At 37.8% G+C, this 144,179-nt stretch overlaps 1 protein-coding gene across 1 annotated transcript; it reads left to right on the top strand.

Moving 5' to 3' along the window:
• The first annotated feature begins 6,525 nt into the window (after positions 1-6,525).
• LOC143389378 (VPS10 domain-containing receptor SorCS1-like) lies at positions 6,526-99,758 on the top strand. The gene is given in 17 exon segments (XM_076842488.1): positions 6,526-6,557; positions 6,559-7,082; positions 9,415-9,438; positions 23,830-23,969; positions 26,250-26,319; positions 64,191-64,309; positions 65,890-65,979; positions 71,268-71,447; positions 81,024-81,170; positions 89,750-89,852; positions 90,118-90,194; positions 92,170-92,261; positions 93,835-93,942; positions 95,452-95,569; positions 97,043-97,172; positions 98,906-99,025; positions 99,754-99,758. Coding segments are annotated over 17 exon segments (2,079 nt in total).
• The last annotated feature ends 44,421 nt before the right edge of the window (positions 99,759-144,179 follow it).

Below are 144,179 nucleotides of genomic sequence, written 5' to 3' on the forward strand. Positions count from 1 at the left end.
TTATGACAACAGTTTTCTGTGACAAACAATCATGGATCTATACCCATGAGTTTGGCTGAACTCATTCATGACTTCAGACTCTATAATATCCCCACATGATAAATTGCACGTTTACCACATGACATATTAAAAGGTTTTCTTTGACTTTTTCTGTAGCTCATTTTTCAAGCTACAGATAATAGTTCAGCTACATACTCAAAGGCTTATTTTATTGCCCAATCTACTGTTGACCTCCTAGAAGTTTGTAAGATGCAGACTTGCTGTACTTCAGCTCACACAGAAGACTAGATGACAAGAAAAAGAATGCAGTAGTTTAATCCATCTTTTCAATTGATTTCCAAAAGCAAAACTGTTGAGTTTCAACACCTGTTCTCTACTCTTGATATCTCCAGGAGTAGGGGGTCTTTACATATGGTTTTCTTTTAGAAGAAAATAAATTGATTCTAGAAAACTTAAATGGATTTTATCTCCTGGTCTTCTATCTAGAGAAACATGTTGAGTATTGAATTGGAGTTGGTGTTTGAAGTGTGAAGTGACTTTAACAATGACTAACAGCATTGACTGTTGACTCTGTGACATATGAAGTACCCTGAAACAAGGAATTGGTTCAACTTCCATTTTACATATTAGACATCAGGCATTCTGAAAGTCAAATGATAATATACAACTAGTTAGTGACATCAATTGGGATTTAAAGGTATAATTTTCATTTCAAAGTTTAGAATTTTAAGCCCACACTGTAGTGATTCCAAGCACCAGAGGCAGACAGACACAGTTAAACTTCATGCCTTCAATCACCTTTCCCTTCTTTGGTGTATCTCTGTGATATCACCAGAGAGAGCATGCTGTTGGGGATATCTAGACCGGAGGACTGGAGAACATCTGCTTTTTAGCACGATCAAACACAGAAATGGTAAGCACCACAACATATCTCATGTCTGCCTGACTGTGCTTCTGATTCTTTGACTTTTTTCTTTTTCTTTTTTTCCTTTGCAAGATATTCTTGTGCAAAGTCCCCCAAATCTTCTTCTTCAATAGCTTCTGGGCATTTTATAGAGCGCTATCCTGCTGGATTATTATGACTCAGAAATCTTCTGTGTTTTGCAGCAGTAATAACTCATCTTTGTATTAGAACTTTGCAAAGGAGGCAAAGATAACCTATGACTTCTTGTGAGATGGAAGCTTTGGGTTATCCTATTATTGGCCCCTAAAGAACTTTGGGAGTTGCTTCTTGTTTCTTCTATCTCTGCTCTTCCAGTCAGTTTTCCCAAAGAAACCAAAGGAAATGTAGCCCCAACTTTGGGTATGTGAGTTCACTTGTTCCTATTTGTACTTTTAAGGAAGTTGGGTTAGAAAAAGTGTGAGAGTTGGTTTTGTGATTTACTACATTGAAGTCTTTTCCTGTTAGACTTACAGGCTGAGGAAGTCAGGAGAAAGTGATTATAAAAGTAATTTTCTACAGTTTTTAGATCATTTTAAGACAATAAAGAAGTTGCATTAATGAATTCTTAGATTTGAGAGTAAAGGGTTATTTTTAAAAGCCTAATAATGTCATCTATAAATAAACTGACTTAGTTATAGTGCACATTTTATTTGTTTTACATTAAGTAGGAATATTTAAGTGGTAAAATATATCTGCATATATGAGTTCACAAAATGACACTGATAATAGTTCATGCTTTTCTTTTCCTATTTAATTATAAAAATATCCTTTGAAACCTGAAATGTCTGTGTGAATAAAATGTAATAGCCAAGTGTAAATAGTGTGAGATTTTAATACATACATACATATGTATGTATGTATATATATATATATATATATATATATATATACATATGCATATTGGAAACAGAATAGGACTAAATGAAGGAAAAGGGATAACAGAATTCTATTCTAAGTTTTGTCTCTAACTCTATGACCTTGGATAAATGTCTTTTTATTCTGTAAGATGCAGGCAAAAACTGCCCCCTACCTACCTTTTGGAGCTGCTGCAAGATTTATTAAACTAGGAGAAAAACAAAAGCAGTTTAGAGGTCTAATGAGATAGAATTCTCATAAATACAAGGCAGTATTGTTATTTGCAAGGTGTACAAAGTTGAGTTGGTTTTCATTACATCCATGAGAGTCAGGTAGATAATTTTAGCCTCATTTTCACAGATGAGAAGGCTTAAGTCTTTCTGCTAAAGCCACTTAATTTAGGTATATGATAAAGGTACGATGACTGGATTCAGACCTACATCAGTATTTATTGATATTTGAAAGTATTTTAAGGGGCAGTTTTTAAAATCCCAAATTTCCTTGGCAGCTGACAAGAATAACTTGCCTATTATTCTCTCTGGTTATCTTTCTGCGATTCTTCATAAAAATGATCTAAAAAGCAAGACACCTTGTCTCAATGGTATCCAAGGAGAGCCAAGTATTTTGAAAGCTATTAAAAGACATTGTTCTAATGATGAGGCATATAATGTGATTTAGTGCAAGTCAGCCAAGGTATCCATAAGAAATGGAGAAATGTAGGAAAAGGGGAAGAAGGAAATCCAGTAAAAGAATTAACTTGTAGGTCCTGCAGTGAGATTATGAGTGTAGTGACTATTCCGCTCTCTTTAAAATGACTCCACCACATACACCAAATAAAAACAAATGGAAATAGAGTATACATGTTCTCCCTTCCCAAACAAACTTGCTCATTTGTTTCCAAAATTGCTTGCTTATCCTTACTAAAAATGATTAAAAGTACTAGAGTGTCTGGTACACAGTAAGTCTCCAATAAGTATTATCTGTCATTAGTTGGAGTTGAAGTAAAAAGAACACTACATAAAGTTATGTGCCTCTCAGGAATAAAGATGCCTATGCAGAAGCCTTTGTACTAACTTCTAGTGTGATTCTCGATAACTGCACAACAACATCTGTAAAGTGGGGAAATGATAATACTAAGATAAATAAAAATCCCACTTGAGTTGGTACTTTAAAATCCTTAGCACAGTTTCTCACAGAGTACATATCTGATTTACAAAGTGTTAGCTATTAAGAGTTATTGCAGGTAGTCTTATTACACAAGTGCCAGCCAGCCATTATTTACTTATGAATGGACCAGATCATGAGGGAGACATTAGGAAATGATCTATAAGCTGATCTATAAGGAAGATGTGGTCATTATTCATATTAGTGTTTCTAGTGATTATTAGAAAAAAGTCAAAATAAAATGGTAGAAGACTGTAACATATGCTAAGAATGATCCAGTAAGAGACTGATTAAGAAAATGAGAAAGTCTTCTTTGGGTAGGGGGGTCAGATAAAGTCCCCATGGATGCATATTTGAAGTAAAATTCTTAAAGAGAAATCAATCATGGGAAGTTAAGGTGGTGGTGGGAATTCCCGGCAGTTGGAACAACATGTGCAAAGTTGCAAGTTAAAAAATTCTAGGCACATTGGAGGAAAGGTCAGATATGGATGAGTGGAGTATATGGATGAAGGAGAGAGAACTGCCAAATGGTATTTAGAAAATGGTAGCTGATGGCCATGCTAAGGAGTGTGGATAGTATTCTGTTTTCAATATTAAATTGATTAAGGGTGTCAAGCAGTGATGAGAAATTATATTTTTATAATTTTGAAAGACCACCTTTTCTTCACTATAGGGTAAAGTGTCTAAACTATTTTGATTATCCAGTAATTGATGATTGGGGAGTCTAAGTTTTAATTTTTTCATTAAAATTAAATATATCACCAAGCTGTATTATTTTCTTCCTGCAAATAAATAGGTCAACTTGTGGTGCTTTGGAGATAACTACTGGCAAAATATGATGGTACAGACCAATTGTGAAGTTGGGCAGTTAGTAAAGGGGTTGTTGGTCTAGCTAGTCAGGATGTGAAATGGTGAAAATCTAGACAAAGCAATGGTAGATTTTTCATATGCATAATGTGGAGACTTGTGGGAATTATCAGTGTATGAACTCTACTGGCCTTTTATATCAACTATTTTCCTAATAAACGATCCATTCTGATTGCATTATACTGATAAACCCTATTTAGTAGGTTGTTGGATTAAAAACACATTGAAATAGACTTTTCACCAGTAATAGTTTAGGATATTACTGGCACTTGTCCTTTCTACTTATTAATACAAGTCAAAGGGGAAAAAATGACACATAAGCATCCACAATATTTCTTGAAGCCAATTTTATCTATATTTTTGTAACTTTTTTTCTCAGATAATTAAAATCAGACATTAAAAATGTCTACAAAGTCCCAGCAAATGGACTGCAAATTCTTTGAATTACAGAACTTATTCTAATAGCCGTATTTGGAAAGATGATAGTTCTATGCTCTGGGAAGGAAAAATCCACCCCACTTGTACCAATTTTCTTCAGAAGAATTTTCGTTTTAATACTTAAAATAATACAGACTTTGGTATGGGAAGAGAAAACTAAGGCCAGAAAATATGAATCCACTAATTTATTCTTTTCCATTTTTTGCTTTTTCCAGTCCTGAATTTGGATGGGAATTTATTGGGTTCTGATTCTTTAATCTGCTTTTCCTTTCTTGGAGGGATTCCCACACACTTATCCAGACTAGAAAGGAGGTTACCGGGGCATAGAAAGAAGACATTAAGCAAATGATCCTGTAAAGCTCTGAAAGCCTTCTTGAGGGGAGGAAAATGAGCACCCTGGGTTTTGACAAAGAGCACTTGCACTTTGGAGAGGAAAAAGGACTTCTGGCCCTGTTCTCCTCCAGCTGTAGGAGAACATTCTGCCAAACAATGTTTCTGGAGGATCCATACTTGTGCAGTGAAAGGTGTTTTGGGAAGAATAGCCCATGGAGGTCCTTTAATGACAAAATAATATTATTCTGTCCTGCTCTGTACTCTAACATAATGGCAAAGAAGACTTCCTCTCTGTATTTGCACTTTCCTTGCATTGATTATAAGAACAGTGACTTAAATAATCTTCTAAAAACACCTCTCTGGATTAGCTTAATATCTTAGAAGTTTCTCTTGGGCAGCATTAGAAAGGGTTTAATGAATCCAAGAGTCGGTACCACTCTGCATTACTTCCAAGTTGGTCTCACTGCAAACCCAGAATTCAAATCTTCAGTGAGTTTACCATCTAAACTTTAAACAGTAGCAGGGGAGCTGAGTTGGGTTGATATTATAATAATACAATTGCAGAATTTTAGGAGTGGAAGGTATTTTAAAGGTCATCTAATGCAACCAGTTTATTTTAAAGGGGGCAAACTCAGAGATTGTGACTTCTCTGAGATCTCAACAGCAACCTACTAAGAGTGTCCAGAATAGACTTGCTAATGGAGATCTCAAGTCTTGTGTTGGTGACACTGAGCTAGGCACCAAAGGACAGAGGGTAAATATAGCACCATGCCCCCCCTTTCCTATATTTATTTCATATACAAATACATTATAGACTCACAATGCATATTTATTGAATTGATGGTTTCCTATCATGTAGGGCACTATGCCAAGCATTGAGGATAAAATGTCAAACAAACTGAATAGGTCTTTTTGTCCGAGTTGTTCACAATTGGTATTCCTGTCTTTAGTGAGTTTGCAGTCCCTTAGTAAAGCCAAAATGTTATTATGCCTACAAAACTCCAAGTGGAACCTTGGTTTAGGAAAGTGTTCTCAAATATGTTTGCAGGCAGAAAGACTGGGTTCAAATACAGTGAGTGATTTAGGAGATCAGGAAAGGAATCTTAAGCGTAATAATCGATGGAAAATCCCCTAAACACACACACACACACCTACTTCCGCGAGATCATTTAATTACATCACTCTCTGCTGCTGCCTTTTCGGGATCTCCCCCAGGCTGCTGGGACCCAGGCTCTGCTCAGAGTAAGGTTGAGATGCGAACCCTCCGAGAACAAGAAAGGCAAAGAGGAAGAGCCCACCCATCTACCTCCTAAACTGGAGAACACCAGAAAAAGGGGAAAAGGGAAACAGCAGCAGAGACTGGTAGAAACGGTAAACCAGGAAAAATAAATAAATAAATAAACCCTCCACACAGCGACAGCCTGGGAACCTTGGGCTGGCCGCCCCCACGGGAAGGGTGCGCAAGCTCTTCACAGGGAACCCGAGACCGCAGACCGCGGGGGCGCAAAGCCGGAGGTGGCGGCGCCTGTGAGGCCGCGGGGAGGGTCGCGGCGGTGCATCCAGTGCCCGCAGCCCGGGTGCGCAGCGCAGCTAGGCGGCGGGACGCAGAGCCCAGAGCCCCGGCAGCGCCAGCCCTCCCTCCCGCGTCGCCCGCCAGCCAGCGCGCCAGCGCCCGCTCAGCCTGTGACTTCAGTGCAGCTCCACACCCGCGTGGCGGCGGCTCGCTCGGTCCGAACCCGCGCTCGGCACAAGCCCAGCCCCGGAGAGCGGCTGCCACTTGCCCGGCGCCTGCTCTGCCCGCCCCACAGCGGCCCAACTTGGATGGAGTTGGGGTCTTGAGCACCTGCCCCCGCCGCCGCCAGCGGAGAGCCTCACCCCGCCTCCTTTGGTCTGGGACCCCTTCTCTGCTCCTCTTGGCTCCCGCGATGGGAAAAGTTGGCGCCAGCGGCAGCTCCGCAGCTGAGTGCGCTTCTTGGCTGAGCGGGGCTTTTAGTCCTCTGCGCCCCGGGCGCCTGCAGCAGTGGTTCTTGCTGCCCCCCACCGCACCCAAACTCCGCCGGACGCTGGACCACGAACCCAGGGGGCTTTTTCCACCAAGGACCGTCAGGCAGGGCTCCTGCCACGCCCCTGCCACTTCTTGTGCGCCCCCTGTTTGCAGTGGCCCCCGGGGACCGAGCGCTATCCCTGGAGCCGGCCCGGAGCACTGGGGCGTCGGTCTCGGTTGCCGCACGCTGCAGCCAAAGGAGACGAAGTGGAGCGGTTCAGGAGAAAGCAGAAAGGGTAGAGGGCTCCAGTAGGAGCCCCCGGGGAGTACTGAGGGATGGAGGGCAGCCAGAGCTTGGGACTCGGGAGCGGGACCTGGACAAAGCCACCCGCTTCCGAATGGAGGAGCTGAAACTGACCAGCACCACGTTTGCGCTGACAGGAGACTCCGCACACAACCAAGCCATGGTCCATTGGTCCGGCCACAACAGCAGCGTGAGTAGATTGGGATTGGGGGCAAAGGAGTGAAAGATGGAAAGGGTTAAAGTCCACTGTTTGATCTGATGAAGAATTGGGGGAGATGGGGCTTCGGGTCTTGTGAGATCCTGCAAACTGAAGTCTTCTCTGCCCTCCTCCCTCAGGAGTTAATATAACCTACTATGAGGCTAACCTCCACCTCCCTCTCCTACCCAAATCATCAGAGCCCTCTCCACATCCCAAAGGAAGATTCCAACTGAGCATCAAATCCCTATTTACTTACACCATGGGGACAGTCATGGTCTGGAAGTCAGAGTCATAGAAATGGGCCATCTTCAGTTCATTTGTGGTTACAAGGTTAGGGAGGTAGGATAAGGGAGAATAAGGACTGTCTTGTCAAACTGACCTTTGAAACCCCCTCAACTCTTTGAGCATGATTTTCACCAACAGTAAAATTAGAAATCATGTCTGTAAGTATATTATGCAAGGAATTACAGGGGGAAAAAACTTGCTTTTTTTTTTCTAAACTGCTTCCTCCCATTGCTTCTTTTTTCCACACTATAATATGAGAGATGAGCTTTGCACTTTGATGGCTATCCACCTTTAGAAGAGAGTTGCTCACAAGCTTCTCAGAAGGACTGCCTATTCAGGACTTGCATATTCCCGAATCCTACACTAGAATTTGAACCCCTTAGGTGCTAGTAAGCCATCATGTTGTATAAATCAAATTAATGTATTTGCCTGTGCATATGAAGCATTGTCTTGTGTTTTTTACATGGGGCGATATCTACTTTTTGAATAGAGTGAGTTCAACTTCCTCAAAATTGGACTGATTCTTGAATCTTTTCTCCTAAATGCCATTACGAAGCCTGATAATTTTTTCCCTGAATCTTAGGGAAAGATTGATTCTTATTCAGAATTTGTATAAGCATGTAGGTGTGGGGCTAAGGTTGTGGCTCAGTGGTAGAGTGCTTGCCTAGCATGCATGAGACACTGGGTTAGATCCTGGCACCACATAAAAATAAACAAAATAAAGGTATTGTGTTCATCTACAACTAAAAAAAAATTTTAAAAATGTAGGTGTGGCAAAGGAAAAGATCTACCTTAGAATTTCCAACATGTTTTATAGCAAACAATAGTAGAAATGTCTTCAAAGGCATGGGAATAGTGGTTCTCATTAGGCTCATCTTTATCAGAAACACTAGGTCAATACCTAAGCACTTAAGGCCTTATGGGAGGCTCTGTGCAGAGTAGCTGCCTAGGCAGTTTCTGTCCTCAGGAAGCTTGCTCCAGGAAGCCCGGTAATGACAAGAAACTACCCACATCTACCCATCCCAGAATGGAAAGACTGATTAAATTGGTGTTCATGGTGGTGGTATTTGCAAGAAACATATGAAGTTACACTGTAGTGGGAGAGAAGTCTAGAACAGATCTAAGCACAGAAATGATATTCAATAAACAGCTGAAGATTGAGTGAATTAAGTAATGAGTCTTGGAGATTCTTTTCCCAAGGCAATCTCTGAGCAGGACTTTGGGAGATCATAACTCATTTTGAGAAAATTAGGCTTATGCACTCTGATGCCAAAACACTTGGGCATCCTGTCTGTCATCCCTCTGCTACCCCTCCGTGTAGCTTTGACACATACTCCACATTACTGACCATTTTTCTTCTGGGAAACAGCCAGAAAGGGCATTCTCTTGAGCATCCTGACTGGCATTAATCTCTAGCTATGGGCTTTCATTTCACTTCCTGTACAAATCCATCTCTAGATTCTGTGCTTGACCTAAGGTTAGATGCCAGGGGAACAAAATACTGATTCTCATTTCATATCACAATTGTTGCCATAAATAGCAAGTTTTATGTCCTGGTATATCTCAGGGATGCACAGTGATGGATGAGCTTCTGCTGATTAAAAAAAAAAAGAGTCCATAACTCTCAAACTATAGTTCAAGTTGAAGTAAATGATAATAATAAAGCACAACTAATACACTGCTGAATTATTCGTGTTTATTATAAAAACCGCACCCTCAATGTCAGAGAAGCCACATCCCTTTCAGCGTTATCTTTCACCGGAATGTCTCAGGAATTGCCTGGTTTTAAATGCAAAGGAAGACTGAGGTATTGGATCAGAATCATTCTACAAAAGAGCTTAAAGAGAAGAAATCATTATAAGTTATGGCTAAAAATTGATGTAAATAATGAATAGAAATAGTTAGGATTTATAAATAGAAGTAATTAATTGCAAATGACTATATTTAATGCAAATGATAATTTGATGATAGGCTTTAAATCCTAACCCCCCCCCCCAAAAATGGCAGGAATGATTGCTGGCACTTTTGCCTATTTATCTAAGTCATCATTATCATTGACTTAACTGATCATCCTACTTTCTAAAAATTCTGCCACCTCTAGTTTACTCTACACAGCAACCAAAATGATTCTTTTAAAGATATTCTCAGTTCCTTCTTTATTGTCATTCCCTCCTGTGCCTTCCCTTTCTACACAGTTACACCCGAACTACTTATCCCGGGAGGCAGCCCCTGCCTGCCTCTTGCAATTCATTACCCACTGAGCAACAAGCTTTTTTTTTTGTGGTTTCTCCTGCACAGCTAGAATCCCCTGCACTGTGGTTGCCTCTGCTTCCAATGCAAAGCCATGCCCCTCTCTAGTAATGTCATCTTCCAAAGCCATCTGATATAAAGTAGTTACCCCACTGTCATTGCAACACTCTTTATTCATCTGAATACTTATGTAAACAAAAAATATCAATTATTTTCCTTAGGCTAGAAATGCAAATTCCTTGATTAGAATCCTTGCTTATTTTATGTCATACACAGTGCTCAGATTAGCTCTGTCTTATGCTGTATACTGTTCATCTGATTCATTGAGTGATAAATTCAGTAGTGTGTAGGCACTATTTCCTAAGAGTGTCATAACACTGCTTTTTCCACTTGCACTTGCAATGGACTAGAATATGTTTTCTTTGTCTAGTAGGTGGCTCTAAAGATTCATTGGTCCAATTCATTTCCTTCACTTAGAATATGAAAATTCAACCATCCCAGAATGCTGGTGATATTTAAGGGAAAATAACCACTCAGACACAGTATTAACAGTTTTATAGGGTTCAAGGTTTCCTGTAATTATGCAAATCTCTTTGGACCTTGGATGCAATGAGCTCATTGTATATCAGTAAATATTTAGAAAGTGCTATGTATGGACTAAGTGTTTGACGATCATGTTGATGAGTGATTCCTCTCAGCAACCTTGTGAGGTCAATCAGCATTATTAAACATATCTCAGAGAGTTTGGGAAATTTGCCCAAGGTCACTCAGCAGGTCATTGGCAAAGACTGCATTGGCAACTTCAGAACCCATTACTGTGACAAGCCCTGGCACTGACTCTTCTTGGAAGGGTGACCCTTAATCACTTTTCTTATATGGTAGGCATATAAACACTAAATGTTCTGCAGTGAGAAAAATACAAAGGCCTTGAGTTGAAGAAGTTATTGGTGCAATTAAAACTTGCAGCCAGCTTTGAAAATTGAAAATGCTACTCAAAGGAGAGAAGAATTGGAGGACATATTATTTTTTGAAAGAATGAGAGAAATATAACTTTAAAAATAGGAATATAAAAATTAGAATGTATATAGAAATTTAATGTAGGTGACTTCTGGGGTGGGACTAAAAATAATAAACTATAGAGCCAAAATATTTTAGGAAGAATTTAGGTAGATCATGGTATCAGAAACTCCAAGCTCTCCAAAATGACATGTCTCCAATCCAACTCCATTCAGCAGGGGTGTTGATACTTTATATGAAGATAGAATCTTTTTTTTAAGTATGTAATATTTTCAACTTTGAAGCCTAATATTAAAATGATATAGGTCCCACTGTTATTAACATATCCTGCTCAATATCTCTTAGAAATATGTATCTAGACAACTGATTTCAATTTTGAGAAGTCACAATGCTTCTTCACTTTCCATTTATTTTTTTTTCTATTTATTGTTTCTCCTTTGGGAATTTAAGATGGCAAAGCAGATCCAGGTCAATGATTTATGTATGTTCTATGTGATTTTGTTCTTTGGACCTTCAAATGATATCTCCCAACTCTGTTCCCTGGAGGCAGATTGTTATGAAGGAAAGAGTTGGACCACCATGGTGACGACTTGCTCTGGTTCTTGTCAGCCACATGCTTAGCATGCTGCAGGGAGTTACATTGTTTAGTCCTTCCAGCAATCCTGTGCTCAGAGACCACTGTGATCCCCATTCTGCAGACAAGGAACTGTCTCCTAGAACCTTCACTGTATTACAACCTTAGTGAAAATCATCTTCCCCTTATTTGGAAGCCCCAGTGACTTCACATGGCCCCAGAGGTTCCCTGTGGTCTCAGCACTTTTATCTTGACGTGTAACAATCTTTATGCTAGTTCTACCTTTCTTGACGCCTTTGTTCCAGCATGGTCACCTCCTTGCCACATGTCACATGCCCTCTGCTTGGGTCTGTCTTGTGCCCTTGCTTTTCCCTCTCTTTGGACTAGGTACATCACTCATATTTATTCTCAAATACATCATCAGGGAGAGCTTCTTTGTGCTGCATAAAGCACTACACCTTGTCTTTCAGTCTTTTCTACTCTGCTAACTCCTCCTTTGTCCTTACCATTTTTGAAAAATTATTTGTTTGATTATATGCTGATAGTCTGTCTCCTCCCTCTAGAACTTAGGCTCATAAGAATGTCAATTGTGTGTTTTCTTTTCTCACCTTATTTTTTTTTATTAGTTGCTCAAGACAATACAATGATCTTGACATAGCATACATTTGATTCAAATAGGGTATGAATTCTCATTTTTCCACGTGTCCAGATTGCAGGATCACATTGGTTATACATCTATGTATATACATACAGCAATCCTAGTGTCATTTGTATTCTGCTGCCCTCCCAATCCCCCCCTCCCCTCCTATCACTATTCTCTACCCATTCTACTGTGACACTTCTCTCTCTCTCTCTTTTTTTTTTCTTCCCTTCCCCCTCACACCATCGTACTTGTATTTTGTGAACCCATGAGGGTCTCCTTCTGTCTTCCGTGCAATTACCCTTTTCCCTCCCTTTCCCTCCCACTTCTTTTCTTTGTTTTATGGTAATCTTCTTCTCATGCTCTTCCTTTCTATTCTGTTTTGAGTCATCTCCCTTATATCAGAGAAGACATTCGGCATTTGATTTTTAGGGATTGGCTAACTTCGCTTAGCATAATCTGCTCTAGTGCCATCCATTTCCCTGCAAATGCCATGATTTTGTTATTTTTTAGTGCGGAGTAATATTCCATTGTGTATAAATGCCACATTTTTTTTATCCATTCATCTGTTGAAGGGCATCTGGGTTGGTTCCACAGTCTAGCTATTGTGAATTGTGCTGCTATGAACATTGATGTAGCTATGTCCCTGTAGTATGCTCTTTTTAGGTCTTTTGGGTATAGAAAAATAAAAATATCCAAAGCTCAAGTAAGCACCCTTCCCAGGAAAGCAAGTATCCCATCATCTATGGGGAAAAAATGAAACCTAACAAATTGACCTCAGAGCATAGTGTGTGACACTCAGGGATCAACTTACACAATTGAGGATATTTGAGTCATTTTAATATTAGGGCAGTGGGTAAATTTCATTGTCCCTGCTAAGTGTTTAGCTGCTATCCTTTCCGAATACATTTTTCATTACTTTTATATGTAAGCTTTGATGGAAGGGCTAGGAAGGCCAAGTAACACCTGGCTTCATGTGATCAATATTTAATGTTGCATATTCCAAGAACAGAGCTACCACACGGTTCCTTAAGCCAACTGAGTGTCATTGGAGAGTGAAGCCCTTTGGTAGAAATAGAACATGACAATAGCACTTTCAGCTCAACTTCATTTTCTAATGCGGGTCTTAAGACAAGGAATATGTAGACATGTACCATCTCCTGTCTGCAGCAGTACATTCTTTAAGGCTGGAGGGAAAATCTGTAATAGTTCCCCTTGCCATCAATATACTTGGAGTCTTTGCTAAATGTTTGGCAAGGAGTCCTCACTGAACATAAAATTGACTGCAGGATGATAACCAGCAGATATTACAAACAACAGTTGTTCACTGTTAGAAGTGTAAATCCAAATTTGGGGAGCACCATTTGGAAATTCTATCTTTCTCAGACACTCTATTTTGCCTTTATAAATTTTGTGGCACATGAATGGATCAAACATGTTAATATTAAACAAGCTTGCTTCATTTGAATCCAGGCCAGATTCATTATTGCTGTGTGGCATTGGGCAAATCACTGATCTTGAAGTCTTAGTCTCCTCAAATGTAAAATCTGGATCCTACTTAACTCAAAGGATGTTGTAAGAATGAAATGAGATCTTCCTGGTAAAGTGCTAAGCCTAGAATGTGGTATGTATTAAGCATTCGGTGGACGTGCACTACTATGATTCACAAACTATTTAGCATAGTAAGTTATGGGTATAGGGTGCTGTAGCCTATGAAAATTGACCTCATTATGGTGATGAATGGTGTACCAGTTGAATCAGAAATGCCTGCGGATTAGGCATGTGTCAAAAGACAAAAACTTTTATGAAGCTGAACAGATATACGCCCTTCTCTCCCTAATTTATCTTGCTCTGTGTTGCTTATAAATGTATATTAAATGTTTTCCATAGCTATATTTCTGCACAATATTTAATAAATTAATTTAATTTATAATACAATTCACATATACATTTGTATATGTTCTTTCTTAATGAGTTCCCTATTTCTTTAATATTTATGTCTCATAATTATCTTTGCCCGATACAATCTCGGCACAGAGTCCTGACGTTTTCATGCTCCACCACACTCCAAAACGAAATACAACAATCTAATATAAACTTTTGCAAATAAGATTTCTAATAGTAGAAGAGAACTTTTCAAGGTAGTGTGTTCAATTTCGTTCGGCAACATTGATCACTGTGTGGTTTCTAAGATGCAGCTGCAATCATGGAGAGAGATGCAGAAAACTAAGCACAAATGCACATTGCTTCCCAGTAGATGGCCACCAGGAGAGAGATCAGACCCATACATTTGTGAGACGTGGATGAATATGAAAATCAACAGGAAGAGGTTCGAATGAGTTACTTGGGGGGTACAAAGCAGAGTGTAATTCTGTTGAGCTGAGGGATGTCAGAAGGTTCATTGTCGGAAGGGATATTTAAGTCTAGCTTTGAAGTATCTAAATGAATTGCTATAGGAAGAAGGGTGAAAGGGTAAATATGAACTAGCCCTGCTCTTAGAGAATGGTGTCGAATAGCACACAATCCCAAACTGTAAACATCGACAGTGACAGTACAATTGCAGAAGGATCTGTGGTGTCATAGAAGAACAAAGACTTTGAGTTGATTGGCATGGTGAGAAAAGGCATCTCAAGGAAGGTGACTTTGAGGTAGACTTTTTAAAGTTGAGAAGCCATACATATCCCCTGCCCTCTCCCAGCTACACAGCTTGTTTCCTTAGCAGTGGATGCTGTGGTCACAAAGACATGGAGAGGTGAGAAAGCCTGCATCTATGAGAAGGAACTGGTAGTAAATTTACCTGTAAGGCTGAAAAAAATTTAACCAATTAGAAATAGTAATTGTGTGTTCTAGGACATGGAAATAGAACTGGAGTGGAGGGTGCATATAGGAGACAGTGGGGATAGGCAAACGTGTATCTGTGTGTGTGTGCGCGCGCCCGTGCGTGTGTGCACATACAAGAATGAAGTCAAGAATTTCCACCTAATTTAGCAAACTGTGTCTACCTTTTACCTGCTCCAAAAAAGCTGAACAGGAGACCTCTGCATAAATTACTTGTCTTTCCTATTTTTAAGCAAAATAGTCAAAGATCTATGTATCTGAATTAATGTTGGTTATTTTTTTATACTCAAAAATAGACATGTCTCTCAGATATGTCAGAGATAAGAATACCTGTTATCTTTAATGTTCTCTCTATCATGGGACAAATTACCCATAGCAGAAAAATTGCTGCTGCACTGCATTGGATACTCTAGTGCCACCATTTCCTTGGAACAATGTATAGACAACTCCAATCAAATACATTATAAAATTTTCTTATATCAACTACCCTTTAGGAGTAGAAACATTAAGAATACAGCATAAAGAGAAATCTGGGGGGAGGAAAATGGCACAGAAAGTTCAGAACTTTTAAAACTTATTAGCACATACATACCTGTTCCTTTCTTTTATTAAAAAAAATAAAAACCTTGTGTGGCATTACAACTTTTATAAAATATGGCAGAATAGTAACATGTTTAGATCAAATTTATGTAACTCCCCTTAAATCCAAGATTGAAACCCCTGAGCTGATTCTGCAAGTTAACCTGGAAAGCTCCGGGATTCCAGGAAACAGAGAGATGCTCCTTCAACTCAGGCTGCACCATAACGTCGGAGCAGAACATTTAAATTATATGTTTAGGGTGACAGCAAACGTATTTCAGGGCACAATCCTTAGGAAGCAGGAGACAATTTCCTTCAGCCCCACGTCATCATCTGATGTAGATTGCCTATTATATTCTCAAGGTATTATGAAAAATGGATTTGGAGATATTTTCTTGACAGTGGGAAGACTAATGGAATCTTGTGACTGTATTTAGAATGTGCAGAGGTTTGTTATAACATGATAATAGAAATATCAATTGCACTGACAGGTTAAAAAAATCTGTCAATGAATGGTAATGAAGTTACTTAAATGTCGACTCACTCACAAACATTTTCCAAACCCTAAATTATTCTCACGGCTGTAACCTCATGCGTCCTAAGTTATTAAGGAGCAGAGTCTGTGAGGCAGCCCGTGTGCCTTTAGCTTGGGAAGCTATTTTTATGCCACCAAATGCACGGGGAGCCATGAAAGTGCCTGTCCTTAATGATTTTAGGAAAGAAACAAAACGCAGATTCTGGGGTTGCATGATTTAGATGCGAGCACTATTCTTCTTTCAAGGCTTCTCATTCGCAATGGTCTAAGTAAATGCCCTGATGCTTCCTGACCCCATGCCTCCCTCTGTAGCCCAAGTCTTTGCTTTGTGACCTTGGCAGTATGGCTCTGTGTGTCTGAAATGAGCATCTTCCTTCCCTGGGGTTCTGGGATGAAGAAGTTCAGGATATGTGGATACTTTCTAAAGCCTTATTGAAGGAGCAGCTCAGTGCTTCCTGGTTTGGTGTGTCCATTAGATTGCTGGCATTGTTTCGCCTTTCACATGGAGAAGGTACCTGCTATCTGTCAGCACTGTCCTCACAGCATGCAGAATGATCAGGATATGGGTACCAGGCAGATGTTTCTAGCTGAGAAGCACAGGGGTGAACTCTGGTTTCTAGTTGCGCATATGGGTAGCTTAGAGTTGCCACACTTTCCTAATAACAAGTAAAATGTAGGCAAGATAGAAAATCTATTGAAATCCTCCTCTGATACCTGTCAGAGAATAAGGTCTCAGGGCAAATGCTGCTCTCAAAATTGGAGTCACCATCAGTCAGATGCCCCAAATCAGAGCTTCTCAGGGTAGAAGCTCACAAGCAGAAATTTCCACAGGAACTAGTGCTGTGTTATGAGAACCTCAGCTGAAGCCAACAAATTGCTGGATGTGGTGTGGACAAATATAAAAGTTAAGAACTCTAGTGGCAGGGCTGGGGTTGTGGCTCGGTATTACAGTGCTTGCCTAGCATGTATGAAGCACTGGGTTTGATTCTCAGCACCACATATAAATAAATGAATAAAATAAAGGTCCATCAACAACTTAAAAAAAAAGCCTCTACAGAGGCTCAGTCATAGGGGACCTCATGCCTTTGTGAATTTTACCTCTAGGGACTCTACCTACCCCTCAGAATTATGCTGGAGGAAAAATGTTCTGGACTTCCAGAAGGGAAGAGGAGGATTTAACCATTTTGAAAAGTTCCAGTGCATTATGTTCTCAATAAGACTCATCCTCTGGAGAAACTAGTGAAACTAAACCTACTCTACTGAGAATTTATGAGAGCCTAAAGCAAGCTGGGAATGGGAAAATAGGTTAAGTCCAGACCCCTTTAAACTTATGTCTCATCGAGACAGGTGAAAAACTGAGGAACACAGAAAAACTGGGGAACATCACAGTATAGGGAACAGGCTTAGCGAAAGCCCAAGACCTAATCATAGCTCTATCAGATACCCTCCCCTTTCCACATGACCAGAGGCTCAGCGGTCGAGTGCTTGCCTAGCATGTGTGAAGCACTGGGTTCGATTCTTATGATTCATTAGAAGACTGAACATGGTAAGGAAAGGATCTCTGTACTTGAACATATCTCAATAGAAACTTGAAAAACTTGGAACCAAACAACAAAAAAATACTGGGGGGAAAAAACAGAGAACAAAATATTCCAAAACTGTTGGACAACTAGGAATATGTAACATATATGCCATGGGATGACCAGAAGGAGAAGAAAGAAAGGTGTGAATCAAAGAAAGAAGTGAAGATAGTTGATATTTTTGCAATCTAATGTCAGATATCAGACCACAGGTCCAGAAACCTCAGTGAAACTGTACCTAGATACATCTTATTCAAACTTTAGGATATCAAAAATGAATAAAAAACATCTTGAAAAATGTCAGTGTGGGGGACACCTTTCCTCTAGAGGAGAAAAGATGATATTTACATCAGATTTCTCAGATTCATGCAAGCAAGAAGAGAATGGAGTGAAACATTTCAATTTGTTGAGAGAATGTCAAAAACTTAGATTTCTATACCCTGAAAAATTATCCTTTAAAATTGAAAGTTAAATAAGGACTTCGTCAGCAAAAAATGAGAGATTTCTTGTCAATAGATTTGCTTTGAAAGACATGCTAAAAGAAATTGTTCAGAGAAGAAAATGGTGTAGGTCAGAAACTCAGATCTACAAAAAGAAAGGAAAAGGATCAGAGAATAAATAAGTAAAAATAAACAAACTTTCATTTTTCTTATTCTTAATTGATCTAAATAATATCAGTTATTCAAAATAATAATAATATATTTGATTGTAGATGTCCATATATGTGTGTGTATGTATATACACACACATTTATTTATGGGTATCTGCTTTTATGTAAGTGAAATGAATCATGTTAATATAAGGGATGACAGGGAGGATGTAGGAATATTTTTCTATCATATAATAATTGCACTTCTCATGAAGAAGTGCAGTGTTATGTGAAAATGGACTTAGATTAGTTGTAAATTTATAGTACAAATTCAAAATAAAGGAAAAGAAGAAATATAATTGATAGACTAATAAAGGAAGGAAGTAAAATCATATAAAACACTCAAAGCCACCGAAGGTAGAAAACATGTTGAAAAGAAAAGGAACAAAGAACAAGAACAAGGAATTGAAAATGGTAATAAACAACAGTGTTAATCAAACTGTATTGATAATCACTTTTTAAATGTCAACATTTTAAATTCACCAGTTAAAAAAGATTGTAACAATGGATCCAAAAAACAAGACCTAACTACATGCTGTGTAGAGGAAACTCATTTCAAATATAAAGATATATACAGGTTTAAAGTAAATTTTCATTGCTCTCAGATCCTTATGAGAATTTCTGTTTATACTTCAAATTAAAAAAAATTGATTCTCCATGGAAGACCTTCTGCCTGTTCAGTGTGTATGAGAAAAACTCAGTTTTTGGTTTTCACCATGAAGTGCTTCAGTTTCAGATCTTGTTCCTTTTACTAAGAAAGTCTAAACTAGATTATCTAAATACACCTGATTTTCCATCTACAAGTCACTTCTTGTGGCTTTTGGAAAGAGGTAGGATGGAATTAAAGGTATAACCTCTGTGGGTTTGGCCTTAAATACATTGGTTTTCCTTTATTTTATTTTACTTTATTATTATTATCTTTTTGGTACTGAGGATTGAACTCAGGGTGCTTAACCATTGAGCCACCTCCCCAGCCCTTTTGTGTTTTATTTGGGACAGGGTCTCCTTAAGTTGCTTAGGGCCTCACTAAGTTGCTGAGGCTGGCTTTGAACTTGTGATCTTCCTGTCTCAGCCTCCTAAGCCATTACAGTCATGTGCTATTGTGCCTGGCTGATTTTGCATTTTAAAAGGTCTTCCTTATTTATAATATTCATCTCATAAAATTCTGCATGTGAGAGTTTGGATTTCATTATAAACATCTAGTGAAGGATCCTTTCTATTATTTTATCTGTTAGATTTTTAAGCATAATACCCTATGCAGCAATGGAATTCTGATAAAATTATTTTAAAAGCAAAGCATAAAATCTTCAACTCTCACATTCCAGTTCTTACCATTAAGTCTCTGATCCAAGTCCTACATAGAACTACTAGCCTGTTTCCTTCAAAATCTGATGGACTAAATTCAGCTGCATTTAAAGATGTTGTAAAAGCCCCCATAAATGTTTTCTTTGCTTAGCAAACTAAATCAAAATAAGATTCAATGAAATTTTTCTTGTAGGCTCACATTATGGGTTTTAGTAAATGTTGGGCAAAAAAAAATTTAAAAACATACAAACAAGAAAAAAAGATATAAAACAAATAACAAAAACTATCATTAATAGGTTGCTTATTGTATGCTAGTCAAGGTGCTCAGGATTTTTATGGATTCATTGAATTTACAAAAGATGCTGTTGATTTAGTGTCTCATTTGATTGCATACAGACTATAAGAGACCCAATCATACATTTCATCTGCAGCTTCTTGTGGAAACTAGGCATATCCTGTATTGATCCCTTTTTCAAGTGTAATGAGGAATTTTGTTGTCTCCTAGGGATCATAGGTTCTTGGAAGGCAGGTGGGTTGCCTCTGATGTGGTTTCTTCACCCTTCAGAGCAACTTATCTCAGTTCTGTATATTTAGTAAATACTTAAAGACATGCTTTCAAATATTCTGAAAGTCACTATTTAAGAAGTTTATAAGGGCTGAATAAAGATTAAAGATCAAAAGCAAAAGGAGGCAGGCTTTGACTTAATCACTAGAATATTTATCTTCCTGAAATGCTGCTGGTTTTCTTTTTTTCTTTATTTTTCTTTTTTAAAGCTTTCAACTTCTAGCATAATCTAGGTGTTGACAGAAGTTTTGTTTTTAATCTATAGATAAGCCAACCTACAGACAAAGCCTGAAGATAAAAATGCTTGCTTTGGAATGTTTTTTAACAATGATATAACTTGAGAACTCAAGACTTCATAATTGCATCTTGAATGTGTCTGTCCATGATGCATATTTTAAGAACACTTCCTTTTTTTTTGTTTCTGATTTTTTCCTTTGCAAAAGTTGTCACTTTATGGTAAGCACAGGCTGGTATTTTCATTTGCAAATTTTATTTATTTTAAATATTTTTATTTTTCTCCTTTCCTCATGAAGCCAAGATTCATTTATTTCTTTTGCAGTTTTGTTTTTGATATTTTTTCCCCAAATAGTGTTGCTCAGAACACTAATCTCATTTGATGTCACTCAATAATAGATCCTATAAACAAATATGTTTGGAAAATGTTACATGAATTATGTATGTAAGAGGCTTGGTGCATATTAGAATAATACAATTTGTGAAGTACAGGAACATTAAATTTTGCCTAATCAAGCATTTCCAAATAATTTAATTCTGGAAAATATCCGTTCCCCTATGCCTAGGGTTGATATTTAACGTGTTTAACAAACCAGTACATTGGCTTACAGGTCAGTCTGCTCCTCAACATGTCTTCTCACCTGCTGGTTCAGAGCCTATGTTCTTTGTAGACTATGGATCCCACAGTTGACCACAGGATGATAACTGTGGATTGGGGATGCAGTTGAGCACTAATAATTTCTTTCCAGTATGCAGGACCACACCAAGGTCACTGTCTCCCCTACTTGGACATAGGCTGATTGTCATGGACATTGACCAAACAGCACTGGTGCTGGTCTTGATGCTAGAGAAAGTTTCTTGAGACCTCTGCTGTGCCAATCCTCAATCTTTTGCTTGCTGGACTGTTAAGAGACCTAGAGGGTACCTGATAGGCCATGGAGGTAAGGCTGCAAGAGCAGCTGCTCAGAAATCTTTGTACTATAACTATCTACCAGCTGGTTTGCAAGTATTTAATATTTTCACTCCTGTACCATCATATCAATCAGTCTGTGCCAGCTTATTGTTAGTTCTACCCATAACACCCGCCAACACTCTCATTCTAGCTGTGAAACACCCTTGGACGACTGCCAATCTATACCATTTGGGTGTGTGAAAATGAATTATTTTTTCTCTGTCAATGCTTATTACAAAAGCCATTATGGTTAGACCTCCAGGTCTGCTGATATGGAGAATTAACAATTTTGTTTCCATCTTTGAGCTTCATAAAATCAAGATGCAAGAGATAGTACAAAAGATAGTGATGGATATCTAGAAGAAACTGGATTGGTGTACAGTGATATTATAATTACAATATGCAATAACAGAGTTAAATACACACCTGTAAATGGGTGCGCACACATGTACACACACACATACACACACACATACACACACGGAAGAATTTCCCAGATTGCTTAAAAAGTAATACTCATTTGCCTTTGTAGTGTATGGTATTATTAATGTAAATATATTCACTAGTAGATATTAATAGAAATTCTAAGAAACTCACTCTCTGTAGACTATCCCTACTTCTCTAGCCTTCTTTCCTATTATTCCCCTAGAAAATTTGAATCATCCCCTCATATCCAATGAAGTTGTATTATTTCCACCTCACTAGGCAAAATATATTAATGTAGAAGTATGAACACATTTCATATGCCTCCCACCAACTCTCAAGTAGATATTGCATCTGCTTGTTTGTTCTTGAACTTGTAAATATTATTCAGATATTGAATAGGAAAAACTACACAATAAAAAATGTAGAAAAAGCCAACAACATTTAGGATACAAGCAAATCTTAGTAGACAGAAAATGTTGGCCAGAAAGGTGAGCCTGAGAGTGGAGGAAAAAAAAAACAAAAAAGAGTGGACTGAATAAGAAAAGAAATCTTAGATATTTTTTAGAAATTTGCAGGAAATCTCCTCACATTTGCTGTGAATTTGAGAAGGGAAAGATGGGTGGTAGAAGAATTTTCAGAATCTCCATGTGGTTCACAAATATGATCTGTGAAAGATCTCTGGGATGCTGTTCAAACGTTCTTGGCCATCAAGCCATGTTCATGACTATCTTAATGTGGGGACTAGTCCTAAAGAAGCCAGTTACGTATCCTCCTTGTACCAGGTGACTTCTAGTTGAAGATGCTCACCCTACTTCCTGTTTTTAAACTCCTGTCCATTGTCAAGGTTCATAGTTCTTGGAAGAAGTTTTACATATCACTCCATTCCTCAATGATATGGAAATTTACCCAGATCCTTGAAAGTGGAGACTTTTTGGTATTTGCCATCTGAGTATAAATTTTAGGATGAAATGTCTTGAATTTCAATGCAGAATTGAATCTTAATTCCAATAATACTTTCATCCAACTTTTTTGCTCCATTGTTTTGTTCTGAGTAGACTCTTTGTGGATGGAAGTGAGATTGTTTAAAAAAAAAAGACTTTCTCTATTTATCATTATGGCCTGTAGGAATTTGTAGTTTTTATCAGGATCCAAAGCAAATTTAAATGACCCCATTTTTGTTCTTTTTTGATTAAACCAACTTTGTCTTCTAATTATTATTAATATCTCTGTCATTGTGTCTAGCACATTATAACTATTTCTTTTTATTTCTGCCTGTTGAAATTACCTGTTAGGTACTTGAGAGGACTGATTTTTATATCCTGGCAGTTAGCACTGTCTTGATATGTTTAAGGAGGTCCACAGATGTGAATGATTGAATAAATTTCATAGGAAATTGGCTTTGTGAAACCAAGAGATGAAGAGGAAATTTTATTACATTTTTTTAAAGAAAGAAAGAAAAAAATGCTGAGGTAAAATGAAAATAACCTAGGGCTTAGGGCCAGGATTCCTGGATGCAAATCCCAGATGTCCTAATCCTCAACCTCAATTATTACTGTTAAATAGTCACCTTCATTCTACAACTACTGTCTTCAAATAGAGATTATCATTCCCCACTGCACATGGTTTCAGGATGACCTACTGGAATTAAATTTTCAAAATACAATGTAGACTTTCATAAAGATAATGATTAAAACCCATGTATTTAATCTGAAGTCATAAGTTATTGACCAGTGGCTAAATAAAGATTAGAGAATCTACAAGAAAGATGGTTTCAGTGCCAAGTGGTAACATCCTGCTCACTCTGGGTTGCTTAACACTGGAAAAGGCCATCGGGAAGGTTGTGAAATTTTACTTATTAAGACATTTCCTTGCTCTTAAATAATAGAAAAAAACTGAATTACCTTTGAAGGGACTAACCCACCGTATATCCTATGACTCATGAAAGAAAACACAGTTTGTAGATAAATCAGGAGAACCTGCTTTTCCACTGTACCAAAGATAAAGCAAAAGTTTAGAAATGTCATAGCTAGCCTAAAAGCTGTTTATTTCTTTGGTCAATTCGAGGAACACCCTCATCTCTTAATCTTCTTAAATTAATCACATCCTTTATGCAAAGTGCGTGCTTTAAGGAGCAGCAGAGAGATGGAGTTTTAATTTTTACCAATTCAATTTAAATGCAAATGCTAACCACTCACATGATGCTACTGTGTACATAATTAAGCATCATTATATACTACATGAATCATTTAGAAACCTCCGGAGAGCCATTCTACTATGTAAAACATGCATTATACTGACAAGTAGCCGAATGACATGTACTTCTGTCCTCATTAAAGCCTCCTTTGAATTACAGGTCAACTGATTATGGGACAACCTATGAGAAGCTGAATGATAAAGTGGGTTTGAAGACAATCTTGAGCTACCTTTATGTGTGTCCTACCAACAAGCGTAAGGTAAGAAATGTATATTTAGTATGCTACTGATTCATGGTGTGATTTCTATATTGATTGGCTGACCTATCTAGCTACCTATAAATCCTTTGCAGTTAAACTGCAATTAGAGATATAAAGATGAGTTGATGGGTGGTAAAGTGTAGAAGTGCCTGACACATCGTAATTTTATAATCAGCAACTGTGAATGTAGGAGGGTAAGGGGTAGGTGCATCATTTCCATTTTGGAAAGGCAGCTACATGGAATAAGTCTTACTGAGTGTATGCTGCTGAGTGTCTTGTAGAAGCACTGACCATTCAGGCACAAGAATTAGAATAAGCTAAGGCAGGACAGAGGAAAGATGGATTTTCATCTGATTTTCCAGGTTCCCTTGACATGGAGTAAATATATTAACTAGAATTTCGGTGAATGCATTGTCCTACAGCAGACAGGGGTTCATTTCTAAAATTTGTCCAGGCTGCACAGAAACATTAGGAAGCTGGCCCTGCCTTTGGCAGAAGAGCATAGCATGGAAAGAGTGGTGAGATTAGTCCTTCATGATCTGGATCTTAGCTGCAAGGAACCTTGGAGATCGTAATATTCCATGCCCTTATTTTACAGATGAGAAAACTCAGGTTTAGAGAAAGTGGTTTGCACATATTTCAAAGCTGCATGCACAATCAGGACTAGAATTCAGATTTCTTCCTTAGGAATCATATTTTTTCCACTTTATTATACCTTTCCTATTAACAGGGTCCATCTGTTCTTCAGAGTTTTTATTTTCCCAGAAAGCAAATGTCTAATTTTAAGTGAAAATGGCATTTATCTCAAAGGAAGAGTGACATCTTTATAAATTGGTGTCATCAAATTCTGAATATTAGGGGTAGGAGAGGTTGCTGTGTTTCTCAGGCTGGTCTTGAACCTGTGGGCTCCAGTAGTCCTCTTGCTCCAGCCTTCTAATTAGCTAGAACTATAGGCTTATGCCATCATGCCCAGCTCTCAAATTCTGAATTCTGACATTATGTCTCAGTATCACATAGATTACATGAATCAGTAGTATCCATCAGGAAATAGAATAGTGTTCCTCATTAATATGTCCTAAACCATATTCTGTGATAATGATAGCTCTGATATCTAGGGTTTCATTTCCAATTTGTCATTAGTTACTGATAATGACCTTAGGGAGTTTCTACCTTATGTCCTCTGGACTGTAGAAGGCAAATGACACTGGCTCTTAAGCAACATCCTCAACTCTGACTCCAGTAAGTGGTTCCAAATCTGCCAGCCCTGGTCCCATCCTGTTGCTCTGGATTGAGGCTCAGGTGACTGTATCACGTGTTTCTGGTGTACATCTGGTGTACACTAGAAATGTCTAGTGCTTCAGTAAATGCAATATAACAGTTGAGCATAGACTCTGAATTTAGATGGCTTGAGTAAAACCCCAGCTAAGCCAATTACTAAATGTATAAGTATAGTGATTTACTTATTCTCTCCAAGCACAGCGTCCTCAAATTTAAAATGGGGATAATTATAGTACCTACCCCCACTAGGGAGGTTATAAGAATTATCTGAAATTAGACACTTCAAGTGCTTAGCACGGGACAGTAAAGGCTTAATCAGTGTCTTCTTTTCACTTTATTCTCCTTTCTTATCATCTTGTTCCTCCTGCTTCATATAATTATTGGAGGCAATAATAGTGATTATCCCCTATAAATAGCAGAATCCAGTAGAACTTTCTGCAGTTATAGAAATGCTCCTCTAAACTGTCCAATACTCTTGACATTATCAACTTGTGGCTGTTGAATATTCGAAATATGACTAGCATAACTAAGTGAAAGAATTTTGAATTTCATTTAATTTTAATTAAACATATATTTAAGTTATGTGTATGGGTGATGACCACAGTACCAGACCACACAGCTCAATAATGTGAAGCCCCAAATTACAGCTATATCATAAACACTCCTCTCTTGTCCTTACTGCCTCCTTATTGGCCCGTCATCAATAATTAAACCTAAATAATTTTGATCTGCTGTATACAGATTCAAACTGAGGAACTAAAATTTTATCCTTTATTTCTTTAATGAGATTTAGTTGTTTGTTGGCTTTGAATTAATCCTCGTAATCTCTATTGATTTTTCCTCTAGTTCACATTTTTAGTAGATTTAATTTAGCAATCAACAAACTGTATGCTACGCAGTATGGTTCACACCACAGGATAAATAGAGAGAAAAATCAACATCCCACCTCCCAAATCCTCTATCCTAGTTGTGAATACAGTGTGATGCTTTCTGGTTTGAAAGGTCCTTGAACTGAGATTCAGAACTGGACCTCCCTGCCTTGAATCTGTTGCCAACCAGCAGGTGACTCTGGGTGAGTCATTTACACTTGCACTAAGGTTGTGCATGGGAGTCGGATTTGAAGAGTGACACTCTCAGGCTCAGATGTAGCTCCTGAGACTAGAAGGTACTCTTGAGAGGGAGTAGAGCAAAGAGCCCTGCCATAGAACCCACTCAGTTAGAAACATTGACACTAATAAGACTGCATACATGATGGGTAGCCATTTGGAGGACTTGGAAAAGGATATTTGGCCAGCGGTATTTTAACTGCTCTGAATGAAGACTTGGCAGACCCTAGTTCCAGAGAGGGAGAAGTCACTGTCTATGAGAAAATAGCTGTGAGAGAATAGCTTTCTTTAGGCCTGTTGCTCTGCAGAAGCAGAGGTGGCCCCTGATGTTTAAATCACAGTGTTTATGAGGGAACCTAAACCAAGGGATCTTTTCCTGTACAGATAAACAAGGCCTTCAGGGTCACTTTTTGAGATGCTGATAGATTTAAGATATATTGGAGGATGATGAAGGTCTTTACAATGGTGCAAAAATCAATAAAGTTGACATAGCAGTATATTTGTGTACAGTTTTTCTACTTATGAGGTGAATCTATCACCAAGAAATATGTACCCCCATCCCCACAAAGGGACATATTTGAACCAAAGGAATAGCACCTGCACAGCATTTTAAAGTATGAATATATTTGCCTCAATCAATATGAGTTTATGGTTAAAGAAAAGGAGGAGGAGGCAGAAGAAAGAATTATCAGGCTCTCTTTTAATTATAGAGGACAAAGGCATTGAAGTTCACTTCGATTCTCCTGGGACTCCTGCTATCCTCTGGTGAAAAGGGCAGGCTCCTTAAAGGGCTACGTTAATTCTTTCAAATCTCTAGCATGCTATCTAACAAGTTAACATCTTTTGTACCAGAGAGTTTCTTCTGTGTTTCACGTTGGTGGGAGCAAATGGAATAAAACTGACAACATCCATGTAACTGCCTGCATTCCCAGAAGCCTGTTTGTCTTCCCGTCCTTATAGCTATTTTTAGGTGTTTGTGAAGGTGAGAGCAGTTCTTTTTCAATCATCGTGTCTCAAACAGCAGGCATCGTGTCCTGGCTTTGCAGGCAGCTTGTTAAGGGCATTACTGGGATCAGAGTCCAGAATAAAACAGGCCCTAATTTACTGCTTAAATTGATGATCATCCATTGACTGCTTTTCTGCTGTAAATTAAAGCAGGTTTCCCGGGTTAGGTCTATTACATTATCATCTCATCCAGTGTCAATCTAGGAAATCTTGAATAGAAGACAGAGAGCCTGCTCCTAGGGTTTATCCTGTCTCACTCATACTTTCTTGCAGAAAACACCCATTCCCTGGCCCCTGATATATGAGGTAGGCCCCAAAGAATAAGACCAAGTGGGTCCTAGTGCCAGAAGACAGGCAGGGTAACTATCTGTCACCATGGCTTGGAAGGAGAATAATTCCTCCACCTCTACTTCATGATAAATTCCAAGGCTTGTTTGTGTCACCAGAGGTTTATTGGCTACATACATATAGTCTGCTAGGAGAAAAGATGATTTAACCTGAACATGAGAAGAACAGCTATGATGCAGAGGAAAATGGGAGAACTAATACAAATGTAGCAAAGAAAAAAAAAATCAATGTTGAAATCTCAGTCTCGCTCTTAAATTCTCTTCAAGTTTATTTGTATTCTGCCTAAAAAGAAAATTTCTTCCTTTCTCTCTTTCTTTTTTTTTCACCCTTCTTGGCTATCAGTGATACCTGTCCAATATTCCACAACTGACCTTATCTTGCTGTTTCTTCACAAGGTGTTGTATAGCATCTTCAAGGATTAAAGAATACAAAACTCTACCTGGAATTCTTGGAGAGAGAAAAAAAAAACAAAACAAAACTGAGAACAGCCAATTCATTCAGTTGTCATATCCTCATGGTCTCCTCTATGTTACCTGCAAAGATTAAAACCTAGATAGTATTTGTTCTTTACATTTCCTGTGCCCCTTTTGCTTCCCTGTTCCTTCTCATTTCTGTGTTATCACCTCTTTTTTCTTTTTCTTTTTTTTAGGGATTTATTTTTTAATTAGTTTTAATTAGTTATACAGGACAGTAGAATGCATTTATGCACTTTGATATATCATACATAGATGGCGTATAATTTCTCATTGTTCTGAGTATACAAGTTGCAGCATCATATTGGTCATGCAGTGACATATATACATACAGTAATAATGTCTGTTTCCTTCTACTATCTTTCCTATTCTGTTATCACTTCTTAATTAATATCATTCCTGCTGAGAGTCTTCCAAGGCTTTCATCCTATAATTAAGACCCTCGCTCCACAGAACACATTGATCATTTTTGCAGGTCTCTTGGTACCTGCCGGCATTAAACACTGTTTGCATTTTCTCCAGATGTTTAGGTTTTAATTACCATACTGTATGCGACACTTTCTAAATAAGTGTTTGATTATCGACTCCCTGTCTGTTTTTACCCTGGGCACACTTAATTCCCCTTGTCATTTGTTTTCCTGGGACAGGAAAGAGTTGTGTGTGCTAGGGTCAGACAACTTTTCTCAGCAAGGATTGTGGGATCAGACCCTACAAAAGGTGGGGATTTTCAGATTCTACTCTTTCATTTAACAGAGATGGAAACCAAATCCCAGAGAGTTTCGTGACTTGCCTGAGGTTACATGCAACGGGTAAAAGAAAAGCCAAGATTGTGAAATCTCAGAAGTAAATCTTAAATGCCACTACTTCTACCACATCATAATACGCTACGTTTGTTTTTGATTATTTCTAACCTCCCCTTTAGAACATAAGATCCTACATGGAATTAGGTGCCTTGATCAATTTTGTAGTCTTTGTCATGCTGAACATAGGACCTTGGTAGATAGTTGGTGTTCAGCACATGGGGAGTATTTGAATTGAATATAGCATGGGTTTTGGACACTTGAGATGGAACTTTGGAAGGACGAGTCCTGTAAAACCAGCTTTGACTCAGTAATTTCTCAGAGTCCAATAATTATAATTCATTGTAAGTTAATTATTATTTATAAATAATTAATTCTTTTGAATAAATAAACAAGGGCAGTAATGAATCCCATAGGTTTTAGTCATTTCTAGGCCATAATGTGTAATTGCATCTTTTCTAAGAAGAGCATGATTAATATTTAAAATGCCAGGACTTTGCATACCACTCAATCAACATTGTCTGGTGAGGCCAAGGGGAACTAGAGTATTGTATAATACATCAAAGGGGGCGATGACATTTTCCTTGGCGGGCACTTGACACTTGCTCATTCTCCCCTAGCTCTTTTATCTGTCCCTTTGTACACAAGATCATCGATTCGCCTCTAATCTCTTAAAGAGGATGTATGTTTCATTCATAAAGAAGTGTCTTGTGAACTCAGAGACGCAGTGGTGGTGGCATTTTCCAAACTTCAACAGACGTGCCCTTTTTTAGTGAATAAATGCTTACTACTCTCCACTTAGCCTGGGCAACCATAGCTAAAGGGAAAGATCAACTCTTTTGAATTTTTTGATGGGTATTTCTGAGTGTTTATACTGTTAAGGTCCATTGAACATTGTTCAGTTCTTTTTCTGAGCAGTATAAATAAAAAATCCAAAAAAAGCATGTCACATTTCTATTTTTTTTCCTCTGGGTGATTTTCTTAGTTATTTCAGCCTCTATGTTTCAAGTAAACTACAGAATAATAAGGACAGAGGACCCTCTGAAGCAAGACTATAGCACCAGGAATAGCCCCCTAGTCACCTCCCTTGTTGCCACAGTGGCCCTGGGGAACCTTGTGGAACTCCTGGGCTTGGCAAAACACAGTGGAAATAAAACAAAAAGGCACTGATCTAGGACACTGTATTCCACACTCACCTCTGACAGCCAACTACCCCAAACTATTTTATATGAATCAAACACCTATAAAATTCATAAAGAAATGCTAATAAAACCATAGTCATATCAATTTTAGCACAGCATGTTAATTACATAAAAAATATTTCTTTCATTGGATATTAACTGTGTGTCTCTAAAACTTATGTTGTCAAATACTTTTTAAAAATATTAAAATGTTATCCAGTTTAGGCAATAACTTGTGGTCAGTACATGGCTTCTAAAAGCTTATTTCTTCCCCCTCCATCTCTATTAATCCCTCAAATCACCTAATTTTCCTGAGTTCTCAGAATTGATAACATTAACTAGTATTTTATTGTTTTACATCATGCAACATTAAACAGTACTTAGTAATTTTTGGTCGAAGCACTTTCCTTGCCTCATCAACATAACGCATGTTATCCCCATGGATATTATGTCTATCACATGCAATCTAATATTTTAAATATTAATCATAAATGAGTGATTTTAAAATCCTAAGTTATAACTTCATGAGGATGAAGTTTACAGATTATTGAGGTTATAATACAGAATTTTTGTAGCCAAATTTATGTTTTAAAGAAAAAGATGCTTGTAGCTAGCTAGGAAAATAGAAAGGTGATTGACAAGTCCACAGAGAAATCTTTACTAAGTTCAAGTAGTCTTTATTTAAAAAAAAATATACAGCCTGTAATCCCAGTGGCTGGGAGACTGAGGCAAGAGGATTATGAGTTCAAAACAAGCTTCAGCAATGGCGTGGTACTAAGCAACTCGGTGAGACTCTGTCTCTAATTAAAATACAGAATTGGCCTGGGGATGTGGCTCAGTGGTTGAGTGCCCCTGAATTCAGTCCCCAATACCAAAACACACATACACATACACACACATACACACACACACACACACACACACACACACACACAAAATTCTGTTTTCTATTTACTCTAAACAAGTTAATTAAGATAGTGATTGCCTAAATTAGTCTGTAAATACTGTGAATATTGATGAAAGTTATGTATTTATTATGTGGTTGACTGGTTCACAAAAGGTAGGTAGCCCCTGTGGTCAAGTGATCAGAAATTCTCAAATATGAAGAGGATACTTCTCAGAAACCAACCATTCTTCAAATATATGTAATAGACTAACGGCTTAACTTTTGAGAAGCAGACTTTTTTTTAATTTACTTGTCTGCTTACTTATATATTTATTTTTGCCTCATCAGCTGTCCTTTCTAAAGCCCACGACCTCTCAAATCTGGCTGGCTCAGTGTTATATGCCCACACTTTACCCTTTATGAAGCTCAAATGCTTTGTTTCAGGTTGGTCCGGAGTTACGCTCTGCTGTGGAAAATGGTCAGGGGTCTTTTCAACATTCTGGTCCATTTGCTTCCAGCATACTCCCCGTGGTATCTCACAAGTTCCCATCATCCAGTGTTTGATGTACTGTATCAAGAACATTTGTTTCTAGTGGATAGCCCATGTTGCTCTGGTGATGGATGGAGATGAATGCTGGTGGCTACAGGAAGTTTGCCATATTTACTAGGGTGAGATGTTTCACTACAATATATCAGATCTGCCCCAAGCTGCCTCTTGGTGCTGTCAGGAAAACAAAGTCACTGTGGATGAACCTCTAATAAAAACCACTTTTTCTTCCCTGGGGAAATTAAGAGAACATGACCAGCCTCAGGGCTGAAATCCTTTCCATTCAAACATCTCTTCTGTTGACCCTGCCTTTCCCTTAAAAAATCTTCTTTTGATGTTTCGTCCCTTTGTTCCTGTAGAACTTCACTTCCCTCATTTACTGGGTCCCTGACCTCTAATATGCATCTCATTTCACAACCATTCAAGTCAGTCACTTTAAATAAGTTTTATAGACCAAAAAAACAGTCACTCACAGTAGCCTTGTGAGTTTAGACAGAGGTAGAGAGGCCCACTGTGTGGTATATTCACTACAAGGGTTGGGAGAGAGTTCTTTTTGGACTGTGTGGGGCTGTGTTTGGGGACCAGACTGCTAAGTGTTGCCATGATTGACAGCATCTGCCATCAGGAAATGAGCATGCCTGGATTAAGGAAAGACAATGTGGGCTAATCAAAAAAATAAAGAATATGGGAAAGAGAACATCCTTCATGATAAGAGAAGAAGAGACATAGGAGGGAAGCCACAGATGTGAGGCTAAAGAGAGAAGATGGCAGAGATTACTGCAGAAGGTTTAAAATAACACAGTAGTGATGAGAGAAAGCTCATACAAAGCACACAAAAAGAAAGTGGGTAGAAGAAAATGAAATAATAAAATCATAAATATGTCTGGCAGTAGAAGTTTAAGAATCTCTTGAGATCTCTCAGAGAGAGGAGGGCTAATTTGCAAGGAACTTATTAAGACTTTCAGAGAGCGTACAATTTTGATTTATCTCTCTGTTCTTCCTGAGTGGTTTCAAATGGGCAAAAGATGTTGATGGCTGTGGCCGAAATTCGTTCTGCCAGGAAGAAAAACACAATTATGACTGAAGTGTGGAGGCGTGGTAGGCACAGATCTAGACACACCAGCTCCCCAGTCGCATATTCAAATACCATCATTGCTGCCTGCTTTCAATGAACAAGTTCCCTTTGCATGCCACTTCTTAGATGTACAGCCACCCATGGGTGGAATGGCCTCTTAGCTTTGTGCACACCTGTTTTCTGCACCTGTCTGGTATACCATCAAACACCTATTTCCTATCACTGTGGAGTCACCCTTTGTTATTTGAAGGGTGTCATTGTAAATTTTGCTCAGGGGAGACTTTTATTGTGGCATAATGAACCCTGCAGAGGAGATGAATGTATAAACAGTCAATTACAGTACAGAACTATGTATCATAATAGCTATGTACATAGAACTTTATCTTTGGGGACTCTAGGAAGCTTTCACAGAAAGGCAGATATTTGTCAAAGGAGAAGGGAAAAAGGAGATAAAAACCATCTTTCTGTATATGTGCTGTAAAGAACTATGTTCACAGAGCACAGTGCATAGCTTGGAGTGATTTGCAGTTACAAATTAATGTGTATCTTTTGACTCTTAAAACACATTATTTTCCATTACTATCTGATTATAATGACTACTTAGACTCCCAAATGTCTCCAAGACCCATTTGAATTATCATTCCAATGTAATATGAAATTTATTTTCAATTGTTTAAGTGTTCTTTCCCTGTCTCATGGATAAAATTATTAAATGGGCAGTGGTGACATTATTAATATTGAATTAATAGAACTAAAATGCACCTTATCATAGATGTGGCATAGTCAGCATTTATCTTCAATAATTGGTTAGTCATAATTATTGGAGAAATTTGGTGGTGTCATATTAAGGAGAAATCAATTGACATGTGTGTAATTGAATGCCTGACTAGCATGTTTCTTTGCAAGCATGATAGAAATGGATATAAATCTAAAAGATGCATGAACTTTGCACTATGGTATTTGCCATCCCATTGCAGGGATGCAATTAAATAACATAGGGTGATGAATTGCATGATGCAGATGACTATTAGAGAATTTTAAAGGCTCCAGGAACTTGGAGAGAATGGTATCTGGAATGGTCAGGAGAGCAACATGAAAAGGCTTTGGTTGACCAGTGAAGTAGACTGGTGTGACATGGGGTAATGGTATTCACAATAGGAAAATGTAATTCAATGGACCAAGGCTTATTAACTGCTAGGCAGTAAAGAAACTCATATACATAACAAAGGGCCCTGTCAGCATACAGTTCACAGACTGAAGGGTTATAGGCAGAAATGAGCAGGGGGTTTACATTGGCATAGAGACTATGCTTTACATTTTCTAAAATCTTAATAATTTGTACTACCTATTTATATATTGTGCATCTTGATCTTTTGCATTCCAAAGCTTATAAAACACTCCTCTGATAGATCATGTTGTTTTTTTCCTTGCAGTTCTGAGAACTGAACCCAGAGCCTTGTGCATGCACTCTACCACTGAACTATAGCCCTAATCCCTATCCTAATTATTAGTTTAGAAAATATAGTCCCTGTAAGCATATGAAAGGCTGAGGAGGCCTCTGGCATCTGGATCCAGGTAGTAGGTAAAAATTGGAGAAAGTGAAGAAAAGACAATGGAGGGATTTATAACACTAAGGGAAGCAGCCTAGCATGTGTGTGGGGACTAGGAGGGTTGGCAGGTGTGACATATTTTGACTTGTCCTTGATCTTTTTCTCCACTATTTTCTAAAAAGAGTCCAGATTCTGTTGAAGGAGATAATTGCTGCAATTTCACAAATGCAGATGATTTCACCATGAGCAAACCCAAATTTCACTGGGATGGATGTAGCTTTTCTTAGAAACCAAACCCCTCCATCTTGACTCAAATAATTATAGTGTTTTAATTGGAGAGACTCTCAAAGAAAATAGCCAAACTTGTGCTGGGGAAAGTGATTTACAATCTTAGGAGGATGTTTACCTGATATGGGAAGCTATCTATTTTCTTTTGAATGTATGCCCTGTGTTTTGTTTTTGTGTGTTCCCCTTATAGCTTAGTAGTGCATTATTTAACAGATTTCTGTATTTTCTCCATTGCTTAATGCTGACTTTGTTCCTTGGGCCCTAAGCCATTGTGCTTTCATTTGAAAGTATATTACTGACATTTACAAACTCCCACAGAGGACTCAGTCAATTATGACCATAGATGCCCATTGTTCCAAGAGAATTGACCTTTACCCCCAGGCACCAATTAAAATCTATTGCCTCTCACCCCTGCAGTGTTAGCTGTAATTCTGGCTCAGTGCCTAGTGTAACTGGTGGGACACATTCTTCTTAGTCGTCTTCTTATTTTCTTCTCCAAGGAGAAGAGAGTGACCTACAAATGAAAAAGTGTGCTTTTTTTTTCTGGAAGAACAAGGGGCAGACCACCATAGTGAACAATGATTTTCAGTTAGATGACCTTTTGTGTCAACATAAATGAAGACCCTAAATAAATAAGATAATTAGTAAAAAATTAGGACATTGCCCGTAGGTTTATCCCAGATACACAAATATTATCACAAATCTCTAATTACTTTGTGAGCATGTGTTTCTAACTGCAGTGCCATTCTCCCCTAGGTTATAACTAGGCCTGCTCTATGACAAGCTCACAATGACCAAAGTCCCATAGTGTGGGGAGCCAGGCACAGAGTGCTCTACTTACCAAATTGTATGCACCACAGACACATAGCAAAATGGTAGCCTTTTGGATACTGTAAGTTTATGTAATCAAATTTGGTCTCATGCCATTTAGACCTTGAAATACTTTATCTGAGATCGCAAATGTTCATCATTTCTGACTAACTGGTAGACTTGAAATATGCTAATTTAGGGACACAAGCAGGGAAATGTATTTTAAAAAAAAAACATACCATCCTCTGTGTAATCTTGAGCTTGATTTCCCCACCTTCTCTTCCTAGTTGTATGACGCTACTGACATTTTAGTGGGGTTTGAAGCCAAATTCTGTCAACCAAGTTATTTTGGTAGAAGCATCCATAGGATAAACATAGTGCCCCAAGAACAAGTCTGACTACACTCAGATTGAGACAAGAAGTCCTGATTTGCTGAAAGTAAATGGAGCTTGAAATTTGCTTTTCTCTGTTAGGTTAACAATTCCAGATCTAAGCAAGTTAAAGCTTGACAGTTCCTCTCCTTGTGGAAAGAGCCTCTTTCTCTACCTTCTCTCAGCACTCAAAGTGCTACATTCAAACTGAGAAGAGGAAGTCAATCTTTGATCTGCACAGGAAGTGATTCCTACCTTTATATTATCCCCCTTCTTTACTATTTGAAATTTTATAGACTTCTGAAGATTATATTTGTATGAGGGCTTAAAATTTCCCAAGAGCCTCAATATTTCACTTTCTCCACCCCGCAGGTCTCAGTGGTAGGAGTATAACTATTTCTTGGGAGTGGGAAGCTTGGCCCCCCTGGGGACCCAGCCAGGATTCCATTACCTAGTGGCCAATGGAAATTGGCGACACGCCTATGATAAAGCCCAGAAGATTATCAAGCCCAGTCTATTCTGCTTCATTTATTACAAATACATAGTTTTGCCCATGGTTCATTATATTCCTCCCATACAAACCCAACTCAGAAGGATTACTGAGAATTCTGAAATGAGTATGTGGGAGAGAGCTCTGTTAAAATTGAATGTTACCTATCTACAAATGCTTAGTTGGTTACTTTTCAGTTTTTCCTCCCTGTCTACTACTCTCCTTTCCTTCCTTCCTTCCTTCCTTCCATCCTTCCTTCCTTCCTTCCTTCCTTCCTTCCTTCCTTCCTTCCTTCCTTCCTTCCTTCCTTCCTGCCTTTATGAGTCATTTATGTGAAAGAGGGTATAATAAGACCATCTTATATATTTACAACATACCAGGTTTTCAAAATGATATGCAAGAGTGCCTAAGTATAATCATTTTATCCTTGCAAAAATTCTCTGGATAGAAGAGATTATGTTCTTGCTGTTTTATCCCTAAATCCTAGTTGGTGATTGGTGTTCTTTAACTAGAACCTAAGTCTTTGCGTTTCTGTCTATCCTGGTTTACTTTTGTTCAAAATACGTCTCCAGTTCTCTTTTCAGGAAGGGTTACTTTTTGCTAGTGTTCTTGAGGCTAAGTACTAGTACTGATCCCTCTATAGACCTATAATCTATTTCATGTTTAAAATATGAATTATACAATCTCAGATAAAATGCAATGTACAGAGAAAATGTAAAGGCAGACCATATGTCACATTTTAAGTCTGCTTATATAAAATCATTCAGTTTCCTGATTATCACTTCATGATAACAGCCTTGACAGCTTTAAGGGATCAGCCAGATGCTTTTAGAATCTGTAAAGGACTCCATATAGAAGATCCCAAGAAGCCTCATCTTAACCCCATGTCCCAGAATGGGTTCCCAGGAAAAATTCTAAAAATACTTGCTAATAAATGAATAGATCAATAAAATCAAGTTTGTGAATACTTTCTCCTCAGCATCTCTGAGATTAAAATTGCCAGTAATAATAAGATTTGCAATGGCAGGAAGAAGGACAAAGGGACTCCCATAATTCTTTTTCATCTCTGACATGCTGTTAGTTTAAGTGGACACTATTTCCCTGTTTTAGCTTTGAGCTTTCCTGCTGACCTAGAAGCCTGCCTCTATTAACTCACAATACACAGTGTGTTTTTTGTGTGTTTTTTCCCACTAAGGAACGTGTATCAGAAATGTACCTGTCCTACAATCACACCTGTGTTCAGAGACATGGGAAGCATTACAGGTGGCCCAGAGGTCAAGGATCTGCTTAAAAGTAGATTCCATTGTCTTGAATGATGCTCCTTAGAGGAATCAAACTAAGAACTGGCTCTTTCAACATTGTACATACATGTCTGTCAGAACTTTCTCTTTCCCTTATATAACTTTGTTCCTGTCTCTGATAGATCTTGAGCATCCACCATTGCTTTTGATCTGTGAGCTATATCGTCATTAAATTTGTAGCCACCTACTTTTTTTTGTAGGTGCTCATGATTCCCTAGAAAAGAGATTTTCTTCTTCCAAGTAATTTTCTTGGAGAGGAAAGCATATGAACACATGGGACCCTAGTGAAAAAAAAATCTACCTTTTTTCTCTTCTTTTTTTCTGTGTAAAATGTATAAAGGAAATTATTACAATTTGGGAAGAAAGAGATGTAAAAGATGTTTTAGAAAAGAAGTTGTTAACAATTAGACCTTGAGCTGGGGATATAGCTCAGCTGGTAGAGTGCTTGCCTTGTATGCATAAGGCCCTGGGTTCAATCCCTACCACCAAAATAAATAGATAGACAGATAGATAAAAAGTAAAAAAAAAAAAAAACCTTAATTGGAACTAGAAATATGTTTGTTTTTAAATTAAGTGATATATGAAGTAACCCAAACTCATACTTCTTTAAAGAGGGAATAAAATAGTGAGGGCTCCTGCTTCTCAAATCAGCAATTATAATAAACAGCAAACTTGAAGACACACATGATATGTACTGAGAACTTCCTAGTCATGAGGATAATTCATGCAGAAACAAAACACAACAAAATTCTGAAACCTACGAGGTCAGTACTATAAACTCTGAAGTCAGCAGGAAGTACTATAAACTTCTCTTTAAAGTTGGGAAAAGCTAAAGTTTGGAGAGGGATTGTCCAGGTCGTGTAACTGGTAACTGCACCAGGACTTGGAATGGAGAGATTTCCCTAAGCTTATTTGTCAACATTCATATTCCCCAGGCATTTGCTACAGAGTGCATTCTCCCTAAGGCCACCTTTATTCCCCTGCAAAGATGTGTGGGAGATAACAGCATCAGTTCAGTGAAACAAGCAGTAATTACAGCTGTTTTTTAAGCCATATAGTTATAGCTGGAGTGTTTTGATATCTCTGGCTTTTCCCAATATACATGAAAATCCAATATACATGGATGTCCAGGTGCCTTTTAAGAATTAGGGAATGGAGAAGCCAACTTGCTATTGAGGCTCTTAAACCTCAGCATACAGAAGAAACAACTAGGAAGCATGTTACCATGTGGGCTCTGAGGGCCTCTTTTTTATAACTGATCTAGAAGCTCCGTGAACCTGCATTTTATATTTTGCTGAGCATGGAAGTGTGCTTGCAGGGAGGGGTCATTTTTTTCAGTGAAACCCTTAGTTACATTTTTTTAAAAAACAAAAATTAAACAAATTGGTAAGGCTTTCTGCTTTGGTGATGCAAGTATAAAATATTGAAGTTCTGTGTTTGGAACCAACTGCCCTCTACTGGACAGTGCAAGATTTGATTTGAAGTTAGAGCCTTTCTCTTCATTCGTTCCGTTTACATAAAATTCAGGGTTTGTTATTTCTCTCCCAGAAACACAACTGCCTTTTACATTTAACTTCTTGGGTGGGTGGGGTGTGGTCAGAGGCCACTTTGGAGGTGCTCATATTATCTTTGAGATTTAAGGAATTGCAAGGTTGAAGACTTCAGGAGTGGCTTGGGAAAACACAGGTGCCTCTTTGATCTTTCCCCTAGGAATGAAGGAAGTTGGGGCTAAAATTAATAATTCTTAGTCACTACATGGCACAGAATGCTTGATGGCAATTGAACTGCACATAGCCCTAGGAGCCTACTATTAGAGTTGTTTTCAAAGACATTTGTTAAGCTCAAGGAGGAGGGCTTCTTGGAATTTTTGTTTTTTGAGAGCTCCACTCCATTGTTCTAGGGTTCTAACTTCATTCCTTTGCACAGCAAGTAGCTCTGTCTTGATATGAAACACAGGCGTCCCACACAGGCCTATTAGATACAAACCGCTTCAAAGAATCCTTGAGAGAGAAAAAGGAACAAAACAAAACAAAATGCAGGCATTTAAAAAAAAGATTTGGGAAGGAGTTCTATCGTGTCATTATCTGCAAGATGAGTAAAGGGGGGGTTTTACTGCTTTGAGTTGGGACCACTGAAAGAGCAGTTTTCTCAGTTTTTATTTGTTTGTTTGTTTGTTTGTTTTCTTACAGTACTGGGGGATAGAACCCAGAACCTCATGCATGTGAGGCAAATGCTCTACCACTGAGCTACATCCCTAGCCCCCAAAAGTGTCATTTTAAGGCAGCTTGGATGTGTGAGCTATTACTTATCCTGACCTTGAACCCTCCCCACCACTCAATAAAAAGAGAAACATGGTATTAAACATAGACACTTTTTATTCCATATCCAGTGTCTCCCCTCTACTGCACACAAACAGTGAAATAACAAAACACAAAGGAAGAAAAAGATTCCTTTTCAAGAAGAGACAGACATGAATGTACAGAAGATGGTTCTCCACTTTTAAAAGGGAGCAAGGAGCATTTGCCAGACTAACAGGTAGACTGCAAATGTTCTTAGTAGAGACTGTGAAACTGTAGAGCCAATGGAACAATACAGCTTTGAGTGTCTTTCTTCCTATCTGTCCTGACTCAGTGCTGATGCAGGTACCAGCCGATGCCCCCTTTTGCAGCTTCTTCCACTGCACTGTGCAGCTCAGCCATCTCTGCTCCAACACTGCCAAAATGCACTATCACTCATCTCTATTTTGCAATTTGGCTGTCATGTTTTTCAAGTTCCTGCAGTGACAAGTGGAATTCAACAGGGCTAGCAGGGAATCCTGGCATGATGAGAGAGCCTTCCTGGGAGACCAGGGAAGATCAGATCATGCTGTTTTCTCAAAAGGGCAGCCTGGCTGTAGAGCATCTCAGCCAAAAAGAAGAGTGAGTGAGTTCCTTCAACCCCAGCACCTTCTGGCCCTGTGCCAAGCCCAAGGTCAAACTTCACTTCCGGTGTTTAAGGATATGGAAGAGACTTTTAGTTGGGGATTGTTTTTATTTTTGAATTATATATCTCTCTAATTCCCACAAGTACCACCCAATAGATAAAAGAAGGAGAAGATGCCTTTACTATGACAGAAAAGATCATGCAAAGACTGAATCTAAGTCTGATGACTTGACTTGAATCCCACATCTTGTTTCTTTTACAACCAGCAGTAAAATGGACAACTGCTATAAGACGCCCTCAGCTTTTCTCTGAACAAGTTCAATATCCTTTTTATTTCCTTTTCCTCTTCTGACTTAGCTTTAACATTTTGTGGGAAAACAAGAAGTATCAGCTTGCGCATAGTTATGAGGCAAAGGGGAATGGATTGAATGAGCTGGGGGAGATGGAAGCTCCCTCCTATCTGTCCTGACTCAATGCTGAAGATTGGTTGAATGTAGCCCTGGAGGCACCAACCTCCACTCAAATCCTAGCCTCAATGACTCTGATACATGAGTGGTACTAGGATCTGTGTCCCTATGCAGTGGGAACCATAGCATGGGTGAGGGTTGTGGTCAATGTTAAATGAAACAACACACCCAAAGTATGTGGCTAACATTCTTGAGAACTAACCTTGCAGAACTGGACTCTAGGATTTTTATCTAGCATAAGGATTTGCCTTTTCTAAACTTGGAATCCATAAAATATTTTATCCTGATATGTCTTTGGAAGAAAAACTCAAAATACAATTGAAAGCACAGAAAATATCTTTTCCAGTCTTTTTCCATGGAAGATAGTGGACACTTGCTATTGTGACATCTTTTCCTGCATGGAGTAGGTGATCTCAAATTAGGGAAGTATATATAGTCTAGTGGGTCTATACTACTGAGTCCAATTTTAGAGAAAATGAACTCCAAAGATATTTGAACCTTTGTGGGTTTTTTTCCCAGTTTACTGGTTCATTTCAGAACCAGTAGTGAAATCTTGAATTTGTTATTCCATCTGGAAAATGAGAAAGTACAAATTCTGCCTCTTATGATGTTATTAAAAGAGTAAAATGCAATCATATATGAAAAGACATTATGCTATTTGTAAAATAAGGTTCATGTGCACAGGATCAATTTAATTATAGTTATTTCCAAGACAACTGTTTAGGAAAATGTTACCATGGGAAAGAAGGATGGGTTTTGTATGGAAGAGACTTTACTTAAATGACAAAGAAACAGAAAGATGGAGACAAAAAAATGTAGGAATCAGATTCTTTGAGACTTACACCATGCAGTCACTGTTTTGACCTGGTTTCCCCAAATGTGTGCAAGGAAATTGCTATCTCTAGAGCAGAGGGAATTTAAAAGGAGAGCAAAGACCTCTCAGTGGGATTAAGGCAGCAAACTCCTGATTTTAATTACTACCCCAGCTAACAAAAGACATCTGATCGCTTTGTCTTGACGATATTCTTTTCTCACATACACTCAAAATCATACAGTTTCGAGTGTCTTTCTTCCTTTAGCCATGAATTCAAATAATAACACATACCCTGTTAACTCATTACATAGGAGTGAGGACCAAGAAGTCATGAACACAAGTGGATGTGCACTTACTGAGCTGAATTTAATATTTAAGAATTATACTATGTTTAGAGGAAACATAGGGAGGATGTGATTGATTCCAACAGGTCAGGATTTTGGAGAACTCTATGTAAGAACAGAGGTTGGAGCTAGACCTTGGAAAATAAGAAGACTTAGAGAATGCTTTGACATTGCAAACCAAAGGAAGAGTTTGCAGATGACAAAGGAGCCTGTGGTGATTGTGACCCACTGTATATATTCTCCAATTGACTTTACTACAGAAACTCTGTTTTGACCCAAAAGTAGTTGGACCTCAGCTGCCAGTGGATTACTGGCAGAGAAGCTGGAGAAGACTGAATGGGAAGAGGCTTTGTTGCAAACTGCCTGATAGAATGCAATTACTTGGGATGGAATCTGGCCAGGGCAATTGCTCTTAATATCACTATCCTTGCAGAAAGTTTCCAGGGAGCCTTAATGACTCTGAGTGGTCAGGACCTCAGTTTTATGTCTCAGTGAAAAGCTCACAAAACCCCCGCCAGAAATCATCAGCCCAGAGAAGCCACTTTTCTTGAATGTATCTGCAAACTCAACATCTGAGCTCAAAGTAAGGGCAAGCAATAGGACCTTGGGGCTCTTGGGAGAGAGATGTAATCCAGAGTACCAATGCTTAGTCAATGAAACTGTTTATTGTATCTAAGTGCCATTAAAAAGAAGTTTACGTGTTTAAAAGGGGCAGCCTGGAATAGAAGACTGCTATTTGGTACGTTTCCAGACACAAACATCAGGAAGAGAAAGTTCTTTATCTGCTGTCTCCACAGTCCCCTAACTGATGGAATTCCTCCCCTGCTTCTTTCCTTCCTGCCTCCTTTCTTCAAAGCAGACCCTTCCGTTAGCAGAAAAACCTTTTGATAGTGCCTTTGACCTACATTGCAGTACAATTTAAGTAGCTGTAGGAGTTACCTAAAGAGAACAATGAAAATGAAAGATAAAACTAGTTTGGTTCCCCCGCATTAATCTCATTATACTAAATTGCGAAGAGAAGTCAGATGGTGAACATATGTGCTTTTCTCCCATGCCTTTATTGATATTCTGTTCAGGACTATGGGGATTAAAATACAATCTCAGCTTCACTTACAGAACAGTAGTGAGTGGGGCAAAATATTGGAAAGAGCCAAACAATTGTCATGGGTAATAGAGAATGTAGCATTTCCCGCCTTTATTTGAAGGACTTTCTCTCTAATCAAATGGGCTTCAGTACCACAGGACTTAGGTTGCTTTCTGTTTTGTAGTTTTATACTATTCTGAATAGCATTATTCTGAATGGGGGTAAAAGTTGCTCTGTGAAGTATCCTTTTTTTTCTGTTTCTTTTAGATCATTGTGATTGGTGTGTGTGTGTGTGTGTGTGTGTGTGTGTGTGTGTGGTGTGTGGTGTGTGTGTGTGTGTGTGTGTGTGTCTGTGTGTGTGTGTGTCCAGAAAAAATAATAAGTGTCATTCCAGATGCCATGTGGGTGTATAAATCTGTTCCCTGTTGGCATGAGTTCAGGATTGGAAACTATGAATGGCAAGCCAGTCAACAGGCTGAGTGCCCTTGGGCAACATTTCTAATCTTCCTGGCATGTGGGAATAAAATACTTAGCATCATAGGATCTTTATTTAAATTAATTAAATGGATAGTAACCTTAAGATCTCATATTAATGCTACCGGGTCCTTTCTACTTAACACATTCCAGTTCCTTTGATGCCTACTGCAATCTGCTCTCTTTACCTGACCTTTACTATATAAAACTAAGTAGTAATTTGCAGCTGCTGGGTTGCTACATGGGAGCCTTGAAGGTAATAGATTCCAAGCTTTACAAGATCCAAGGTACCTTTTCAAGGAGTAAGTTAATCCCTTCAAATCTCCCTAGCTAGTTCTTTATCATCCTCATCAGGCTTTCTGATACTTGTTTGAAAATATCCTTTAATCTAACCAATTGATTTGTTATCTCTAAACACCATTTTAGTTTAATTTGCAGCTGTGATGTCTATTAGGAAGTGATTACAGTGAATGAACCTAAATGTTGCATATTGAGATAAAGTATCTTTTGAAGACCCTTGGACAGCTTGGGGAGTGATAAATCTGTAGTATTCAGAAGGCTTAAAAGGTTAAGACAATTGGATACTGATGTTGATACAAATAGTTTTAAAATTCAATTTCTTTTATCCATAGTTTGCATATAATCTTAAGGCATCCTTGAAAGGCTAGTCTGGATATAACTGAGTATCCAGGAGCTAGATTGCAGAAGGAAATATAAATGAATACCCTTTTCTTAGTGCAGTTACATCCTACATAATGGCTTATCTATCTTTGGAAACAATGTCATTCTTTCCCACAGCACCTTCTTTAATTCTGAAAACACTTCATTGCTGGAGGTTGTTAGAATCCTCATTCATGAAGAGATCCATATATTTCAGCATAACTTGTGGGTTTAACATGCTAATAGATTTCTGTGCTCTAAGTACATTTTTTAAATAACTGAAGCTTATCTTTATTTTAAAATATTTCAAATAATATTCTTTACTTACTAAAGTATTCTATATCTGGCATTTCATTCATTGTGTGAATTCTAAATGATATTCTTTGGAAAGGTTGGTATATTTACTTCATTGATTGAACTTTAATTTTGTTCTTATGGTGGTGGTGAACCTATTTTTCTTTCTTTGCTTTTGATCATCATGTTAAAGAATTTGTACTTGGCCAGCTACCTTCCTAGGGTCAGATTATGAAAGATTTTATTTTGCTACTTTTAATAAAGAATTTTCACATCTGAAATAAGAAACCAATGAACATTATAGAAAGACTTAATGTGAAATGATTTTGAGTTGGTCTCAGATTAAAATGAAAAACTTCTGTGGACATCTAAACTAGTGTGTCCTGCATACTAATGGGCAGCATCACTGTAAGGAGGCCCATTCTTATTAAATGCCATACGTTTCCCCTGCCTGACTCTTGATTCCCATCCTGTAATACTTTTGGATATTAAACTTCTTTTATCGCCTCTTGTCTGGTCCGTGTAATTCCAGCTTGATTCAGCCAAATTCCTAGAATGCAGCTTTGTTAGCGTGTTATCCCTGTTCAAAATTCCATATTGGATCTTCAGAGTAGATTCATCCAGTGTACCTGAAGCAGAGAAAAAAATGCATGCCTTCTCATTTCTGAAAAAAAATGAGATAAGAAACATCTTTCATTGCCTACTTTCATGTCTCTGTTTACCTCCAATTGGATAACAGAGCCCCATAGAAATGGACCTTGCTTTTTCTATCAGTGTGGCAAGAGGGTCCAGTTGAAGAAGGACCAGGACCCCAGTCCAATCCTTCTTCTCCCTCTCCCCGTTTTATAATCAACAGGTGGCTTTGTTTGGTTTCCACTCTGAGGTAGTGGTGAAAAAACCTCAGGGCAATATCTAAAGAGGGGCTCCAAATTCTACCAAAGATCTTCAAATTGCATTCAGGCCATTCAACAATATTTGCCAAGGTTTTATGGTCAAATGGCCCCCAGTTTTGTCTCCAAGAAAGCCTCTGATTTTAGTTGATTCAACCAGTACTTATTGACCCTCAACTGTAGGAGGCAATATTCTAAATATGGGATGAGATGATCAGGTTACATCTTCTTTATAGTTTTCAAACTAGTGGAAAATATATATGATAGAAGTAGCATTTCTTAAAAGCCTATAAGAAGAGTACTGGCCCAGTTTTTAAAGTAAGCAGAAAAACTTGGGAAAGGCATTGCAGAGGAAGTGGTCTCTAGGTGGGAGCAGAAGAATAAGAGGGGGATGAGAGGAAACAATAATGGGGAAGAGGATCCCCAGTGTCAGAGATATCTGATCTCACCTGGTTTTGTATAATATGCTGAGAAGTTTGAATATTATTCAGAAAGGAACAGGGATGCATTGGAAATTTTAAGCTGAAAATTGACAGGACCAGAAGTTTGTTTTGGAAAACTTAGAGGGTCGGGCAGGGAGGCCATGCAAATAGGAGTGCCTTCCATTTTTTCTTCCAGAAGGTGCCCAAGAAACGTGGGACTGGATCCAGGATATCAGTCTACCTGCAGATTTCTCTGCCTGCAGATTTCTCCTTCTCACCCAGCCTGTACAGATGTCTGAATTTCAGAACACAATCCCCCATTGTCTGTTCTGAAAAACAACATTTCACTGTAAATTTTCCCCAAGAGCAAGAGATTATTTCCATACACGGTTGTTAATTATATTTCCAAACTGCCAAATTTTTCCCCAAGCACACTGTCCTCTATTTTGATGAAGAAGAAGAGATTTTCTTCAATGCAAGAGTTATGACACGTAGTTTTTCACTCTTGTCCCTTTATCTGCTTGTTTAAATCATCTCTGCCTTGCTCAACTGACTTCTTTCTAATAAAATGCTCAGGTTTCGTAATGCCTTTTTTTTAATGCTCTCCCACAAATTGGCCCCATATCCTCCTCCAATTTAACTTGTAAGACACACTGATTTTTAAATGGTTTCCTGTCAGTTTCACCAAGAGGAGTCATCTGTATGGTAGATGTTTGGAGATTTTGATGTGAAAAATATCCTTATGGAAGTCAACTGTAATAGGAAACTTCTCCAGCAGTTCTCTGCTGCAAGCCCAGACTGGGAGCTGGGAGCACAGTAATCTGTCTCCTTCCATTTCTTGCTTATTCCGATCCTGGCTGCCACTATATTCAAAACCTCTTTTATCAGTTGTTCATAACTTTTAGAGAATGTTCTATTCTCCCTACATTATTCACATCAATCAATAAACAATATACAAGCTGGAGAGAGGCCAAGATGTGTTATTGAGATAACAAGGCCTAAAGAGCTGATAGATGGGTGAGAGGAGATACTGAGCGTTACCAGTAACCAGAACAACTTGGCTTTTCACAACCTTCAGCCATGTTATCAGGAGGACAGAATCTAATCATTCAAATGCACAGAGGATTATGAGCATGAAAACTAGTTCCAGGCCTAAAGAAGATTTTGTATGTTTCTATGTGTGCATATATAGGTGAACAAATTTTTAATGTAAAATATACTTCTTTGGAAAGGCACAAATATTTAGAGGAGGGATTGTGTTATCATAAGTCTTTTTCACCGAGAACACTACCTTCATGCTAGGTGAGGTAGCATACATATTTACTCACACTACTCAGGAGGCTGAGGAAGGAGGATCCCAAGTTCCAAGCCAGCATTTGTGACTTAGCAAGACCCTGTCTCAAAGAAAATAAATAAATAAAAATAAAATAGAAAAATGGAAGACAAGGGCTGGGATTGGGGCTCAGTGGTAGACCACTTACTTGTGTGAGGCTCTGGGTTCAATCCCCAGTACTACAAAGAAAAAAAGGAAAGAAAAGCTCATTATTAAACCATGATAGTCATCTTGCAATCGGACTGATTCCACTTTGGTAGGCATGGAGGCATGGACCAAATGGTCTTTACTCTAGGTTGGCTTCAATGTATGCTGTAGACAGTGAAGGTATGAGGGTATTACCTGTGATCAGGTGGAGAGGGAAGTAGCCAACCCCCCCAGTCAGAAGGGATAAGATCATTCCTGTGTGAAACATGTGTCTTTTCTTCCTGTTATCACTTTCATCAAGCCAACATTTAGTATAGTTTTTCAAATAATTATTTATTAAATCAAATTTGCAAAGCATTTATTTCATCATACATACTTTACTCTATATTCAAATCTTCCTGAAGCCAAGCTCACCTTGTCTCCCCCATAGTAGCTTCTATGGCTGTGCTATCTTCAAACATTTCTTCTGACTCTGCACTTTTACAGTGTGCATGGCCTGTTTGGACTCTATACCTCAAGGTGCTTGCTTTCTGTTCTAGAAGAGATAGCATGTACTCAGTGAAGGAATCAACAAAATAGGGCAAAGGCAAAGACAAGTATATGCCTCAAGTGCTTGACTAAGTGACTTGGAGCTTGTAAATGCACATGCTAAATAAATGCTTACAAATTTAAGTTGAGGAGATACCATAAATTTGGTAAGAACATTGACACTGGAGCTAAACTGCCTACATAAAGTATTTATTTTGCCAACATTTATCTGTGATATCTTGGACTGTGATATCTTGGATATGCCAAATTTCTGTGCCTCGGTGTATTAATCTGTAAAATGGTAATATTCATAGTATCTCCCTGATAAACCATTGGTGTATATAAGTTAAAGTATGCCAAGTATTACAATAGAACCTAGCATATGGTAAGGGCTAAGTCTTTGCTATTACTATGAATTAATAATAAACAAAAAGTATTGACTAATTTTGTTTAGTAAACTAAACACATATAGAGATTTTATTTAGTTCTTCAAACAAGGCTGTTTAGAGATTTGCTCCCTCTTTCTCATTCCTTTCTTCCTTAAAATCTTCTTTTTTTCTATCCTTCTCTCCTTATCCCTTCTTCTCTTCTTGAAATTATGAACAATAGCGCTTTTATGTAATGTGATTAATATGTAGTATTCTTATAGATGTTTAATGAGTTAATTTATGAATAAATTGTCATAAAATTTAAAAAATATTTTGTTATTATCCATTCAATCAACAAGCATTGATTAACAAATTAACTATTGTAGAAGGCCCTAGAGATAGTAAATGGTATTAATATATTGGTATTAATATTCCAATCTGGTACAGGAGACATACAAGTAAAGAAGCAACAATGATCTAAAGTAATTGGTTTGTGGTTAGCATTACATCAGGGTGCTTTTGGAGGACAGAGGTGTATCCCCTCAACCCAAGCCGGTGAAGGCATGAGAGACTTTCCTGTTTCTCCTCAAGATTAATCTAGATTATACATACTTTTGGCCCCTCAGTCTCTGATGTTAATGTCTTTTGGTGAACTACAAAACATAGAGCAACACTGGTGTGTGGTTTTGTGTGCATTCCTAGAACCATTCTACAAAACAAAGATATTGGCTTTTGAAGAAGTGTGTGTTTTTATATTGGTTTTATGTAAGTACTACTTAGAGAATACTTTTTATTTTTCAACATGCTTCTTGCAAGTGATCAATTACTTTAAACGTAGTGTGAGTGCTTCAGTTACATTTAATTATTTATTAATAGAACATTATTTGTAGCTTTTGAGATTGGAACCATAGCTTAGAGCTAAAGTATTAGAAGACACCATTGACTACAGGTCAATCACAGTGAGACAATAGTTATATTGGTGTATTAAAATTACAAGCCCAGTCTCTCCACATTGAAGCAACATAAGGCAGGTGAGCAATTCTGATTCCTGCAATAGGCCCTGCTTGATCCTTTTATCCAAATGTTACTATTTATGGAAAAGCATGTAACAGTTTTGCTTTTCATCACATAGATACGCTCTTAGAACTAAGCATCCCAAGATCTCTTGTAGGAAGTGAAAGAATAAGGTGACAGAAAGCAGTTTCCCTTGTAGGACCAGTAAGATATAGTACCTCATATTTTTAAGAGAAGTCAAGTGAAGTTAGCTTTATGTCTTAGCCCAGGTGTGCCTACTGTTCTTCCTTAAAATTTTATTTTGGAGGATTGTGTGAGTTAGCTTTGTCTTCTGCATTCTGGGCCGCTCTGAGGATGTGCACAAGCACAACGCCAGCCTGTGAAAGCCATCATCTGAGAGCAGCTGGCTGCATGGACGGAAGGTGGTAGAAGCAAATTGGCCATCTGTCTGGAGCTAGTGTAGAAAACATAACAGAGATGATGCTGGATAATATTCAGATTGATGTTTTACCCCAAGGGTGGTTGGAGGGGTTTTGTTTTGAATGTTTTTTAGCAGACCTGGTTTAAAAATTCGTGGATGCACCTGGCTCTTTGTTCCTACCCTCTGTTTTTCACATATTCTAGTACAGCCAAAAACCTCTTCAGCAAGAGACTAAATTGGAAAATCGTTGTGTTTGAAGTTTAGAATAAAATCTGTGTTGTTTTCATGAAATCACATCTGTACAGATGCTGACCTAAAAAGAGGGATTGTGAGTGAGGTCAAGATTCCTAAGAGCATCATGCTGATCACTATTCATATTCAATCTCAGAGAAAAATTCATCCTTTAGTCAAATGACATATTTGAATAGTGAACATTTGGGTTTGAGCCCATTGCCTGTGAATTCCAAGATGCTTGGAAGTGTTTGAAGCTCTATATGCAGATAAGAAGAGCCAGAGCAAAATGGCACTGTTTTTCCCGGTAGAAAATCTTACTGAAACTCTTTTTAAGATGATGTACCAGTGAGAAAACTGTTATCCTAGATAAGAAAGGCATTGCCTCTTCTAGATATGATTTATTCTTGGTTGGAAGTGGAATCTCTAGTTAACTATGGAAGAGCCAAGTTAAATTTGGCTATGATCCAGGGAACTCAATTTTAGATCAACCTCAGATCAATTAATCTGGAAAAGTTTCTGTTTCTCTAGGTTTTCTTTTTCCTCTCCTTCCTCATATCTTTATCTTCCATCCCTGTCTGCCAACCCACCAGAGGAATGTGCAAAAAAAAGATATTTAACCTCAAGGCTTAGCTTTAATATACAAAGTGACCTTTACATTTTAGATCAGAGAAGTAAATATAATCTTTTAGGTGTCATTGGCAATGGAGTTTTGGCAGGACGGAACTTACGAGTATAATGCAGCACTAAAAAGAGTTTACCTTCAGGGAGAAAGCAAATTTGATAAAGAGACTGGTGAGAAACACTGTCTGTCAAGAAGATCTACACCTTCTTGAGAATTTGCAAACTTGTATTTAGAAACATGCTGAAGTTTCTGCAATCGGAAGTTTCCATTTAGCACACACTTGCTGTCTGCTAAATCCTTCTTATCATTGGTTTACCTTGATATCACGAAATCTAAGCAGTCAATATGTAAATATAGAAATTCTTTGCTTTCCACACAGAAACAACACATCCCTCTTTTAAATAGCAAGCAGCTCTTGTGTATTTTGCCAGGTATATAGACTAGGATTCATTTTATCATAATCTGTCTAAAATATTATTTTTCATCCCAGAAAAATCATATAATATGGGGATCACTAGAAACCGTCTTTCTGTTGGGACCCAGTATTTTAAGATGATGACATTTGGGCTCATAGAGGTAAAGTGACTTTTCCAGTATCCCAGAACTAGACAGTGAAAGAAATAGACCCCATCTCCCATTATTATCCACTGTCTCCCCATTGCCTCTTGGAAGGTTGATACATCTTTACAGAATATCCCCATTGGGAACATGAGACCTCTTTCCAAATTGTGCATTTGTAGTAAAATTTCTTAATTTAGTCTTATATAACATTAGTTTATACATAACAAACACTTTGGTCCCAATAAATATCAAAGATAACGGAAAAGTCCTAGATTCTAAGGGCTCAGAATGATATGGATTTGGTAATCTCTCCATAGAAGGAAGATCATTAGTGCAAAGTATCATCACACTCTTGGGGCCAGCACGTTGCCATCACCCGATCTGTTCCTCACTGTTCCCATTCTTCTTATTTTGTATCTTGTTCTCACAGATGAATTTCAAAGTATTGATTTTGACCTAATAGCACAGAAATTCTAGATCTAGCACTGAGAGTAAATGAACGCTCTTAAATATTTGCTGAGTCAGAAATGTATATAGTTGAATATTAGAATATTAAAATATCCCCGAAGAGTGTGCCCCAGTACCTTAGTTCTCTGGAAGCTTCATGGACAAAGATGAGTCCTGCCTCCGAACACCTTTGACAAATATATTTTTCTCTTTTTCTTTAGGTTGTACTCTTTGGAGACTTGCGGGGAGGGGAATAAACAAGAACCTTTAAAAAATATTCTGGTATTCCTCAAGATTACATGACTATTGAAACTTGAAGATGTTATCACTACTCATTTCATTTGGAAAATGCTGTGCTTCTTGGTTTGGCACGATTTAATCATAGGAATAGGAATCCCTGACTCTGTGATGGAGCTTCATTAGCCTCATTCCATTGTTATAGAAATAAAGGATCATCATGTAAGAAGTGATTTCCCAAGGTCACATGCCTGGGCATAACTAGGACTCAGTGTCTGTTATCCCAGTTCCTAGAGACTCTCTGAAATGAACCTCAAACTAAGCACCCTGCCCGCTGAAATAAAACAAAATGAAACTTCCAGCTTTTTTTATGCCACTAATTCTGTCTTGAGTGGGAACTTGAAATCTCTTTCCTACTCGCGGTCCTCCTGCCTTCCCATCTGCTTTCTACACTGAACCGTGTGTGTGTCAATATGTAGAGGAGCCCAGCACGGCTGAAATAAGTGGGAGAGGTGACAGGGAATGCAGTTCTTAAAAGTCTTTGCTGGCTGAACTGTGGAGTGCTTGGGAGCTTTCACTATGAGCATCAATTGCTTTCACACCAGAATAGCAACTTACAATAACAAAAAGGGTAGTTAGGGTGCAAACAGATCAAATGAAACGTGAGCTCTACTTCCTGGTCTTCATTCCCTTTCCCAGGAAGTAGTATTGTGTATTTTTTGTATATAATCCTTGCTGCTTCCTCTGCCTGGGACATTCTCCTCCTGTCTTTACCAATTGAGTGTGATTAGTCACCCCGGCTGGTTTAGATGCCAGGCTAAGAACCCAATTCTAGGGGAAGACTTTCTTAAATCCCCCATCTAAATCAACTTCTATTTTGTTTGCTTTTATCCATGTTTTTTTTTCCTCTTGCTTTCATCTCAGTTTGAAATTTTATCTCCCACTTGTGTGTTCTTTGATCATAACGTTTCCTCTCCACCAGTTCTATGAGAGCAGGATCCAAAGTCTAAGGATGAATACGTATGTGTACATACATTCACACACACACACACACACACACACACACACATACACACAACTCATACAGTATTCATGTGTTGTGCCAAAGTTAGTGTTGGTGATCACAACAGTAAGCTAAAAATCTTTCCACAATATCAGCACATTGAAATGTAGCAGCTTCATGGCGGACCACTATGTAGAAACCCACTATACAGTGAACTGTAATTTAATAATCACTATGTTGTTAAAAGATACCTAGATTTTTATCTAGTGCTGACACACACACATTAATTCTTGGGTTAGCAAGCATTCACACCTGTGTAAATAGTACACATTACTGGAAGAGAAATTGCTGAAGGGAAATCCCTGGGTCAGAACTTATGCATTTTAAATCTTCCTGGACATTGCCACAATGCCTTCTGAAATAGTTACAGCAATGCATAGTCCCACAGCATGAGAAAGCCTGTTTTGTGAGCCAGCCCTCATCAAGGAAGGACGTTGTGACTGAGTCTTAACTAACCCATCCAACCCATCCGACGAGCAGAAAAACATGGCATATCTGTGCCATTAATTAGGAGCAAGCTTGAAGTTTTAAAATTAATACTTGGCTATTTTGATGTCTTCTTCAGTGAACCTCAAAGAATCAAATCTTTCTAATATTTTAGAGAAGATATAACACTTTGGTATTTTTAGACAAAATCCTGCCACCCCGCTCCAGCCAGTTTCTGCAGTGGCAACGCAGTCCCCATTATTCAATCTCCACATCTCCACAGTCTCCACTTCCCTTCTCTCACAGTCAACTGAGGAATAGTTTCTAGGGCAGAGCCGAGGAAGAGGTGAATGGTTTCCACCTGTGTTCCATTCTACTTGTGGCAGATGCCAGCAACTTCCCAGCATGCTGTACAAATGCATTGTCCCCTCTCTTCCAATCTCGAACCAAGCATCAAGGTTTGCATGGTGCCTAGGCACAGAACACTCTGCTCTTCCTGTTGCTATCATTCTGACCCCGTTTTTCACATTGCAGAAGTCCCTTGATTTCAACTACTGGTGGTTTCAGTCTCTCTGATTCAGTAGGTTAAAGACGGCCCTGGAAACCAATCAGAAAAACAAGAAATAAGATAACAGCTCTCCCCACAGAGCAGTGAAGAGCCTGATGGTTGAGTCCTAACAGGTTCAGCCAGCAGGGCAGCTCTCATGTCCACATCTGTGTAGCCCTATGCACTACTCTTTCTGCCTCCTGTGTGCTTCCCTCTCTGTAAGAGACCTGTACCTCACCTGCTATCCTGAGGATGAGAGAACAGAGATGCCAGAGTGAAATATGTCATCCCAGGTCTTAACTCCAGGACTGAAGTCTGGATTTGTAGTGGGTACTAAGCATCCCTCAGGATGCAGCCACAGCAGTCTGCATAGCACATATGTGTGACCATTTCTAAGAATCTGGAAAATTAGTAATGTTTCTGGATCTTGCTTTTAAAAAATATGGGACCAAGGAGACACTTATGCTTAATCATACATCTCCTCCTCCTTCCCAGTACATCCTTGGGTGACAGTGGCGCTAGTATTGTGCATTGTATTTCCACTCTTGGCTTGGTGCCACTGCCCTGGGTTCTTTTTTTGCTGCAGTACTTAAGATCGCCATTAGAGGTCGGTACTGTGGTTAATTTCTTCATTTTACTGATGAGGAAAACAAGGCTTAGGATGAGTAAGTGTTTTCCCCATTGTCTCAGAGCTAGAATTTAAAACCAGGTCTGGCATACTCCAGGTGCATTATTCGTTCATTGGATAAATATTGTTGGACTCCTGTGCTGTGGCAAGTGCTGTCCTGGGTATGAATGAGGGATGGAAGGAAGAGCACAAAGGTCCTGCTCTTATAAAGGTCACCTTCTAGTTGGGGGAGGAAAACAGATGAGAAGCAAATGTATAATGCATTTATATAAGGTGTGTGTGTGTGCAAATGTATAAGCACAGCAAAGCGCAGCAGGCTAAATCGAGAAGGATTGTGGAAGAGGGTGGATGAGGAAGAAATCTCTGATAAGGTGACATTTGATAGTTGAGCCAAGTCCTTATGGAATCGAGAGAGAGAGAATTGTGTCTGTCTGGTGGACAAGCATTCCAAACAGATGGAACAGCATGTGCTGTGGATATGGAGTACAAGCAAGCTTGGCAGGCTGAGACATGACATGACGGGCAGGTGGCTGGAATATCAAGGGGCGGGCAATTGTGTCCCTTGTCCTTGTGTGTTCCTTGATGGAAGACAAGAATTATTCCACCTCGTTTCTTGTTGAACATCCACAGTGTTCAAAGTATAGTACTCGGCATGGAGTGTGATCGAAACAGTAAGTTAATAAGTGAAGGAATAGTTGTTGGAATGCACTCATATGACTCAGAGGTAATCCCTTGAGCTGACCCTCTGTCCTGAAATTAATCTTATAATGTGTAGATACGTGTTGAGTAAATACTGCACACCTCTCCCCACCTCAAAAAAGCTTGGAGAAAAAAATGTTTCCTGTCCCAAGCACTGAACTGTTGACATTTCCTCTTCCCTTCCTTCACTTTCTCTCTTTTCTCTCTTGCTCTTCCCTACCCTTTGTCCTTCCTGCTCTGTCTCTGGGCTCTCTGGCACCCCTCCCCACTTTCCCTGTAAGCTTAATTTGGATAGTTAAATGAGCCATGTGCTTCTCAGTTTTTCATGGCTGGGGTGACCTTGTGAGTAACTTTGTGTCTTTGCTCAACTCAAGGAGTTTGTACTGTGGATTTCTGCTGTGGCTTGCTTGCAAAACACAAATAGGCATTTCCCAAACATGTGCCATGCCCTGGTGCTCTTCTTTCTGGGATGATGACTGATCATTGTCCCCATGCCAAGAAATCTTCCATGATGCTCTCTCTGTGGAACAGAGTGAAAAGTAAAATTGTCTCTATCCTCAAGAGCACTCTAGGGCCTGGGGGACACAAGTCCACAATGCTCTGTGATACAAAGTGAATAAATGTGGCATCTCAGTACAACTTTCTGATATAGAGCAGATCGTCTGTGCAGATGTGTGAAGGTGGGATGCCTCTCACCTGTGGACCCTTGGCACCTGACCATCTCATCGGACACACTCACAACACACTCACCACCCTCATCGAAACTGGCCAGTGACTTCCCTGTATTTCCATCAGTTATGACTGAGGTTCCTCTCATATTCACATTTCCTAATTTTATAATTCCAGAATGATCCTATAGCAGCCACGAACTCCCAAATGCCCAAAGGCCAATCATAAAAGACAATGTTTAATCTATTTAATCACAACATTTTATAAAGAAAGCAATGTCAAGTCTACGCTCACCATATCAAAGGAGAATGTTTGGAAGTTTATGATTTTCCCAGGAATGTCTTGTCTTCTATGTGGACATTCCAGGGCAGAGGGATGAGTCTCAATTTTGAAGATTTCAATTTCTACATGGTACATGCCATAGAGGACTCTAGAATAGGAAGGGAGTGCATATGAACAGCTGCCTGATGAGCACATACCAAGTATGGGGTGTGTGTGTGTGTGTGTGTGTGTGTGTGTGTGTGTGTGTGTGTGCAAGAGCAGGCACATGGGGACCTTTAATGGTAAAGCTCTGAAAATAATAGAGCAATAGAAAGAACAAATGAAAACTTACATGCAGATGTATGGGTCTTAGAAATTGTTGTGTTTCAAAGTTGAAATTAATGGGGCTGGGAAAACATTTTAAAGTGCCTTTGAAAAAAAATCTGCATAGTTCAGTTTTTGTTTCTAGTTAAACAGCTACAGTAATAAGGCATATTAAAGTATTTGCTGCAAAATACTTCTTGAATAATAGAATGAATAGACAGTTTCAGAGGTCTGTGATAGATATTTTTTTTTGCTATGCCATTTACTAGAATATGAACTTGCACAAATTTCTTACCTAAGTCTGGGTTTCTTCAATTGTACAAAGTACCTCTCTCTGATTTTTTTTAAACAAAGTTTTAAAAAGAAGAAGAGAAAAAACCAAACCAAAACAAAACAACAAAAAAAAAAAAAACATGTGATCCACTTAGCACAGTTCCTGGCCCAGAAGAGAAGTTGCTCTGGTTAACTTGGAGGTTAATACTGCTGCTGCCATCAATGGAGACATTCTGGGAAGGGAGAAGTCTGCCTGTGCCTCAGGAAAAATTCTATCAAAGGCCAGGGAAGAGTTTAGATGGTGTAACAGGAGAAGAAAAGCAGTTCAAGCCAGCAGAGCTCTCTGAATGAACAACGGGGTGTCAGCCAGGAATAAGAACACCATTTAGAAATAGCAGAAGCCCTCCAGACGTGGACTTGCCAGCAAAGTTGCAGAGTTTTGTTTTATTTTGGCAGGAGTGGGTAAAGTATGGAAAAGACGTGCCAGATCTTAAAGTAACAGCCTGCTTTTGAACAACCTCTTTGGTTCTAAAATTCTAACCACCCTCATTAGAGAGTCTGGAGCCTAGCTTAGTAAAAAGCCTTCTCAGGGTCTCAGAGCATGTTGCAGAAGGAGCTGGGCCCTAAGAGGTGGTTCCATCAGAGGGAAGGCTCACCTCCAGGCTCCAGGAGTGCTGACCCTTGTGCTGGGTGCAAAGGTGGTTTCACATTCTTCTCCTAGCCTGGCTTGTTTTCTGGTCCTGCCAGTTAACCACTATTTCATACAGATTATTTGTTATTTAGGAATTATGTAAGGAGCATATTTTTGATAACTATTTTTAAATTTTTATTTTTAATTGGCAAAGTAATTGGTTCTATTCATGGGGTTTCTAGGATATAGCATGCTCTGATTTATATTTGCAATGTGGAAATGATTAAATCAGGTTAATTAATCCAACACCACACACACTCTTTATTTGTGGTGAGAAGATTTAGACCTACTCTTCACATTTTGAAATATGCAATGCATTATTATTTATTGTTGTCATCATTCTGTGCAATAGGTTGCTAAATCTTATTCCTCCTCTCTGACATCTTGCACCCTGTGATCAGTACCTTGCCTTCCTCATCCATTCTCCTCCCAGAACCTCTGATAACTACTATTCCACTCTTTACTCCTGTGATTTCAACTTTTTTTGAGTTCAGATATAAGATCCTACAGGACTTGTTTCTCTGTCACTGCTTTATGTCACTTATCATCCTGTCCTCCAAGCTCATCCCTGTTGAGACAATTAACAGAATTTCCCACTTTTTGAAGGCTGAATAGTATTCCATTGTGTACATATACTGAATTTTATTCATTCAATTCATTTTGTTGATGGACAGGTCAATTGCCTATGTAAGCTATTATGGAAAATACCATACTACACATGAGAATGCAGGTTATCTTTTCAACAAAATGATTTTAATAATTCCTTTGGATGTATACCCAGAAAGTGTTTTGCTGAATCCTATAGATGATTCTGTTTTACCTTTCTGAGGAACCTCCATACTGTTTTCCATAATAATTGTACTAATTTACACTTCTACCTACAGTGCACAAAGGTTCCCTTTTCTCCACCCCCTTGTGGCTGACAGTAACCTTTTGTCTTTCTGATAAATTTACTGGGCCTTAGGTAATTGCTCATTGTGGTTCTAATTTGCATTTCCTTGGTGACTAGCAAAGATGAGCATTTTACCATAATCCTTTTGGCCAGGAGTATTCTCCTTTGCCGAATTATCCACTTAGGTCCTTGATCATTGTTTAATTGGGTTGTTTCCTTGCTACTGACTTGAGTTCTTTATATATTTTGGTGTTAGGCCTTGATCAGTTGTATGGTTTGCAAATATTTCCTCTCAGTCCCTGGTTGGTCTCTTCACTCTACTCTTTCTGTGCTGTGCCTAAGCGTTTTATTTTTACACAGTCTCATTTGTCTATTTGTGATTTAGTTGCCTCTTCTTTGGGGTCATATTCAAGAAATCTTTGTCCAATCCAATATTATGGAGCATTTTCCCTCTATTTCTGTCTAGTAACCTTACAGTTTCAGGACTTATATGTAAATCTTTAATTGTTTTGGGTTGATTTTCACTTGTGATGTAAGATCAAAGTCTAATGGGTGCTTCTGCTTTTGAATATCCAGTTCCCTCTTTATTTATAGAAGATACAGTCCCTTCCTCATTGTGGGTTCTTGTTATTGTTGTTTTGTTCCATATACTGGGGATGGAACCCAAGTCCTTATACTTCTGGCCAAGCACTCAACCACTGAGCTCTGTCCACAGCCTCATTATGTATTGTGGTGCCTCTGTAGAACATTGGTTGATCTTAGTGTCTAGGTTGATTTCTGAGATCTCTATACAGCTTCGTTGGCCAGTGCGTCTTCTCTTCTATCTGATTACCATGCTGCTTTGATTATTATAGCTTTGTAGTAGATTTGGAAGTCATGTAGTATGAAGCCTCCAGCTTTGTTCTTTTATTTTAAAAGATAGCTTTGAGTGTAAGAGATCTTTTGTGATTCCATAGGAAGGGCGAAAAGATTGACCCAAACCAATCCTTGAATACAAATAAAGATGCTGTCTCAGAAATGTCTGGAATACTTTACAGATGTTCACTTTGATACACAGTGAGCAATAAAGAGAGAGGACTTTAATAAAAATTACTGTGACCTCTATTTAAGCACAGTCTAGTCAGGCACTAGGCTAAACATGTTTCCAGATTAAGGTCTTCTATTGTCACAGCCACTGGTGAGGTGGATATCACTTTTTCCCATTTTATGGATCAGAGTTTAGAGAGGATGAGTGATTTGCTTAGGTTCACAAGGTAGCCCTCAGGCCTGCACCTAAACCCCTATTTCTCTACTCAAAGCCTGGCCTTGCAAAGGAAGCTCCAGTTCTCTGGATCAGCACAGGTTTGGGGTGGATGGGGACTGCATTTTTTCAATCAGCAGCTGTTGCAAATAGTGAGAATGCTCAGAAAGAGTGGCACTGCGTCCTAATTACCTTTGGCAAGGAAAACATCTGTGTAAGAAAAGTAATGAAATTAATTCTAACATGGAGCAGTTGCATACATTAATTGACATTAATTAATGCCAAATTACAAGACACTTCCTATAGAATCGCATCATATGCTCATCAGAATTGAATATGGAAAGAGTTCATCATACTTAATGCTATTACAGCAAGCCCTGGGGGAGTGAGAGTGATTGGTCTCTCATTATGAACTGCAGCCAATTTCTTTATATTTCCATTAGAAGGAGAAAGGGAACAAACCAGGGAACACTTTACCAGGCAGGCAGCTCAGAATGGATCATTTACCCTTCAGCTTGTAAATTTCACTTGGAGCCATTCTGAGAAAGAATTGGTTTAAAGACTCCTTCCAGAGGCTTTTCCTATGTCACCAAAATGCATACTTTTGTCATTCTAAAGCCCAAAGACAGACTCATGTACAACTCAACTGCAGAATGCAGCATGGGTTGGAGGAACCCAGAATGCACTGGTCTCATAAGCCCAAAAGACTTTCTCTCCCCTATCTACCAAGCTGAGAGGTGTGGGACCAGCGATGGGTACACAGGTTGTCCAACCTCCTCACATTGCTGTTTTTCCTCTAATGTTGAAATAAATGTTTTATTCATTTTTTTCTCAGTAGGCATGCATCTATTGATATCTATATATAAACAACTTGCCAAAAAAAATTGGACCCATAATGCACATATTGTGGTAACCTACTTTTTAAAAACTTTTATTTTTGAATAATTTCAGATAGAAAAGTTACTGAGATAGTTTAGAGTACATGTACTCTCCACTCAGTTTCCTTCAGTGTTCATGTTTTTAAAACCCAAGATATACCATTCAAAACTAAGAAATTCACTTTGGTGCCATACTATTAATGGGTAACTTTCTTTTATAATATAAAATTCAATACATATCCCTTCATAGTAGCAGAATTTTAATAGTCAACTGTGCATGCCCCATGTTTATTTAACTGTCCCTCTATTGGTCATTTTGTTTTCTCTAATTTAATATAATGGAGAGAGAGAGAGAGAGAGAGAGAGAGAGAGAGAGAGAGAGAGAGAGAGAGAAAGACTTCCCTGTGATAAAAAACCAAGTTGCCACCTCCTTGCATACAGCATTATTTCCTTAGAATTCGCAGAGATGAACCTAAGACCAAAGGATAAGATTTTTAAGTATCTTGATGCTTATTGCCAGTTAACTCATAAAATATGAATTTATGGGTGTTTTCACTTGGGATTTAGGGATATCCCTTGATACTCTGATAGAAGCCAAAATATATTTGACAAAAAAATTGGCCCGAAACTCGCTGAGATTTTTCATGCCACATAGTGTGGTAGAAATAAAACAAAGTTGGAGTCAGGCCAACCAAGTCAAAACCCCATACTGCCATTTCTATAAATAATGAGTTTTTAAGTTTTGCTCTCCAAATCTGAAAAATCAGTTGATATGTCATAGTCTGTAGTGTTGTGATGATTAAATGAACCAAGTAAATATGAACATCCTTTAGAGTGTCTGGCACAGAGTTGCTCAACAAATGTTACTCAGTCCCTCAGATTTATAATTTCATATAGATGAGCTATGAATGTGATAACTATATTTTTGTGTTTTTCATCTTATGTTGGTTTGGGGCTCTATGAAGACAATAGTGAGTTTTTAAGAAAGAAACTACTGGATACTATCACAAAAAAGTGATATATATATATATATATATATATATATATATATATATATATATATATATATATATATATATATATCAGGAAGCCCTAGTGATACATCAGCTCTAAAATTACAGTGGAACTTGTAACTGGAGGCCCCAAAATTCCTGATCAAGAACCTTTGATTCAGTTAGCTTTGACCATAGTTTTTATTCAGTATCTCATGGAAGGAGAATCATAGCAGTAGGGCAGCGCTTGACTCTGTAGACTCAGTAGCTGATGTCATCAGGGTACTTTCTGTCTGTCTTTCACACTCATCATTTAAGCTTCATGCAAAGCTTGGCTTCTTCAGATAATCAAGACAATAGAGCAGTTTGAAACACCACATTGAGATACAGTGTAGCCCAGAGGCAGAGGAGGCCTTCTGCTGTGTCACCTGGTACCCGCTAGATTTAAATGCCCTCTTCTAAATCGAGGAATGCCAAGAGGACTAGGAAAACTCAGAGTGGACCTAAACCCAGTGGGATTCTTCCCTACTTATGCGATATTCTGAGTCACAGGGAAGAAGAATGAGTCTGTCCAATAAGTTTTTTTTCCCCCAGCAAATGGAGAAGAATGGAGCTTGAGTAGGCCACTAACCATACCTGATACAGAAATATAGTTACAGTATTCAAATTCAGGTTAACCAGTTTTGTTTAGGATCTGTTATGTGCCCAGGTTGATCTCATCATTGTGACAGATAGCAAAAGAGAAAGCAAGAATATTGTCATTATTGATATAATTGGCATTTGAACAAGTTTGATTTTCAAAACCTTTAACATGCACATTATTCTGTAATTAATCCTATCTATAAGTCAATCTACTAGATAATTTATATTGTCATCCCTATTTAATAGATGAAGGAAGCAAGATTCAGGAAGGTGAAGAGATTTCTTTTGAACTAAGCAGCTAGTAAATAGCCACAGCAGAACTAAGCTAAGATCTCAAAGTCACAGATTTTCATCATCTCTGACCTCAAGGTACCTTTTGAGAAAATGAAGTAACTTAAAGGCATCAAAAAGGTCTAGTGAAGTGTGAAATTTTACAGATGTTGTGTGTTATAGGGGGGTCCATTTGGAGAAGAGATGAGCCCCAGTTATTGTTTTTAAGGAAAAATATCCTGAGTTATGCCTAAAATGGAACCACAGGAAGGTCTGGGAAAATGCAGGAAAGAATCAGCAGAGGTCCTCTCTTTAGTTCATCCTAGGAGATGGTTTCACCAGGAGCAGATGGGGTACTTGGGAGCTACCCCGTACCCACAGAAGACAGAAGGGTGAGGAAGATGATGAGGAAAGCCATATTTCTTCAGGCGTCTGTGAGCTTATCAGCAATTATATCTTCTTTGGTCAGATGGGGGCCAATGTGAATGCTGCCCCCTAGTGGCACTTCTTGTTGAGCATGGAATACCTGATGTGAAGGTGGTCCTGAAAAACTCAACCCTGCTGATTTCCTTAAAATTATTTAGTTAATACTCATGTCCTCTTCAATGTGCTTCTGTCCATCCCTTTTGCATATAAGTTGTGGCCTTCATATATTTTCATTTAGAACAGATTTCCGCATGTGTCTATAATTCTTAAAATCAAATTTACCCATTCATTTTTAATTAAAAAATATATATTCCAATAAAGAGGTGTTGTTCAACATAGAATCATTTATTTTCTATTATATTCCAGGAACTTAGGACTTGGGTAAAGAAAAAAGAAAAATAAAGTTACCTGTCTCCATGAAGATTACATTCTAATTGGGAAAGGATACAGAAAAAAAATATTAACATTTGTTATTGTGAGATATTTCATGGAGGGAATTAATAGGATGGCATATAATACAGAGCAGTCAGGGAAGATCCTTGGAAGTAATTGTGACCTGAAATCTAGAACCTTCTTTGGTAGCAGCCTGGGGAGAAGCACTGTAGGCAGAGACAAATAAAATGCCTCTGATGTGGTGGAAAATTTGACCAAGTTCCTGAACATAAAGTAGGCTGAATTATAAGACTCACAGCAAGAAACAAAGAGATCAGTGGGGGAGGAAGAAGGAAGTTGGAGTGGTGGGCAGTGCAGATTTTGAATTTATTCTAGGTGCAATGAGGCAACAGCCATTTTAAGTAAGAGCCGAAACTATCCGATTACATAGGGGTCAGAATAGTGAGCACTGAGAAACAAAAATAGCTTCCTCGATACCACCTCCTTCCAGCAATGGAGATGGAATTGATGTAAGAGTGATTTATCAATATGGAGACTGTGCTTAACAGCAGGTGTAATTTCTAGTGAGATCCAGGGCTCAGTTTACTCATCTATAAAAGTAAGAACAAAGTTTTTGACTCGTGGGAATCCCTCTATTCTGTTTGATTTCTAATTCTTAGAAGAAACATGTTTATATTATTAAAGAATCATTATTTGTAACAACAGCACTTCCACTGGAGATGGTTAATGACTTAATATGTTTCCCTAATTCTGTCAAAGATGAGAGTATGGAGGGGAAGCCTGCTAAAGAGAAGAATGTAACTACGAAATCACAAGCACTATTAAATGTCAGTTTGGGAAAATATTTTCACTGGGTTTGGGGGAAAAAATTAAAGAACAGATATTTGGTATTCTGATATGGCAAGAGTTGGTGAGACGACAGGGAGAGGGTGCTGTGGGTAATTGCAAGGGAGTCGAAGAATAATGATAATAATTGTAACAAAAATGACAGCAATTACCAATGTGAAGATTGGAGGTTTGTTTAAAGACATGGAGATGGCAAGGGAAATACACACCATCTACCCTGATTCTAAAATGCTACATGTATACCTCCACACACCCCCTTTTTTTTTCAGATTCACAATACCTTACTTGCCGAATGCAGAACTGCACAAAAACCAACAGAAATAAACCTTTCCCAGGCTACATTGACCCAGACTCTTTGATTGTCCAGGATGATTATGTGTTTGTTCAGGTAAGAAAGATCCACTTGTACTGATTGTCCCAAAGGCATTTCTCACTCTTATTTCTCTCTATGTCACAGCGTTTCCACCTGCTCACATGGCTTATGAGTAAAAATGGAAGGAAGGGAGGGAGGAAAAAAAGAAGGAAGGAACATATGGAGTGGGAAGCTTCTGTACATGCTGATCCTCAGGCAATGTCTAGAGAACCACATCAGCGGGTCACACAGGCACTACCTTGAAGCAGGAAGGTGGCCTCCAGAATGACACACAGTTCCATTTGTCCCTTCATCTGATTTGTAGAGCAGCTCCCAGTCATTGCATATGACTGTGCAAATATTCCAGGCTCTTCTATCAGAGAAATACCAAGCTAGTCATCTCCTTCCTGGAACCAACTTAAGAGTAGGGAGAAAGGTGGGAAGGGAAAATGTGCTGCCTGAAGGTGGTGGGCAGCAGAGGCCAGAGTAAGAGTAATCAACTGTTATTGTCAGGACTGAATGCAGTTAGGATAAAGAGACCTTGCATGAGATGTGCTCAGCCAGGCTTTCCACTTCCTAAGAAAGTGAAAAGAGGGAAACAGTTTCCTTAGTGGATAGAAGACACTGGGAGTTAGTGTGTTTTGCTTCTCTTGAGCAATTAAGGAAAATGTTAGTTCTGTATGAACAATGCATTTAAATATTCAGTTATTGCTTTCTGTTAATAATGACAAAGGTATGATTTCTAAATAGCTGATGTATACTGTGTATCTGCACATATACATATGGACAAGAAATTTTGATTAAGAAGAGGACTAAAAGGCAATCTGTGCATAATGTCCAAGCAGATGATAACTTTCCTGTCACACTCCTGAGTGTCTGATGAACGTTACCCCAAGTATTTGTTGACATTCTAAATATACAAACTATCACTGACATTTCATGTCCAGGTATTTACATAGATTAAGAACAGCAACCAAGAAGAGAGATGCTGGCAGAGACCGTGTCCAGCCCGGTGCCTGTGCCTACAGGAAGAATATTACCCTTCTTTCTCGCTCTCCCACCCATCAGGATTCAAATTTTCCCAATTTCTTTCTAAAAGAGATCTAAAATGGATTTGGACCATGATCTTGGCTTGCCTTTCTGCCTAGCATGCTGGTGTTTGTCTGTGGGATGTGCCCACAGTCATCAGTGTGATTTCATCAAAAGGGACCCTGGTGCCCAGAGACGTGAGGCTCCCCTTCCACTATTCAACCAGAGCCATTTCCTTCTGGTATGGCACAGGCACCTGTTATAGGGCTGGAGAGCTGGGCTGGAGCTGATACACTCTAAGGCTTATATCATTTGAAAACAAAATAACCTGAAAATGTTTTCTGGCTTCTGAGCTACAGTGCAAATTAAAAGAATCATATTTTTGTACAGTGGGTTCACTTTGGGCCGCTGACTAATACACATACTGTGTGTTGGCTGATTTTTGAACTAAATGCCAGTTCTTTACACTTGCCTGCACGGGCATCCCTTCTGCTGCGTGGGCAACAAACTCCTTCCATTCAGAGAGCACTTCTGTGACCTGCGACCTTTATGGTAGCTCCTCTTACCACCTTGTTTTTATAATACAGCTGACGTCAGGAGGAAGACCACATTACTTCGTGTCCTACTGGAGGAATGCGTATGCCCAAATGAAGCTTCCAAAATACGCTTTGCCCAAGGTATATATACCCTTATTGGCTTTTTCCATTTCACTACTTTCTCTGATTCATACTGTCCTGCCTCCACTCTGTTCTCAGAGACCTTTTCAGCCTCTCACAGTCAAATCTTTCTTATCACACCACCTCTGTTTCTCAAGCTGGACTTGCCTTACTTTCTTGTTTGCCAGTATTGCTCCTTCCTTTCTCTCTTGGTGCCTCCTCCCACCACCACCAACCCCTTCCTTTCTTTCATTATCTCTCTGGAATTCTTGCTTTAGGAGCATCCAAATAAATTAATGGTTTGCTTTTGCTTTTCATTAGTAATGATTTTAACAGTATGCCTTGGTTTTCTATAAAGACAGAAACAATTTATTTGGATTCATTGTATATCAGCTCAACATGTGGGACTCATTTCTATCCCATTTTATTGTTACTATTTGTTTATTGAATGGTGTTGCAATCACATGACAGCATTATTTCTCAATGGGACTTACTAAACAGATAGTCTTTAGAGTTCTGAAGCACAGCCAATTTTTTAGACTTCCCCAAACATTCTCCTTTGAACATAGTGGTATTGGGAAGTTAAAGACCCTCAACCACTGGCAAGCCCAGGCAATCTTTCCGGAAACACTAAAAAATACGTTGATACAGAGCGCCACCTAGTGGAGGTCAAACTGATGTGGGCATTCAGAGCTGCCTGTTTGAGAGAACACCAATGTATTTTAAGTGCCCAATTTGTTAATGTACCGGCGCTTAATCTTAGAACAAGGGAGATACATGTGTAAATGTTTAAGAAGGGGATTTTGAAGGTTTAAATAGAATTATAGGTGGACTTTGAGCTTTGAGGTTGAAAAGAAAACCTAATGAACTTTTTTTTTTGATTGAGTGTTCAACACAGTCTCTTTCTCTTATATTTTCTTCCTCTGACTTTGTAGTATGCCACCTTCAGCCAATACAGATATCTGGACAAGAAATTATGTGACAGACCTAGTACAAGGGCATAGCAGGACTTCTCTCCCTGGAGAGCAATGATAACAAGTTGCTGACTTCTCTAGGCAAAATCTCTTAGAGGGCACCCACTCTACCCCTTATCCTAACATTGAACAAGGGAATGAAAGACCCAGCCATTAGAGGTGATAAGACACATTGAGTTGCACTATTAACTCCAAGGATCTATCTTCATGAGAGTAGCTATTATTATTTTCAGCTTCTAAGAGATCAATGACTGTTGTAATTGCCCAGACCCATGTGTCTGTGTTGGAATACACATTTAAGCACTTCTTCTCTTGATTTGACTTAACTTTTTTTTTCTTTAATAAGGTAAGAACTTACAACATTGAAGTTTGGCCTTGAAAGAAAATTGGATGAAATTTGTTTGTAACAGGAAGACAGAGTGTTGTTAAATTACACTCGATAATCTATTAGGAAGGTTCTTGAAAGAGATGAACATAATACCTCAGTAGATAAAACAACAGTTTCCCTCCTAGTGCTGAAATAAATTGTGATTTCTCTAACCACCCCCCCCAAAAAAATGAAAAAGTTGACTTGCAAGATTTATACCTTTGAAAATAAGAATTACACTCAATGCAGAGAGCTGCTCTGATCCAAGCAGCTTGTGGAATTGAGACCAGATCAAGAAACTGCTGCTTTGAGGTACTCACTTGGGCTAATCCTGGGGTGAATGTACTCTTTGAGCAAACTAAGTCTGAGCCAAAACCAAATGCTATTTGCCACAGACTTGAGGTTAGAACTAAAGTCTTTGGACACCCAAACTAGTGTCTTTTATACATATTTTATTTCTTTAAATGTAAATTAATAACTTCTGTTGTTAAAACACAGCATCACTGTCCTTCCCTCAAATCTGATATATCTCCAGGAGCATGGAGAATAAAAGCCTATTTGACTTCAGGAATCCCCAACATGGTAGTTTAAAATCAAAGAAGCTTTTGTGGACCCATAGCTGGGAGATTTGGAAGAAAGACATTTTGCATTGCTTGGTCACAGCCATCATGCAGATCACTGCTGACAGTGGCCTCCAGTAGCATGCAGCCAATCTGGAAGGAAAAGCTCTACTCTGAATCCAAATTGGCCATCTATCCGCTCCCTTTGCTCTTCTGAATGAGTGTGTTCATGGCTCAGGCTCCTTTGAGCACTAAGGATAAAATGCAGTGTCTTAATTTATCCTGTCCCCACAGAAAATGGGAGCTGATGTACAAATGAATGGATTACTGGGTCCAGGTGTGTTTTATTGTATAAAGTAATGAGATGCTCCATAACAATCCCATTAGACCTTCAAAAAGAAGTGATCTGTGCCAAAGGCCCATTTATTTCCTGGCCTTCATCCAATCCAAGGCTGATGGGACTTTAAAGGAAGGAAGCTCGTTGCTGACCAAAGGAATTGAGACAAACCAGCACTTTCATGCTCAAATCTTCTTTAATCACCTGTTGCCATTTGTCAACTCTTTAAAACCAGAGTTACCCAGAACCGTGTTTATAAAAATATATATAGATATATATAGAATAACCAGGGAGCGAGCTGCATAAATTTTAATGTTGCCATTACCATTAAGAGCACGTGGTCCTCTAGATCAGAGAGACATAGTGACAATCTTCCTTCGCTTGACTTACTGGGGGCTCATTCTGAGCTACTCAAGTGAGATAAATGAGGCAATACATATGAAAGTGCTTGGAGCATTTTGGAGGACAGATACTCTATAAAAGCAAGGTAATATTATTATTAGTATGGATCTGGTTGTCTCCATGGTGGAAGATCGATGTGTACCAGGGAGTAGGGGGGCACGGAGGCTGTTTGATTTGCAACAGAAGACCCAGATGGGAACCTGGATCTGTCACTAACTTGCTTTGAAACCTTGGGTGGCTGATTTGTCAATTTTTCTTTTCTTCTTCTTTTTTCTTTGTTAAATAAGGCGCTTAGATTTAAAAAATTATTTTCTCAAATGTGTTACTCAGAATAAAATATTCTCAGTGATGTTCTGCAAAAATTTGGTCCTATGATAATATAAATTTAAAGGAATAGACTCCATTATATGTTCCTTCCCTAGAGACTAACAGGAGCTCACTGGTAGGCTGAAGAACCTTAAGTGTACTCTCAGCAAGAAAGATCTTTAATTCAGCATTAATTCAAAATTTTACCAAAGAGCCCCTACTTTTCTTTTTACATCTTATTAAAAAACCAACAATGCTGTTTTCCTACAGATCAGTTATTTAAAATGCTTTAATAGAAAAGGTATAAGATCCTGTGTTAGTCTAAAATCATGTGACTCGGTGAAAAAGAAAGAACACATTTTCCTGAAGACAAGGAAGATTTAGGCAAGATGGAAAAAGAAAGGTGACATTTAAATATGTTTGGCTTTTTAATGGAAACATTTAAGACCAACATAGTTTTTAAAAAGGCTGTTCAATGTAATTAGAGTGTATGAGGAGAAAGAGATATGTTCTCAAACCATGTCTAGAGATGAAAATTTTAATCTACTATCATTATGTGACAGATTCTCTTAAGTGACCTGGAACTTGATGCATCTGTGCTTCAGTTTCAAATCTACAAAATAAGCATCTCTGCAAGGTGGGATTCTATAGATTATCTGCTTTTGTTCCCCAATCAAAGATTATTTAATGTCTATAGAAAGGCTCACAAAAATTCTCCTGTGCAAATATTCACTCCAAAGGCACAGACATATAGATATACTAGGACCAGTTTACTCTTGAAATAGAGTAATTTGAATTCGGGGATTATATTATACTGTTGAAGGAAGGAAACATGAACTGGGAGTAGTTTTTTTTGACAATTTTAAATGCCAGGGTAAGGACTCTGGTCTTAGCCTTATAGTGAATGGGGAGCTATAGAGGGTTTCTCCCTCAGTGGACAAAGGAAGGGCAAGCCTGGGGCTCATTTGCACAGCTAATTTCATTAGGAAAAAAACATTTGGATGAACCACCTTTAGTTGAGTGCATTAGTGAAGACAAAATAGAAAAGCCAACTCACCTTGCCTGATCAACAAGGGGGATAAAAGTGGTCCCTTAACTGAAAATAGCTACCATTTATAAAGCATATGCTAAGTACTGGGCACTATTATAAATGTATTAACACTTAATGACTACTTTTATCTTCACAATGCAGTGGGGGCGCCTGCTATTTTTTTATCTCTATTTTGCAGGTGAAAATTCTGAGCACAGAGTTCCACCTGCATGGCTGAATTAAAGAGCCAAGATTTGAATTCCAGTTACAAGGGCTGGGGTGATAGCTCAGTGGCACAGCACTTGCCTAGCATGCCTGAGGCCCAGGGACCCAGCTTTGCAGGAAAAAAAAAAAATAACTCAAGCAACAATGAAAATTTTAGTATAGAGGTGAAGGAGAACTTTCCAGCACTAGGATTGTTACTAAGGAATGATAGCCAGATCTCCTGAAGTATCTGAGGACAGAGCCAGGTCCATTTCTGAAGATTTGAGAGAGAAATAAAGGCCAAGAATCTTTCCACATTTTTCTTCTACCCTTGTGATATGTATAGCTTCGTATTTGGGAACTTTTTTTTCCCCTTGTTTTTATTTTTAATTTTTGGAAGTTGTATTGTATCTACTGATTTGGGAAAAATAAAAGGCAGCTGAGAGTGTGTGAACAGGTATCCCTAAAAGAGACAGGGACCCTTGGTTGGGGATGGCAAGCTCTTGTCTGTGTTGGAATCCACTTCTCTAGAGTTCTGAACAAGGGGAAAGGGTTTGGAATTTCACCCAGATGCAGCTGCCCCCTGCTTATTATTAAAGGATCTTATTAAGATGCATATTTTGATTTCATAATTTCATAAATGGGCCCTGAAGTTCTGTGTATCTAACAAGCTTGCAGATTGCATCCATTTTCTGAGTCCTTGGACCTTGGTAAGAGATGAAGTGTTTTCTGTTTTCTCTCTGTTCCTGCAGACTTTCCTCATATTTGACTCACATAAGCTTTACCTTGTTTAAACTTGACAAATATATCAGAATGATTGATTCTCCATAGTCATATATATTTAAGTCAGTATTCTTCAAATTATCTTATGAGGACATTAAATGATAACTGAGCCACTAAGCATCTCTCATATTTTCTCATGACCTTACTGCCTGACCTCCCACATGACAAAGAAAATATATGATTAACCCTTATCTAATTATTATTTTTATATATGCAAATGGATGCTTTCTGTCTTTCATCAAAATGCTGATTCTGATATACTTCAGTAGATCCCAAGCTTATTAGATGCACGCCAGTTAACGCATAAAACTCTTCTTCCCTCTTCACTTCCTGTATCTTCCTGCAGGATATGCATGTCATTAGCAGAGACGAGAACCAAGTGTTTGCAGCAGTCCAAGAATGGAACCAGAATGATACCTACAACCTCTACATCTCAGACACCCGCGGTGTCTACTTCACATTGGCCTTGGAGAATGTCCAGAGCAGCAGAGGTCCTGAGGGTAACGTCATGATTGACCTCTATGATGTATGTCACCAGGTACATGTGGTCGCTGAGCCATAGCAGTGAATGGACTGGCCAAGGAAGAGCCAGCGCCAGCCATTGGATCATTTTATTACTGTTTCCATGTGCAGTCTCATTGCACTTGGGAGTTGAAGGGATTTATGGGATGTTTTTGTTAGTTAATTTGCAATCCAAAGAACTCTCTGGGAGGCATTCTCTTTGGACCAAGTCTGCAAGATGTGAAGGCCCAGAGAGGACTTGGAGAGTGTCTGGGTAGATAGACAATGAAAATGTTTGCATAAGTGTGTTCCACACATGGCCATTTGAAAATAGTTTGACAAGGCTGACAGGATGCTGCAAGAAGAACCAGTGGGTAGAACTCCTTTATCTCTCTCTGAAGAGTGAAAGGGACAGGGACATCTTGGCATTACATCAGAGCACACTTTTAAACTCAGTGACTTCCCCTAGCTAATGATCTTCCTCTTCCTGAATGTGAGATAAGATTAAGAGGGTTTTTTCCTCCAAAATATGGGAAAAGTAATTTAACAAACCACAACAAAACCAGAGCTTTCTGGATTCCCCAAGGGAACTAAGGGTCTTCATTCCTCAAAATAATACAAATTCAAAATAAATTCATACACTTTGGATCAACCAGTTTTTGAGACAAATGCCAATGCTTTAATTGCCTTTTAAGGCACAGTTAGGTAGAAAGAAAGCTAGTATTGGGGGTTGTATTTTAGCCATTTGCCAGTCATATCATGCACTAAGAAGAATTTATCGTGGGTTATAATGTGTCATTTTAAAACATGCAGGATTTGGAAAATATTATCATGTCTATATTCTATCTGAGAAAAAAAATCTAAAATGGATTTAAATATGTAGTATCCTAATGTCACAATCATTTGGTGGAAGGTAAATTCAGACTTTCAATTGTTTGTATAATAAGAAGCAAGGGAGTTATATCCAGGATGAAAGAAACCAATTTCACTTACAAAACTCAAGCCCATCATTGTAATTCCTCTTAGTGTTTTCTGTTTTCCTTCCCCTTCAGGAACTTGTAGAGATGTCTTCTAGGAACTAGAATTCTCTGTATGTATAAAGTCTGGTTAATAAATGGACTGCCCAATTTATTGCCCAAGTATTTATGATGCAATTATGACAGACTAGCAAGGGACATGATTTGTGATTATGTATTTAGAAAAAATGTACTGCAAACTTTTCCACTTTTTCTCCTGCCCATGTTTCAGGTAAATATAGTAGCTTACATCTCAGCCTCAAATCGAACATCTATTTTGTAAAACATTTAGATATTCTGGTGATTTAGTTTCAAATTCCCTTCAGATGAAATTTAATTTAGAGGATAGATTTTAGATTCAGGTTTCCTGGGTGAAAACCCTTGCTATACCATTTGTTTGTAGTTTTGAGCCAAATCTGTACTCTCTCAGCCACAGTGTCCTTGTTTAAAATATGGAGATAAACACAGGACCTCCAGGATGGAATCTCTCTGAGAATGAAATGAGTTAATCCTTGTATGTGTTGAGTGCAATACCTGGAATACAGTATGTAGATGACATAATTAATATGTTCCAAAGAGTCTAAACATCAATATAATCTTGTATTCTTGTAGTCTTCAAATATGCTCTCATTGTTTAAATGTTCAATACATTTCCATTATTTTGGATTTCTACTTCTTCTCATATTGCAATTAGCATTATGAACATATGTCCTTTTTTTGACACAAACTAGTTGACTTCTTATAAGCAAGTATAAATTGACACATTGCTTTCCTCCTATGTAAATTCCCTGTGGACATTTAAATTTGAAGTGTGTCTTGTTGAAATGCCACATATTCTCTTCCTTGGATCCAGCATTTACAATGGAAGTGTCTTCAGGTGTCCAGCTGTTATGATGTCACACCAGCTGGCCCAGCCTAATCGCCCAGGGTGCTTTCTTGGGTCTAGTTTTGTGTTTGGTCTCTGGAGTACATTTTCTGATTTTTCAGGTAGCTTCCTGATTATTCTCTCCTCTTTTATCAAGTCCATTCAAAATAGAGTTTCCTGATAAATTTTGTTTTCTGCCAGAAGTAAAGACCATTTTAATTGGTCCCTTGATAATGGGAAAGATGACAGATCTGAGCAGGAATGACTTTGCAATGTCTTGTTATTTGCGATTGTTTTTATGGATTGTTTTCTGAATTCAAATGTTGGCATGGGTATGGAATTAGAATAGGAAGCAGGGTGACCTCTGGACATGGCAAACATTCCTTTGTTAATCCTGCAGTTCCCCTTTGTGTCTCTCTTGCAGTTGACTCTCCGTAGGGAAACTGCTGCCTCTGATTATCATCACTTTGAGCAGTGGTGTGACTGTATTATGTAAAGGTGTTCTGCATCCTGAGGCTGGGAGCAAAGCATCTTTGTTTTATTAGCCTGACAGTTCACAGCAACTTGAATTGAAATTGTTGTGATCAGAACGGCAGTGCCATATCTGCTGATTACCTACATACAAAGAATATTGGCGGACATGGAGCCTGGCACAAATGTTCCCTTAAATCTGATTGTTCTGGCTAGCAGAAAGCTGAAAGCCATCCAGCATGAATTTCCCAGTAGAGTTGCAATGAATGATGAGAGCTTAGAGATAAATGAAAAGTGCTGGGAGCCATCAGCCAAGTAGGTATGACAAATTCCTTGCCAGCTTACTCCCATGCTGTCTAGTGGAAGGACTTCTGTAAGGTGACCTTGCTCAAGGACCAGGGCAGGATCCGTGTTTAGGGTGTTCCCCCTTTAGAATAGGGTGGTTTAGCATAATAGGATATTAGGGTGTTCCCCCTTTAGAATAGGGCAGTTTAGCATAATTGGAGATTAGGGAGTTCCCCCTTTAGAATAGGGCGTATCCTGCTGCTGAGTTCCTCTTGAGTGCTTAGGGTCAGACAGTATATTTTGGGAGACAGAAGCCCATGTGGGTGGATTTGGACAGAGAGAGGATTTGGGAGAGAGTGGATTTGGGCAGAGAACGTGGATTCCACCAGAGCGTGTTTGTAGACGGCCGGTGTGAGTTCGGGAATAAAGAATTGCTGTTTGAATCTACAAGCTGTGTGGAGACTCGTGATTTGTGCCCAGCCAGAGACTGCGGCATCTGGTGGCCCGTACCACAGAAAAGTAAGAAAATCCATACATGAGTTAATAAATAACAGAAATGAGCATCATAAGAGATGGGGGAGACAGGGATGGAATATACAGAGTGCGCACTTCTGCTCACTTTTGGGGGTGACTAAAGAGGATGACTTTCATTGTTTATATGCTTCTACGTGCCAGTCATCTGCTGTTTCTGTACCTGCGTTCTCTTGAAGCTCTTTTAACAGAGGTGAACTGTTTCAGCTATGAGCGTGTAGATGGGTCCATATCTCAGGAATCTCCATTGTTGATGGGTCCTTAGGGGAAATGCAGAAGGAAGCAAAAGTCTCATTAAAACCATTTTGTTTGCACATACATTAAAACCTGGTTACTCCATCCTTTATTCTAGCACTACATGTGTATAGGGAATGAGATGGGAAAATGTTGAGGACAAAGTGTTGGTGAACAAACTCCTGTGGTTTAATTATTAAAATTCCAGAATTTTCTCTGAGTGTGAATTTGATATTGAACATGTCCCTTGTTTAAGATTGTGAAGAAATGTGAGCCAGAAAAGTTGGCTACAGAGTAAACATGTTAGAAATGTTTTTGGTTGTTGTAGATGAGATATAAAAATAATAGCAAATATTTGGGGGTGGAAATTTTGTACAAAGCACTGTGGAAATAATTTTCCATAACTATACCATTCAATCCACATTTGAACTTTGGAATATAGAAAGACTATAATCACTCTCATTAAGTAAATAGAGGTTGAGATAATATAACCATTTTTGCAAGGATTCAAAGCTAGTTTGTGACAGAATTAGGACCTAAATCCAAGGGTCTGTAAACTCCTCTGTATGAAATATTGTTTCTTCCCTGAAAGATTAGTATCTGCACTTGTTTCTGATTGCAGATGAGTAATGGCATCAAGATTGAAAGACATTGCAGGGCAGGAAAATTGCATTAGACTTTGCCTAGCAGTGGAAGAAACCATACAGGAAGAAGAAAACTATCTGAGGGAATATTTAATATGAAGAGAATCAGCAGTTGATGACTCCAGACCTATACACCACCTTCAGAAGCAAGTCCTGGCTTATAAGGCAGTAATTACACACGGCTCCAAATTTTTGTGTGGTGGATGCATGTGTGTAAGAAAAGCCTCTAAGCACGTTGTCCTAAGACATTGTTATTCCTGAATAGCTCAAAAGTTCCAATAGCATTGTATGAGTTAAATAACAGAAGACGGCATGCTTGATGGTGGCCACAGCGAAAAGGATGTGATGAGTGTGTCTGAGACATGTGATTCCAGTGTATTTGTGTGGTGTGGATGATGAAAGGGAATCTGACAGCTTTGGACAATATCCTCCCTCCTTTGGGAAGGGAATAATAATTAATGATGATGAAGAGCCCTTTGGCTTAACATGCAATGACAGTTCACCCAAACTGAGTGGGAAAGGTTTTGTTGGGAGTGAAGCCACCTGGCTGACAAATTCAGAAGGCACAAGAATGTAGGCGAATGAATGAGCCATGACATGCATCAGGAAAGCCATAACCAGTGAGCAGGATGCCGTGGCATCTTTAGCACATTATGCATGTCCTGTCTTTAAAAGAGAAAACTCAACAGTCCCAGTACTGCTGATGTGACTTCTTGAAGAAAAACTACCTCTTACAAGATAGGAAAGAATGCTGTCCAACACAAGACATCCTTATTACAGGATGTAGAACAGGTTCCTGTCTCTCCAGGAGGAGAGTGTCTTTTGATCAGGGGAATAGGGGAAGAAAGAACATTTAGACCTTTTTTTTAATCAAGTAGGTTCGTGGTTGCAGAGGCGACCCTGACTGCTTCTGAGTACATGTCTCTTCTGGCTGAGATCTTCTCTTTAGAAGATAAAAATATCCCATCACAAAGCCCAAAGAAATGACAGTTATAAAAATGCTCTCTTTCTTGCCACACTTTTTCATCTGTTTTTAATTCTCCTCAAATTTTGACACTTAGGATTTTTGAATTAAGTTGAGAGAGTGGAAATAATCATCTCTCAATCACCATCAGAATAGAAATAAGGAAAATACCAGCCGAAGGCTGCTCTCAACATTACCTCTACATGAACCATTGGTGCAGGGGACAACCATCTAGAGAGTGAATCAAAAAAATGAGGAAGGTATATGAGGTTCTTCCTTTAAATCAAAGAAATCCCAACATCTAGAACATTCTCATTCTCAAAAAAAAAAAGAAAAGAAAAAAGAAAATCTGTTGAATAAAGGTACAGTGGCTTAGACAATCTAGGTGTTTTATCCCCAGTGCTTAAAAGAGTACATGATACATAGTAGATGCTCAGAAAATATTTACTGATTGACTGTTGAATACATTACTAAAGGATGACTAAAGGGTATTTTCCTATTGTCATGATATCCCAATATGATATTTCTCTCAGGATACTCAGGTAAGAGAAAAGTTTGAAAAAGTAAAATAGCCACAGTGTTATGAACTCTAGAGTTAGACTAAAAATGGAGTCCAGATCTCAGCTTCTCTAGCTGAATGACATTAGACAAGTGATTGTCCACATCTGAGCCTTGGTTCAATCATCATCACAATGAGGATAAGTAAGTGCGCCGAGAGACCCAGGAGCTCATGTTTGCAGGAGCCTTTCAAGAAATGTCCCATTATTTATTAGCACTCAGTAAATTTGTGTTATTTTTGTAGTTGTTACATCTTCTAATGCAGAAGTCTTACTACCTATCTTAAGAAAACAAAATTGGGGCTCCTTGTACAAAGTGACTTTACCTTTAATAATTTTAAGGAAGCAATATGGTGAAGTGAACAGCAATCCAAAGGTTATCTTAAGGTTGGAGACTGTAATGTAAGAGTTCATAAAAGAAGACAAAGTTGAACTAACCTGTGATAAGAAGTATAAAGAGTACAAGAGAAATCTCAGGGAAGATTGTCATTCATAAGAAGATTCTACAGTTGTTGAGACCAAGATATAACCATGTATATGCAAAACAAGTGGAAGAACAGAGAAATGTTAGAGACAATCAAGATGAAAAGAGGTTCTTATTTCTGGGAAACGGTTATAGAGCTGGATCTTGAGGTAGAGGTAGAGACACATCGAGAAGTTGTCAGAGAAATTAGGGGTTGGCCTATAAGCATGAAGAAAGCAAGATAAAAGAAGAGACAGCACTGTAAGATGCTCATGCTCAGGTACAGTAAATGTTTGAAGTGCTCTCTATTAGGTTGAGGTTTAAGCTATTGCATATTCATATTAAAAACCTAGTAAAAATGATAACTTGGCTTCTATATTATTAAAAAACAAGAAATAATTTTTCATGACCTTTGAGATTTCTCTTATCCAATTCATCCATATGAGAAGTGAAGAGAGAACAGAAGCTTCCCAAGACACCCAGCCCTCTTGGAAGTCTTTCTGCAGAATTCAGTGGCATAAAAGTTAACAGCTCTTTCCCCAAAGAAGATGAGCTTCCACCAACGTGCTGCACCCTTTTCAAAGGAGTGCCTTTGCTGGAAATGCCGTGTCCATGTGAAGGCAGAATTTCTGCTGGGAATACTACATTTCCCCACCCTTGCCATCCTTCAGTTTTACTAAATTCTTTTTTAAAAATTTTTTATAGTTGTAGATGGACAGAATGCCTTTATTTTATTGCTTATTTTTATGTGGTGCTGAGGATAGAACCCAGTGCCTCATGCATGCTAGGCAAGCGCTCTGCCACAGAGCTACAGCCCCAGCCCTTACTCAATTCTTAAGCATGCATGTAGTGTGGTCACAGAAGGAGGTCATCTGGCAATATAAACATGTTCTTTCATCCTCAGTGGGACTTCCCACCTTACATACACCCACAAACACCCATGCATACCCACACAATTTCACATTTGGAAACCTTTTGAGATCCATAGGCCTGCAATGAGAAGGAACACAAAAGGCATTATGATATCTTATTTAAAAAGCATTAGAAGAAAGTACCTCCTGCATAAATAAGGTTGCAGTGAGAAACACAGATGGATTGATGAAGCGCAGAGGCAGAGCAGAGTGAGTGGCACAGAACCTAGGAGCAGGGCTGACCATCTTTGCATACCAGGCCAGAGAGCAAGACAATAAAAGACACCTCAAATGGATAAAGTGCCTTGGCTGTAAGAGGGGAAATAAACAGACTCTCTCCAAATCTAACCCCTGTTGATACACATTCCCTCTACTTTGCCAAGTTTTTATTCCTCAAGATAAACCTGAAGGCCAAGCTGCCAGAGATGAATTACAAAGCCCAGCTCTCTGCTCAAGTAGCATTTGATAATGCCAAGCAGTTGGGGCCCAATAAAATCACCACTTCTGCACATCAAATGAACCAGATCTACACATGCATAACCCTGCTCTGCTGCCCTTGCCAAAAGGAGGAGAGAGCAGGAAGGAAACTGGGCAATGAAAATATGGGACTAGGTAACATTTTTATTTCTTATCATAACCCTCTAGAGTAATGAGTGACTAACTAAGACAGAGTTGTTTCTCATTTCTGATTATGGTATAGAGAGAAGATCAGCATGACTTTGTTGAAAATTCTGATATATGAAATTTAATTTTTAAACAGACAGTTTGGTCATATTTAAGTTTCTAACAGCTGCTTGAACATATGCAAAAGTAATATGGAGTTTCCTGGTGAGCAGCCCTTATGGAGCTGGTATAGCAAATAACTAGATATAATTTGGAACTAACATAGTGTCATTGGGAGTTTGAGTGCCCCAATAGCTCCTGCCTAACTCTTTTTTTTTGAGAATTGACAGTGCACAATAAATTGTCCTAGATGCTGTTGATTTCCCAGAATGTGGCTAGTTTTCCTAAGTACTTCAAAGTATTCCTCTCAGCAACTCGTTTAAACCATTTATTTGTTTAACAAACTTGTAGTTCCAAAAGAGTCCAAATTTAGCCCAACTCTAAATTATCCCAGATGGCAAATCAGCAGGTACAAACTAATGAAGTCTGACTGTGTCCAAAGCAAAGGCAAAGCGTGTGTCTTCTATTGATCGAAGCCCAGCCTCTTTGATTTGCCACATTTGGAGCTGTAGTTACTGAAAGAATTTTGAGAGTCATACAGATTTGAGTAGGAAACCCAATGCTCTGTCATTGTAAATCATTAATTTTGTCCGCACCTTAGTTTTCTCATCCACAGACTGGGATAAAAGTTGCTAAAACAGGTTGATAGCAAATGTTGAAGTTTGTCTATGAAGGACTGGGGATAGTGCTTGACAGTATTGTTTCACTCATCTGATTCAAAATATTCACTTGGTAATACAATGGTTCCAAGTTAAGTAGGTTCAGAGATGCTTACTTATCCACTTATGCCCCACGCACGTGTCTCGGGTAGCTTTTAATCTAAGTCTCCCCTCCCTCATCCTCCAAATGTGGCTCATGAGAACACTCTCTCTTGGTTATTGAGAGCATTAAGCAAGATGCTGCACATGCAGAGATGAAAAGCACAACTCAACACATTTCAGTTCTTTTCTTCACTGCTCTCCATTATTTCTGGATTGGGATTATTTTCTGCAGGGTAAAATCTGTTTGATCAGTCCAGACCACCTGAAAATTCAGTTCACAGTGGATAACTTGTTATTGCACAATTTTGACAATTGGTCAATTATTACCTCTTCCTTAACATATGGAAGAAAGAAAATAGTTATCTTCTCAGAGTTAAATAATTGATAAGAACTGCTAATGGTGAGAACAACAACATTATAATGGACAGGGATCAATTAGTGATTTAGAAAAACAATGTTTTCTTAAGTTTTAAGGTTTTTCTGAAATGTACACTGCATTTGGTGAATTAAAAGAGATCTTATACCAAAAAAAAAATCACAACAGTAATTATATTAGAATCTTTGACTTTTCTCAGTTGCCCAAGGCTGCAGATAGCTCAGTAATTTAGTCATTGAAAGCACAAGCTCTGAAGCCATTGAGTTCTGGGTAAAAATCCTAGGCACTTACTGTGTGTCCTTACTGTAACTTGGGAAAGTCCCCTTATCTGGATGAGCCTGAGATCTCATATGTGGAATAGAGAATAGAGTGATTTTACCCCCCCAGAAGGACTGTTAACAGGATTAAATGAAATACAATATTTAAGACTCTGGGTGCTAGTCTAGCATACAATAAAAGTAGTGTTTCTTTATTGAGCACTTAGAAAGTAACAGAACTGAGCACAACCAGAGTTTATCTCTGGCAACTGAAGGCTGCTGCCTACCTACCTTAGGATAATAATAAGCTTCTGTAAAACTTGTATTATGATCCCCATACAACAAGGGGATGATCTGCTGCTTTCTGTCCAACTGTCTGGGGAGTCATACCTAAGTATCATCTGCCCACCTCCATTCTCACCCTGTTTCTTTCAAGACAAATGCTCTTGGCTGAAGTTTGACAGCCTACTTTAAAAAAATGTAAACAAAGATGTCTCTTCTTCTCAAATTGATGTATTTTTCAGCCATGTCCATTTTCCCCAGGTAGCAGGGATAAAGGGAATGTTCTTGGCTAACAAGAAGATTGACAACCAAGTGAAGACCTTCATCACATACAACAAAGGCAGAGACTGGCGTTTGCTGCAGGCACCAGACACAGATCTCAGAGGGGACCCTGTGCACTGCTTGCTGGTGAGTCCTCTTGGTGGAGTAGAGCACCCCCACAGAGAAGGCCTGGAAGTGCCTTTAATAAGAGGATAAAACTAGTTCTGGGATTTTTGTTCAGTTGATGAACGAAATGGGCAGGAAAGGGCATAAAGGCAGAGTTTGCAGAAAAGAATCACAGGGCTGCCTTTGTGATGAGCCAAGGAGATAAGAGCATACGATCAGTCTTGTGCTCATGTCCAGGATTTTTATTTTCCCCAGTTTGTTTTTTGTTTGGGAGATTTTTGTTTGTTTCTTTCTTTTTGAATTGAAACTAGGGTCTCATGCATGCTAAAGTGCTCCCTTCCTCTGATGGACATTAGCTGCCCTTTAACCAGAGTCCTGATGAAGGACCTCGAATGGTAGTTTCAGGCAGAATATGATCATATTCATTTTTCATGAGGGCGTACCCTAAATATTCTTACTTTCTTGTGAAAAATTGCCTGTTACAGATCTTATGAGGAATACATTTAGCTGCAAAACTGGTGAACTGAATGCAGAATTGTGTGACATATTCCCATGGTAATGTTTGCTTGCATTTTGAAAGAAGTTAATGCCTCAAAAAAGGGTTAAGAATTACCAATTTAAACCCATTTATTTTCTTTACATTATGTTCCACTCATTTGTCTGAGTGTTCAAAGCTTGGGCTGAGAGAAGCGATGGCCTGTGGAAAAATATGACCCATTGTGTTTTTCTAAACAATATCTCACTGAAACACAATCATGTTTATTCATGTCTGTATGGTCTATGGCTGCTTTCACTCTACAAATGCAGAATCAAGTAGTCCTGACAGAATATGGCCAACAAAGCCAAAGATATTTACTTTATAGCCCACTGAAAACCAGTTGCTGACCCCCTGCTTGAACTGTGCTTTTTTTTTAATCATTTCACCTTTGGGCAATATATATATATATATATATATATATATATATATATATATATATATATATATATATATACCAATGTAGATTTTTTATATATTTAATGATATCACGGTATCCAAGAGAAGGGTCAAAGCTGGATCTTGCCTTCACGTAGTTTTCAGTCTACTTCTCTATTTGAGTGAGGTTAAGTTAATAAATGGAAGATTGTAGGGTCACATCTTATCACTCTTAGTAGCTCTGAGGCCTGCTCCATACTTGATGTACCAGGAGATACTCAGTGCATGTAGGAGGAGAGAAAGATGAATCGTGGATTAAAGTCTCATGAAATCAATATGATTTGTTTCTGTAAAATAGTTCAGCAGTTGTAAATGAAGGAAAAGGGAAGGTAAAATAAAAACCTCTTGGTTTGTAGAAGAAGACCACTTAGTTTTAGCAGGAAGGGCTTGGTGCATGGTGCGTGTATATTCAGCCTGTCATCTTCCTGCCCGTCTATCCTTGTTCACACTCTGCACAAACCTGACTTTGATGTTACCCTCCCTTGGCTTGCTTCTTCCCTCCTACAAAGCCTGGATGGTCACTTAGCAGTTTCATCCTGCACAGCAGTAGGTGGGTCACCCTCCTACTCAAGAAGACGCCAGCAGCTAGAGCTTGACCTTATTAGTTGCAGAGGATATCACAGTTGTCACTGTGCAACAGGGAAGCAGTCTAAAATTCAGCCTTCCACTCAGCTTCCATCCTTATTACTGGCAACTGGGAGAAAAACAGCCCTTTTTTATGGTGAATGCACAAAGCCGTTGACAGACTAAGTAAATATAATAGCGATTTATTGAATGTCTGTACTATGCAAGGCACAGTCACGTGGCATGAAAACAAACAACAGCAACAAAAACCCCAAACAAGTCCATCTTCCTAGCTAAGCTATTCTAAGTTGGAATATTGTGATATTTAGTCACAGATGCATTGAATGTACCAGTATCTTAATATGGTCTTCCATTCCCACCAGGTACTTTGCAGAGAATGAGAGTGAGCCTATGAGAGAGAATAAACCATGTGACATGGTTTAAAGGCTCTTCAGCCTCATAAATGGGTCACTAAAAATGGCTCTTAGAAGGCTGGGGCTGTAGCTCTGTGGTAAAGTGCTTGCCTTGCATGTGTGAGATACTGGGTTTGATCCTCAGCACTATATGAAAATAAATAAAGATACTGTGTGTTCATCTACAACTAAAAACATATTAAAAAAATAGAATGGCTCTTAGTTTTTTAGCTCAGTGGTAGAACACTTTCCTGGTATGTACAAAGCACTTGTGGGTTTTATTTTTAGCACTAAAAAAAGAAATTAATTAATACTAGTAATAATAAAATAATAAAAGTGATTCAAACCCAACAGCAAATTGTTCCCTGCTTCACCCCAACCCAGAATCATGAAGTCATATTGCTGTGCCTCCAAAATAAACTTACACTATTAGTTCCTTCCCTACCCCTGCTTGGACCATTCTAATCCAAGCTACAAGCATGTGTCACCATACCCACAGTGCTGGATCCTAACTTTCTATCCCCATTTCTATCTGGCAATCCATTCTCCACACAATAGCCAAAGCAAACTTTTTGTTTTAAAATCAGCTTCATTGAAGCAAAACAGAGAGACAAAAAGCAATTACTTTAAGAGAATACTTTGATGAAGTTTGACAAATGTATATGCCTACTATCACAATCAAGGTGGGATATTTCCACCACCCTAAAAATCCATCTGGGCTCTTTTGCAATTAGAATCACACTCCCACCCCTAGAAAACCCACTCTTCTTCCTTATATTAAAATAGTTTTTTTTCTCAAATTTCATAAAATGTTATCAACTTAAACTTTTGAAAATCCACATCATATCTCTCATTAACTTCAGCATTCAAATGGTTTTCTAGTTCAAATTCCTTATCATGACTGACAGGTCCCATATGATCTGGCCTCTGTCTACTTCTCCCTCATCTCTAACCTCTAGCTCCACCTTCCTTACACAGAAGCCCTGGTTCAGAGGGGCAGGTTCTTTTCACACTATGAATAAATATAATGTATTCATTTATGTCTTGGAATATTTGAATTTCTTATTATTTCTTTTAAAATGTCCTTCCATTAATCACGCTTTTTCTTGGTATTCAGGTTCCTACTTCTCAAACTGCTTTCTTGAGAATCCAGTAAAGTTATATTCACCCTAATTCTTTTTTTTCCCCATGACCTCTACTCTATCTGAAATCAGCACATATATCCATTGACTTTCTCATCCACCTTCCCCTGTTAACTGCTTCACCAACATGGGACTGTGCCTGTCTTTCTGGCCATTCAAAGATCAGCTCCAAGAATCATATCTGCCACAGGGCAGGTGCTCAACATCCATACCATGTTTGGGAGTTATGCTTGGAGTATACTTGAGAGTGTTGTTTGAGTTTCACATTTGGACTCCAGTGGAAGCCATGTGTTCCCTTGGATGATGACAAAGAAGGATTTGTTGTAACATCCGTCTCCTGAAGCTCTTGGGCTCAGGTTGGCTTCAAAGTCAACAAAATCACAATCCTCATTAAAATTGAGGAGAGATGAATTACTGTGATGGAGATGTGTGGTACCCAGGAGTCCTTTATCCTTCCTCCTTCATTAACCCTGTCGCTTACTGCATTTTCAACAAGGATACTTAAAAAACAGGTAGCTGACTGACGAAGGTAAAATGGCAAAGGGGTGGGGAGGAGAGACCAAAATCACTTTTTAAAAATCTGCCAAAAGGCCACAAAATAGCAAGGAAATTCTTTGAGCTACAGGAGACCCAGACTGTTGAAAACCTTCTTTAGGCTCAGGAGCTGCTTGGCAGAGAGGAGATAAAAAGTGATTTTAGATTGTGAGGACTTGGAAAGTGACAGTGTCACCAAAAGCACAGCCTAGTGATTAGAAAAGAGTTTTTTTTTTTTTTTTTCCAGCAGGGCCGTTACAAATGTGGAATGAGTTCAGAACTACAACCCCGAATGACATCCAGGGTAATTTAGGGCTGTATTTTTAGGACTTTCAGATTGATTGCTTGAAGGACTCAGCTGGGATTTCTTTCCTCTGAAGACTGCATTGTACAATTAGATAGGGTATTATAGGTCATGGTCCACTGGCCTCAAAGCCCTGGGATCAGGCTCCCAAGAGGCAAGATGTGAGCTGAACTGAGCCTGTGACAAATCCTTGGTCCCCTGGGGAAGGTGCAGTGTTTCATGCAGAGGGGCCCTGACTTCTTTATAGATTCCTTTGGCAGTATTTTACTGGAACTGAGCAGGCAGTTGCCCCAAGAGATTCATAACTCTGCTTTCCACCTCACTGCGCTGTGTGTGACACTACATGTTGTGCTGGTTTGGAATAGAACCGAACACCCCACACCCAGCCCATTGTCTGAGGGCCTCCCTTGCCTTTGCTATTAAATCTTTACTGAAGAGCTAATGAGTCCTAGCTCCAATTCAGAATCAGAAATGACACATAAATGGGTGTATGGGGGTGAGGTGGTTATAGGTATTTGGGAATTTGCTTGCTGCCTTGTTATTTATGAAATTCTGATCAGTCCTTTCAGTAGAATATTCAGATCAGTAGTTTTTTGGGGAAAGGTACTGTGAAGATAGTATCTAAAGGCTGTTATACAGGTTGGAAGGAAAAAGAATTTTAAGCTGGTTGACTCTCAAATATTCTCTAACCATTTGTTAAGTTCATTTATATCATAGTGTAGAAAGGTCTTCTATCATTTGGTAATTCCCTCTGGTCGTGAGAGTGCCTCAAACAGGGTAGATAATTAATGATTCACCTGGAAAACATTATGCTAAGTGAAATAATCCAGGTACAGAAAGACAATTACCACATGTTCTCATTTATATGTGGAAACCTGAAACACTCAGACTCTGAGGAGCAGAGGACAGATGGTAGGTGAATGGGGAGATGTCCATCAAAGGGCACAATGCTTCCATTAGACAGGAGAAGTAAATGATCAGTATTTAAGGTGAAAAACTAGTAGTGGTTCAATTAAATCTAGCAGACATTTATGAAATACTTGCCATGGCCAAACTATCTTGTCAGTTAAAATAAAACATAAAAGAAGAAAGGTCGTTAGAACCTAGAATTCCACCGATGGTCTTTCAGGGTTTGTGAGCTCCCTGAAATTGAATGGAAGCTGTGTGCTTGTCCTTGTGCTTTTATGTGATCCTTAATTTGTATCAGATTTTCAAAGATTATACCTGACCCTGCAAAGATTAAAGACTGAGGATCCAATTGTTCCTAGAATTGACCAATTGATGATGTGCCATGGCTCATGCATATGTGCAAGTCAGGCTTGTGACTGGTCCTGCCACCCTCTGTAAATCAGCTGCCAGGTCATTGGTGGTTTCAGTATGCATTCCTGTATTTTTTTTTCAAAGTTTTTGCATATTTTTCTTTTTTCACACTTTTTATTGGTGTATTATAGTTGTACATAGTGGTGGGAATTGTCGTGCGCAAGATATAACAACATAATTTGGACAATATTATTTCACACTATTTCTGGTATTTCCTCCTATATGCCCCCCTCTCTCATCCCTTTTCTCTGCTCTATTGATTTCTCTTTCATTTTATTTTTTAAAATGTGGAAATAGAAGAGATACAGAGAACTTCTATTGGAGCAAGCTGTGCTTTGACTCTGTTGCATTTGAGACAACCCTGGAAATATAGAAGCAACATCTGTGACCATTAGCATAGGGTAGGTAGGTGTACAGGGCCTGCTTGCTAACTTGATAAAAGAAGGCAGGAAAGAGCAGGACATGGTGGCCTGCACATGTAATCCCATCTACCCTGCAGTGTGTGGCAGGATGATTGCAAGTTCAAGACCATCCTGGGCAATTTAGTGAGACTATTGTCTCAAAATAAAATTTAAAAATAGCTGGGGATGTAGCTCAGTGGCAGAGACCTTGTCTATCTTCTGTGAAAGCCTAGGTTTAATCCTTAGGACTGCGGGTGGGGGTAGGGGGTGGGGGGTTGCTGTTGGGGAAAGTGTCTCTCCATGGTAAACTGTTCATAGGAATCCCAGAGCCTGGTCTTGTGTCCTGCAAGAACTTGGAGTCACTTTTAAAATCTCTCAATTAGTTTCAACTTTGGTGACTTTTAACTTTTTGACAGATGTCCAAAGCAGGTACAGAAGTTTAAATTAAAAAGTGACAATGAATCACTTAACATTGTTTTTCTTCACATATTTTCTTCACAGACTATGTAAATGCTTTGAAAAATAATATGAAAGAAAGGGGGAAAAAGAAAACCACAGAATATTCTCCATGTACCAGCTGGGGGCAATCCAGTACTACAAATGTGAGAGTGGAGAAAATATGCATCAAAAAGATCATTTCTAATGTTGCTGCTACTGTGCAAACTGGTGTCTTTTTCTCTCCAATCAATATGTCTTGGTCCGCTGAACACCATAGCAACAGAGCAGTGAACAGCCAGCCAATTGAAAATGTCCTGTTTCCTTTGTAATGGCAAGTTTCCCACACCAAGTAATCCTTGGCTTAAGTGGCAACTGAGCTTCACAGTCTTCCAGCTGTGGCAGCAGCTGGTTCAGGATTGCAAGCTGGGTATTCCCCAGTGCAGGAATTTTCTACACTCTTTAGAAGGTGCAGCAGGCTTTGCATTAAGCCTAGATGTCTAGTCATGGTGCCCAACCAGTCTGCTTCTTGGGATGCCATGGAAATGGTCACATTACTCAGATTGTATGATTTGTGATCAATTCCATGTACCTCTGGCATTGTTCTGAGTAGAATAGTTAATCAATGTCTTTCATGCCCCAATTAAAAAAATACAGTACTTGATATTGTATCCTTTTATTGATTCATCTTTTGTATTGGGATTCTATGCACAATTCCACAGAAGATGCAAAGAAGCAGTTGACGTGCTCTCTTCATTTGTAGAGTGTCTCTTTAGGAGATAAAACTGTACCATACCTGAAATAGATCACTCAGGATTGTGCACCATAAAATAAATTGTAGTTTATCAGAGAAGGGGAGGCTCTTTCTGATAAGCTGCAGTTGTCAGGAAAATGTTCACAGAGAATATGATTAATGCCCCCACTCTATCCTGTCTTAATGTTGGCTGAGCATTGGGCAATACTGACCTGGGACATCTACAGCATTTAGCAGTATCTATTCTAGTTTTCCTCTTGGACAAAAGGATGCCAGATACATGACTCTGGTGTTTCTTTTTAGAGGGGCTATCTTTCTTACTTTTACAGAGCATTATAAAGTGAAATGTTGTTTGAAAGTTTTACATGCAATTTTCATACAATACCAATTGATTGTTTCTTGGGAGTTTTACTTTCTGTGTTGACAGGAAAACACTCTCGTACTATCTGAAGTTTTATTTTGCCAGTATTTTGGTTACTTTTATTCCTGAGTTTCATTTTTAGCTCATCATTTACTCCATCCTATATAAATTTAATCATTGTATCTCTGTAGTCCTCTGAATATCTGTTGACTGAGACTTACAGAGCAGAATAAAAGTAATAACAGAGATACATTTGTGATTCCAAAGACTCAAGTTGATAACATTAGAAAGTAATCTTCCTGGGAGATGAAAAAATATGGGTTCAAACACAAACTTGTATTTTTTGACAACTCAGTACAAGAACTATTTTAAACAAAATTCGTAGAAGATTTATTGTCCTCTTTTTTCTTTTTTGGGGAAGCTGTTGATATCTTAATCAGGGAACTTGTTCAAGGTTTTCAGACATAGATAAACAAACCCCTCATATTTTCATTTAAATTTTTGTTACTAGTGCATTTTGTCTACAAGTATGACTACTGTATTGAACGGATTCTAGAAGGTAAGGAGGTGCAGGCCAACTTTGGAATTTTAATAGAGACACTGTGTCTGTTGTTTGGAGAATGTTAGGACAGGGGTACATGTCACACAGCCTTTTCCCAACTAAGACTGGGATTTCAACTGAAGAATGATTAAAAGATGCCACTGACTTTTTCAAAGTTCTCTTGGCCTGATTCAACCTTTTCTGGCTTCAGATTCCATTTCTCCTCTTAATCGTACCTGGCGATACCCTGCAACTCTTCTTCTCTGTTATTGATGTTCCCCATGTCTGAACATCTTGCCCACAGTTCAAAGCCTACTCATCCACCATTTTCTCCTAGGAACTCCCCTTGCCCAATCCAAAGTTGGACTGTGCCTCCTCACTTTCTAGAATCTCATATAATGTGTTGTCTCTATTTATCTTATGGCTGTTAAAATACTCTCTTTATAGTAATAAATAGAAAGATCTCATGTCTTCTACTTGAAATGTAAACTCTCAAATGACCAAATTTGAGGCTTTGCAACCCTGTCATAAACTTCCTCTAGAGTTTTATGTATGTGGTACTTAAATACTCATCAAATTACCAGATTGGCACTTATATCAGCAAATTACACCTACAGTGAAGGAGCTTTCTATTCTTGCAAACTTGGCAATTGTCTTACACTTAGTTGACACTAGATATTTGTGGAATGCAAGGTGGTAGTTGGGTGGACGAATGGGTGGTAAGAGGACACAGGAATGGGGAAAGTTATATGGGCTGATGGGATGGACAGATAGATGGATGCATGAATGCTCTGAATTGGGGCTTTAGGTGACCATTAGCTTTTGTGCTGTGATGACTCTCATTTCTTCCCTGTGTAGTCTTATTGCTCAATACACCTTCATCTGAAAGTCTCTGAGAATCACTACACATCAGGAATCATTGCCAGCAGAGATACAGCTCCAAGCATCATAGTTGCTTCAGGTAAGAAGCTTGTCTCCTTTGCTTGCTGCTGTAGATGGTGCTGATTTTAAGAAGCTAGATATCCGTGGTTCGAATTTAATGAGCAGGCTAGAAATATTTTCAAAGGCACCTAAACCATTAACCCTGAAGCAAGTATGTTGAAAACCCCTGCTTGGACAAAACGCTTGCAATCAAAATCCTTCTCAGGCCATTCAGACTGCTGATCTAGGCCATTGTTAGTTTTTGTGGAAAGTTCTTTTCACTAAGGGTGATGTGCTCTTTCTAGGTAATATAGGTTCTGAACTGTCAGACAGTGACATCAGTATGTTTGTCTCTTCAGATGCAGGGAACACTTGGAGGCAGGTAAGAAAAGACCCTGGGTTGTATTGCCAAAGTTTAAATAGCATGAAAATTGTTCAATTTGGTTCAAGTTTAGGAACTTATTTAGCAGTGGTACATGCTACATATGAATCCTAAAACATATTACGTGTTTTTTTTTTTTCAATAAAAGTCTCAGGCTGGGGTTGTGGCTCAGCGGTAGAGTGCTCACCTCGCATGTGTGAGACCCTGGGTTTAATCCTCAGTACCACATAAAAAATAAATAAGTGAAATAAAGGTGTTTTGTTCAACTACAACTAAAAAATAAATTTTAAAAAGTCTCAAACAAATCTTTTGAGTTTAGCAAATTTTTGTGCAGTTTTATTTCTTTTGTTATTTAATAAAGATAATTCTTAATTAGGGCCTGGATGTAAAAACATTTATAAGTGAACATTTTTTTAAAATTAGATCTGATGGAATTTTTCCCATAAAAGAAAAAACAGAATCCCTGTGGATTTATCAAATAGGAACTTGGAACTTGAAGGGTTGATTGTATATCTAATTCCAAGTTGCCACCAAAAATTTCCTTTGCCTTGAAGCCAGAACAGAGAACAATGAAATGATATAGAAATGGCCATTACCCAGGTGGTATTTTGAGATGCTTAAATCTCATGTGCAAAAGACAGAGTAATAACCATCAGGATGCATATGTTAGATAAAGTAGAAATGGAATCACTTTAAACCAATGTGTTTAGCTTAAATGCTTCCTGCCTTTCTTCTGAATGAAAATTAGATACCCATGGCTTATAAACCAGGCAGTTAATGAGGTTTAGCAATCATAACAAGATATGAGCCTAATGCATGGCTGTTACACTTCAATAAATATGTTTTAATAACCCACTGACATTTAATTATCATACAATAACTAGCACTGTAAATTAAAATCTAATGCACAGGTAATCACACTTGGCAATGAGAGCACTCTACTTTGAATTTTAGAAAAAAAACATCTACATGATAGTCCAGTTGCCACTTATTACCTTAAAACGTTTGAAGAAAATCTGTGAGATTCTCAAATTTTAAGAAAAGCATGGCAGGGAAAAAGAATTGCATAAGAAACCTCAGAGTAACAAATCTTAGAGCTATGCAGAAATTCTTTAAGAAAGAAGCTTCCTCTGGAAAAGAGAGACCCACTATCCCATTTTCTTCCTCCCAACACCCTAAAGAAGGCATGGAAATCTCTACTTCTATGGTCCTGGTGTGTGTCTTGGGTATAAGAAAGAAACAAGGGGAATAAAAGTATCTGTGTATAACATCCAACAAGGCTCTTGTAGCAATCTGACTATAAGTATAGCACACATCTGGTAGAGAGGATTTAGAGATGTCGCCTCATGTTTCCATTTGACTTCAAATTATTTGCTTCATATTTTGAGGAAGGCCCACTAGCACATGTGTCCAAGGTGACAATTTCATTTTGATCAGAACTACTTGCAACTTGGTGGAACTTTTGTGAATTAAACAAGAGTACCTTTCTTTGGTAACACTTGGAAAGTTGAAATAATTAGATAGAACAGGGTACAATAACACAGCAAGTCCCAGTTCCCATCAGGGACTGTTTGCATGGTCTTTGGCAAGTCACTACATCTGTCTAAACCTTAATCTTTTAATCTGTAAAAATGAAACTATTGAAGAAACCAATCTTTAAGACTCCATCCATCTAGAGATGCACATGCAGTTTCCTGATATTTTGACATCATTAAAAATGAAAATAAATGGATATTACCCTAATGGTAAGAGAATATTAACAAAAACACATACTAGATGTTTTAAAATTCATTTTCTTCATACCTAAATATCATTTTTACATAACGCCAATGGTACATGTAGCTCAATTCCCCGCCAAATTTAGGGAGATCTATTTTTGTCCTGGGAGGAATTTTTGCTCTCATATGAAAACTAATTCTCTGTACAGTAGGTGTGTGTGGGCGTGTGTCCATGTGTGTTCATTTTCCTCATCTAGATCTTTGAAGAAGAGCACAGTGTTTTGTACCTAGATCAAGGTGGAGTCCTGGTGGCCATGAAACACACTTCTCTTCCAATTCGACATCTTTGGTAAGGACACCTGCTGCCTGGGGACATGCACCTGCTGGTTCTGCACTACAGGACTGGCCTGGGAATCAGGCAATCACACTGTGACTGTGCTTAGTAAAGTGTCAAGATGAGCTTGAGTTTTATCTACACCTTTGCTCCACTAAAAGAAGATTGTTGCCTGCAGTTTTTGGCAGGCGGAAGGTAGAAGTATAAAAGCGTGGGTGAAGGGGGTGATTTTTGTTCTGAAAAGAAGAATTGCATTATGGTTTTCAAATGTGACAGTCACAACCTACCACCAGTACCTTTTTCTCTCATTGCAATCACAGGTAGAAGGATGTTCACTACTACTCAGTCTCTGAGTAGTTAAACTACTTAGTGTTACGTCCCAAATAACATCTCCTCAAATACAGAATGTGTTATGTACATTCTGCACAGAGATTAGCAGTTTATTATGGTCATACTCCTGTATCTCCCGTGAAGCTTCCTGAGCTTCCTTTTTTGAGGTGACATTCTGCCACTTTGCCTGTATGTCATCCCCTGGTGGATGTGCAAGGTCTACCTTCCAGAGTGGTTTCCAGTCGGCTTCTTCCTCTGTGTTTGAAAGTGACTGTCTCACATGTGAGCTTATTTGAAATCAAAAGCCTGGTTTTCCCTCTAAGTTGTCACTTTGATGACTAAAGAGAAGGATACAGAAGAAAAAAAACAAGGCTTAGTTAGCCTGGGGAACAGAAATCCACAGAGAAGGACAGCAAAAGAAAATCTCCTGTAACAAAATGCCAGAAGCTGGTTCACTCATTAAGAACAGAAATTTATAGCTCTCAGTTCTGGAGTCTGAAAGTCCAAGATCAAGAAGGCACTGACAGATTGGGTGCCTGGTGAGGACTCTGCTTTCTGGTTCCCAAATGGTGCCTTCTTGCTGTGGTATCACCTGGTGAAATGAGCAAAACAATTATTGAGGACCTTATAAGTCTTTAACCCTGTTCATGAGAGCTCTGCCCTTATAATCTGATCATCTCCCGAAGCATCCACCTCCTAATACTACCAACATATGTGAGGGCACAAACATTCAGACCATAATGGTAACCCTCAGAGTGGCACACTTCTCCACTCTCATTCTCAAGGGCCCATCCTTTAGTTCTCATCCATTAATTCAACGAGCAGAGCTATGATTTATAACAATGTAAAACCTGTCACATTTTGGAATTTGCCATTTAGAGATAGGTCTGTTGAAATCTATCTTCAGGATCACATGCTGCTAGATACCAGTGAGGATTTGGAGAGGGTCACACTGAGGTCTAAAGACTAATAAAATATCTAAGTTAAAAAAAATCAGCCAGAGAATCTTATTATTCCCATTTTGCACAATTCTCCCTTATTGGGATTTTAATGCATGAGTCCCACTGGTTTGGCTACCTATATTTGTGCCCTTTGATATAATGAAGAAGGCCTAATCAGATGTAAGGAGGACTCATTTTGACAATGCCCGAGCTGCCTTTAAAAATGCAGCCTTTCTTGGTTGATAGCATATTTTCTTAGAAAGGACTTTTTATATTTTCTCTTGAGACCCTTGACTGTTGTTTTCCTCTATCACTAGCTTGAGTTTTGATGAGGGAAGATCTTGGAGCAAATACAGTTTCACTTCTATCCCATTTTTTGTGGATGGGGTTCTGGGTGAACCTGGAGAAGAAACACTGATCATGATGTAAGTGGAAAGCTATGGTATGGTTCAGCCTTAATATAGGAGAGTAAATCCAAAAAGGTGTTTTACAGCTGAGACTGCTTTGATTTGATGCTGTTAGGTTTGAAGTTGTTATCACAGTCAGTGCCCCCTGCTACAGGAGTCCCTAGCAAAAAGGAGGAAAAAAACGTGAGCAGTCATTTTCTTGGCTCTGATGGGTTTGAGGAGACTCAGACTGGGGGTGGTAGCAGAAGAGAAAAGCTCTTTTCTTTCTATATTCAATGAGTTAGGGAAATTAGAAGGAATTATTTCAAGAGCAAATAAAACTATGCATTTAAAATTTTAATATAAGCAGAGTGTATATGCAGAAAATCTCAGGTGTCTAAGTATAATTTCTATTTCAGTCAGAACACAGCATTTGATCAAAACCCCACAAGGGATTTTATTTTTCTCTGGCTCTTTACCTAACCCAATTGTGAGGCATATTAGGAAGACCATGAGAACAATCTGTTCTTGTGAAATTGCATTTACACTCATTCTTGTCTGAAAAGTGATGATCATTAATTTGTGAAAGACTTGATTAATGACTCGGCTGCATATGGGTTTCAAAATATGGGCTTTGAACTTGGAATATGAAACTGTGATATTTCCTTCCCCTAGAAAATTGGCCATGGAAAAATAGAAAAGGAAGGTTTCAAAGTAGTTGATCCTGTCATCGTTGAAAATTTCAAAATCGAAGTAAATAATTGGCTTGTTTTCTAACCCCATACTGCACTTTTTTCAATGATAGAAAACATCAAGAAAAATTTAATATGCCTAATAGCTATGCTTTTGCTCATGGGAAACATAGCTAGATTAGCAATTTATTTTCTAATTTGCTTTTATTCAGTTTTTATATTTGCAGAACATAAATTTTAAAAAGCTGATCTAAAAATTCACTTTGTGGCTTTTATCTACATGTATGATTGTTGATTCAATCCCTGCATTAAACACCTGAGTCTCTGAGTAGGGAGAGTAGAATGTTCAATGTAGGAGCACGTCATTACCATTTGGCTGTGGTGTCTACTTCCCTAGGACTGGTGGAAACACCAAATAGCATGGAAACCAAAAACAAAAAACGAATATATTAGCTCTAGAATTTTCAAGTATAATCTTGGACCACCTAGAATGCACTTCTTGTGACTGTTTTCTTTGTCATTTTTGTCAATTATTGTTGTGGTACAACATATACAAGTAAACTCTTAAGTTAAATATCCTGAGATCCATCTGTACCCATGTTTAGTGGCTTGGATTTGGTATGGACGAACCTTTTTGAGCCTCAAGTTATCCATTTTCAATGAGGAGTCCATAATGGAATCCTCTTCATAAATGTATTTGGAGAATTAAAAGCTTTGACCCATATAATGTGCCTGGCATAACACATGACACCCCTGTGAACAACAGGTTCAGAGTTAACACAACAAATGCAAGCTCTTGTTAATACTGTTGCCATTGTGATTATCGTGTTTCCTTTTATCATCATGAACTCTGTAGAGTGTTTGGACACTTCAGCCACCGCTCTGAGTGGCAGCTGGTTAAAGTGGACTACAAGTCAATTTTCGACAGATGGTGTTCCGAGGAGGACTACAGGCCTTGGCAGCTACACAGCCAGGTAAGGGGAAGACAGCTAAGACTGAGCCCTGGGCAGGGGGTATGAGAGGTGCTCAAGGAAAGCTCATCTTTCAGGCTTAGAAACTGGAGATCTCTAAGCCAAAATGCCCATTTCTTCCTTTCTTTCTTTCTTGCATATTTTGCATGACACAGCACTGAACAAACTCAACATTTATATCTTGTTGTGAAGTTATTTCTGTTTTATTATGCTAGAATATAATGAGATAAAATTCAAATGTGCTTGGCTTAGACTTACAACTCAAAATGAAATACCAACTCAGCACTGAGTTTCAAACATAATTTATCTGAGCATGTCATACAGTGGGGGCGGGGTGAGGAAAAGATCTTCCATTTTATCTACCAATTCAGACAGAGGCAATGCATAAAATAACAAAGTAATGTTCCCTAAGCAGATCCAGAAAAACCCTTCCTGTCCATTTCCTGGATTCCCTGGGAATACATAGTACTTCTTGCCTCCTTCTAAGGTACTCAAAATATAGGAATACAGAATTATGAATAGGAAACTTTCCTACATCCTGGCCTCTTACTTAGTTATTCAGCTCACATCAAAAGGCTTGGATGAAAATGTTCCTTTAATTTTCTAGGGCAGGAACCATTTCTACAGGCCTCCCTGAGGATGTAGTGGAAGTTCTTATTGCAAAGCCATCACTTTGTTCAGCCAGTGAAACATGGTGGGCTCCAAACTAAGGAATGCATTTGCATGAAGATGTGTAATGTAGCCTCAGGAAAGACAGCCTAGAACCAATTAAACACAATTCTGCTCTCGTTGTTCAGAAGCACAAAAGAAGCTATGTTTGACAGTGGGCGCTGCATTAGCTAGAAACACCCTCCCTATTCAGAGGCTCAACAATAAAATTATCGCTCACTTACATTGCTGCTATTTTCCCCTTTGGGATGCATAAGCATTGTGATATTCAAAGCTTTTATTTATTTCATGGAAAACACTGAATTTAGCTCTCTTGTTTGTCTGGTAGATGAACATAAAATCAGTGCTATAAAGATGTGTGGGCAGAAGCATAATAAATCGGGACAAAATGGTTCTTTACATTTCTAGCAACACTCGTATTTCGTATGCTCATAAATGACCAACTGTATAAATCTTTTGTTAGAGGAGAATTGAACTTAATTACCACTGGTATGCCAACTAGTTATAATCTATCTTAATTATCTGTGTGACCTCTGTAGCACTAAGATGTAACCCTCCCCCAGTACCAGTTTGTTAAACACATGAAGAGTTAGGGATTTATTGGACAAATTCTCAGTACTTCCTAGGATTATCTTTATAGTCATAAATTATGATATACATCAAAAACAAAATGCTGTTAGCACAAAGTACCACACCAGAGTCTGTATTACACTAAGATTTGTGAATATCTCCCTAACCTTCCCTAATCTGGAACAGGAAACATACAAGCTATGTGCCCAGCTCTGTGTGATGATTGTCAGCTCACAGGGGGAAGCATGCATCATGGGAGCCAAGAGGATATACAAGAAGCGAAAATCTGAGCGGAAGTGTATGCAAGGAAAATACGCAGGAGCTATGGAATCTGAACCCTGTGTTTGCACAGAGCTGATTTTGACTGGTGAGCTGGCACCATTATTCCATGGAGTCATTCTATATTTCAAATACACATGGCCCTTGAAGAAAGTTTAGAATGGAAATAGTAGTGACATATGTAGGGCTCATGGCAAACCTTGGATTCTTATAAGATTATCTCTTGGGGACATCATGGTTACTAGTTATATGCCTACATGATGACAAAACCAGGCATTTCTTTAGATTTAAAGAGGATTAAGAAGATAGTTGGTAATTATCTTCATAGAGTTGATGGATACTTTGGTCAAAAAGAGAAGCTAGATCTATCCTATGTTACTTTGGACAGCAACTCTGAAAACAATAATTGTACTTTGAAGGGTACGAAGATAAAGTCTAGATAAATTCTTTCTGGAATCCAGGGTTTTCAGTAGGAAATGATGGTCTTATAAGGCAGTAAATTCTCTGTCTCTGAGAATTTATACCTGTCCTGCCTTTGGCACTGAGATCCTGAAATACATTTATAAGAAATCTTACCATGGGTTTTTAAGTCAGTCATCACAACCCTCTTTCCCATCATGCACTTTATTCAAGGAGGATTTGCAGAGGAAGTTAGCATGTTACACTACCTGTTAAGGTCTGTAAACAAGTCAGATTGGCACCTGTTATTTTGCCAGAGAAATGTTAAAGTCTGTAAACAAGTCTGGATGGCGCCTGGCCAAATGCCAGAGTGAGTGGTTTGTGAAGTAACAAAAGCAAGCCATTAAGTGTGGAGATTCCTTATTGGTTGACTGCTGTATCTATTTTATGCTAATTAGATAAGCTGTGTAAAATGTATAAATATCGCTCAGATCCTACAATAAAGGGCTTCCATTCCTGCTGCATCAACGTACACAAGTTATTCGTCACCCCCCGGTTATTTTGCCCAGCCAGCCGGGCTGCGGCAACTACCAGCTTAGCTTTGGCCTTATGTAACAGTCATTTGTTTTTGGAGAGCAAATTTATTCTCTGGTAGAAAATTTAAGAGGATAAGTAAGAAGAGATATCCCAATTCCCTGGTTTCTCCTGGAGACACTTCTTTAGGTTTATTTTATGCAATGTTCCAAAAGCAACAGAATACAACAGACACTAGTATGGCAGTATGTAAAAATGTAGATGTGTAACCGATGTGATTCTGCAATCTGTACATGGGGTAAAAATGGGAGTTCATAACCCACTTGAATCAAATGTATGAAATATGATATGTCAAGAACTATGTAATGTTTTGAAGAACTAATAATAATAAAAACATTATTTTGGATTTTATTTTGTCAAATAACATGTTTAAAATATGGAAGTAGTTGGGGTATTAAATATCAACTGTTTAACATCCTGTTAAGAATCTGCTAAAAAACAAACTTTCATACTTTATTTTGCATAGATGTACTACATTTTATGTCTTCACCAGTTAATAGTGTTGATTCAGTGCTGGTTTTAACTCTTTCTCAAGATATATCTCTGAGTATATGATTCAATGCAAAGAAAGGCAGTTTTTTATCTTTAATTCTATTTTAATATCTTGGATTACCAGATTCTGTTGTATATACATGTGGGCTTGTAATAGGTTTACAATTACTAGTAGAAGTGCTGTCTAATGTCTGCATTTTTGTGCATCTAATGTTCCGTAATTGACCCTTCTGGTAATCTTGAATTTTTTTTATGCTGTAAAGTAATAACTTTGAGCAGGATGAAGATTTGAACTCTCCTTTGGGATTTTAACTTGTCTCATTTTCTTCCTCTTAGCTGATACACCTCCTTCTGACTATATGCCACCTGATGAACAGCTGGGCCAAGATAATGCCCAGCCTATGGATACAAGCAATAATATGATTCCTCAGATTATGCCCAGTATATCCAGCAGAGGTAAGAGAAGTATATTTTATCTTTTATCAGAAAGTTATGTTCAACCATGTTGATTTTATTGTAACTGTGTTTTTTTCTTTGTTTAATTTTCTTTTTTAATCAGTGGATCTTTTATTTATTATTATTATACCTGGTGCTGAGGATTGAACCCAGGGCCTCACACATGCCAGGCAAGTGCTCTATCACTGAGCTAGAAATCCAGCCCCTGTAGCAGTTTTTATTTTATTTTTGTTTATTTATTTGCAGTGTCATAGGCCCAGTGCAGGGCCTACCACATGCTAGGTGAGCATTCACCACTGATCTACACCCCCAGTCTTGGCCACTTTAAAAGAAACAAGAACATGTATATTTTATATACTATAAATTCACCTTAAGTATATGATTGAATGATTTTGGAAAACATATAAATTTTGTACCCCAATGAAGTTTGAGAGCATTTGAAGGGATTCTCACTCATATGAACAGCTCTACATACCATTCCAATCTGTTTTCTGTATGTATAGATTTATCTTTTCTAACCATTTTATATAAATTGTCATGTAATATGTAATCTTTCATCTGGCTTGTTTCAAGTAACATAGTATTGTCAAGATACATTCATGTTATAACATAATAGCTTGTTCCTTTTTATGGCTGAACAGTGGGGTTTTTTTGTATAGATATACCACATTTTACCTATTCACCAGTCAGTAGGCACTTTAACTGTTTCTTGTTTTTGTTTTCTTTAGTATGAATAATACTCTTAGAAACTTTTGTATAAAAGTCTTTGTGTGGACACCGTTTTTGTTTCTTGGGAAGATACCCAGGAGTAGAATCGCTGTGTCATATAGTAAGTTTAACCATTGAAGGAAAACTGTCACCCTTCTCCAATGTAGCTGTAACTTTTTACACCTGCAGCATATCAGGGTATGAGTTTTTTGTAATCTGTTAACACATACTACTATATCTGTCTTTTTGATTATAGTCATTTTAGTGAGTATGAAGTGCACATTGTGGTTTCAGTTTTATACTTCTAAAGAGTAATGATTTTGAGCATTTTAAAAATTTTTCTTTGATGAAATGTTTATTTTATGTTTTTTGCCCATTGAGTTGTTTATCTTTTTATTAAGTTGTACAAGTTCTTTATATATTCTGGATTTGAATTCTTTATCAGAAAGTGATTTGCAAATATTTTATCCCAGTAGATTTTGTTTTCTTAATAATGTTTTCTGAAGCACAGTAGCTTTAAATTTTGATGAAGTCAAGTTTATCAAATTTTTCTGGATCATGTTTTTTGGTATTGTATCTAAGAAATCACTATCTGTTCCAAGTATGTATAGATTTATCTTTACAAAAAAATATTCTTCTGTGTTTATTCTATGTATTCTATAGGTTTAGCTCTTATATTTAGGTCTCTGATTCATTTGAGTTATGTTTGTGTATGCCATATGGTAAATATCTATATTTTTTGTTCTCCATTGCACTGACATCTTTATTAGAAATCACTTTATAATAAAAGTTTACAAATGTGAGGGTTTGTTTAGGGCCTCTCATTTTTGTTCACTGATTGTATATCTGTACCTCTTTGTCTTGATTACCAAAGCTTGATATTGAGGATTTTTCCACATAATTTTTTTATTGCAGTAAAATACACATAAAATTTATCATCTTAACCATTTTAAAGTCATATAGTTTGTTGCCATTAATTACATTCATAATGTGCACTGGTTACCATCTTACATCTCTGTAACTGTTTTCACCTTATGAAACCAAAGAAAATTTCTGTACCAATTAAACAATAACTCTACATATCTTCCTTCCCTAGCTTCTGGAAACCACCATTCTATTTTATTCCTTCTTTCTTCTCTTTTTCTCTCCCTCTCATGAATCCAGGACCTCACTCAAGTGCTCTATCACCCAACCCCACCATTCTACATTTTGTCTATTTGTCTTTTTATGACTGACTTATTTTACTTAGCATAATATCCTCAGCTTCATCTTTTGTGGTAAGATGAGTAATATTTCACTGTATGTTCACACCACATTTTGTTTATCCAGCACCCACTGATGAACACTTGGGTTGCCTCTAGGTTTTGGATATTAAAGATAACTTTTTGAAATCCTCCTTTCAATTCTGCTATTGTCGGTTATCATAGGTTCTGTGCATTTCAACTAGGTGAAGGTGGTTGACATTATTGTTCAAGTTTTCTATATCCTTATTTCCTTTCTAATTATTCAATCATTTATTGAGAATGGGGGATTGACGTTCACAACTATTGTTGAATTGTATATTTCTACATTCAGTTCTGTTGAGATTAACCTTACATGTTTTGGGATTCTGTGGTTTGTATAATTCAGCATACAATTCAGTGGTGTTCAGTACATCTACAGTGTTGCTACCACTGTCACGGTCCGTACCTATTATAAAGCTCCCTATTCTCTCTTCTCTGGCCCCTGATCAATACTCTTTTACTTTTCATCTCTGTAATGGCTACTTGAGGTATTTAAGTGAAATGATGTATTTAGGAACTTTATGTCTAGCTTATTTCACTTAGTATGGATGGCATTTTCAAGATTTATCCATGTATTAGAAATGTATTAGAAATTCATTCCTGCTGGGTGCGGTGGTGCAAGCCTGTGATCACAGTGGCTTGGGAGGCTGAGGCAGGAAGATTGGTAGTTCAAAGCCAGCCTCAGCAACTTAACCAGGCTTTAGCAACTTAGCAAGACATGGTCATTAAATAAAATATAAAAAGTGTGGGGGATATGGCTCAGTGATTGAGTGTGGCTGAATTTTAATCCCCAGTGATAAAAAAGAAAAGAAAGAGGGAGAGAGAGAGAGAGAGAGAGAGAGAGAGAGAGAGAGAGAGAGAGAGAGATTCCTTCTTTCCTTCTTAAGGCCAAATTATACTCCATTGTATGTGTGTACACTTTTTGTTTCTCTTTTATCTATTGATGGTTTGGAGTTTTTCTACCTTTTTTGGTTGTTGTGAATCATGCTGTTATGTTTGAGTGTCTGCTTATAATCCTCTTGAATATTATATTCTTGAAAATAGAATTGATGTGTCATATGCTAATTATGTTTAACTTTTCAAAACCACCAAACTGTTTTGTACAGCAACTGCATCATTTGACATTCCTACCATCTATACATAAAGGTTCCACTTTTCCCATGTACATGCTAATGCTTGTTTTCGATGTTTTTTCTTTTTTAATAATTACCATCCAATGGATATGAAGTGATTCTAATTGTGGGTTTTTAATTGTCTCCTTCTTAAATTGACAATAAAAAATGGTATATTTTTATGGTGTCATTGTGGTTTTAAAGTCACTTTGTTTTGAGACTTTAACTTCTGTGGATTTTTATTCACAGAGTTACATTACAACCTCTTAGGGAAGTGTGATCCCAGCTAGAAGCCTCATGGTCCTGATAATAAAATTAAAAGGTCATCACTCTGGACAGCTCTGGTGGGGGACAACAGGCTGCTTTTGTGGATGAAGCAGCCACTGTCCACAGGAAAACAGCTGCCCCATGTCCACCTGCACCCAAAAGAACTACAAAGCAAACCACCCAACAATTCCCTGCAAATCTGTCTGACCATGCAGAGAAGAAGTGTAAATGGGAATGTCAGCACACATGAAAAGTCAGTCACAACAAGGCACTTGGGGAAATAGATATCAATAAGATGTTAGGAGATCAGGCAAAGTACAAAATGGGTGATAAGATCAGGGATAATTTCAACAGGGGGGTAGTTGAACACACTATCCTTGAAAGAATCAAGTGTATACTCACCATAGCACTGAAATTTGAAAACAATAGGCAATGCAGACATAGATGATTTTAGTAATCCATGCTCTCTTTAAAATGAGGCTTTGGGAGAAGAATAAGATAAGTGTGAGTTTTGCATTTTGTGTTCAGAACATGATGTGATGAAAAGAATATATGGAGCAGGTGACATGCGTATTTCTGCCACCATTTCTGGGAGCATTTTTTAAAACCCTATCATTTAGAGTTTGGGGATAAAAATAGGTGTACCCTGGGTTTATGTATATAGAGATGATGCATGAATAGACCATATGGTGAATAAAAAATAAAACAGGTTACTATGTTAAATAATGGATTGAATTGATATTTTAAAAACTACATGAAATCTGGTATTCACATACAAACTTTCAATCCAAGTAATTATACATGTAGTGGTAATGTTAGGGTTACTAATAATAACCAACTGTGTTTGAGTTTTGCTTCGAAAATGATGATGGAATTCAAAAGTTATGTGATATAAAGAAATCTCATGAAAAAACAAGAAAACCAACATGGAGAAATACATGGGATCTGATACAGGGAGTGAATTGAAGTGAATCATATGCATATCAATTTGTGAATTGTGGATGAAATGATACATTCTATGATGTATATATAGTGAAGAAATAGGAATATAACAATTTTGAATAAAAATTTAATTCAAAATACACATCATGTCCCATATGAATATACTTTCATTGATGTTAAACTGGGTCACTTACTGTAGAAATATTAGGGTTAGTACTCAATATTCACTGAAGTTCATTTTGAGTATTCCGAACTGAATATGTATGTCAAGAAAATGAATATTTCTGAAAAATATCTCATGAAAAGTTGATTATAAATCCTCACAGATGGACATGAAAGAATCAAGGTAGTATAAGTGTATGACACATATAGTTCATCTTTGCAAATTCATAATATATATATATATATATATATATATATATATATATATATATATATATATATATATATTACATTAAAATGTAATAGTATATATGCCAATCGAAATTCATAAGGGGATATATATCCTTCACATATGTACCCAAGATATTCATTTTTCTCTACATTGTTTCATGTCTAAACTTGTTGAAGTATAAAGCTCACCACAGCTTAAAATTTCCGTTACCTCAGTATATTGGGGGGCAGTGATCTCTTCATGAAATTCGTATTTACCAAAGTGAGAGTACTCTCAAACATATACCTGTGATGGCAGTAGGATTATATATATATATATATATGTATATAAAATCATACATTGTGACCCAGGCAACAGAGACAGGGAGTCAGGAAGTTACATATTTGTTAATTTTGAAAATTCATGGAGAAATAAATGAGAAAAATGTGTCACAGGTTTTATAATATGTATCTCTGATGAAGCAAAAGGCAAGTCCAAGTATACACCATGCGTCCTATCAAATGCCTCTACTTCCATTACTTTAGGATTATTTTTATCAATGTTAGGATAAGTAGTCAGAGCCTATAAGGTTATGGGTTAGTGTCAGAGATTCAATATTTCAAATGGCAAAACAGAAAATGAGTCTAATACATATGGGAACACGTGAGACATACAAAGCTTCTACTGTCATCCACCACAATGCCTGGACATTACTATCACCCCGAAGAAGACACAATGAGAGGAGAAGAGGGAAAAAATCTGTGAATACATATCTGGAATTGGAAATTTGAGGAGTTCACAAACTTGGGTGTGGCAGAAAAGATCTCAAAAGTAGAGGACAGGGTAAACATTCCACAAACATGGAACTTTGGTGACCTAATGACTTCTTGACTATCTGCCTCTGACATTCGTCCACTAGAAATATAGCTTTGTGTTTTAGCTTCCTTTGTAGTGAGATCATGAAAGCTTGGTCTGAGTCTATTTGAACAGGAGGACATGGGTTCATATTTTCCAATAGGAACAGGAGGCAGCAGAGCTGAATCCTCTTTATGCAGGTAACTGTGGCCTTTGGGGTATGAATGTCTCCCTGAGTGGATTGTGAAGCCTTTGGCTCACCGCACAGTTTTAATGGCATTTCTTACAGCTTCCCTGGAAAATTGGTGTTTGTTTTTGAAATACAAAAAGGTCAACCAGGACACAGTGCTGGAGGGAGGTCTGCCACATGGGGTGAGTCAGGGTCTGAAGGCAAAAACACAAACTGGGCTGCTACCCCATATATCTTTCCCACTTGAGCTTAGCAACTTGTTTCTGAGCATCACACCAAATCCTCTCTCCACAACAACATGCCTTTACATTTTCGGGTCTCCTGGCTGCACCTTGTGAATCACATGTCATTTGGAAGACAATGACAGAACCACAGGGGACCACCACAGATTTTGGATCACACACCTGCACTCCATTGCTCCAGGCCCAGTTCCCTGATGGCTCCTAGTCACTGGCATCTGTGTTCTTCACCATGGTCATGAATTCCACTCAGTCAAAAATGGCACTCGCTGGTTCAGTCATGATGAGCAACAGGAGATCTAAAGTTCTCCAGGGATTTCTGGTCATGGGATTCTCAAAAACTTCATGCTATTGGCCTAGCCATATTTCAAGAATGAAGAAGTTGACACTGTGGGTTTTGATTCATTCAGGAGCCATTAAGTGTTGAGGAATCTCCTTTCTGTAAAAGCTCTGGAGATCGAATGCAGGCAAGGTTCCCGAGGAGTGGTGAAAGGTCACAGGAATTCAGGCCAATTGGGGTCTAAAATATGAGGTTCCTGTGAGTTTGGGCTCTCAATTATAGCTGAGAAGGCTTTAACAGCAAAATCATTTGAAATCCTGGCTGAGATTCCCAGTGCTGTGGAGAAAGACACCCTAGTCCAAGATCTCCATTTCCAAAGGCTCCTCTAATGCCTGGCCTTCTAAAATCCCAACACAATTCATGGCTATAGTTCTCTGAGATCAGTTCCAGAACTCAGTCTCTAATGGCATCACTCCAGAGTTCAAGTTGAGGTGCACCCAGTCACCTTTTCCAACCACCACACAAAAGACCACTATTCTAACAAAAACACTCTCACATGGCAGTCATCTTCTTCCATACAGACACTCATCATAACATTCTGGCTGGGGGTTTCTTTAGGGTGAGCAGTCTTAGATGGTCTGCAAAATAAGCTCTCATGCCCATCATATGCCAAATGTCATGGTGGCCTGGACACCCTTCCTGAGAAACAGGATAAATAAAATGTTTCTGTAGTTAATACTGCTCTGCTTGTCAAATTAGAGGCCTCCTGTCTGCCAGGGGTAGATTCTTTATGTGTACTGGACTCATGAAAAAACCCAAACACCTGTGTGCTAGTTACTGGAGGGCTTGCAACAACTCATTTGACCCAGAGGATCCCTGTTCTGACTTCATAGGGGTCAGGAACCTGACCAGAGGAAGGCAAGAGACTTCATCCAATAGTACACTTCTTTTTCATCCTTTTAGATTGGAATGGACACATGGGGTTTTTCTTGAGTTTCCTGGTGTAATGTAATTCACAGCCACACACAGGGCCAAGAGTCTGATTCAGACACAGCTTTTACAAAGCACTTTACTTAAAAGGCACAGATTAGGCCTCTTCATTTCCATTTGAAACTGTTTTCTTGAGGAGTCCCAAAGGAGTGCCCTAAGGCAAACACCTCCCTAACATTCAAGGGAACAGAACAATAGGGAAGAAAGAAGCCTTGAGAAAAACTTTTCTCTAATTGAACACTGTGGCACTGACAGCTCCTAATCATGCAACCTGGGTTACTATCTATCCAAGCAGGGATTCTCCAGAGAGATCCTTACCAGTGTTAGACCCGGACGCAAGAAATGACCACTGACTCCAATTAAAATCAAATTAATGCAAGCTTATTATTTCGACCGGCTGGGCTACTTCTCCCTCCCAAAACGGAGGGAACAAGACAGCAAACCCACCTTTCCTACAGCCCAGCTTTATAGCCCAGAAAGTTACACAAAGGGGGGTTACAGATAACAGAACTCTGACAAGCATCACACTAATGGTAGTTTACATTTTTTGCTGGCCCCAACATCAGAATTTATGAGGAGCATTAGAGCCTCAGAGAGGGTCATTGTCTGGCCAGGGAAGGCGAATATTTATTAGGTGTCACTAAGTTTCAAAGAGAGCTGCTATCTGGTCAGAGAGCCAGGCATGGGTGAGTTTAAGGCACGGGAAGGCATTCCAAGCAGGTTCACAATTTGCAGTAATTTATAGTAAAGCCGAAATTATATTTTCATGGCTTTGTGGCAAGATGGCTCCCAATTTTAATAAAAGATCAGCTTGGGTCTATCAATAAGTCATGATAATTTTTGAGTTTTCTGAGATGCTTGGCATGCCCTTCAGCAATCCAGTCCATGGCCATGTTACAGAGCTTGAATGTGGTACACACCTTGGACACAAAACCACAAACCCCTTCTGAGAGTGGCCAAAATTCAGGAAGAATACAGGAACTTAGGATCTTGTTAGGTGTTGCCCATCTGCAAGGCAAGCAGCAGTCCATTCATAAATTGGTCATGAGGAGTCCTGCAAAGATTTCCACAAGACAGGACACATTCACGGCTGCATTCTTCTCTCTACTCTCTTTAACCACAAACCCAGTGGGATCCACTGACATAAAAAGGCTCAATAGTTAACAGTCCATTTCAAACCAACAACAAAAACAACAACAAAAATAAAAAAAAAAAAAACGTTTTCCTTCATGTTCTCAGAACATTAGACAAAACAACAAATTGAAACACAAAACCACTGAGACACACAAACCACCCCTGTATTTGGTCTGCATCTATCCATTCTGTGCTCTGACTGGTGGGTGAATATATGTTCCTCAGCAGTGGCCTGACCTGTCTCAGCTCTGGTCTCCTTGGCCATCTTTGTGAAGTTGTCAGGAGCCAGCAATGAGCCAACACTTCTTACTCAGGAAAGGCCCCTGTTGAGACCATTCAAGGCATTTGGCTATCCACACATCACTAGGTACCAACAAAGAATGACTCTGGCCTTGGTACAGACAATCAAGTGAGCCCACTGGGAGTGGAACTGCCTCTGGATGCCTCGCCTCCTGGATCCCAAGTTCAGAGATTTCCATCACCAAGAAAGTGAGGTGAGGTCACTTCCTTCAGGGAAGTGAATGAGGTCACTGCCTTGGCAACCACTTTGTCCTAACAGTTTTTTCCAAGGATCCCATGAGATGGAGGCTGCCCCACCTTCCTGTGAAATTTTCACAAGACATAAAGGTCTATATACCCTAAAAGCCCGGTTTCAGCAATCCACACAGACCTGATTGTGTCCATCTTCCCTGCATTGAGAAGAGAGAGGCTGACTCAGCATCATCCCTTCTCCTGACTGGGTTCTTGGCCATGGAAGATGACTTTAGAACTCACAGGTCCTACCTAGCTGCCTACATTTGCTCTACGGATCATTTCTGCATCTACCTTTGAACTTCTCAGCACCTGTAGGATTCCATACATACCTGTATGGAAAGATCAACTCAGGACCTGCTGTTATGTGAAAATAGATTGAGGGAACAGAGTATGGTTAAGAGTCATATCATGTTTGATTTGGGTTAAAAGTTATTCTGCTGGATGAATACGGGTATTGGTCATCTGGGAAATTTATAGAAATGTAAGGTGAAATGTAAGTATGAAAATAGAAAACTAGGTAAGATCTGAAGCACACAAGTTTGTTGGGACCTTGATTTGGATACATAGTTTTGAATTATGTTCTGCAGAGATGAATCCTCTAAATCCATAGACAATGGCCTAAGACCTTGTACCTGGGACTACTGAATGTAAAAGAGAACTTGCAGTGAAATAGAGAGTAGGCAGGATTCCAGTGTAGGGTAAGGAAGAATAGTCGGGTTAGGATTTGGACCAAAGGCCCTTTTTGCAATCCAATGAATTTCAATTAAAGTGTTAATGGGAATGTCAGCACACATGAAGAGTCTGCCACAACAAGGCACTTGGGGACATAGATATCAATAAGGATGTTAGGAGATCAGGCAAAGTACAAAATGAGTGACAAGATCAGGGATAATTTCAACAGGGGGGTAGTTGAACACACTATCCTTGAAAGAATCATGTGTATACTCACCATAGCATTGAAATTTGAAAACAATAGGCAAAGTAGATGTAGATGATTTTACTAATCCATGCTCTCTTTAAAATGAGGCCTTGGGAGAAGAATAAGATAAGTGTGAGTTTTGCATTTGTGTGTCCAGAACATGATGTGATGAAAGGAATATATGGAGCAGGTGACATGCGTATTTCTTCCACCATTTCTGGGAGCATGTTTTGAAACCCTATCATTTAGAGTTTGGGGATAAAAATAGGTGTACCCTGGGTTTATGTATATAGAGATGATGCATGAATAGACCGAAAGGAGAATAAAAAATAAAACAGGTTGCTATTTTAAATAATGGATTGAATTGATATTATCAAAAATACATGAAATCAGGTATTCACATACAAACATTCAATCCAAGTAGGTATACATGTAGTGGTAATATTAGGGTTACTGATTATAACCAACTGTGTTTGAGTTTTGCTTCAAAAATGATGATGGAATTCAAAAGTTATGTGATATAAAAGAAATCTCTTGAAAAAGCAAGAAAAGCAACATGGAGAAATACATGGGATCTGATACAGGGAGTGAATTGAAGTGAATCATATGCATATCAATTTGTGAATTGTGGATGAAATGATACATCCTATGATGTATATATACAGAAGAAATAGGAATATAAAATTTTTGAATAAAAATTTAATTCAAAATACACATCATTTCCCATATGAATATACTTTCATTGATGTTAAACTGGGTCACTTACTGTAGAAATATTAGGGTTAGTACTCAATATTCACTGAAGTTCATTTTGAGTATTCCGAACTGAATATGTATGTCAAGAAAATGAATATTTCTGAAAAATATCGTCTGAAAAGTTCATTATAGATCCACACAGATGGACATGAAAGAATCAAGGTACTATAAGTATATGACACATATAGTTCATGTTTGCAAATTTCTACTGTATATGTATATATATATGTGTGTATATTTTTAATACATTAAAATGTAATAGTATGTATGCCAATCGAAATTCATAAGGAGATATATATCCTTCACATACGTACCCAAAATATTAATTTTCCTCTACATTGTTTCATGTCTAAACTTGTTGAAGTATAAAGGTCATCACAGCTTGAATTTTCAGTTACCTCAGTGTATTGGGGGGCAGTGATCTCTTCATGAAATTCGTATATACCAAAGTGAGAGTACTCTCAAAAATATACCTGTGATGGCACTAGGATTATATATATGTATATAAAAATATACATTGTGACCAAGGCGACAAAGACAGGGAGTCAGGAAATTACATATTTGTTAATTTTGAAAATTCTTGGAGAAGTAAAATGAGAAAAATGTGTCACAGGTTCTATAATATGTATCTCTAATGAAGCAAAAGGCAAGTCCAAGTATACACCATACCTCCTATCAAATGCCTCTACTTCTAGTACTTTAGAATTATTTTTATCAATGTTAGGATAAGTAGTCAGAGCCTAGAAGGTTATGGGTTAGTGTCAGAGATTCAATATTTTAAATGGCAATACGGAAAACGACTCTAATACATATGGGAGCACGTGGCACATAAAAAGCTTCCACTTCCATCCACCACACATTACTATCATCCCAAGAAGACACAATGAGAGGAGAAGAGGAAAAAAATCTGTGAATAAATATCTAGAATTGGAAATTCTGAGGAGCTCACAAACTTGGGTGTGGCAGAAGAGATCCCAAAAGTAGAGGACAGGGTAAACATTCCACAAACATGGAACTTTACTGGCCTAAGGACTTGTTGACTATCTGCCTCTGTCATTGGTGCACTAGAAATATAGCTTTGTGCTTTAGCTTCCTTTGTAGTGAGATCATGAAAGCTTGGTCTGAGTCTATGTGAACAGGAGGACATGGGTTCATATTTTCCAATAGGAACAGGAGGCAGCAGTGCTGAATCCTCTCTATGCAGGTAACTGTGGCCTTGGGATATGAATGTCTCCCTGAGTGGATTGTGAAGCCTTTGGCTCACCGCACAGTTTTAATGGCATTTCTTACAGCTTCCCTGGAAAATTGGTGTTTGTTTTTGAAATACAAAAAGGTCAACCAGGACACAGTGCTGGAGGGAGGTCTGCCACATGGGGTGAGTCAGGGTCTGAAGGCAAAAACACAAACTGGGCTGCTACCCCATATATCTTTCCAACTTGAGCTTAGCAACTTGTTTCTGAGCATCGCACCAAATCCTCTCCCCACAACAACATGCCTTTATATATTTAGGGTCTCCTGGCTGCACCTTGTCAGTCACATGTCATTTGGAAGCAAATGACAGAGCCACAGGGGCCCACCACACATGTTGGATCACACACCTGCACTCCGTTGCTCCAGGCCCAGTTCCCTTCCCACTGACATCTCTGTTCTTCACCATGGTCATGAATTTTACTCAGTCAAAAATGGCACTCGCTGGTTCAGTCATGATGAGCAACAGGAGATCTAAAGTTTCCCCAGGGATTTCTGGTCATGGGATTCTCAAAAACTTCATGGTATTGGCCTAGCCATTTTTCAAGAATGAAGAAGTTGACACTGTGGGTTTTGATTCATTCAGGAGCCATTAAGTGTTGAGGAATCTCCTGTCAGTAAAAGCTCTGGATATTGCATGCAGGCAAGGATCTCAAGGAGTGGGGAAAGGTCACAGGAATTCAGGCCCATTGGGGTCTAAAATATGAGGTTCCTGTGAGTTTGAGCTCTCAATTATAGCTGAAAAGGCTTTCAAAGCAAAATCATGTGAAATCCTGGCTGAGATTCCCAGTGCTGTGGAGAAAGCCACCCTCGGCCTAGATCTCCGTTTCCAAAGGCTCCTCTAAAGCCTGGCCTTCTAAAATCCCAACACAATTCATGGCAATATTTCTCTGAGATCAGTTCCAGAACTCAGTCTCTAATGGCATCACAACAGAGTTCAAGCTGAGGTGGACCCAGTCATCTTTTCCAACCACCACACAAAAGACCACTATTCTAACAAAAACACTCTCACATGGCAGTCATCTTCTTCCATACAGACACTCATCATAACATTCTGGCTGGGGGTTTCTATAGGGTGAGCAGTCTTAGATGGTGTGCAAAGTAAGCTCTCATGTCCATCATATGCCAAATGTCATGGTGGCCTGGACACCCTTCCTGAAAAACAGGATATATAAAATTGGCCTGTAGTTAATACTGCCCTGCTTGTCAAATTAGTGGCCTCCTGCCTGTCAGGGGTAAATTCTTTATGTGTACTGGACTCATGAAAAAACCCAAACACCTGTGTGCTAGTTAGTGGAGGGCTTGCAACAACTCATTTGACCCAGAGGATCCCTGTTCTGACTTCATAGGGGTCAGGAGCCTGACCAGAGGAAGGCAAGAGACTTCATCCAATACTACAATTCTTTTTCATCCTTTTAGATTGGGATGGACACATGGGATTTTTCTTGAGTTTCCTGGGGTGCTGAGAATGTAATTCACAGCCACACAAAGGGACAAGAGTCTAATTCAGACACAGCTTTTACAAGGCACTTTACTTAAAAGGCACAGATTAGGCCTCTTCATTTCCATTTGAAACTGTTTTCTTTTGGAGTCCCAAAGGAGTGCCCTGAGGCAAACACCTCCCTGACATACAGGAGAACAGAACAATAGGGAAGAAAGAAGCCTGGAGAAATACTTTTCTTTAATTGAACACTGTGGCCCTGACAGCTCCTAATCATGCAACTTGGGTTACTATCTATCCAAGCAGAGATTCTCCAGAGAGATCCTTACCAGTCATGCTAATTAATAAGTTTTCTGAGATGCTTGGCATGCCCTTCAGCAATCCAGTCCATGGCCATGTCACAGAGCTTGAATGTGGTACACCTCCTGGACACAAAACCATGAACCCCTTCAGAGAGTGGCCAAATTTCAGGAAGAATACAGGAACTTAGGATCTTGGTAGGTGTTGCTCATCTGCAAGGCAAGCAACAGTTCATTCATAAATTGGCCATGAGGAGTCCTGCAAAGATTTCCACTAGACAGGACACATTCATGGCTGCATTCTTCTCTCTACTCTCTTTAACCAGAAACCCAGTGGGAACCACTGACATAAAAAGGCTCACTAGTTACAGTCTATTAAAAACTAACAACAACAACAAAAAAATCGTTTTTCCTTCATGTTCTCTGAACATGAGACAAAACGACAAATTGAAACACACACCCACTGAGACACGCAAACCAACCCTGTATTTGGTCTGCATCTATCCACTCTGTCCTCTGACTGGTGGGTGAAAATATGTTCCTCAGCAGTGGCCTGACTTGGCTCAGCTCTGGTCTCCTTGGCCATCTCTGTGTAGTTGTCAGGAGTCAGCAATGAGCCAACACTTCTTTGTCAGGAAGGCCCCTGTTGAGACCATTCAAGGCATTTGTCTATCCACACATCACTAGGTACCAAAAAAAGAATGACTCTGGCCTTGGTACAGACAATCAAGTGAGCCCACTGGGAGTGGAACTGCCTCTGGATGCCTCACCTCCTGGATCCCAAGTTCAGAGAGTTCCATCACCTAGGAAGTGAGGTGAGGTCACTTCTTTCAGGGAAGTTAATGAGGTCACTGCCTTGGCAACCACTTTGTGCTAAGAGTTGTTTCCAAGGGTTCCATGAGATGGAGGCTGCCCCACCTTCCTGTGACATTTTCACAAGACATAAAGGTCTATATACCCTAGGAACCCAGGATCAGCAATCCACACAGACCTGATTGTGTCCATCTTCCCTGCATTGAGAAGAAAGAGGCTGATTCACCCTCATCCCTTCATCCTGACTGGGTTCTTGGCCACGGAAGATGACTTTAGACCTCACAGGTCCTACCTAGCTGCATACATTTGCTCCAGGGATCATTTCTGCATCTACCTTTGAGCTTCTCAGTAGCTGTAGGATTCCCTACATACCTGTATGCAAGATCAACTCAGGACCTGCGGTTATGTGAAAATTGATAGAGGGAACATAGTATGGTTAAGGGTCATATCATGTTCGATTTGGGTTAGGAGTCATTCTGCTGGATGAATATGGGTATTGGGCAACTGGGATATTTATACAAATGTAAGGTGAAATGTAAGTATGAAAATAGAAAACTAGGTAAGATCTGAAGCACACAAGTTTGTTGGGACCTTGATTTGGATACATAGTTTTGAATTATATTCTGCAGAGATGAATCCTCTAAATCCATAGACAATAGCCTAAGATCTTGTACCAAGGACTACTGAATGTAAAAGAGAACTTGCAGTGAAATAGAGAGAGTAGGTAGGATTCCAGTGAAGGGTAAGGAAGAATAGTGAGTTTAGGATTTGGATGAAAGGCCCTTTTTGCAATCCAATGAATTTCTATTAAAGTGTAAATGAGAATGTCAGCACACATGAAGAGTCAGGTACAACAAGGCACTTGGGGAAATAGATATCAATAAGGATGTTAGGAGATCAGGCAAAGTACAAAATGAGTGACAAGATCAGGGATAATTTCAACACTATCCTTGAAAGAATCAAGTGTATAGTCACCATAGCATTGAAATTTGAAAACAATGGGCAATGCAGATGTAGGTGATTTTAGTAATCCATGCTCTCTTTAAAATGAGGCTTTGGGAGAAGAATAAGATAAGTGTGAGTTTTGCATTTGTGTGATCAGAACATGATGTGATGAAAGGAATATATGGAGCAGGTGACATGCGTATTTTTTCCACCATTTCTGGGAGAATGTTTTGAAACCCTAACATTTAGAGTTTGGGGATAAAAATAGGTGTACCCTGGGTTTATGTATATAGAGATGATGCATGAATAGACCGTATGGTGAATAAAAAATATAACAGGTTACTATTTTAAATAATGGATTGAATTGATATTTTAAAAACTACATGAAATCTGGTATTCACATACAAACTTTCAATCCAAGTAGGTATACATGTAGTGGTAATATTAGGGTTACTAATTATAACCAACTGTGTTTGAGTTTTGCTTCAAAAATGATGATGGAATTCAAAAGTTATGTGATATAAAAGAATTCTCTTGAAAAAGCAAGAAAAGCAACATGGAGAAATACATGGGATCTGATACAGGGAGTGAATTGAAGTGAATCATATGCATATCAATTCGTGAATTGTGGATGAAATGATATATCTTATGATGTATATATAGTGAAGAAATAGGAATATAACAATTTTGAATAAAAATTTAATTCAAAATACACATCATGTCCCATATGAATATACTTTCATTGATGTTAAACTGGGTCACTTACTGTAGAAACATTAGGATTAGTACTCAATATTCACTGAAGTTTATATTGAGTATTCCGAAATGCATATGGATGTCAAGGAAATTAATATTTCTGAAAAATAACTTCTGAAAATTTGATTATAAATCCACACAGATGGACATGAAAGAATCAAGGTAGTATAAGTAAATGACACATATAGTTCATGTTTGCAAATTCATACTATATATATATATATATATATATATATATATATATATATATATATATATATAGTTATGTGTATATTTTTAGTACATTAAAATGTAATAGTGTGTATGCCAATCGAAATTCATAAGGGGATATATATCCTTCACATATGTACCCAAAATATTCATTTTCCTCTACATTGTTTCATGTCTAAACTTGTTGAGGTATAAAGCTCACCACAGCTTGAATTTTCAGTTACCTCAGTGTTTTGGGAAGCAGTGATCTCTTCATGAAATTTGTATTTACCAAAGTGAGAGTACTCTCAAGAATATACCTGGAATGGCAGTAGGATTATATATATATATATGTATATAAAAATATGCATTGTGACTCAGGCCACAGAGACAGGGAGTCAGGAAGTTACATATTTGTTAATTTTGAAAATTCTTGGAGAAGTAAAATGAGAAAAATGTGTCACAGGTTTTATAATATGTATCTCTGATGAAGCAAAAAGCAAGTCCAAGTATACACCATGCCTCGTATCAAATGCCTCTACTTCTATTTCTTTAGGATTATTTTTATCGATGTTAGGATAAGTGGTCAGAGCCTAGAAGGTTATGGGTTAGTGTCAGAGATTCAATATCAAATGGCCAAATGGAAAACGACTCTAATACATATGGGAACACGTGGCAAAAAAACCTTCCACTGTCATCCACCACAATGCCTGGACATTACTATCACCCCAAAGAAGACACAATGAGAGGAGGAGAGGAAAAAAATCTGTGAATACATATATCAAATTGGAAATTCTGAGGAGCTCACAAACATGGGTGTGGCAGAAGAGATCCCAAAAGTAGAGGACAGGGTAAACATTCCACAAACTTGGAACTTTGCTGGCCTAATGACTTCTTGACTATCTGCCTCTGACATTCGTTCACAAGAAATATAGCTTTGTGTTTTAGGTTTCTTTGTAGTGTTATCATGAAAGCTTGGTCTGAGTCTATGTGAACAGGAGGACATGGGTTCATATTTTCCAATAGGAACAGGAGGCAGCAGAGCTGAATCCTCTTTATGCAGGTACCTGTGGAATTTGGAGTATGAATGACTCCCTGGGAGGTTTGTGAAGCCTTTGCCTCACTGCCCCATTTTAATGGCATTTCTTCCAGCTTCCCTGGAAAATTGGTGTTTGTTTTTGAAATACAAAAAGTCAACCAGGATACAGTGCTGGAGGGAACTCTGCCACATGGGGTGAGTCAGGGTCTGAAGGCAAAAACACAAACTGTTCTGCTACCCCAGATATCTTTCCCACTTGATAGTAGCAACTTGTTTCTGAGCATCGCACCAAATCCTCTCCCCACAACAACATGCCTTTATATTTTCGGATCTCCTGGCTGCACCTTGTCAGTCACATATCATTTGAAAGCCAATGACAGAAACACAGGGGACCACCAAAGATATTTGATCACACACCTGCACTCCATTGCTCCAGGCCCAGTTCCCTGCTGGCTCCTACTCACTGGCATCTCTGTACTTCACCATGGTCATGAATTCCACTCAGTCAAAAATGGCACTCGCTGGTTCAGTCATGATGAGTAACAGGAGATCTAAAGGTTCTCCAGGGATTACTGGTCATGGGTTTCTCAAAAACTTCATGGTATTGGCCTAGCCATATTTCAAGAATGAAGAAGTTGACACTGTGGGTTTTGATTCATTCAGGAGTCATTAAGTGTTGAGGAATCTCCTTACAGTAAAAGCTCTGGAGATCGCATGCAGGCAAGGTTCCCAAAGAGTGGCGAAAGGTCACAGGAATCCAGGCCCATTGGGGTCTAAAATATGAGGTTCCTGTGAGTTTGGGCTCTCAATTATAGCTGAGAAGGCTTTAATAGCAAAATTATGTGAAATCCTGGCTGAGATTTCCAGTGCTGTGAAGAAAGCCCCCCTTGGCCTAGATCTTTGTTATGAAAGGCTCCTCTAATGCCTTGCTTCTAAAATCCCGGGTCAATTAATGGCAATAGTATTCTGAGATCAGTTCCAGAACTCAGTCTCTAATGACATCACACCAGAGTTCAAGCTGAGGTGCACCCAGTCATCTTTTCCAACTATCATACAAAAGACCACTATTCTAACAGAAACAGTCCCACATCGCCCTCATCTTCTTCCATACAGACACTCATCATAACATTTTGGCTAGGGGTTTCTATAGGGTGAGGAGTCTTAGATGGTGTGCAAAGTAAGCTCTCATGCCCATCATATGCCAAATGTCATGGTGGCCTGGACACCCTTTCTGAGAAACAGGATAAATAAAATTGTTCTGTAGTTAATACTGCTCTGCTTGTCAAATTAGAGGACTTCTGCCTGCCAGGGGTAGATTCTTTATGTGTACTGGACTCATGAAAAAACCCAAACACCTGTGTGCTAGTTACTGGAGGGCTTGCAACAACTCATTTGACCCAGAGGATCCCTGTTCTGACTTCATAGGGGTCAGGAGCCTGACCAGAGGAAGGCAAGAGACTTCATCCAATAGTACACTTCTTTTTCATCCTTTTAGATTGGAATGGACACATGGGATTTTTCTTGAGTTTCCTGGTGTAATGTAATTCACAGCCACACACAGGGCCAAGAGTCTGATTCAGACACAGCTTTTACAAAGCACTTTACTTAAAAGGCACAGATTAGGCCTCTTCATTTCCATTTGAAACTGTTTTCTTGAGGAGTTTCAAAGGAGTGCCCTAAGGCAAACACCTCCCTGACATTCAGGGGAACAGAACAATAGGGAAGAAAGAAGCCTGGAGAAAAACTTTTCTTTAATTGAACACTGTGGCACTGACAGATTCTCATCATGCAACTTTGGTTACTATCTATCCAAGCAGGGATTCTCCAGAGAGATCCTTACCAGTCATGCTAATTTATAAGTTTTCTGAGATGCTTGGCATGCCCTTCAGCAATCCAGTCCATGGCCATGTCACAGAGCTTGAATGTGGTACACCTCCTGGACACAAAACCACGAATCCCTTCAGAGAGTGGCCAAAATTCAGGAAGAATACAGGAACTTAGGATCTTGGTAGGTGTTGCCCATCTGCAAGGCAAGAAGCAGTCCATTCATTAATTGGCCATGAGGAGTCCTGCAAAGATTTCCACTAGACAGGACACATTCATGGCTGCATTCTTCTCTCTACTCTCTTTAACCACAATCCCAGTGGGATCCACTGACATAAAAAGGCTCACTAGTTAACAGTCCATTTCAAACCAGCAACAATAACAACAACAAAAAACAAAACTTTTTTTCTTCATGTTCTCAGAACATGAGACAAAACGACAAATTGAAACACACACCCACTGAGACACACAAACCACCCCTGTATTTGGTCTGCATCTATCCACTCTGTCCTCTGACTGGTGGGTCAAAATATGTTCCTAAGCAGTGGCCTGTCCTGTCTCAGCTCTGGTCTCCTTGGCCATCCCTGTGTAGTTGTCAAGAGCCAGCAATGAGTCAATACTTCTTTCTCAGGAAAGGCCCCTGTTGAGACCATTCATGGCATTTGGCTATCCACACATCACTAGGTACCAACAAAGAATGACTCTGGTTTTGGTACAGACAATCAAGTGAGCCCACTGTGAGTGAACTGCCTCTGGATGCCTCGCCTCCTGGATCCCAAGTTCAGAGATTTCCATCACCAAGAAAGTGAGGTGAGGTCACTTCCTTGAGGGAAGTGAATGAGGTCACTGTCTTGGCAACCACTTTGTCCTAACAGTTGTTTCCAAGTGTCCCATGAGATGGAGGCTGCCCCACCTTCCTGTGACATATTCACAAGACAAAAAGGTCTATATACCCTAGGAGGCCGGGATCAGACCTGATTGTGTCCATCTTCCCTGCATTGAGAAGAGAGAGGCTGATTCAGCCTCATTCCTTCATCCTGACTGGGTTCTTGGCCATGGAAAATGACTTTAGACCTCACAGGTGCTACTAGTGGCCTACATTTGCTCCAGGGATCATTTCTGCATCTACCTTTGAGCTTCTCAGCAACTGTAGGATTCCCTACATACCTGTATGGCAAGATCAACTTAGGACCTGCTGTTATGTGAAAATAGATTGAGGGAACAGATTATAGTTAAGGGTCATATCATGTTCGATTTGGGTTAGGAGTCATTCTGCTGGATGAATACGGGTATTGGGCAACTGGGATATTTATAGAAATGTAAGGTGAAATGTAAGTATGAAAATAGAAAACTAGGTAAAATCTGAAGCACACAAGTTTGTTGGGCCCTTGATGATACATAGTTTTGAATTATGTTCTGCAGAGATGAATCCTCTAAATCCATAGACAATGGCCTAAGACCTTGTACCTGGGACTACTGAATGTAAAAGAGAACTTGCACTGAAATAGAGAGAGTAGGTAGGATTCCAGTGTAGGGTAAGAAAGAAGAGTGTATTTAGGATTTGGACCAAAGGCCGTTTTTGCAATCCAATGAATTTCTATTAAAGTGTAAATGGGAATGTCAGCACACATGAAGAGTCAGTCACAACAAGGCACTTGGGGAAATATATATCAATAAGGATGTTAGGAGATCAGGACCAGTATAAAATGAGTGATAAGATCATGGATAATTTCAACAGGGGGGTAGTTGAACACACTATCCTTGAAAGAATCAAGTGTATACTCACCATAGGATTGAAATTTGAAAACAATAGGCTATGCAGACATAGATGATTTTAGTGATCCATGCTCTCATTAAAATGAGGCTTTGTGAGAAGAATAAGATAAGTGTGAGTTTTGCATTTTGTGTCCAGAAGATGATGTGATGAAAGGAATATGGAGCAGGTGACATGCGTATTTCTTCTACAATTTCCAGGAGCATGTTTTGAAACCCTATCGTTTTAGAATTTGGGAATAAAAATAGGTGTACCCTGGGTTTATGTATATAGAGGTGATGCATGAATAGACCATATGGTGAATAAAAAGTATAACAGGTTCCCTTTTAAAATAATGGATTGAATTGATATTTTAAAAATTACATGAAATCTGGTATTCACAAAGAAACATACAATTCAAGTAGTTATACATGTAGTGGTAGTATTAGGGTTACTAATTCTAACAAACTGTTTTTGAGTTTTGCTTTGAAAACAACATCTCTAGCAATTAAAGAATTGCAAATCAAAACTACTCCAAAATTTAATCTTACTCCAATCAGAATGAAAATTATTGAAAATACAACCAAAAATATATATTGGTGAGGATGTGAGGAAAAAGGCCCACTGTTACACTGTTGGTAGGACTCTAAATTGGTGACACTAGTCTGGAAAAGAATAAAGAGACTCCTTAGAAACCTTGGCAAGAAACCAAAATTTACTCAGCTATCCCACTCCTCAATTTAGACCAACAAGATCTAAAAACAGCATAATACAGAGGCATATCCACATCAATGCTCTTAGCAAAACAATTCACAATAGGTAAACTATAGAACCAATTTATATGCTCTTCAATAGATGAATGGATAAGGAAAATATGGTCTATTTACACAGTGAAATGTTACTGAACATTAAAAGAGAATAAAATTATGGAATTGGGAAGTAAATGGATGAAGTTAAAGAATATCATGTTAAGGTAAGTAAACCAGTCCTCCTAAATCAAAGACCTAATGTTTTCTCTGCTAAGTGGATGGTGATCCACAATGAGGAAAGTGGGAGGTAGCATGGAAGAAATGAAGAAACTTTGAATAAGACAACAAAGAGGGAGGTGATGGGAGATGGTATAGAGGTAGGTAAGATGGTGTAAGGAGATGAAAATCTTGTTGTACACAAATTAGAGGTTCATGGGTTTTGTAACTATACTTTCTGTACAACAAGAGAAATAAAATTGTGTGCTAATAGAGCAGAATGCATTTCACTTCATAGCACACAGCAGAATGCATTTCACTTCATAGCACACAAGTGTGTGCTATGAAGTGAAATGCATTCTGCTCTATTAGCAAGTTAGAACAAATTAATAAATTAATTGATTTTTAAAAATTCAGGAAAGAGACTTGCCTTTCCCTAGATCTATATATAAACATATATGTGCATATATATGTATATATTCTATATATAACATGTACATATTTAATGTTTGTAATTTATGAATTTTTTTTAATATTTCTATCATTTTTTTTATAGAAATGACAACAGAAGCATTACAATTCTTATTTAATGTATAGAACACAATTTTTCATCTCTGGTATATATATAAAGTATGGTGATACAAATTTGTGTCTTCATACGTGTACTTTTGATGATGGTCTCTATCACATTCCATCATTCTTGCCCCCTTTCTTTTCCTTCCACCCCTATTCTTTATTGAGAATCCATCTATTTCTCTCATGCTCCCCCTCTCTACCCCATTATGAGTCAGTCTCCTTATATATATATTTTTTGGAATTGGCTAACATCACTTAGCATTATCTTCTCCAATGCTATCCATTTACCTGCAAATGCCAGATATGATTATATACCTAGAATACTCAAAAAACTCCACCAGAAAACTTCTAGAACTAGTAAATAAATTTAGCAAAGTAGCAGGATAAAAAATCAACACCCATAAATCAAAGGCATTTCTGTATATCAGTGAAAAATCTTCTGAGAAAAAAATGAAGATAGATAACTACCCCATTTATAATAACTTCAAAAAAATAAGATACTTGGGAAGCAACTTAATAAAAAAGGTGAAAGATCTAAACAAGAAACACTACAGAACCCTAAAGAAAAAATTTAAAAAGACCTTAGAAGATGGAAAGATCAACGTTGATCATGAGTAGGCAGAATTAATATTTTCAAAATGACAATGCTACCAAAGCACTATACAGATTTACTGCAATCTGATCAAAATATTAATGGCATTCCTCACAGAAATAGAAAAAGCAACCATGAAATTTATCTGGAAAAATAAGAGACCAAGAATAGATAAAGTAATCCTCAGCAGAAAGAGTGAAACAGGTGGTATCACTATACCAAACCTTCAGTCATACTACAGAGCAATGGTAACAAAAACAGCATTGCATTTGCAAAAAAAAAAAAAAAAAAAAAAAAAAAAAAAAAAAAAAAAAAAAACAAACAGACTGCAGACGAATGGTATAGAATAGAGGTCACAGAGACTAACCCCCAAAATATAATTATTATATATTAGACATAGGTGTCAAAACATGCACTGGAGAAAAGATAGCCTCTTCAACAAACCACTATCTCTCACCATGCACAAAACTCAACTCCAAATGTATCAAGAACCTAGGAATTAAACCCAAGACTCTGTGTCTAATAGAATAAAACACAGGCTCTAATCTTTATCATGTGGGATTAGGCCCCAATTTCTTTAATAAGACACCTATAGCATAAGAATTAAAACAAATAATCAATAAATGGGATAGAATCAAACTAAAAAGTTTATTCTCAGCAAAAAAAAAAAAACAATCTATGAGGTGAAGAGAGAGCCTACCTTTTAGGAGGAATATTTTACCCCTCACATATGAGATAGAGCACTAATCTCTAGGGTACAAAAAAAACTCAAAAAACTAAGTAAATAATAATAATAGTGATGATGATGATAATAATAATAATAATAATAATAATAATAGTAATAATATTAATAACCCAATCAAGAAATGGGCCAAGGATCTGAAGAGAGAGTTTTTAAAAGAGAATATACAATCAATCAAAATTTTTTTATTTATCTGATTGATTATGATCCTCCCTTTTCAGGAACAGTTCTGAAAAGGTTCAGTTTCTAAGGAAGGGAAACATGAGCAAGAATTATTCTCAATTCCCCTTTATAAATTATCAAATACAATTATCTATGTCATTCTCTAAACATAGCTGGACATGGGAAATATAGGTTTGGAACAGAGAACATTTTTATTAGAAACACAGTGTAAAAGAAAGAAAAAAACCTAATTATATGTACCACATTGAACCACAAGAGAAATGGAACCTGGAATTCAGAAAAGAAAGATTCAAACTTTTATACTTGGGAATGTGGATGACATGGATGCCTAAAGTGAAAAGGTTATTACAAGCTTTTGAAAGAAAATTCATGTGAGTGGCAGATAACGGTTAACCAAATAGAATGTGCACAGTGTATTCCAGGGGCTTTGTCAGCTGTGCACTATAGAACATACAGGTATTCATAGCCTCCATGAAGAGCATTATTCATCTGTGCCCTCTGAAATTATTCCCATAGTACAGATGAAAAAACATGGGTATCTGGATACTAAGTGGCAATTCAGCAGCCCACAGAAAACTACCCAGAGACAGAACTGTATGAAATTTCTTCAAAGACCATCAATGTATTTTTAGCTCCGAACACAAGGATGTCAGTCTGGAAAAATATTATTTTCTCTCCATTTTGAAGAGAGTGCATTGACAGTACATTTCAGGGGCAACATATATACATTTTTTCTTTAATGTTAAGAAACTCTTCAGAAACAGAGCTCCCAAGACAGATTTCTTAGAAGGGTAAATGCCTGGAGATTACAAAATAAAAAAAATAAAAAATAAATAAAAAAACAAACATCAGTGCCCCTGAGTGACTCAGTAAGGAAATAAATCTAAAAGGCTTATTAGAAACTGAAAAGCCAAAAAGTAACTATGTCTAAAAATGAATATGTTCATTAGTTGCTATCTCCACAAAATGTCATTAAGTAAACAACAAATTATGTATGAATACTTCTAGGATTGGCCTAATTTTATTCCATATGATTTTATATTAATTCCCCAAATCTAGATGATAGAATTCATGATTCACTGCCAAAAATATTACAGTAAAAAAATTTAAGGAGTGTTTAGTAAGTATGTCATTTAACAATTTTATTACCATATGATTTTAAAGAAATTTATTCATTTTCCTGCAGCCATAGTGTAGAGAAATTCCTTATTTAATTTTCCTGAAGTAATTAACAAAGATAAGCCCTAGAATCCACTTTAAATAACCTACCCTTACAATCATACAAGAAATCTATAATAAATGATGAGTAAATAAAAAAGTCAATTTTAGAAATTTAAACCTTTTTCTTTTTTTGAAATCAATGTCTAGCTGCACTTTTGGATCCTTTTCTCATTTTTTAAGCCAAAAATATATAAAAGACAGAAGTTTAAACTTCAAATTTATACATGAGATATGTTTATTAACTATAAATATTCAAAATCTTTAGGAATTTTAGAAATACAAAATAAAAACCCATCATGAAAAAAATTAGGTAATATTGATGAACATTTAAAACAAATTAATAATCATTAACTCAAAAGGAGTTTAAATTAGTATCTATTTGTGGAAACTATTTTGCTATTGAATATACATGATACTCCCCATCAGAGACTTACTGAAATTAGAGCATAGTGATCATGATAGCATGTAAGTATGCAATGGTACTTACCCAAACACTTGAAGCCCAAGGGCATAGCTCAATACAATATACATCTTGGAAGAGATAAATAATAATCTGTAGGAAAAAATGGTCACTGTATGGCAATATGTAAATCAATGGATGTGTAACTGATGTGATTCTGCAATCTGTATACGGGGTAAAAATGGGAGTTCATATCCCACTTGAATCAAAGTGTGAAATATGATATATCAAGAACTATGTAATGTTTTGAACAACCAACATTAAAAATTAAAAAAAAGGAGAAAAATTGTCACTGGGGCCAGTCAAATTTCATAATATATCCAGTTTAAAAAAGGGCATAAAACACTATGTATAAATTTTACGTAGGTGCCTTATGCAAGTGGTATTTCACATGTGTACATTTTTAGAAACAAAATATGTAGAACTTATGAGAAAATAGAAGTCACAAAAAGCACATAAAAGACTGAATTATACATCCCATGTAAATAATATAACTCATCATTACAAAGGTGATCATTTTCCCCCAAATTAACTTACAATATATCTCACCAAAACTGCTATATACAAATAGAAATATATCACAGTGAAGTCTACTTTTATGTGCATTCTATAAAGCAATAATAATAATGACACTTCCAGTAGTTTATGGTAGTTAGTAACATTTTAGGAAACCATATAGTTCAGCATATTCTCCCCTCATGGCCTAAGCCAATCTGTTCAAATAAATCCCCATCGTGTATTAACCAATCACGCTTACCCAACTTGTTCCCACTAGTGAATGTGCTAATCATGTTTTAGAGTTGTTTATGATATTCACAAGGTGTGTGATGATTTGCTAAGAGATGCTCTTGAAGCCAGATTTAAAATTAGGTAGTCAGTGTAGTTAGGTAAATCGGATGTAAAATGGAGGCCATGTTGAGAATGAATTCTGGGAAATGCAGGAAAACTCATGGAATGTTAATGAAGTTCTGACAAAAGCCCTAAGCCCAAAGTCCATCCCAAAGAAATGTTAATGAACAGCCCCAGAAGATTTAAAGATAGCCCATCCCAAAGAAATATTAATGAAGTCCTTCAGGCCCAGATTACTTCTTTGGCCCACCAGTGTCCCACCCCTTGAGTCTTTGAACCTACATTCCATCACTGAAAAAAACAATAAAAAGGGGAAACAATGCACTTCCATGGATTCCACCTCTTGGGTCCCCTTCTTCCCCTTTCTGCTGTCCTTTAATAAACTTCTATTTTCCACTCTGACCTTGCCTCCACCTGCTTCTCTGATGTTGTACTTCAACAGTGGGGAAGCAAGGACTCCTCACAATCACCAGTCAACAGCGGTAACACTATGATGTATGTGGGGTTTTTGCCTTTCCCAAAGAGTTATAAAACTGCTGCAAACCCCGGGCTCGGGGCCTCTAAGCCACCAGTTTCTGTGTGTGTGGAGGACTGAGCTTGCTTGCAATAAACACCTCTTTGATGCTTACATCCCTCTTGGTCTCTGGTGGTCTTCTGGGGATCCTGTATTTGAGCATAACAGTCTTTTCTGAAACCCATGGGAAAAGAATTCAGCACTCCAGTTCTCTAGGACTGTAGTTTTATAGCACAAAAAATTACAAAAGTGGGGTGACTTTAGAATTTACACGAATAATAGGATTTTTACAATCATAATACAAAGACACATAGTAGGTTAATGGTCTAAATGGTTTAGCACATAGGGAGTAAATTTAGATCACAATATCAGAATTTATGATGCCAACACTAAAGTTTCAGAGTGAGTTGTTATTTGGTCAGGGAAAGACAGAATTTATGAGTCATCACTAAAGTTTCAGGGAGGGCTGTTTTCTCATCAGGGAAAACCAGACTTTGGTAAGTTCAAGGCCCTGGTAGGCATTTCAAGCAAATTTACAAATCATAGTAATTGTTAATGAAGCAGAAATTAACTTTTCATGCCTTTGTGATGAGATGACTCCCAATCTTAAAAGGAAATTAGGCTGCATTTTTCACAAGCTATGGCCTTAAAGTATATGTTTCATACTCTAACAAGTATGAGAATTAAATTATTAATACTAATTACTAATTTTTTAAAAGACTGAATAAAATAGGAACTAAAATATTTGTTATATTAATTGCGTAAAAATTTTTGATTAATATATTGATGATATAAACATGGAAAATTTTGACAATAATAAAAAGACATTTAATATAACGGATACAATATTATAAGTCCCTCATGTAAAGTGGGTCAATCCTTCAATGATTTTTTTTATTTTATTTTTAGGTCATTTTGAATTACACTTCTGCAAATGTTTTTTAAGTATACAAATTTAAGATTTTGTATTTTGTAAAGTAGAAAAATGGCAGATTTGAGCTCCTGTCAGGATTTTAAAACTTATAAGCCATGTGGGGTATTTTAGCACTTTTTAAAAAAATATTTGCATACAGTCCAATTTTAGAGGACAATGAGTTGGAGATATAGTCTACAGTCCTGAGTAAAAGAGAAATTGCCTTAGGCTATGTCTAAAGCTTTTAACTTTTCTAACTTCAAAATTTTTGGTGATATTAAAAAAATTATTTATTTTAAGAAATGAATTGGTTGAAATTAACTATTTATCTTTCCTGCATTATTTTTCACTTTCATTGATTTTTTTATAAGAACTAAGAGAACAGAATTCCAAAAGTGTTCCATGTAAATTTGAAGGTATGTTTCTAATAATCAAGATAGAAAGCAGAAGCATAACATCATCTAATTTGGTGGTTCTGCCTAAAACTAGAGAGTTACTTATTTATTTCTGCTATTATTCACTAGGTTCCTGAGGTTGCAGAAATCACCAACCAACACAGAGAAAAGTCTTTTTAGTTTGTTTCTCACAACCAATTCAAGGTAAAATACACTAGTATCACTGTAGTTTCAGACCAAAGTGTGTTTGTAAATAATAAAAATATGTATACACAAATATATAAATAAATATAAAATAAAATATAATATTAGATAGATTTTTTCCTGGATAATCATTTTGTACATATTGCCCTTTAAACACAGTTCTGGGAACAAAGTGTCACAAAAAAGACATAAATCCTACATTGCTACACAGAGTAATTAAGGCACATACTAAGAGCTTGGTATAAAACTTGGCAGAGAAAACATAAATAACTAGAGAACATCATAGAGTATTATAGCTAAGTGCTAAATAGCAAATTCATAGTCTTTAAGTACATTAAGAGACAAGTTATCATAGCAAATTTTGTAACTTAGTTGCTGCTAATATAGAGAGTTAGAGATATTAGTTAAGAAATGGTTTTATGTAGATTTTTGGTTTAAAAAGGGAAAGATCAAATAATGGAAGTGATTTAAACCTGAGCAATAATATTTTTCTGCATTCAGTACCTTTTTTGCAGACATATGAATTATAATTAATTCCATCCAGTAAAATACAGAAATAGTATAAAGATTTTTCACTAGAAGTAAAACTACTTAAAAAGAGAAAAAAAAAAAAACTTCCATTCCTGTCCAAATGTTTATTCCTGACAAAAAGACTGCTTCTTTTGAACCATTTCTGTAGATATGATTTTTTTTGTAATAAATATTTTGGTGATTTTTGTATATTACTTAATATATTTATGCTTCACATTTTCTATTTTGCCCTATTTTACTACCTATATTCTGAAAGAAAAAATTTCTAACTCCTAAACACCCTTGATATTTGAGCGATCTTTTAATTTTTAAGCTTATATCATTTCTATAATGAATACTGTGCTTTCAGTAAAGAATGACTATTTTTTATGCACCTGGCTCATTTACAGGAGTTTTGTTGTGTTCTTTGGTTTTATTTACACTGAAGTTAAAAAAAAAAGGTTAATGTTAAACCAAAACACAAAGAAAAGATGACCAACTCAAATTTTAAATCAAATTAAATCAAGATTGTATTGTGGGCTGGCTGGGGATGTGGTTCAATTGGTAGCGCGCTCGCCTGCCATGCATGCAGCCCGGGCTCGATCCTCAGCACCACAGACAAAAAAAAAAGATGTTGTGTCTGCCGAAAACTAAAATACATATATTAAAAAATTCTCTCTCTCTCTCTCTCTCTCTCTCTCTCTCTCTCTCTCTCTTTCTCTCTCTCTCTCTCTCTTTAAAAAAAAGATTGTATTGTGTACACAAAAGCTGTCCAGGACTGTCTCTTACATAATTCCATGCTAGAGATCATTACCCTGATCTTCAGGAAAAAGTTTTTACAGCACAAAAAGTTACTAAGTAGGTGGGTGTCTAAGGTACTTAAAGCTAACAAGATTTTGACAATCATAATACAAAGATAAAGAGCAGATTAAGGATCTACATGGCTAACATTTCAAGGTAGAAAATAAATTCAGCTCCAGACATTAGAATTTATGAGCTGCCACTGAGATTTAGAGAGAATTGTTATTTGGTCAGCAGGAGCCAGAATTTATGAGGCACCAGTAAGGTTTTAGAGAGGGTTTTTATCTGGTAAGGGATAGACAGGCATAGGTAAATTCAAAACACAGGTAGAAATTGCAAGCAAATTTAAAACATCAAAATATTGTCAGGCCAAAGAGAAATTTTAGTTTTCTTACAAAATACAATAATAAGCTTTTTACCTCTAAAAGCTCTAAGAGAAGACATTATTTATTTATTTATGTATGTATGTACGTGTGTATGTATGTATGTATGTATATTTTCATATCTAATGGCTTCTGGCATTCCTTTGTTTGTGACCATAAATGCTTCTCTTCTGTGTTTATGGGGCTTCCAAAACAAAAAATATAGATAAGCTTTTCTCATAGGGAAGATTCTTCAAACATAGCAAGTAACTACCCTTTAACCTACATGGTCTGACAACCATATTATAGGATATGAAAGACCCTCCGATATGCTTCTTCTCCCAACCATTGTTTGCAAAGATTGACAAAAGTCAATTCATTGCACATAATGAGTGAGGTGAGTCTCTGCTCTGCAGTGCAGAACAGGAGGTAAAAGAGCCCCCAAAGTGAGTTTAAGACAGGGCTTTACATGACATAGCTGCCAAAATCATGAAAACAAAAGAAAACATAAATTCAGAGAGAACCATACTCACATTATCTCATTTGACAGAATCAAATTCATAAGAGGAACATAGGACAGAGGAAAATCTAAAGGAATTTAACTATATTTTCTTTTTTCTAAATTGCTGTTAATGCCTCCCACAGTTATAGAGTTCTGGATCTCCTCAGTTACTACTTTATCATTACCTTCAACCTACAATGCATGAAGCACACTGAATTTACCCTCATACTCATGTACTTATCACTTATTTTTTCTATAGAAATGCATATGAATATGAATATATTTTTCCCACATTTCCAAGATTCTACCCTGAAAATTTCTGTGATATCACTTCCCTGAAATGCATTTTCATTATTTCATGTCAGTTAATCTAAGTATTCCATATCATGTGTTGGAAAAGATGAGACAACTCTAAGGTCCTTCTTATTTGATATTTATAAACTATAATTAAAATTCAACCTCAGTATCACCACAGAACTTAAGTCTCATTTACCTTTCTCATTCATAGTGCTTTATTTTTTAAGTAGGTGGCAGAAATTTTATTTTAAAGAAGAGTAAGTGATTTAAAGCCATTCAGTGTAATTTAGAGGATCCCAAAAACCTATGGTTGTGGTTCTTAAACACCCTTACCACTGAAAGATCTGGATTACACACAAGGTTGGACACTGATACTATGCTTCCATGGGAAATGGTTTCTTGGTTGTGAATATTGTCTTTCCCTTTTTCCTATAGTCTTGGAAATGTGTAGATTGTGTGAACTTTTAGAATCACTATTTTCAACACACTTAGCATGGACCCATTTGATAATAGAAGACATCTATATTCTGAAAAAAATGACCCTTCACCAAGCCCTAAAGAAGTGATAAAATGATCTCTGGAAAAAATAACAGTCATCCATTAGATAATTTTTAAAAAATACTAAGAATAAGTTTAGTTAGTAATACATTACTGTACTAGGAAAAGTGATATCAATGCAATTTTAATTTTTAAAGTTGTTTCCAATTACTACAAAGAGAGTATAAAAAGTTGGGTACATGGACTACAGTTGTGTCTCAGTTGTAGACTTTTTGCTAGCATGTGCAAAGCACTGAGTTTGATTCTCAGCACTACATATAAGATTTTTTTGTTTTATTTTTTAAATACATGGCAGTGGAATGCATCACAATTCTTATTACACGTATAGAACAACTTTTCGTACCTCTGTTTGTATATAAAGTATGTTCACATCAATTCCTGTCTTCATATATGTACTTTATTTTTTAAAGAGAGAGGGAGAGAGAGAGACAGACAGACAGACAGAGAGAGAGAGAGAGAGAGAGAGAGAGAATTTTAATATTTTTGTTTTTTTAGTGTTCAGTGGACACAACATCTTTGTTTGTATGTGGTGCTGAGGATCGAGCACCGGCTGCATGCATGCCAGGCGAGAGCACTACATCTTGAGCCACATCCCCAGCCCCATATATGTACTTTAGATAATAATGTCTGTCACATTCCACAATCCTTGCTAATCTTTACACAACATTTCTACACTGGCTACTTCACATAAACTTGCCTCAGGGATTTAATGCATTAATCAAATAGATTTTCTGTAACCTATGCAGTGCTGTTGGAATGACTATTATAAAAATCTAAAATTGTCATTTATGGTGGCACATGCCTGAAATTATAGAAGCTATGGAAAATGACACAGGAGAATTGTTAGTACAAAGACAGCCTCAGTAACATAACAAGGCTACAATCAACTTAATGAGAGCCAGTGTCAAAATATCACATAAAAAATGTAGATTTATCTCAGTGGTGTGCACCTCTGGGTTCAATACTCAGCACCAAACCATAGAAAACCAAGAAAATATCTCATACTTAATAAGGATTCCAGGGTACACAAATATTTAAAAATATTGGTGACAATATAAATTTAATAAATATATTTTTATGAAAGTTTTAAGGTTCTTTAAAAGCCCAAAATAAAAATGCCACATAATCCACTAGTAATAGTTTTGGGTAGCAGTGCAAAATTGTACATGCCTGTACTCCCAGAGGCTTAGGAGAATAAGAGGTAGAAAACTAGGGTTTTATTTTCAAGTTAAAGACCAGCCTCAAGAAATTGGCAAGGTCCTAAGAAACTCAGGAAAACCCTCTTTCAAAAATAAAAAATAAATAAATAAAAGTGTTCGAGACTGGGTTTGTAGCACACTGGTAAAGTGACCTAGGGTTAATCTCTAGTATTTAAATAAATAAAAAAAATATATAAATAATAATTCTCAGTAAAAAATGCCATACAATCCAGTAATAATAACTCTGGGTATATATGTAAAAAATTTGGAATCCTTTTGCTAAATATATTGCCACACATCTATTTTTATTGTACCTTTATTCAAAGTATCTACTAAAAGGAAACAAATATAGTTCCTTTTATATAGAAAGTATAACAGAAAACGCCTTCCAGCTGCAAAGCGTCCAATTAGTCCATCCCTTTAGAAGCTACACACTTAAAATTCAAACTGGTCCCTAGAAGGCAAGACTCAAGAGAGTGGTGTTTTCTAAATACTCCCCAAATTTTTTAATCTCTGGGAACCTTGTTTCAGATATTCTAAAACTCAGAACTAGGTCATATGGAAGGTCAGAATGAGAACACAAGACAGTAAATTATTTAATGGGGAATCATAACTCAGACACTGACATAACCAAAAGAAGTGTTGGAGATAAAAAATAGATTCTGTTTCACTGATTCCTGGGTTTTGGATTCAAATCAAATATATATTAGAAAAAAAGTTAAGGCAACTGGTTAAAATCTACGTAAAACAAATATTAAAAATGTACCAGGGGCTGGGTGTGTTGGTGCAAGCCTGTAATCCCAGTTTCTGAAGAGGCTGAGGAAGAATTATCAAATGTTCAAAGCCAGCCTTAGCAGAAGCGAGGTGCTAAGAAACTCAGTGAAAAACTGTCTCTAAATAAAGTAAAAAAACAAAAAAATACTGGGGATTTGTCTTAGTAGTCAAGTGTTAGTGAGTTCAATCTCCAATATCCCCCATAAAAAATGTACCAGGGGGCTGGGGCTGGGGCTCAGTGGAGCTCACTTGTCTGGCACATGTGAGGCACTGAAATCAATTCTCAGCTCCACATATAAGTAAATAAAATATAAGGTCTATCAACAACTATATATATATATATATATATATATATATATATATATATATATATATATATATTACCAAGATATTGACATGGACTTTGATCTAATTTGTGTGTACTTTAGTCTTTAAGATTGAAGTTGGTTGGGGCTGGGGATGTGGCTCAAGCAGTGGCATGCTTACCTGGCATTGCGTGTGGCCCGGGTTCAATACCCAGCACCATATACAAACAAAGATTTTGTGTCTGCAGAAAACTGAAAAATCAATATAAAAAATTCTCTCTCTCTTCCCCCCCCTCTCTCTCATACTCTCTCTTAAAAAAAAAGAAAAGATTGAAGTTGGCCAGGCATGGTGCTGCATGGTTGTAATAGACATAAGGATCATGAATTCAAAACCAGTCTCATCAATGGTGAGGCACTAAGCAACTCAGTGAAACCCTGTCTCTAAGTAAAATACAAAACAGTGGTAGGGATGTGCCTCAGTGGTAGAGTGCCCCTGATTTCAATCCCTGGTCTCTTTCCCCCCAAAAAATAGGGCTGAGTAAATAGCTCAGCTTGTAGAGTGCTTGCCTTCTAAGCATGAGGCCCTGGGGTCAATCCCCAGTACAGAGAGAGAGAGACAGAGAGAGAGAGAGAGAGAGAGAGAGGTTGAAATTGCATGTAATTTAAATACAAGTTAGTCCCACTTTTATTTTTTCCTGCCACACAAGAATAAAAGAGTTTCCTGAAATGTTTGGAATGTTTCTGTGGGTTATTTATTTACTTATTTATTATTTACTTATATTTATGTGTTGCTGAGGATGGAACCCAGGACCTTGCATGTGCTAGGTGAGTGCTCTATCACTGAGCCACAACCCCAGATTGTCTGACCATATATAAATAAACAAACAAACAAATTAATAAATAAATAAACCCTCAATTGATGACCCATTACAGTTTTTAAAAATCCTAAATTGGGACACATAAACCTCATTTAGGAGAGATTCGTTGTTTTTAAAGTCACCTAATTTTATTCTGCTTTCTTCTCATGTGAAAATCTCAGAATGACAAATTATAATCTTTAAAAAATGCCCTCCAGTTCTTGAAGCAAAACAGTATAAATGATGCATATATTTGAAATAAAACATGGGAAAATAATGATTTCAATGATAACATGACTGAAGAACTGTATCCTCGCAGCTTATTATTCCAAAATGACAAGTATCTCTCATATATTAAGTGAACTCAGAGAAAAAGTTTAACAATTATTCCACACACAGCAAGTATAGAGTTTACTAGCTCTAAGAAGTCCTTCTGGCTTTGAAATATAAAAGGATGTGAAGACAGACCCCAAATGATTTTTTTTAAATACCAATAACAAACAGGAAAATTTAAGTAAATATTCTAACACGTGGTATTTAATATAACACTGTAACAGCACATTCTTCATTACTGAGCTCAGCTAACTGGACCAAGAATTGCAATTACTATATCTTATAGAAGATACAACCTTAATTTTTCATCATAAATATAACCATCCATATCTCTGCCACAATATTCAAGACATTTTACAGCTTAGCAAGGATAACCATTTGAAAACCATCCACTATCTTTTTTCCCTTGCAATGAAACTACCCTTTAAGGTTGTTTCTCTAAAAGAACACAACACCTATTCCATTTGTGCATGATGAATTGAAGCATTTTCTACTCTCGTGTATAACTAATTAGAACTAGTGAATAATTTTGTTTAAAAAAAAGAACCCAACAAACTCATGCCACATCCATCAAAATCTATTCAAATCACTGATCAGTGATAACTGTGGATGGCATGTGCTTCAGATTCCCGTAGAAGGTTACTCTTCTTCTAATTTTTTTCAGATTCTTCAGAACTGTCATGTTTTCTGTTCTCAAAGGTACAATTTTGCTAAACCATAAGCTTTTAGTGAATTTTGTCTGACATGATTACTCTGCATGTGTTCCAAACACATCATACCCAAATTCAAATCTACATTAAACACTACTAATCCTGAGTGTTCAGTAACCATGGAACCTAGATCATGAGCTCTGCAAGCACAATATCCAAGTATTCTCATCTTCACTAAGAAGCAGTATCCACTAAAAGACTAAACCAACCATAGTATTCAGTTATTGCATCTTCTATTTATTTATTTTTAGGGTTTTACAAATAAAAACAGCTTGCTTTAGGTAAATTGGTGAAAAAAGCACAGAAATGTAACTGCTTATAGTTAAAATTATGTAAATTTACATCTCACCTCTGATACTGATTTTAATTAAAATTGTGAAATAACACCTGCTACAGCTTGAGTTTCATTGAAGCTAAGAGTCAATTTGTGGTTCCTTGTGATACCTCTGCTGTCAATTACTGCCCTCCTGTTGCATTTTACTTTGAAGAAAAACACTGTTGTGTGGTGTAAGAACTAATTTTAATTTGAAATGTTTTTGGCACTGTCCAAGGTCACTGAGATACTTCCCATTACCAACAGCACAGAGTATATCTTGAATCTTTTATCAAGAGGGCCCTAAATGGGACCACAGTTGCCAGAGAATATGGATTCATCCCACCATGAGTACCTCCCATTTAATCTCAGCAAATTTATTTTTTTCTAGTTCACCTTAATCTGATCATCTGCCTTGGCATGGAGGAGAAAAAACAGTGGCAGAGCTGTTGTGGGCAATAATTTATCTTCAAAGTTTTGGCATTCAACTAGCCTTCATTGTCAAATCTTGCAAAACCAGGCAAGATCAAGATCTCTTTAGTAAAATGGTATCTATTTAATTGCCTTACCAGCAATGCTATTATCAATCCTGACCATGTTTAAAGTGACTTTAAATATTCAAAACAATTATGTTCTAAAATGTAACAGTGTTTATCACATAAGCAAATGATTCATGTCATGTTATATCACATAAGATATATAAATGAGGGGCTGGGGATGTGGCTCAAGCGGTAGTGCGCTCGCCTAGCATGCGTGCGGCCCGGGTTCGATCCTCAGCACCACATACAAACAAAGATGTTGTGTCCGCCGAAAACTAAAAAATAAATATTAAAAAATTCTCTCTCTCTCTCTGTCTCTCTCTCTCTCTCTCTGTCTCTCTCTCTCCTCTTTCTTTAAAAAAAAGGATATATAAATGATTAATTTATCATTCTTTTCTCCAAAAATGACTTTGTATTTCATTAATGAAAACAGAACAATGAGTTTTCTGTGGAAGTGAGTATCAAACCCAAGGCCTCACACATGTGAGGCAAGTCACATCCCCAGCCCAGAAAGCTGGTGTTTGAATGATGCTGTTGGAGGAACAGTCTAATGCCAGTGCAGCCTTCCACTGTCCTCTGACCAAAATTGCTATTTAACTGCTACACACACTGATGGTTCATGGATTATATTCAGAAAAGAAGTTTACAGAAACCATATAACTTCCACCCTTATCAATTGCTGTACACTATATTGTACTTTTTGAGATGCATAAAGAAATTTCAATTCAGACTTCACTAACATAGGAGCAAGAACCAGTTAAACAGCATCTACTGTTCTTTGTCCATTAAGAAAGACTGTTCAGCCAGGTTGGTGGCACACACCTATAATCCCAGTGGCTTGTAAACATAAAACAGGAGGTTTGCAAGTTCAAACCCAGCCTTAGCAATTAGTGAGGCTCTAAGCAACTTAACAGAACCCTGTCTCAAGAAAAAAAAAATAGTTGGGGATGTGGCTCAGTGATTGAGCACCCTGAGCTCAATTCCTGGTTAAAAAAAAGTCAGAAAACATAAAAACAGAACAAGCTGCACTGTGTAAAATGAATTTTAATTACTTTATCTCAGAGCTAATAAAGGTACCTCTGAAAATCCATTCTAGTCTCTGGAAAGTCATAGCAAAGAAAATAAGCAAACCCTAGAGAGGCTTCTATTAGTGAATGACGTCAAGTGAATTGTCACAGAAACATAACATCTTGACAGTCACATCCCAAACTAAGCTGGTCTGAAAGTGAACTCTGTTCTTGCACAGAAATGCTGTCATCATGGTCTGCTCAGGACACAAACTTCTGAGGCATTCCCAACCTTCCCCTTCAGATCATAACATCTGCCCAAGCCAACTTGAATAACCAAACAGAACAGATGGCTCTATTCTGCAATCCTTCTCCACTTCTAGGAATGCTAGTGATGATGGCACGGAGCTCCCAGCAAAGCTTCTGCCTGAGCAGAGGGCACAAATCCCAAGGCTAAGAGTACGCTTGTGGGCTGGGGTTGTGGCTCAGTGGTAAGCAATGGCCTAGCATGTGTGAGGCACCAGGTTTGATTCTCAGCACCACATAAATATAAACAAAATAAAGTTCACTAACAACTAAAAAAATAATATAAATTAAAAAAAGAGTGCTCTTGGGATTTTAAAAAGCACAGCTGGAAATAGACCCTCTTTCCTCCCTCTTGTGGGAGAGCCTGAGTGTGGCCCCTGCTCTGTCACTTAGCCCGCAAGGGCCTAAAATCATGCTGGCTTCTGTAGCATTTCATTCCTTTGAAAGTTTCTTCAGAAATCTTCTTTCTTCAGTAATCTTCCTTTTAACTTATGATGGTTGATTGCAGCCAAACATCCTGACATGCACCTTCTAAACATTTCCAGTCTGTGTGTCCACCTCTATCAGCAGTGCCATAGATCAGGTCCTCATTGGCTCTCATCTGGACTAGTCCCACAGTCCCACAAGTCTCCTGTCTCTAGTCCTCACAAACAGCTTCTGTGGTACAGATAACAGGAGAGACCATATTCCCAAAACACACCCAAACTCATCAATAGCTCTCCATTATTAAAGAAAGATCTAAATTCCTTAACAGGACTCACCCAAATCTCTATATACAATCTTCCCTCCAGTCAAACAGCTGTTCCTCCTTACTATTCAACAGGTTAAGTGGAAAGTGCATGCAAAGTTAGACCCACAGGCCTAGAAATTTGAGTATGCTGTCTATTCCTGTTGGTGAATTGGGATTCAGAGTTTTCTCTCCCTTGATTATCCTACCTTTTAATCTTTTTTTCTATTCCCCTTTTTAGCATACTTCATACGAATATGTAAAAGTAAGTGAAAATAATATGCTGGTATTTAAGGTTAGACAAATCTCATAGTATGTATTTCACAATATGAAACAATAAGAATAGATTTATGTTGTCCTATTCTTATATAACAAATTAGGATTCTGTTCTTCAAGTAAAATCATAACCATTGTGGTATATGTTTCAATTCTTGGTTTTGAAAAGAGAGTCCACAAGAATAGTGAAAATAACTTGGATCATTTCTTAAATCTATTTTTTAATCTCCTATGGGTTTCCTTCAGAAACTCTTGCCTGTTGCTATTTTAGAGAAGTTGCCCAGTTTTTATAGTTCACAGTCATGCTGTATTATCTTTATGACAAGCCTAAGAGAAACTTTTTTCACATACATTTGTTCACTTAGTTTATTTTATGAACTATGTTATGCATATTTGGATACTCAATCATTGTTTTGATGGGGGTTTATTTTAGTACTGATCAAAAAAGAAGACAACATACAAATTTTGATCTGTACTACCTGGAACTTTAAAGTCAAGAATCATCTAAAGAACAAGTATATATAAATTTCTTCCTCAAAACTTTCTAGTACTTTAGAGATATCTCTAGCTTTACTTGACAATGTAATTTGCTTTTCTTAGATTAATTAGTATGTTTTCCAGGATAATAATCTGTTTGTGTCTTTTAATATCCTAATTCAGAATTCTTGATGAAATTTCCAACACAAGGTTTTAAAGTGACAAATACGTTTTTTATTATTTCTGAACCTGAATGTAATAAGAAGTGTATAATCTGTACATATTTGGTTCTGTAACATTTATTTATTCACAATTTTATGATATTTAGAAACTGGCATTTATAAGTGCTACTTGATATCCAAAAACAGGCAGGACTCATTTATGAGACTTTTAAAGCCATTCTTCTTCAAAACAAAAAGTTACATTGTTCGAAGTTCATGTGAACCAAAGTCCCAGAGTTCAATTTCAGTTCAGAAGTACAAACCCAGAAGATATGAGTGGGTTTCCAATTTGGTGAATACTTAAGATTTACATTCTGAACTGCAGAACAGGGATGAGGTGAACCCTTCTGAGACTTTGAACAAACACATTTCATACAATGAGTGGCTTTGGGTTGGTAGAAAGGGCTGACAGCTTCAACTTACCCCTCCATACCACACTCCCTTTTTGACTTGAGAAAGAGGTCTTTTGACTTGAGCAGGGTCTACACCTGATCAGGAAAACAGATCAACACAAGCATTAGAATCTGTCTGTTTTGGCCAGTTCTTTGGGTCTGTTCTGATCACATGGAGGCAGTCTTCAGCAAGTGGTCAACAGAACACTTATCTCTCCCTTCTCATTTAAAGTGTGGCTGTGCAAATCCTGTCTTTAGTAGCTTCCAATACCTTTCCTTTGGACCATCTTTGTACTCGCTGCCAAAGAATGACTTTGATTATTTTTCTTTTATGATTACATCAGCAATATATACATGTTCATTGTAGATAGATAACTTAGAAAATAATCACCAAAGAGCATGCAGATGTTCCTTAGCTTATGACAGAAAAATGTCCTAATAGCCCAACAAACTTTGAAAATATCATTAATTAACTATACACATTTAATGCACCTAACCTACTAAACCTCATAGCTTAGCTTAGCCCACCTTATGCATGCTGAGAACACATAAATTAGCATATGTTAGTGTAAAACCATCTAACAGCAAGCCCATTTTTAAAATGAAGTGCTGACTGTCTCATGTAATTCATTGAATACTATACCAAAAATAGAAAACAGAATGGTTGTGTCAATGCACTTTTCTACCATGGATGATAAAGTAAAAAATCACAAGTCAAACCATCTAAGTTGGGTGCCCTTTGAATGTACTTTCAGTTGCTGTTTCTAAACCCTCATTTTGTGTACTTAAAGACATACAAAACAATTTTGTTTTCAGATTTTTCACCATAAGAATTTCTCTATTATCTTAAAAATCTTTTCAAGATAATACTGAATAAAAAATATTCTCTCAATGTAATAAATGATATGTTTTATGTCCAGTGTCCTTTTTTACTCATTTTTAATAAACCTTATAAATTAATCACTTATACTATTTAAAAGAATCATCCATATTAATGCTTATTTTAAGTCATTTAAGATATTTTGACATTTTTTAAAGATTTTTACCGATTGAAAAAAATATTGATTTTGACCATTTTTATTTTTGCAGTATCTCATATCTTTTCTACTTTTAGTCCTTCTCACTTTTACCTTGGTAGTTTTTCCCCAAATAAGTAAATTTTTGCTGAACTTTTTCTAAATTGTCTTTTCTAATCTTTGATGAAGATGTTACTGATTTTAAGTAAAGTATTTATGGATAATAATAGCATTATACCGGTTGTTCCCAAAATTTAGTATCCATAAGAATCAGCTAGGATATTTGTTATAAGATTGTAATTTAAAGGGATAGTGCAATACCTAGGAATTTGTATTTTTAACAAGCACTAGGAATGATTATGCTGAGATAGTCTATGGGCCACCCTGGAATTATGTACTCCATTTGTTAAAATTAGATGAGCAATTTCAACACATGGTGCTGGAACACTTGTATATCCATATGCAAAAAAAATGAATTTCAATCCATATCTTGCACCATATGCAAAAATTAACTCATATTGGATCATATAAAAATTAAAAATAAATGGCTCATAGACCTAAATGAAAACCTAAAACTATAAAACTTCTAGGAGAAAATATTTGTGGCTTTGGGTTATGCAAAGATTTCTTAATTATATGACACCAAAGCACAATCCATTAAATAAAAGTTGATAAATTGGATTTAATAATAACCAAAATTTTTTGCTCTTTGAAAGACATTGTCATGAGAAGAGATTTAAAAGAAAAACAAAGACTGGGAGAAAATGTTTTCAAAGTACATATCTAATGAAGTATTTATATATAAAATGTATTATTTTTGAAAAAAAATTTTAAAACTTAATAATAAATAAAACAAATAAACAAATTATGAGAAAAATACCTAAACAGACACTACAAAGAAGAAGACAAATAAATGGCAGGTAGTCACATGAAAGAAAAGATGTTCAAAATCACTAGTCATTAGTGAAAGGCAAATTAAAACCAATGAGATACCACTGATTACCCATAGAATTGTTGACATTTTAAAAAAAAGACCGTACCCAGGATCAGGAAGAATTTGGAAGAACTTGAAGCCTCATACACTGCTGGAAGGAATGTAAAATGATGGAAACAGTTTGGAAAACAGTTTGGCAGTCTCTTAAATTATTAAGCATATATTTCCCATAGAATCCAGTCATTTTATTCCTGGATATTTAGCCAAGAGAAATGAAAGCATATGTCTTTACAAAGACTTGTACCTACATGTTCATAGTAGTTTTATTTATAATTGCCAAAATATGAAAACAGCACAAGTGTCCATCAACAAGAAAATGAATAGACAAGTTGTTTTATGTGCAAAAAATGGACAGCTTTTCATCAGTAATAAGAAATGAACTACTGATACATGCAATACAAATGAATATAAAAATAATTGTGCTGAGTTAAATAAGACAAACCAAAAGAATGCATACTGCATAATTCTATTTACATAAAATTCTTTAAAAGGCAAGGAATCTATAGTGACAAAAAGCAGATCCAGCCAGGTCTGGTGGCACACGCCTGTAATCCCAGCATCTTGGGAGGCTGGGACAGAAGGAGGGTGAGTTCAAGCCAGCCTCAGCAAAAGCAAAATTCTAAGGAACTCAGTGAGACCCTGTCTCTAAATATAAAATACAAAATAGGGGGACTGGGGTTTTAGCCCAGTGGTAGAGCACTTGCCTAGCATGTGTGAGGCACTGGGTTCAATCATCAGCACCACATAAAAATAAATAAAAATCCATTGACAACTAAAAATATATTTTTTAAAAAAATACAAAATATGGCTGGAGATGTGGCTCAGTAGTTAAGTGCCCCTGAGATCAATCCCTGGTACAAAAAAAAAAAAAGTGAAAAGAAAAGCAAAGCAGATCCATGGTCAAACGGAGATGGGGAAAATGGTGGAAGGAAGAAATTAAAAAATTATCTTGATTATAATGATTTTTAATATTTATATTATGATGATTTTTAGTACATAAATATATTAAAAACAAAACATAAAATTGTTTAGAAAATTCAGAAGACAGTGCTTTATGTGATATCACCTTTCTACTTCTCCCTCACTGGGATGACTTGATTTCTTGGTTAACGATTATATCTCAGAACAAAATCCAACAGAATTTCCAGAACTTTGTGGAAGCAGAAATGATAAAATTGGTTTATCTTGTTTTGTTTTTGTTTTGATTGGGGGTGAGTTCATGGAAAATCAGTTCGCCTAAAAGAAGCTGTTTCTACTTTGATTTGGTTTCTCTAGGAATAAGACTCTGAAATAGAGTTACCAGTGTAGGATTTTCTTATGGTATGCCATTGGGATTAACCTCTATTCAAGAGGGGAAGTAGTGTTGGACAGAGAAGATATGATGCAGACCTATAAACTTCACCTAACTCCATGGGATTCTCTGGCACTGAAGAATCAGTAATATGTAGAGTTAAATCCCAATAGATGATCAAGTATCTATAAAGCAGTCACATTATTATAAGACATACAAGTAGTTATATCAAAACAATCTAAGTAGCAATAATTTCAGATAAGACTTGAACCACTGTTCAAAAGGTATTTCTCACTGTCTCTCTGTCCCACTTCTCACATGTTCAGCTCCAAGCTCAGGGTCCACTCAGTGGCTCCTCAATTCTAGACTTATGTGATAGAAAATGAAGGCTATGATCACATACTTCACATTCTCCTACTGACAGATTCAGTAGAAAAGGATCAAGTGTCTAGGAGCTCTGGTGGAAAACAAAATAGTTCTTGAATATATATGTATACATACAGACATATACACACATATATGTGTATGTACATATACACATACATTTTCTTAATTCAACAAAAGTCTTTTTACAGCTCTTTTATTAGTCTTTGTGCCTATGGTTGCTCAGATTCCTCTGGTGAGGAGATTGGATTGGACTTACTGACACAGTACTAGGATTTAAATGGAATCACCTCTTCCAAAAGAGAGGAGAGGTGACTTTAATAGGGAATTTCTGTGCATTCGTATCAAGAAGTAGATTTAATACATGCTGAGCCACAAACAAGACTAATTCTCTAGTAGGATTGCAATGAGTTAAAGCAAAGACACAAACAATAGGGCATTTTAGGGACTAAGGCAGTAAAAAGGGCACATTGGGGACCATAGGGGCCCTTTAATGGCCATCCAAATACCGTCACAGATGGGCCCCTGACCCTACCTAGTCATGCACAGGCCATTTTTATTTTCCTGATGAGTAAATATATCCTCATCTTTTCAAATTAAAAACCAAAGGAAATGTCAAAAATGAAAAAAAAAATTTAAAATTAAACTCCATTAAAGAAATGCTAGTTCAAAAAATACATAATTGGGCTCTCTAAAACCTGGCAGCTCCCAAATGCCATCAAGTTTTTCTCTTCGCAAGTCTGTTCTCAGCCATTCCAAGAAAGAAACAGAGAAGAACAGAGCTATATCATTTTGATGACAACCCAGTTCTAATCCACAGGATCATATGCCTTTGCACCCTGTTCAAAGGAAACTTGGCGTAGAAAAGAATTAGTTTCATAACAAACCAGCCATTCTGAGAATAGAGGTGAGAAGAGATGGGGCAGAAGAATCCCAGACAGTGTAGAAGAGTTGGCGAGTTTTAATTGCCAGTTCATATGCAACTTCATGATCGTGCACAGTGACCAGAGGGACTTGGCTTCTAGTTTCTCAAACTCTCAGTTCAGGAGCAGAAAATAACAAAATCTGAAAGGTGTTTGGTCCTTCTAGAGATAGCCAAAAAATGTTTGAGTCACTGAGAGAGAGGCAAATAAAATCATTTCAAGAAAAATAGATTACTAGGGAAAGTTTAGCATCTGCAGCATGATCTTGGTTATTCTCATCTAACATTTATTAAGTGCATAGTTTACAAGACATGCCAAAGTCCCTCTCAAGTGCATGGTTATGTGGGCTAAGGAAGTTTAGAGAGATATAAGCCCATGGAAATCTGTGAAACTGGGCCATCACTAAGAAGCAAAACATTGCAAATACATTTTTATATAAATAAAAATTCTGAGGCATGATCAAAATAATATATGTAAGACAGATGATTATGAGAAGATTTAAAGATTATGATTTTGGAAATAACAGAATTTAATGCCAAAAAAACTTGAAGAGGAACAACATTTTAAATGGCTAGGG

This window comes from Callospermophilus lateralis, unplaced genomic scaffold (assembly GCF_048772815.1).
Source record: "Callospermophilus lateralis isolate mCalLat2 unplaced genomic scaffold, mCalLat2.hap1 Scaffold_73, whole genome shotgun sequence".
NCBI lineage: Eukaryota > Metazoa > Chordata > Mammalia > Rodentia > Sciuridae > Callospermophilus > Callospermophilus lateralis.